This window comes from Epinephelus lanceolatus, chromosome 4 (assembly GCF_041903045.1).
Source record: "Epinephelus lanceolatus isolate andai-2023 chromosome 4, ASM4190304v1, whole genome shotgun sequence".
Taxonomy (NCBI): domain Eukaryota; kingdom Metazoa; phylum Chordata; class Actinopteri; order Perciformes; family Serranidae; genus Epinephelus; species Epinephelus lanceolatus.
In genome coordinates this window covers 34,104,321-34,207,616 of record NC_135737.1, presented here as the reverse complement: position 1 = coordinate 34,207,616, position 103,296 = coordinate 34,104,321, and the positions used below count along the sequence as shown (strand labels likewise).

General features: G+C 41.4%; 5 protein-coding genes across 10 annotated transcripts; 3 read left to right on the top strand and 2 right to left on the bottom strand.

The window, feature by feature from the left end:
- Positions 1–13,160: 13,160 nt before the first annotated feature.
- egfem1 (EGF-like and EMI domain containing 1) lies at positions 13,161–90,960 on the bottom strand. 3 transcript variants are annotated; one of them, XM_078167164.1, is made up of 38 exons: positions 90,439–90,960; positions 87,537–87,671; positions 85,715–85,824; positions 85,399–85,503; positions 58,979–59,101; positions 52,559–52,681; positions 51,487–51,612; positions 50,881–51,003; positions 49,851–49,973; positions 47,716–47,853; positions 47,489–47,611; positions 46,924–47,046; positions 46,593–46,838; positions 46,323–46,451; positions 43,571–43,699; positions 42,308–42,436; positions 35,649–35,783; positions 35,027–35,161; positions 32,933–33,058; positions 32,452–32,583; positions 32,134–32,262; positions 31,917–32,048; positions 31,456–31,584; positions 26,576–26,704; positions 25,740–25,868; positions 24,115–24,243; positions 23,791–23,919; positions 23,307–23,435; positions 23,070–23,198; positions 21,642–21,773; positions 21,229–21,357; positions 20,892–21,020; positions 19,599–19,727; positions 19,072–19,200; positions 18,751–18,879; positions 17,718–17,846; positions 16,372–16,500; positions 13,161–15,946 (listed from the first exon to the last, which is right to left on the bottom strand). In XM_078167164.1, exons 1-38 carry the CDS (start codon positions 90,522–90,524, stop codon positions 15,867–15,869), a joined length of 4,878 nt encoding a protein of 1,625 aa, XP_078023290.1. In that variant the 5' UTR covers positions 90,525–90,960; the 3' UTR covers positions 13,161–15,866. The 3 variants fall into 3 exon arrangements, with proteins under 3 accessions (XP_078023290.1, XP_033487801.2, XP_078023291.1); XM_033631910.2 differs by lacking the exon at positions 90,439–90,960 and adding an exon at positions 88,724–90,130; XM_078167165.1 differs by lacking the exon at positions 26,576–26,704.
- On the top strand, positions 38,010–41,315 carry LOC117260045 (EH domain-containing protein 2-like). The gene is made up of 6 exons (XM_033631914.2): positions 38,010–38,402; positions 38,520–38,696; positions 38,867–38,964; positions 39,396–39,808; positions 40,158–40,322; positions 40,420–41,315. The coding sequence occupies exons 1-6, from the start codon at positions 38,182–38,184 to the stop codon at positions 40,984–40,986; spliced, it is 1,641 nt and encodes a 546-aa protein (XP_033487805.1). The 5' UTR covers positions 38,010–38,181; the 3' UTR covers positions 40,987–41,315.
- Positions 90,961–91,082: 122 nt separating the features above from the next.
- mffa (mitochondrial fission factor a) lies at positions 91,083–96,428 on the top strand. 4 transcript variants are annotated; one of them, XM_033632241.2, is made up of 8 exons: positions 91,083–91,272; positions 91,896–92,113; positions 92,411–92,580; positions 92,691–92,782; positions 93,691–93,855; positions 95,369–95,425; positions 95,645–95,729; positions 95,832–96,428. In XM_033632241.2, exons 2-8 carry the CDS (start codon positions 91,900–91,902, stop codon positions 95,961–95,963), a joined length of 915 nt encoding a protein of 304 aa, XP_033488132.1. In that variant the 5' UTR covers positions 91,083–91,272; positions 91,896–91,899; the 3' UTR covers positions 95,964–96,428. The 4 variants fall into 4 exon arrangements, with proteins under 4 accessions (XP_033488132.1, XP_033488134.1, XP_033488136.1 ...); XM_078167166.1 differs by having other exon boundaries at positions 91,092–91,272; positions 91,860–92,113; XM_033632243.2 differs by lacking the exon at positions 93,691–93,855.
- Positions 95,830–99,028, bottom strand: dnaaf1 (dynein axonemal assembly factor 1). The gene is made up of 2 exons (XM_033632240.2): positions 97,978–99,028; positions 95,830–97,893 (listed from the first exon to the last, which is right to left on the bottom strand). The coding sequence occupies exons 1-2, from the start codon at positions 98,900–98,902 to the stop codon at positions 97,031–97,033; spliced, it is 1,788 nt and encodes a 595-aa protein (XP_033488131.2). The 5' UTR covers positions 98,903–99,028; the 3' UTR covers positions 95,830–97,030.
- Positions 99,029–99,131: 103 nt separating this feature from the next.
- Positions 99,132–102,920, top strand: mrpl44 (mitochondrial ribosomal protein L44). Its single transcript, XM_033630770.2, has 4 exons — positions 99,132–99,346; positions 101,241–101,709; positions 101,799–101,977; positions 102,209–102,920. The coding sequence occupies exons 1-4, from the start codon at positions 99,156–99,158 to the stop codon at positions 102,381–102,383; spliced, it is 1,014 nt and encodes a 337-aa protein (XP_033486661.2). The 5' UTR covers positions 99,132–99,155; the 3' UTR covers positions 102,384–102,920.
- The last annotated feature ends 376 nt before the right edge of the window (positions 102,921–103,296 follow it).

Here is a 103,296-nt window from a genome sequence, read left to right as displayed (position 1 = left end):
GGGAGGAACAACTAAGAAATAAAGGACTACAATGTGGATTTACACGTCTTCCATTCTCTCTTTATTTCTACTTAAACATTTTACCCACCCTTTGTCTCTGCTCTCACTCACACCTCCCCACTCCATACAGTCCTTCTGGCTGCCCATCATTTTGGCCCAAACAGAGATTTATACTAAAAGACATGAGTCAGAAAACCACCTGGCGCTTTCTTCTGGCGCTCCCATGGCCTCCAAGAGCGAGGGAGAGTCTGAACTCTGGTCCTCTTTTTTCTCCAGGTTTTGGCTCGCATAGAGAGAGGGAAGGAGAGAAAAGGCTGGTGAGGGCTTGAATGTGGTAGTGGGAGCCGAGGCAGGAATGTGTCCTCTTTATTTGTGTCCGTTTGTGGGGCATGATGGATGAGTTTGGTAGATGTGATGACCTGGCTCATCGCTCAAACGCTCAATAAGAGTCCCATCCTGCAGCAGGCCTCCCCATCCGGCACCCCCCTCTGTCACTGCTGCCAGCCAACGTGGGCGGACATTGTGGCTGGGAGGGTTGGAGGTTCAGCAGCTCCATTGTCCGGAGAGTAGCTTGGGTGGGGGGTTGGAGAATTGGGCATGACAGTGAAGATGGCTGGCGCTGACACTCCACATTTACAGTGCTCTTGGCACCCTAATGGATGGGGTGTTTTCTTAGGGCCTGTTGTCAGCCCTCAGGGCTCCATGGGGCGTCCAGCTTTGATGAGGTCACAGGGGGTCACGCAGTGTTGATGAGGTCAGCACGGGTCGTCCAGCTTTGATGAGGTCAGCTGCAGTGATGGTTGCGATGGTGCAGGCCAGAGCCATAATGAAGTGGCAGTGATAATGGCTCTGAGTACGAGTTTTGCCACCTGTACTATCGTGGACTAATTGAAGCCTATGTGATTATGTGAAGTTGTCAGTACTCATGCTGCAACAACATCACTTCTCCCTGAGATGTAGCTCTCCTAATCCTTAGACCTGCAGTAACTGGTTTTTAGGTCACTTGAGGACAGCTGAAACAATCTGTGATAACGATACCGACATATCATCACCTTTTAAGTTGATACTGTCAACTTGTTTGTATACAATTGCCACATCCAGGAGATATGAAACAACATAAGCATTCATGTGAAGTCCTGGCTCTGCCCGGTATTTGACAAATTAAATTTACTTTGTAATAGCTTTATTTTGATCTCCATTAACACCTGATGGAAATATCTGACTCTTCATCTGCTAAATGCTCCACACTTCACCAGCTAGTCACTGATTTTGTCAGTCTGTTCTTTGGTGCTGAGCAGATTGTCTGCAGTGGGTCATACGGCAGGTTTGATGGATGAAATAAAAATGTCATAAATAGTATAGCATATAAAAAAATATCGGAAAAAGTCATTAAAAACAAGTCATGGCATATCAAAAACTATGTCATAAAACAGTCATAATATAGTATATCAAAAACTATGTCATAAAACAGTCATAATATAGTATGTCAAAAGGTATGTCATAAAACAGTCATAGTATAGTATGTCAAAAATGTCATAAAACAGTCACAGTATAGTATGTCAAAAGATATGTCATAAAACAGTCATAGTATAGTATGTCAAAAATATGTCATAAAACAGTCATAGTATAGTATGTCAAAAATGTCATAAAACAGTCACAGTATAGTATGTCAAAAGATATGTCATAAAACAGTCATAGTATAGTATGTCAAAAGGTATGTCATAAAACAGTCACAGTATAGTATGTCAAAAGGTATGTCATAAAACAGTCATAGTATATTATGTCAAAAATGTCATAAAACAGTCACAGTATAGTATGTCAAAAGATATGTCATAAAACAGTCATAGTATAGTATGTCAAAAGGTATGTCATAAAACAGTCACAGTATAGTATGTCAAAAGATATGTCATAAAACAGTCACAGTATAGTATGTCAAAAGGTATGTCATAAAACAGTCACAGTATAGTATGTCAAAAGATATGTCATAAAACAGTCATAGTATAGTATGTCAAAAATATGTCATAAAACAGCCACAGCATGGTATGTCAAAAATATGTCATAAAACAGTCACAGTATAGTATGTCAAAAGGTATGTCATAAAACAGTCATAGTATAGTATGTCAAAAATATGTCATAAAACAGTCACAGCATAGTATGTCAAAAATATGTCATAAAACAGTCACAGCAGAGTATGTCAAAAGATATGTCATAAAACAGTCACAGTATAGTATGTCAAAAAAAGAGGCGTCGGTGGCTTAGTGGTAGAGCAGGCGCCCCATGTACAAGGCTATTGCCGCAGCGGCCCGGGTTTGACTCCAGCCTGTGGCCCTTTGCTGCATGTCATTCCCTCTCTCTCTTCCCCTTTCACACTTGACTTTCCTATCAATTAAAGGCAAAACTGCCCAAAAAAATGTGTAGTATATCAAAATATATGTCATGAAACAGTATTGGTATAGTAAGTACAAAAAATATGTCATAAAAACGTCATAGATTAGCATGTCATTCAAAATTGCACAAAAATGTCATAGTATAGCATGTTGTTCAAAATTGTATAAAAAAAAGTCAAAGTATAGTATGTCGCTCAAAATATAAAAAAGTCATAGTATAGTATATTGTTCAAAATTGCATGAAAATGTCATAGTATAGCATGTCGTTCAAAATTGTTTAAAAAAAGTCATAGTATAGCATGTCGTTAAAATAGTATAAAAAAAGTCATAGTATAGCATGTCGTTCAAAATTGTTTAAAAAAAGTCCTCGGATAGCATGTCGTTCAAAATATCATGAAAAAGTCATAGTATAGTATAGCATTTCATTCAAAATTGCATCAAAACGTCATAGATTAGCATGTCGTTCAAAATATCAAAACAAGCGTAATACTATAGTATTTAGTTCAAAAATTGCATAAAAACATCATAGTATAGCATGTCGTTCAAAATTGTATAAAACAGTAATAGTATAGCATGTCGTTCAAAATTGCATAAAAAAGTCATAGCATAGCATGTCGTTAAAAATTGCATAAAACAACCATAGTATAGCAAGTTGATCAAAATTGCATAACAAAGCCATTGTTTAGCATGTCGTTCAAAAGATCATAAAAATGTCATAGTATAACATGTCGGTAAAGATTCCATAAAAACGTCGTAGTATAGCATGTCGTTCAACATATCATAAAAACGTCATAGTAAAGCATGTCGTTCAAAATTGCAAAAACAAAGTCATAGTATAGCATGTCGTTGAAAATTGCATAAAAAAGTCATAGTATAGCATGTTGTTCAAAATTGCATGAAAAGTCATAGCATAGCATGTTGTTGAAAATTGCATAAAAAAGTCATAGTATAGCATGTCTTTCAAAATTGCTAAAAAATGTCATAGCTTTGCATGTTGTTCAAAAAAGCATAAAAACATCATAGTATAGTATGTTGTTCAAAATTGTTTAAAAAAAAAGTCATAGTATTGCATGTTGTTCAAAACTGTATAAAAACTCATAACATAGCATGTCATTCAAAATTGTATAAAAAAGTCATAGTATAGCATGTTGTTCAAAATTGCAGAAAACCGTCATACCATGGCATGTCGCTCAAAATATCATAAAAAAGTCATAGTATAGCATGTTGTTCAAAATTGCATAAACAAGTCATAGTATAGCATGTCGTTCAAAATTGCTTAAAAACACCATGCATGGTGTTCAAAATTGCATAAAAATGTCATAGTATAACATGTCGGTCAAACTTGCATAAAAAGTCATAGTATAGCATGTCGTTTAAAATTGCATAAAACTGTCATAGTATAACATATTGTTCAAAATTACATAAAAGAGTCATAGTATAGCATGTCGTTCAAAATTGCATAAAAAAGCCATTGTTTAGCGTGTCGTTCAAAATTGCAAAAACAAGTCATAGTATAGGATGTTGTTCATAATTGCTTAAAAACACCATAGTATAGCATGTCGTTCAAAATTGCATAAAACTGTCATAGTATAGCATGTTGTTCAAAATTGCATAAAAAAGTCATAGTATAGTATGTCATTCAAAATTGCTTAAAAACGCCATAGTATAGCATGTCGTTCAAAATTGCATAAACATGTCATAGTATTGCATGTCGTTAAAAAATGCATAAAAACGTCATAGTATAGTATGTCGTTCAACATTGCATAAAACTGTCATAGTATAGCTTGTCATTCAAAATTGCATAAAAAAGCCATTGTTTAGCATGTCCTTCAAAAAATCATAAACATGTCATAGTATAGCATGTCGTTAAAAATTGCATAAAAACGTCATAGTATAGCATGTCGTTCAAAATTGCATAAAAACGTCATAGATTAGCATGTCATTCAAAATTGCATGAAAGAAGTCATACTATAGCATGTCGTTCAAAATTGTTTAAAAAAGTCATAGTATAGCATGTCGTTAAAAATATCATGAAAAAGTCCTAGTATAGCATGTCATTCAAAATACAGTATCATGAAAAAGTCCTAGTATAGCATGTCGTTCAAAATATCATGAAAAAGTCATAGTATAGTATTTCATTCAAAATTGCATCAAAACGTCATAGATTAGCATGTTGTTCAAAATTGTATAAAAAAGTCATAGTATAGCATGTTGTTCAAAATATCAAAAAAAAAGTCATAGTATAGTATTTCGTTCAAAAATTGCATAAAAACGTCATAGTACAGCATGTCGTTCAAAATTGTATAAAACACTAATAGTATAGCATGTCGTTCAAAATTGCATAAAAAAATCATAGCATAGCATGTCGTTAAAAATTGCATAAAAAAAGCCATAGTATAGCACGTCGTTCAAAATTGCATAAAAACGTCATAATATAGCATGTCGTTCGAAATTGTTTAAAAAAAGTCATAGTATAGCATGTCGTTCAAAATATCATGAAAAAGTCATAGTATAGCATGTCGTTCAAAATTGTTTAAAAAACATCATAGTATAGCATGGCATTCAAAATTGCATAAAAATGTCATAGTATAGCATGTTGTTCAAAATATCATAAAAAAAAGTCATAGTTTTAACATGTCATTCAAAATTGCATAAAAACGTCAGAGTATAGCATGTCGTTCAAAATTGCATAAAGCAGCCATAGTATAGTATGTTGTTCAAAATACCATAAAAAAAACGTCATAGTATAACATGTTGTTCAAAATTGCATAAAAACATCATAGTATAGCATGTTGTTCAAAATTGCATAAAAACGTCATAGTATACCATGTCATTCAAAATTGCATAAAAATGTCATAGTTAAGCATGTTGTTCAAAATATCATAAAAAAAGTAATAGTATAACATGTCGTTCAAAATTGCATAAAAACGCCATAGTATAGCATGTTGTTCAAAATTGCATAAAAACGTCATAGTATAGCATGTTGTTCAAAATTGCATAAAAACGTCATAGTATAGCATGTTGTTCAAAATTGCATTAAAATGTCATAGTTAAGCATGTTGTTCAAAATTGCATAAAAACCTCATAGATTAGCATGTCTTTCAAAAAAAAAAAAGCCATAGTATAGCATCTCGTTGAAAATTGCATAAAAAAGTCATAATATAGCATGTGGTTCAAAATTGCATAAAAATGCCATATTATAGCATGTGGTTCAAAATTACATAAAAATGCCATATTATAGCATGTGGTTCAAAATTGTATAAAAATGTCATACTTAAGCATGTCGTTCAAAATTGCATAAAAAAATTCACAGCATAGCATGTTGTTCAAAATTGCATACAACTGTCATAGTATAGCATGTCGTTCAAAATTGCATAAAAACGTCATAGTATAGCATGTCGTTCAAAATTGCGTAAAAGTCATAGTATAGCACGTCGTTCAAAATTGCATAAAACAGTCATAGTATAGCATGTTGTTCAAAATTGCATAAAAAAGCCATTGTTTAGCATGTCGTTCAAGAAATCATAAAAATGTCATAGTATAACATGTCATTAAAAATTGCATAAAAACGTCATAGTATAGCATGTCGTTCAAAATTGCATAAAAACGCCATAGTTTAGCATGCCATTCAAAATTGCATAAAAAATGTCATAGTATAGCATGTCGTTAAAAATTGCATAAAAAAGTCATAGTATAGCACGTCGTTCAAAATTGCATAAAAACGTCATAATGTAGCATGTCGTTCGAAATTGCATAAAAACGTCATAGTTTAACATGTCTTTCAAAAAAAGCATAAAACGTCATCGTATAGTATGTCGTTATAAATTGCATAAAAACGTCATAGTATAGTATGTCATTCAAAATTGCATAAAAAAGTCATAGCATAGCATGTCGTTCAAAATTGCATAAAAAAGTCATAGCATAGTATGTCGTTAAAAATTGCATAACAAAGCCATAGTATAGCATGTTGATCAACATATCATAAAAAAAGTCATAGTATAGCATATTGTTCAAAACTGCATAAAAAAGTCATAGTGTAGCATGTCGTTCAAGATTGCATAAAAACGTCATAGTTCAGCATGTTGTTCAAAATATCATAAAAAAAGTCATAGTTTAACATGTTCAAAATTGCATAAAACAGTCATAGTATAGCATGTTGCTCCAAATTGCATTAAAAAGTCATAGTTAAGCATGTTGTTCAAAGTATCATTTAAAAAAAAGTCATAGTTTAACATGTTGTTCACAATTGCATAAAACAGTCATAGTATAGCATGTCGTTCCAAATTGCATAAAAAAGTCGTAGTTAAGCATGTTGTTCAAAATATCATAAAAAAAAGTCATAGTTTAACATGTCGTTCAAAATTGCATAAAACAGTCATAGTATAGCATGTCGTTCAAAATTGCATAAAACAGTCATAGTATAGCATGGCGTTCAAAATTGCATAAAAAAGTCATAGTATAGCATGTCGTTAAAAATTGCATAAAAAAGCCATAGTATAGCATGTTGATCAACATATCATAAAAAAAGTCATAGTATAGCATGTTGTTCAAAACTGCATAAAAAAGTCATAGTGTAGGATGTGGTTCAAAATTGCATAAAAACATCATAGTATAACATGTCGTTCAAAATTGCATAAAACAGTCATAGTATAGCATGTTGATCAACATATAAAAAAAAGTCATAGTATAACATGTCGTTCAAAATTGCATAAAACAGTCATAGTATAGCATGTTGTTAAAAACTGCATAAAAAAGTCAGAATAGCATATCGTTCAAAATTACATAAAAGAGTCATAGTATAGCATGTCACTACAAATTGCATGAAAAAAGTCATGGTACAGCATGTCGTTCAAAATTGCATAAAAAAGTCATAGTATAGCATGTCGTTACAAATTGCCTAAAACAGTTATAGTATAGCATGTTCTTCAATAAAGCATTAAAAAGTCATAGTATAGCATGTCGTTTATAAAATCACGAAAAAAATCATAGTATAGTATGTTAAAAAATATGTTGAAAAATGTGTCATTAAATAGTCATAGTGTAATATGTCATAAGAATGTATGTCAATGAAATGTTATTAAAATCTCCTATAATAGTCTGTAAAAAAAACATGTCATAAAACAGTCATAGTATAGTATGTAAAAAAATATGTCATAAAAAAATTCATAGTATGGTATGTCAAAAAATATGTCATAAAACAGTCATCATATAGTATTTCAAACAATATGTCATAAAACAATCGTAGTATAGTATGTCAAAAATGAACCGCATAAAACAGTTCTAGTTTAATATCTTAAAAAAAAGTCATAGTATAGCATGTCAAAAAATATGTCATAAAACAGTCATTATATAGTATTTCAAACAATATGTCATAAAACAATCGTAGTATAGTATGTCAAAAAATATATCATAAAAGGTCATAGTATAGTATGTCAAAAAATATATCATAAAAGGTCATAGTATAGTATGTCAAAAATATGTCATAGAATAGTCATAGTGTAAGTGTGTCACAAAATATGTCATAATACAGTCATAGTATAGTATTTCAAACAATATGTCATAAAACAGTCATAGTATAGTATGTCAAAAACATGTCATAGAACAGTCATAGTATAGTATACCAAATATAGTATGTCTCTTAGCATGGCAACTTGTGGCACCTTGTTAGTGTGAAGGCAATAAATACAGAGGGCTGATATGTCCTCTCACCTTTGTCTCATCCTTCTGCAGGTGCAATAAAATATCAAGAAGCAACTGTTCAACAATCTTTTAACATACAGGACTTATACCTTGACTACATCTAGGTAGAAACTTAGCAGCAAGATTTTGCCACCACCCTCAGTGGCCACGCCCCCACTGCTATTCAAATTGCCCAAGTAATTACATCACCTACATAGAGAACTTCCCACAGACAAAAGTCCAAAGGCACTGCCTCTTGAAAGAGCACCAAAATATAATGAATAGACAGCAGTGTGTATAATGTCATTGTGTGTGGGCAGCGGAGTGGTGTGAGGAGGGCACCAGGGTGAGTTTGGCAGCTTAACATTTAAATGCTCTGCGTGCGCTGGTTTGATCAGCGTTGATTAGCACATGCCAATGTCACCCATGTATCCTCTCACACTTAATCAACACGTTGGGACGAGTTATTGCCATCATTAACCCACGGCTTCTCATAAAGGGCTCAGTGTGTATGGAAGTGTGGCTGGCAAGGTCTTGGATGAGTGTGTGTGTGCAAGTGTGTGTGTGTAAGTGTGTGTTTGAAGAGCTAAGGAAGTCAGACAGAAGAGTGTGCATTAGTCAATGCAATCTGTTTTAGTTAAATGCGAAGTGTGTGTGTGTGTGTGTGTCAGAGGGGCTGGATTCCCAAGCTGCTATGTCCCTACAGTGTGTGTATGTGGACGGGTGGGCACACTGTGGGCAACGCTTGGTGGGGCTTGGAGCCACTCAGCTAATGGGGCAGCTGGCACAGCCTCAGAATCCATCAGGCCTCATTACAGCTCCTGTTCAGCCACCGTCCTCTTTTTCTTTCCTCCCCTTCTTCTTTCTCTCCTCACCCCAAACCCTCCCTTCCTCTCCTCTGCCACCGCAGCCAACCCCGTGTGGCATGTAACTGCCCCCTCGCTGGAACATACATCACACCCCCAGAGAGAGAGGCCATCACAGCTGGCAGCTCTCACACTGATTGACTTGGCACCCGTGCTGACTCAGACGCCAGGGGAAACATTTTCAGAGAGGGAGGCATGGATGGGTGTGGGAGTGTAGCCTTCAGGCAGGGATGGGGGGTGCAGAGGGGCTGGTATGGAGTGGTGCTTGCTAACAGTTGGCACAAGTGGGAAGTGTGTTTGGGTGGGGAGACTCCACAAATCATCACATCAAGTTTTTGTTGTGTTTACAATAATGGCAGCACCTCCTCGGTGTCCTCCCTTGAGTGTGTGTGGGTGTGTGCGTGCACAGGGCAAATGATTGCAGGCCCGTCAGACTCTCCTTTTCTTCATCATCTTCTCTGCTTATCTGCGGGTCTTTTTCCCACCCCTGCCCTCTCCCTCTTATAGAAAGGAGCAGAGCTTAAGGTTGTGGTTTCATTACAGTGTTTGTTTTTCTCCCTGGAGGCTACGGGTCATTAGTGTTATTGATGGACACTCAGCACAGACCAGGACAGAGCGGAGCAGTCGTGCACATGGTTTTAATATGACGAGTCTAATCAGGACAGGCGTGGTGGCAGAACCACTTGGAGCCTGTTATTGAAATCATCTCATTCTTTGCTCATGGAGTAGATTAGAAAGTAGCTCATCAGGGCCTACAGCTGCATGTTTGAAGGAGTGGGTCCAGAAGATTAGGATTTGGGTACCGCTGGAGGAATTTAAACATAAAATGTTGCTTCAGTATGAGACAATATGAATGTATGAACTTGATTATGTTCATTATATTACACCATAAGCCTGTCATTCATGCACACTCACTTGAATCAGAGATGCATTCAGTGGCTCCACGCTTTTTCCCCTATTGAGCGCCATCCAGTGGTGAAATACTGATATACACCTACATCTAGTTCAACTTCACCTTTTTACCTATCAAATAAATAAAGAAAAATCTCTTTATATAGTTTTTAGTTTTGAGATAATTTCTGTTGAAGTACACACATGTGCTGACACATCAAAACCAAAGATGCCCTCTCTACACCACACAGATTTCAGAGTGTGGGAGAGTTCCTTGATACTTATCTTGTTGCAGCCTCGACATTTAACATTTATTTTTCCAGGCAACAACCTAACAAATGGTGCAGGACGTGCTGAAATGATTTCCTCCTCATTCTTTTATCTGAGCCGACAGCTTTGTCAGCTGGAGTTCAAAACACCATGGCCCTTTGGGAGATCTGGTTCAACGCAGAGGGGCAGAAATGATCTCTGGGACTTGAAGCTATGGCACTTAAGTGATAGAATCTCTTTTGCAAAGAGTGGCTTATGCTTAATTACGGCGAAAAAGTACCCATGATGCGATCTTACCTTTTACGGGCTATTTCATCCGCAGTTCCCTCACTCCTGATGAGCCAGCATGCGTACAACAGCAGGCCCCTTTTTCTTCTCCTCCAAAAGCCTTTTAGCACAAAGAGCATCTTTGTTCATGCGCTTGTAATAAAATAAAAGTGGCTTTTTAAAGTGCTGACATTTTAAGTTAACCAAAATGTCTGACTCAACTCTTTTACCCGTGAGCATCTAAGATAAAAACTAGAATTACAACCATAGGCCTAGCGTTGTATACCTCTGCAGACCAGTCAAAATGCAGTAACAGACTCATACTGTATGCAGCCATGACAGTTAATAGTGCTTCAAATATGGATGTTTCTGCAAAGTAGACATATTCTACAACATGGATGCTTCTCACACATCTTCAACCCGACAGCTCAGAGGAGCTATATGTGCGTAAAGTCTCAAGATTAGTGTCACCAATTCAGTATCTGACCAAATGTGTTCTCTTATGCTCCTCAGTTATGGTGTGGAATAATATCTAGAAAAGTCTTCTTCATGCTACCCTATTAGGAACTGTGTGAAATTTTGTCATGATTCATGTGCAAATTTTTGAGTTATGGCCAAAAACATGTTTTGTGAGGTCACAGTGACCTTAAACCACCGAAATGTAGTCACTTTATCATTGAGTTTAGGTAGAAGTTTGTGCCAAAGTTGAAAAAATTCCCTCAAGGCCTTCTTGAGATATCAGGTTCAGAAGAATGGGATGGAAGTGAGGTCACAGTGACCTTGCCCTTTGACCATCAAAATTTAGTCAGTTTATCATTGAGTCCAACGGGAAGTTTGTGCCAAATTTGAGGAAATTCCTCAAGGCCTTCTTGACATGTATAGATATCAGAAGAATGGGATGGAAATGTAGTCACAGTGACCTTGATCTTTGGCCACCAAAATCTAATCAGTTTATTGTTGAGCCTAAGCAGACGTTCAGACCAAATTTTAAAAAATTCCCTCTAGGTGCTCTTGAAATAAAGTGTTCACAAGGATGATGTGGATGCAGGGTCACAGTGACCTTGACCCCTTGCCCTTTGAGCACTAAAATTTAGTCTGTTTATCATTGAGTCCAAGTGGACGTTTGTGCCAAATTTGAGGAAATTACCTCATGGCCTTCTTGAGCTATCAGGTTCAGAAGAATGGAATGGAAGCATGGTCACAGTGACCTTGAAATTTGTCCACCAAAATCTAATCAGTTGATTGTTGAGTCTAAGTAGACATTTGTGCCAAAATTGAAGAAATTCCCTCAAGGTGCTCTTGAGATATAGTGTTCATGAGGATGATGCCTATGTGAGGTCACTGTGACCTTGACCCTTACACTTTGACCACAAAAATTTAGTCAGGTTATCATCGAGTCCAAGTGGAAGTTTAAATGTGCCAAATGTGAGGAAATTCCCTCAAGGTCTCCTTAAGGTATTGCGGTCAGAAGAATGGGATGGAAGCATGGTCACAGTAACCTTGACCTTTGACCACTGCAATCTAATCAGTTCATTGTAATGTCTACAGAGATGTTTGTGCCTAACGTGAAGAATTCCCTCATGGTGCTCTTCAGATATAGCATTCATGAAGATGTTGCAGACGCGAGGTTACGGGGATCTGGACCCTTGCCCTATGACCATCAAAATCTAATCAGCTCATTGTGATCAAAATGAACATTTGTGCCAGATTTGAAGAAATTTCCTGAGGGCGCTCATGAGGTATTGCATTCATGAGAATACGACAGATGTATGAGACAACCTGAAAACAATGCAACCGGCAACGGCTGTTGCAGGCGTGGATCAATGAAAAGAAAAGGCCTGCTACATGTATGTTTCTTCTGTTAGTACTACAAGACTGGAGCGACTGTGCAGTGTGCAGCATACATTAGATGTGGCCTCCACGAGAGCTACATCTTGATCTTACTACTGAGATATCTTTTGGAATACCAGCTTTTCATTTGTGGCACCGCTGCCTGCTGTGACACCCAGCCTTACTGTTACTGTATATGTGGAGGGGCTGATCCAGCGGTGCTGTGACCACCCAGAGCTCTGTGGATGGATCGCCTCTCTGGGCATGTTTGACTGAAAACAGGTGTGTGTCATCTGAAGATGAAGGCCCGGCCGATAAACATTATTGGAGAACATCTGCTGCTTGTCACAACACAGGGCGAGCATGAGCGGCCCCCCATCCATCAGCCACACCGGAGAGTGGGTGTGGGGGCTCCATCCTCTGCTAGCCAGCCTGTTCACCCATCACTCACCCCGGGGGATGCTGGATATGGGGTGCATGTTTGGTCCAGGCACCTGCCTGGCTCCGCCGGCCCACAGCAGCCTTTGGCCGATAGAAGAGAAAACGCTCCAGCGCACTTGAAAAATGCCTCAGGGACAGCACGCTCTCTCTCTGACACTGACACCCCCCGAACACACAGAAGGGCAGGCACATACACACACCTTACAGCGCCAGTGTAGCCTGCTCAGGTGCCTCTCACACCCCCACCCACTTTACACTACTGTCAGGGAGGCAGGCATGGCTTTAATGCTTGACCCTTCTCTGGCTGATGAGAGATGCCTGGTAGTGGCCTCACACAAAAACGCACACTGACGTATCCACACACACAGGATCCAATAGGTCTCTATGACAGCTGGAACCTCTCTCATCCTTTTTTCTTCTCCCAGACCTTACTGCACCCTCCCACCCCACTCAGGGGTCACAGAAATCAATACCATGCAACGCTGCATTCAAAGCACACAATTCAAAAATAAATGGTTAAAAGCAGGTGTCCATGGATGTTTCTGGTATTTATTTGGTTCATGGCTCTTTTTCATTTTGTCAAAACACAACCACAGATGATACAACGACACAAATACATGAAATACAAAGAAGAAGATAACAGTAAGAGTGAATTCATCAACTTTATACAAACAAAATGTATCAAATAGCACCACTGACAAAGGTACGCCAGGAAAAACAACACAGTAGGTTATGACTGATATAACTGGCACTGACCTGAGATATACAAATACAGTCGCATCCCCTTTAAATCAAATGCACATGTATGGTAAATGATAGCAGTAGTGATATGGCTTTTATCTTGTTGTAAAATAAGGCTTCCAATATTGTGCAACCATAGACAAGTGTACAGGTATGGCAGAAAAAGTATTAACATCAACTTGATCATTTTCTATAAGACTCCCAAACTCTGTATCAGCTGCTGACTCAATAAACACAAATGTGAAAAAAGTGCAATGCATGCAAGTTTTGTGTGCAGTATTTCGCGACCAGCACTGCAATAAAAAATAAAAAGTAAAATAAAAAACGTGATCAATGCTGGTAAATGGAGAGTGTTGCTGGTAAATAAAGCCTGTTCATGTCATATTCAGATTCTATGAGCCACGATGAAATAACTTATGGACAAACAATATTTTTACAGACATGTATGAGAAATAAAATAAGTTAGGGAGTCTATTCTTGTGAAACAGTCCCATAACTGGAAGAATATTTGTTCAGAATAATTTGTAATGAACCAACAAGCTGGGTTACTTTCTTTGGAATAATGATGTAGTTTCACAAAGAACACAAGGCAAATGTCTAAATCAAAATATAAACTTGTATCAACAAATTATAAACAAGGGAATAAACACACACATAAGAAATATAAAATTCCTCTGTATATGACATAGAGCCATTTCAGTGTTATGTGGTTCGCTATGGTGGAGGTGAACCACTGTAACGGGCTGATAGTGATGCAAACGCTATCTTTGGGATCTTTGCACATTGATAGATTCTGGATTTCTGGAGAATGAGTAGGATGTAATTTTAAGTTTTTTGACAAAGCAATTCAACTTTTTGTGGGAAAACACACAAGATATAAATTATGAATTAAAGCCGAGGTTTTTTTCATATCTTAAAAACAGTGGTTCCCAACTGGTCCAGCCACAGGGTCCAGATGTCTCCTTAGTCATTAGTTCAAGGTCAGCGTCATACTTGTTGTTGAGCTAGTTTGCTGTCTCTGTCAAGTAGCTGTCTGTTAGTCACTCACTCTACAGCAGGACACGACACTTCAAAATAAAAGCTCTGTGCTGGAAATTTACTGTGCTTAAAAATAAAGTGTGTTTTTTACAAACTTGACATGTTTGCGAATCACTTGCGGTTCATTCAGAATAGACCCGAGACCCACTTTTGGACCGCAACCCACCAGTTGGGAACCCCTGTCTTAAAACATGTCTAGAGGTGATTTTCATTATGAAACATCCCCTGCTTCTTTTGGACCATAGTTTTGTATAGCCCCTTTCACACATGCACTGCAAACTTGAAATTATCTAGATATTACGTGGAGGAGCTGTATGTGAGAATGCAAGCATCCAAATTAGTTGGATCAGACATTAAACGGACATAATCCTGACAGCTTTCTAGTGCAAGGTCTGTGTAATATTCGATTGAGCCAACGTGAGAATAGAGCAGGTAACTGTCTAGGAAAATTCGGGAGTGTTGATGACGTTTCTATCATGTGACTTGCGTAAAACCGAAAGAAAACAAACACCCGAGAGTGCAAAGGAAGGGTCCATACACCAAGACGACAATAAAAATATCTAACTGGAGAGATGATGAGATTCAGGAGCTTCTATTGTTAAGGGCTGAAGCCAAAGTTGTTAGACAAATCCAAGGAACAGCATGAGACCCTGTTGTTTGTGACCAAATTACATAGTGGTTACTTTTCTGTGGTGTAATCCGCATCATGTCGTACCTCCTGCACACTCTACCCAGACGCCACCACTTGCCCAAACCAAATAGAGTATTTCCAGTAAGTGAGAATGCATCTGACATGGAGAATCTCCTGTTGTGTGGTACATGCGTGAAAGGGAAACTCCTGACTGATTGTCTGGGGTTCATATAAAATGGCTGATGTCTGCATCTTGGGGTTCAGTGAATAAGTCACCCATATTTTTCTGAGTCTGTTTTAGAGGCATTTAATTTTCACCAGAAATATGCTTGACATTCTGTAACGCTAACCATCAAGACTTGTGTGGACAGACATTGAAAAAACTACATGTTGGCTGTAAAGGCTCTCCAGTGACAAAAAGGTCTCGGATTCAGTCACATCTTGTCCAAATGCCCTTAAGAAAGAAACCTTAACAGCTCATTAAGTACAACTGGAAATCATATTAACCACTTTCCATCAGCAATAGTGGCAAATGTGATGCAGGTATTTGTGTATTGCTGAGGAGTCTGTAACCCTGGACTTTAAATCTCAGACAATCTGGGGTAAGTTTAGAGTTTATGGTCCTTTGAGGGCCCCTCACATGCCAGGTCCACTGGGAGATTACCTCGAGCTCCAGGCTCAGTGATGGAGTGCCACTTTCTGACAGCTGAGTACCTGTTTCACAAAAACATAATATTACTAACATCACCTTTACCAAGATGATCTGAGTAATGCTCCACAGAGCCAAGCCCCGCATTTGAACGTCCAGTCAGGAGTTTGCTTGGGTTATGTGGTTTTGCTGCCTGCTCTTCTCTTTCTTTGGGACACAGAAAAGTTCAGCAGTCCTGGGGTTTGGTGTAGCAGCGCTGAAAAGGGAAAAGAAAGCAAGGAGACATCAGCACTATTTGAAAATTAAAAGCAAATGTTCTGGGGTTTTTGGAGGAGAAGTAACTGGTACGTAGTCTCCCGTGTGCTTGGCTTTGAGGAGGTAAAACGAAGACAGCCTCGAGCCTGGCTCCATGCTGGGTGCAGATTAAAATAACTGTCAGGAGACAGGAGCAGCTATTGAGGGAGACAGGGTGACACACAGAGTGATGGGGCTCAGCCTCTCACACTTCATGACACAGTATTTCACTAAAGCTGGTTCAGCTTTACAGCCCGTGACCTTGTGTGTGTGTGTGTGTGCGTCTCTGTGTACGTGTGTGTCCGTTTTGCTTTAGCTTGACAAGCCATATGTGTGTGTGTGTGTGTGTGTGTGTGTGAGTGTGTGGTAAAGGGAGCTTAGGTTTACCTTCACTACAGGTGGGCCCCAGCCAGGTGAGTGGGCACATGCATCGCCCACTTTGCCCATTACAGCGGGCCCTGTGGGAACACTGGCACAGCAGGGAGCAGTCAGGGCCAAAACGGTCTCCACCACAGTCTGAGGCAGAAGAGACAGAGTGAGGGAGGGAGACATTTAAAACAGGGAAGAAGAGGGAGATATCTGGACTTCTGCTTATTCAATTTTAACATCTATGTTAGGTGAATTAAAGGAATGCTTCACCCACAAAATTAATATTTGTATATCAATTACCAACCGCATTCTGCACTGAATTTGTGAAGAAAACTTTGTTTTCTCGCAAGCCTCTTCTGTGAACGAAGAATCCAAAAACAAAGATTTTTTTTGATGAATTGCTGCTAAAAGGATTTATCAACAGCAAAAATCAAATCAAAACATCTATTTACAAACTCTCACACAATGTGTGCAGCTAAACTGAAGTCTCAGTTATCCAGGCCTATGCTCGTTACTTCCCAAACACGCATTTAGCTAAAACCTCACTATTAAAAACACTTTCGGACAAATGGTTTCATGCACAGATAAATAGCTCGTCAAGGAAAGTGTGTGCGTTTAAACTCTGCTTGTCCCATTAAGGAGACACATGCCCTTTCCCAGGTGCACTATTTGTCCATGTGTGAGACTGTTTATGCGCAAGTGTTTCAAATGATAAGGTTTTATCGAAAATGCATGTTTGGGGAGTTCTGAGCATACGACTGGAAAAATGTCACTTGGATTAAGCTACAGGAGTTGTGTGAGAGTTTGAAAACTGATATTTTAATATAGTTTTTCTGTTGCTTAACACAGCCCCCTTTTACGCCACTTCATCAAGAATTAGTTTTTGGATTCCTCGTTTACCATGGATGTATGTAAGACAAACAAGTTAAACGTAACATGGGGTGAGTAGTTAATATATCTATGATTTTTAGGAAAACACCAAATCCAATCTGGTGTGATCGGAAAAAGAAGCAAACCCAAAGCTAGCTAGTGCCCAGCGACGGAAGCTAAATAAGATCCGTCTGTGGACGGTTAAGCTAGCTAGCTCCTGACGCGAGATATGCTCCGAGTGAGAAGAGGTGTTTGAAAGAGACTGTGTCGTCCGCAGCAGCTATTTAAGGCAGGTGGCACTACCTGGTGCGGACGAACATGTTCACCAGCCAATCAGGATTGGCGTAATGAGATTAATGCCTCTGAGGTCTGCAGCGAGGCGTGCATCCCATATTGAGACATCAAAACGAATATTATGAAAGAGAACTATGATTTTTTTGGGTGGGTAAACTATTCCTTTAATAAAAGTGTGGCTCCTTTAAGGCAATATCTACCTCTTTCACATCTCTGTCCTGTCCTTCCTGGGGGACAGAGGCAGCGTCCAGTCGATGCGTCACATGGGGCCTCGCCGGCACAGTCACATGACTGTCCACAGTTCAGTCCAAACTTGCCAGATTCACACCCTGCAAACAAATGTATAGTTGTATTACTGTAGTTATTAACACTTTCATTGTCTTCATTAATTATATTAAGGGCTTATTAACTGGCTCACTGGTGAACTTAGTTTTTAGTTAGGGAAAAGGTCGCCCCGGCATCAAAATTTACTTTTTGTGTTTTTGATATTTAATCCTAACTCCTGTGCACTTAAAAATATAAGACTTTAATATGTTAAGTGCACACAGGCAAGTGGCATTCTGTTTATAATTTAGCCACATAAAGGATGAGTTAACAAACCAAACCATGGCCCAGTAAAAAAACACTCACTTCTTATAGACACTGAGTTCTCCTATACACCAAAATGCAAGACCACAGGCAAGTGACTGTGCACCATCACGTAATTAAAGCACAAACAGACACAAGTGCAAGTGCATGTAGTTTAGAAATGCACAAGTGCATGTGGTGAACACAGACAAACACAGACAGATAAGAGCCAGGTCTGTCTCTGGAGCCTGTGGCTGCCTTACAGCTGCTCTGCAATGCTCAGTCATATCTCCTGCTGGGACTGAAGTGGCCATTTAGGCGCTCACACTGCGGCTGAAAGCCCCGCGAGCAGGCAGGAGGGCACAAGGATGTAACAGGAACGCATTAAGCAGTCAGGAAACACCTGTCTTTCATCAAATAACCAAGCTGCTTGCCTGCCCACCTACCTACTAGCCTGTCTGTCTGCCTGCCAGAGCACACTCACATCAACTCAGTTCTTTTTTTGGAAAAAAATCTCTTATTCATGCATGCTCATCTGCCCATGTCCCCTTGCAGCTGGGCATCCAGGTGGCTGTTTGAGGATATGTGCTTAACAGTGTGTCTGTCTTGATCGTACTGCTTAGCATCTCAAAAGCTTATAAAATACTGCAAAGTGTATAAACTCACCTCTTTGGCATTGTGAGCCATAGTAGCCTGGTGGACACACACATCGGCCTGTCACATGGTCACATGTCTGCCCCACTTTGCAGTCACACGAATGGGCACAGTTCACTCCAAAAAACCCAGATGGGCATTCTAAGACAGACACGAGACACCGAAATTAGCTTAAGGTTACGTGTTCCTGCGTATGGTTATTAAAATGGTCTTGTCATCATGTTGTGTCCAGACACATCTTTTACGAGAAGAACTTTCACAGAGGTGTGAGTGAGGCCGCTGGTAACCCTATCACCAAGTTTCCTTTTGTATTACAAGTGAGTGTTTGCATACTGTGTTGACAGGAGTGGCCATAGTATCCAGCAGTACAGCTGCAGGTGCCAGTGAAACGATCGCAGGTCCCATTGTTGAGGCATGGACAGTCTTGTGCACAATCAGGCCCATATTTCCCCAGTGAACAGACTGCACACACACACACACACACACACACAGAAACTATGAACATTTTCAATTAAAAAATAGCTGTATTTATAAAGAAGCTGTGATTACAGGCAACATGACTCAGCAGAAATCTTTGTATGAGAATATATTACAAATATAGTCCATAAATGGCAACTTTTGATGAACCTGACGTATGATCGATAACACAAACTCTACTATAATGGAAGGTCAAAATGACTGATTGCCTTTTATTACCATTTGTTAGCTATGGAAAAACAGACATAATTTAAGTGAGCTTTCTCCGCCAGTTTAGTTGTTTGTTGTTTCTTAAGCTTTCGATCTCCCATGGCCATGAACAGAAAACTGTTCTCTTTAGTTCTGATTATTTTCTGTTGTGTCTACTGCCTGTGAAGTCGTACCAGCGTTACAGCGGGGTCCGGTCCAGCCCAGTCCACATTTGCAAGCCCCGTCGACTGGTTCACACAGAGCCCCATTCTGACAGCCGCACGTGTGTCTGCACTGCAGGCCGTAGTGCCCCCGAGGACATGCTGGGGAAACATACAGGAAATATCAGGACAAGAACTGCAGGTCCCTTTGTGTTATTCAGCAATCACACCAATGGGTGTAACATGCAGACAGTGCACAGTGAACAGTGTGTGCTCTGACTATCTGTCTCTTTCACACACACACGCACACACACACACACACACAAGATTGCACTAACCACATTCATGTTTATTTAAGCAACAGTTCATTAAAGAGATGGCAAAGTAGTCTAATTTGGCACTGATATAAAAGAATAATCATGTTTCTCTGGGTAATTTAGATTGGGAAAACAATAAGCAAGGACTCTTTGATTTTCCTGTTTATTTATTTGCTTCCTTGCCAGATCCAGCGACACGGAACACAGAGAACGAGCTACTTATAGGTTTCTGTAAACATTCAACAAGAGGAACTTAAGAGGTGGTATGTCCCAGTACATGCAGGAGGCCAAAGAAGAGAACATTAAGAGCAAGCGGTGATGGAAATCCCCGCTCGCAATCCAGCTGAATTGCTGATAAAGGGAGAGATTAAGAAAGCCAAACTCTGCCTCTGTTCCCCGGGAAAACTGCCCTGTGATCATCAGAGGCCTCACACAGAGGAAATGGAGAATTTGTTACTTAAATATACAGTGAAAAATGTCTAAAAAATGCTCCCTCAATTTAGTGGTTGTTTCTCACTTTCTTGCTAGGCCTCGTATTTCTGAGGAACTCATTAGGGCCAGTGGTTTCCACTGATGCGTGTCAGCCTCAGTGCTGACTCTTTGTGTACTGAAGGGAAGGGTAAGAGATAAAGGGCTCGATAAAAACCACGTTTGATACCATTTAAGTCAAAGCTGAACTTGTAAACTTGTAGATTAGTAGACAGATATTAAGATTTCTTCTTGTCTGCTTAAACTCCGTAATACCAGGGTGAATACATTAAATCAAAATGCATTCATTAGTAATGGATTTTTTTTTAGTTTTTCAATGCATTTGCTAATGTCTGTCTTCTACTGCATATATATTTATTATATATTAGACTGTGATAACAGTCATTGTAATAAAATGATTTACACTGGCATGACATGCACCAAGTAAACTCAAATCCTGAAGCTATCATAAACGACAAGGACTGGTGTGTCGTATCTAATTTATTACAACAAACAGACAAAGACGTTAGTTTAGCTTTACCTTGTTGGCAGGACTGTCCCATCCTACCAGGGGCACAGATACACCTCCCAGTCACTGGGTGACACTGTCCTCCTTCCCCACAGGAGCACAGCTTAGCACAGTCCTTCCCATAGTACCCACTTGGACAGCCTGTGGAAATAAACATCTTCATTCACATGAAAGTACAAATCAAAAAGAGGAGAAATATCTTCATTTAATAGGCTTTGCTGGTTGCCTCAGTTGTGGCTGACCAGAATTTCCCAGTACAACACTGACTCTGAGTAATGGCAATAAAGGTGTGCAGGGGGGCTCCGCAGTGGTTCTCCAGGACAAACAGGTGCAAGGTTTCTTGACTCACTTGAGTTGCAGTCGACTCCAATGAAGCCAGGAGGACAGTAGCAAGTCCCAGTCCTGAAGTCACAGCGACCACCATTGAAGCAGCTGCATCTGGACTTGCAGTTTGGCCCAAAAGTTCCTGCTCGACATCCTGGAGATAAACCATAGCAATGACACGGAGAGAAAGGAAAAAAGGGGGTGGAAAGGTAGTTGATGTCATGGTTTTTCATTTAGATTATTAAGATTTTAAGGTTATTTTACTTGCAGAATAGATCAGAGAGGTTAGAGGGAAATTAAGTAAAAATATGAGCATTTACAGTCAATCATAAATAACCTTTGACCTTTGACAGGTCTCTCCCACCCAGCTCCCTGTTCAACTAAAAGCATTGCTCTTGTTAGGTCACACTGACAATCTAAAATAAACAGTACACTCACGTAGCTCACAGCGTGCCCCGTAGTAACCAGGTAAGCAGCTACATTTCCCCGTCACAGGATGGCACTGCTCTTGTTCTCCTGAACATTGGCACAGCTGGCTGCAGTTTTGCCCGAACATGCCAGCAGGACAGGCTGAAAAGACACATCCAGAAAAACATCATATACACAGCAGTGGGTGTATTTGTACAAATTCTGTGAAAGCTCTAGTAAAAAAAGTGAATAAAAAAAGCAAAAGTCCTCCAATTACGGCTTCTTTAAGAGAATTCGTAAAAGAAAATAACCCATGCTAGTTATCAGAGTTTAGAACGTGAATGTTGCCTATATCTAAATACTGTCTTGCACACCGAACAGCAACGAATACTCAAAAAACTCCCAACATGATGTTAAACCATCACATCGTATGGTTATGAATGGTTTTGACATAACAAAACATAAACCACGTTCAGTAGTTTGTAGGAAGACGAATGCCATTTCTCCTTCTGTGCTCAGATTGCTTCGTCAACACACTGCGACATTCAGTATTGACTGGCAACAAAACCAAAACTCCCAGCAACAACTTTCCCTGGTGTTCAAACCCCAACGGACGCAGAGCGACATTCTTTCACACAGCCTTTCTGGACACATACGTATACGCTCATCACAATAATGAATGGAGTCCACAGACAATCAGTCATAGCCAACAAGATGAATCTGTGAACCGAGCATGTTTTCGGGTGAAACCGCAGCACTCGGCTACTCAGTCAGGCAGCAGCAGGCAGCGCAGGGGACAGATAAGAAAGGACTCCAGACTAAAGAGGCAATTACGGCGCTGTCATTATGCATGTCTGCCTTCCAAAGGCCCTTATCCGCCGCTGAGGAGACAAAAACAATGCCTTCTGTTTTACTTGGCAACTGGTGTGTAACATTTATCAGATGTCTGGAGAGTGTGTGAGGAGAGGAAGGGAGCTGAGGTGGTGGCGGGCGGGGGGGGTAGACAGAGTGTTGAGTAGTGAAGCTGCTCGTATACGGTCCTAAAGGGTATGGTCTAAATAATGAAACCCATGTAGAGTGCATTTCCTGGAAGGGGATAAATGGTAATCTTTCCCAGGAGGGCCGGGGGAAAAAAGAAATTTTTAATCAGTATTAACAAAATAATTCTTGGTGATCACTTCAGTCCCATGATGCCTTTCCTTCCTGATGGGAGTGGTGTGTTTTGGGGTGACAGCGTTTCTGTCAACAAGGCACATATGTCAGCCAAATGGTTTGAATGCATGACAGTGATATTAGCCATGTGCCAAGGCTTTCCTAATAACCAGTTAAACATCAGGGGTATTTCGTGAGATTTTACACGTCCAAAGATGTTGTCAAGAATTCGCCTTTTACAAGTGAGCAAATTATAAAGCTACAAATCTGTATATTTGTGCAGTAAAGACTTATTTTCATTCTTACGTTTCTCGCAGCCAGGCCCCGTGAGTCCAGCCGGGCACCCACAGCTCCCTGTCTCATGGTGACAGGACACTCCAGCCTGGCAGTAACACCTTTGGGCACAGGAAGCACCGAAGGACCCCGGAAGGCATGCTGGGAGTTGACATACACATGCGGGCACACGTCACTCAATTTACTCCCATGTTCAAAGCTCCTCTATTGCTACTCTAATAGTATTTCCTCTGTCCTATACACACTCACGTTTGTCACACCTGGCTCCCCTCCAGCCTGGCTCACACTCACAGTGGCCCGTCACGTGGTGGCAACTCGAACTGTGGACACAGTCACACCTCTGCTCGCAGACCTCTCCAAAGAATCCCTTAGAACAAGCTTCAAACAAACACCTAAGTATTCATGTTCAGCATACGATATCAGATCACTGAAACGTTCACTTTTATGATTATCTATCCAAGGCCAATTGCATGATAAGCTTTGATGCGGCAAGTTTTAGGATTCCTGGAGTAAAGCTTAACTTTAGTTTTGCTGCTGCTACTTCTCTACTTTTTTTCTAAGATGCATCAGCAGGCATAGAGGGAACTTGCTGGATGGTAGGTTGGCTATATATCTCAATGGGATAGATGAAAAAGAGATCACTGATAATCTCTGTACAATCAAAAATTAAAATGCTGAATAAGAACCAATATACTGTAATGTCACAGTGCTGACGTGAAGTTTAGGGAGTCACCTTTCTGACATAGCTCTCCCATCCAACCAGGCCGACACACACATCTTCCTATCACTCTGTCGCATCTTGCTCCGTTCGCACAGCTGCAGGTCTGAGTGCAGTTCTCTCCATAACGCCCTTCCTCACACTCTAGGAGAGAGTGAGACCAAACCTCAGATGGAAGTTGAATTCAAGACACTGTTTATTACATGAATACAAAATAGATTTTACCTACATATTAAGTTGTGAAGACAGGTGGACAAAATGTTAAATCAAGACAAAGAATTTTAAGAGTCTCACATGTGTTTCCCTTAGCTTCTTTATGATGTAATGTTTAGGACTCACCTAACTCACAGGCGGCTCCAGTCCAGCCAGGCGGGCAGGAGCACTGGCCGCTTACGCTATCACAAGAGCCTCCGTTTTGACACAGACATTGGCCAGAGCAGTGTTCCCCATACTGTCCTGCAGGACAGGCTGAAATCATAATAATGTGGCCAATTATACCAAAGGTTAGCAGCCATGATTTGGATTATTTATATAGGTTATAAGAATCCATCCAACAGTGCGCATCCTTCTGTCTCAGTACCCAAAAGTTTTATCTATTAATTACTTATTATCATTACGTGTTATGGTTTGGGATTGCTCAACCGAATACTCTAAAAAAAAAAAGGTGTGTATGACAACTTTGAGGCGACTGTGGCTCTGATGTAGAGCGGTTCGTCCACTAATTGGAAGATCAGTGGTTCGATCCCCGGCTCCTCAAGTCCGCACGTTGAAGCAAGATACTGAACCCTAAAATTGCTCCCGATGGCTGTTACAGCGGTGTGTGAGTGTGTGTGAATGGTTACCGAATAGCAGGTGGCACCAGTGGTAGCCTCAGCTACCAGTGTGTGATTGTGTGTGAATGGGTGAATATGACTTGAGTGAAAAGCACTAAGTGCAGTTCATTTACTACACACAGTCCACTTCACACAGGTTTCACATTTTAGCATTTCATTAAGAGACAGGCAATGAAATCTGCAATCGACATGAAGACTTTGACTCCTGAGGCAGTGGCGGACCTTCCTATATGCAACAAAGGTGCCACCCGGGACGGTAAAATAAGAATAAAAAAATGGTGGTGTGAAGAGCATTCGAGTAAGAGTAGATAGATAGATAGACAGATAGATAGGTTGATTAGTGGAATCTAAATGTGAACACATTCACCAACACACACTTGCATAAGCTCATCACATCCTTCTGAAGACCACACACACATTCACATCTATATTTTCTGGATAAATGATCAAATTAGCATGTACCGATTCTTTTGTTGTTTATTTATTATTATTGTTTATGAGCTAAGTTGTTTTTTTTTGTGTTGATTTCTCATTAGCTGTTGTCCGTCACTGTCCTGAAGTGTGTGTTTTTTCAAAGTCATGTGCATGTGTGAAACCAGGAGGGTTTTTCTACTAGTCATAAAATGATGACTCTAGTAGCGCCTTTAAAGGACCGTACCAGTGTAATTACAGATTACGGCTCCTTGACTACAAATGTCTACTGTAAAGCTTTTGCTGACCATTTCTGAATAAAGGCCATACAACCGTAGATTTCCAGGCAGCCATTGTTATGCATTAATTTATGTAAAATATAAAAACAAACTATCAGACTCTTTAAAATGTGCTCAAGCTGTGTAAACCGTAACATTAAGTATGTAATGATTACGTCAAGCAACCTGTCTGCTAATTTATATTCATATTCTACAAAATGAATAAAAACCACTGGGTGCCTATAACAGCAGACAACTTTCCAAAACACAGCAGCACGCTCTCTAAAATGGATAACTGTGATGTAATGTATAAGTCATTTGTAGTAGATGAGCTACAACATGCAAACCCACTGGTGTTGCCCTTTAAGAAAAAAAGCAGCAAAACTTTCTGACGGGGTTTTTCATGCTGAGTGATTAGCTACTTGAGTGATGAGCTACTCACGCAGTTGGCAGCTGACTCCAGTCCATCCGGCTGCACAGCTGCATCGCCCGCTGACGTGGTCACACCTGGCTCCGTTCTGACACTCACAGGTCTGACCGCACTGCTCCCCATAATGACCCTCTGGGCACTCTACGCACACAAACCACACACACGATAACATGATACACACTCAAAACACATTCAATATTAACTTAAAAAAAGTAACTGCAGCTGTATTTGCAGCAAATGTAGAGACTACAGTACTAGAGTACATTTTGGGACATTTTCAGGACACATATTGTAAACTTTTCCTCAGTGATCAAAGTCCAAGATGACATTTGGAGCCCAGGAAAGAGGAAAGTGCACTAATGACAGAGATGCATCATTAAGTCATGCTAGTGGCTTTCTGCTGACTCTGGCTGTGGTAGTTAGGACCACAAAATGGCTGTGGCAAGAGGAAAGTCTTGAATAAGACTGCAGAATGACAGACTAAGAACTTTAGTGGGCATTTCACTGGATTCATTAAAACAACGGCATGAAACTTTAGCATGAGAACACTGATTGGTTTGCTACTAAAGAGTCTCCCGAGTTATGTTCTCCCTTTCCGAACACTGATCACTATAAACACGTGGGTGCATTTATCCAGAATAGATCTCAATTAAAGCGTGTAGGCCAGAGGGCACGCTTGTCCGCCCTCCTTTCTCCTCTCTTACCCATCTCTAAAAAAGTCATTGGCAATGTCTCATTATAGAGATAATTGTTCACAAACACATAGTTGTGTTTAAGGAGAGGACGTCGTGATGGGCTGCAGTGAGGGCCTCCCTCACACCCCGTTTTAATGATGTGGCTTCCATTACCCAGAATGCAGTGTGGTCCTGCCCAGCCGGCGGTGCATAGGCAGGCTCCTGTGATGTGGTGGCAGCGGGCACCGTTCCTGCACTCGCACATCTGGCCACAGTCAAGACCGTAAAAGCCGTCCGGGCACACTGTGGGCCAAGATAAAACATCCGACTGGTTAGAACTGGCAGCTTCACAAAAGAGGAGAGGAAAAGGTTTAGATGCCAACTTTTTTAGTTCTTTCTCATCCCTTCCCCATCTCTCACTCGCTTCTCCTCCTCCTACTTTCCCTCTCTGTCTTACCACCTACTGAAAATACCAATATCAAATTGCAGTACCACGCTGCGGCTGTTCATTTGCAGAGCGTCTGCGTTCGTTAAGTGAGCTCATGTCCCACATGTGTGGTGGATCTGGGCCACATCAAAGTCGACGGCGGCTCGGAGGCCGTTCCCTTTTGGGGGTAGAGGGGGCACAGAGAGCTGGTAATTAGAGCACCTGCTGAGTCAACAGGCCCCACCAATACATGGCAAAACAAAGCCAGGTTACTGTGCCCTCCTAACACTCACACACACACACACACACACACACACACACACACACACACACACACACACACCTACAGTATTGCTGCTGATGTGAGGAGATGCCAGTGTAAGAGTCTGTTTCCCATTCTCAAGGAGAGCCAGAGAGATTGTTTAAGTGTGTGTAGAGTCAATTGACACTCAGAGAGTTTGGTAAACACAGTGCCTTGCATCCACATGAACCCAACCAGAGGCAGCGGGATGAATGAGCCTTTCCACTACTGGGATGTAAATATTGTCTGTAAGCATGACTTCACCAGAGCAGGAAAGAATGACTCTGTTTATTCACGGCCTATTTTTGATCACTCAATTTGTCACTGCAGAGATCAGAGCCTAACTCAAGCATAATAATTGTATTTTGCAACACAAAAACTTCTTCCACTCTCTGTATTTACAGGAATGCTGCTCGTTGCGCCGCCAAAGTTTGAGTGATTGACAGCCGCTGCAGACATTTCCCTCTTCTGTTTTCTGTTGCAGTCACATGTGAGAAAATCTGGTGAGAGTTTGGGTAGAGTCTGTCCCAATTATTTCAGCAGCCAGCAGTTTTTCATTTCATTTATGTACTACCTCTTCTATCTATAAGGAAAGCAGTGGACCGTATTACCAGGAAGCCACAAATTGGGAGAGCAACAAAAATGTGTAACTTGGTGGTTTTGTGTATTCTAAATGCCACAGTGCTCAGGGTGTTCCCCTACAGCTAATGCATCATACCCTCCTTCTCCTGCTCCAGTTGATGATGCTGTCCACTCCTCCTTTTTTCTCCCTCAAGGCCTCAAATTGGGAAAAGTATCCTTCCTGCTCAGCAGTTTCTGGCATGACCATCGTTGTGTTCCCACGCTGACAGCATGACGTCTTCGCCTGCCTCTGTAGTGGTTAGGCTGCGATGTTATTAAAGCCAGCCCACTGAGGATGCTGTCATTTTAGCCCAGCTGTACATTAGGTCTGTGGTGGTACTGCAGCAAAGAAAATCCCTGGTTTTATTGTCTGTTGTTTATTATTATGATAGGTAATTGCCGACACCATGGCAACATCTTTGTGTCCTGCAGGGAAATGTTTCAGGAATGCCACCCTGATATATCATTTATTAACCAATGACACCGGGGCTCGACGCATCTATAATGTGAAACAGATAAACTTAAAACATCTCAGATGAGTGATGTTCCCTTTTAATGAGGTATTCATGCCAGACACAGTAATCACCTCAACATGTTAAAACACTTTCCTTCCTACAGCCCACATGCACTACAGCAAAACTTCGGGCGATATACTGACACCTCTGAATGGCAAAGTTTATTATTTGTTTATACCAGCAGGGGGCGACTGGTTTCCATATTAACCACAGAGCAGCAATCTGTCATCTGATATTAGGACAGTGTCTGCAAGTGTTTGTAGGCGAAGACTCTTCCCTCTGAGTCTTTGTTTATGGGTAGGTACAGAGGATTCGGTCCACCACACACACATACACACGCATGCACACACACACTGTGCCATCGCTGAAAGACTCCATCTCCAGACTAAATGAGCTCTTTAAGACAGGAGGATTATTTCCAGATCCCTGGTTGTGTAAGAGCCACTGCTGTCAGCCCATAAAGCAGGTCCAGGGACCACACAGCCGGGGAGAGCAGACCACAGAAATAGAGCGGATAGAGAGAACATAGAATAGAACTTCCTGGTGCCATTCAGGGTCTATACACTGAAAGAGGTCAACACAACAACAACAAAACAACCCAGTTTCTTCGACAATAACGCGGATGTTCGATGCCAGTTGAACCAGACTTCTTTTTACTGCGACCAAATGAACTATTTTGATGCAAACATCAAAGCTGCGGAGCAGAGAACGGAGCACGATCCGCGCTAATTGAAGAAGTGGTCTGGTGTGCAGGACCCATGTCAGCACAATAGCTTGTTTCCTCCGAACAAAACTCTACTGAAATGTTTAGCATCAACCACAAGAATGCTCAATGAAACTATGCGTTTTGCCATGGCAACAAGCCTTCGGAGGAGTGCAGCTATTTCCACGAATAACATTATGAAAACCAGTGTGTGGACAGAAATCGCCCACCTAGAATCAAACGCTAAAAAAGGAAAAGTCATCTCTTTCCATTTTAATTCTGTGAAACAAATGAACTCAGGGAGATCTGGTCCTTCTCACAGCGCAGGCCTCTTCCTGACTTCTCCTGAAGGAAGAGGCCCAGCAGAAGACTGAGAAACTGGACACCTCTGTTTGAGGAGAGAAGGCCTTCAGAAAACAGAATCTGGTCAGACCGATAGCCCTATTTCCACAGCGACGTCCAATCAGAGTGACGTCTACGTCTGAGGCCATTAGACTGTTATGACTAGGGATGTGAAGCGCCGTTCTAGTGTGACACGGCCATGATTTACGATGCCCCGTGTACTACAGAGGTGGTATGAATTTCTGGGCCTGGTAGTACACTTACACTAAATCTTACACTTTGTAATAACATGTGGCCACTTCAAGTCAAAAGACTATAATCAAGAACAAATCTATTACATTGTTAAGACTCTTGGACTGCTGGTATGTCTTACAGTTCAATAAAAATATCCCAATGATGAGAAGAATATTAGTTACATGAAGGGTTTGCTGTGGCAGGGTGCTTGAGAAGACTGCAGCCTATGAAATAGAGGCCATCTACTCCACAATGACGAATACAAATTATATCTTGGGATTTGTGTGGCTTTAAAATGGTTTTGCTCATGACATTACACGGACAATCTGATGATTCATTGAATCTGTGTGTTGATTCACTCAAACTGTGGAGGAGAAGAGAGAATCAGAGGAATATCCTGCAGCGCCCTCTAGTGTATTAAGACTAGTAATGTCACCTGTAGTGGAGAGGAGAGGTAATGCCTTCCGTTGGGATGAGGTTAAACAAACTGTTGTTGCCAGTAGCTCAGCGTGGACAGTTTAACAAAAGAATCTGAGGATAAAACTTCAGAGCCTCTTAAAAGTATTTAGAATTTTCATTGTTTTTCTCTTTGTTGATCAGACAGCTTAAACTCAAAATTTAACTTAGTTCAGGCACTGGGTCAGATTTATTTCTTTTATTATGAGTTAATATGATAATTGTTTTCTAGACTAACAGATTATCATTTGGTCTGAAAATGGCAGATGACACTAAAACATTCATTCATCCATTTTCCGTGACCGCTCATTCTGTTGGGGGTCGCAGGGGGGGCTGGAGCCTATCCCAGCTGACATTGGGCGAGAGGCAGGGTACACCCTGGACAGGTCACCAGACTATCACAGGGCTGACACATAGAGACAGACAACCATTCACACTCACATTCACACCTACGGACAATTTAGAGTCACCAGTTAACCTGCATGTCTTTGGACCACTGATGGACTCGGGCGGTTGAAAACGCCGCGCTAAAGTGCCCTCTTGAGTGGCGAAATGAGAGGATGTGCCCTATCAGCTGCCCTCTTGAATGATGAAAACGAGCAGGTGTCCCCTTTTGGCTGCCCTCTCGTCCCCATGACATGCAGGACGTGCCCTTTTTTAATTTTCGCCCCTGCCCTTCAAAAATCCTGAGTCCGTCACTGCTTTGGACTCTGGGAGGAAGCTGGAGTACCCAGAGAAAACCCACGCTGACACGGGGAGAACATGCAAACACTGCACAGAAGGGCTCCCCCGTCCCAGGGTTCGAACCCCACACCTGGGGTTAAAACGAGGAACCCTCTTGCTGTGAGGCGACAATTATTTTGTTCACTTAAACAAAACTATTCCTATTATTACTATTCAACAGATGATCAGTCACTTGAATGTGCTGTCATCTGTTATTACGGCTTCTGACAGCTGTCATCGATCTGTCGAGCTGTCATCTGTTTGCGGTTCAGTCAATGTGACGTAAATTCTGCTGCACAGATGATTGTGGGTCAGAACAGCCAGAAAAGCGTGCTGACTTACATAATGGAAAATGCAACTGGATTTTGTTAAACATCCTGGTATTTTTGGTATACTGCATTTGACATAATACATATTGGGACATACTAACTGGCATGGTAGTGTGGGGGTTGGAATGTACAGTGTATTTTCCTTAGGTTTTATACATGTGGAAGGAAACCAAAAAGACACATTTTAGTCAAGCTCCGACCTGACTATTTGCACTATTGTATCATAAATATTGTTAAACTGTAACTTTTTAATAGTGTATTGTGTTATGTGCACCTTTGATGTTTTGAAAGAAGCCAAAGATACATTTACACTGAGTTAGACAATAAAGTTATCCATCCATCCATCCATCCATCCATCCGAAACATAATAATCTTCAATAATCAAAAACAAAAGAAAACTTACTTTTTTCACAGTAGGTGCCAGCATATCCAGGTGAACATGTGCAGGCTCCGCTCACATGGTCGCAGAGGGCTCCATTCAGACACTGGCACTGCTGGGCGCACCCCTGCCCATAACTGCCATTCACACACTCTAACAGTGAACATACAAGGGAAGCAGATCAACGATGATTTAGCAGAACGTTTTAAATCTTAAATCTTATTTCCCTGAGGTTTATGTCAGAACTGTAGGAGCTTTATTTAAACTACTCAAGTCCCTAAGTATTCTGTACACTCAAAATCCCTGTAAAGTAAAAACTGTAAATCCCTTAAAAGTAAAAAATTACTGAAATACTAATTACTTGAAATAAAAAATCCAGTGACTCTCAGGATTGTAAATGAGCTCAAAAGATGTAATAAGCAACATTCACCCCATGGTGGCAGCATTTAGTAAACTATATCTTGTGAAAATTGAAATGAACTCACTCTCCTCACAGTAGTCTCCGCTGAAGCCGGCCTCACAGGCACACCGACCAGTGACTGGGTCACAGCCCACAGATATCTCTCTGCACTGGCATTTACTGAGGTAGTCTTGGCCCCAGTACCCAGACTCACATGCTGAAGAACAGATAAGTTCAATGATGAGAAGCACTGCAGTGACTGAAATTAAAAACTGATGTAAAGTATTAGTATCACTTCTTACATGTTGCACAGTCATGGCCTGTTTTGCCAGGAGGGCAGACACAGCGTCCAGTCTGTGGCTCACAAGTTGCATTAGGGTGACATGAACAGGGTAATGAACAGCCTGGTCCATGGAGACCTGGGGGGCACTCTGTAAACACCACAGTCATAGGGTCATGATTTATTGGCCACTCTTTTTAACTGTTCCTTTAAACCCTAAAATAATCAATCTATACATAAAGCAATTCAGTCAGTTGTAAAATCATTCAATTATTCAATCATTGCTAGATTTACATCTTTGCTTGAGACATATAGATTTGAATTAATGGCCAAATCTCACCATTTTGGCAGAGTCTCCCAGTAAAGCCTGGTTTGCAGTCACACACACCAGTCTCCTTGTTGCAGGAGCCTTTGTTCTCACAGTTTGGACAAGGTGACTGGCACTTCAACCCCCAGAATCCATCAGGGCAGTCTGGGGAGCACCAAGTATCTTTCAGATTAAGTGAGCAGTAAGCCACTTATGTTAGTTATTTCTCCATAAAGTCGTAAAGCCACTTGTGTGGGGATGTTTTGGGGGAGAAACGCATTAAATGGCAAGTAAGCTACAAAGCTAAGGAATTAGTTTGCTTAAGAGGAGCACCAAATTACACAAACATCCGCGTGGCTCAGTGGGCTGATAATAATACTGAGGTCAGTGGGTGCAGACAGGTCCTCAGTCTTAATTGCATTTTCCATAGTCTGCCACGACATAATTAGGCTAAAACGTTCTAAAATTCACACAGAAATTAAAGCAACATAGAAAACATACAACATAAAGGTACCTTCATGACAGGAGAGTCCAATCTTCCCAGCAGGACAGATGCACTGTCCAGTTACGGGATCACAAGGAGCTCCTCCACAGTCGCAGGTCAGATGACAGCTCTCGCCATAGGTTAACGACTGGCAGGCTTGCAACACACATCAGATTAAAACATTAAAAACAGCAAAAACAGTCTCACTATAACATAAAGCACACAAAAGCACAAGACAGCATTGTGCAACATTGCAAAAAGAGAACTGCAGGAGTGAAATTTTAGAAATACTCAATCATTTTCTGTTTGTTTATTCAGCCTCTGCCAATAGCCTCTGCAGTAGTAACTGAAGTAAATTACCCCTGTCATGACCTGGCCTGCAACCTAAGATAAATACGGTCCAGAAAATGGGGATTCCTTTTTTTTATTATTTGGCTTTGCGAAACTCAGCAAGCCTAGGCCTGGACAGTGCATTAGTGCTGACATACTGTAACTCTGCTCTGTTTTCTTAGTCCACTCCACGGAGACACAAAGTCATGTTTTTACCAAAGGCTCCCGAACAATATTCAATATCGCTTCAAATAAACAATACAGGGGGTTGAGCTTTCCATCATGCAGCAGAGTAAACAGCCAGAGGACACCCTGCTGTGGAGAAAGACTCACATCTTTGGTTGCTCAGTTTGTAATAACAAGAACACCTGCACTAACCAGGTGAGTTCAAGAATGAAAGTTATTTCACCCACTAAATCCATTCAATTCATCAAAGGCAGCAGAGAATGAATAGAAAAGGAATAAAAGAATAAAGAAGGATTTATAGGTGATGAAAAATACTTTAACAGAGGTGAAAAATTCCGAAACTCATTCATAACAAACTTTGTGAGAGTGCGTGCCCTTCTTGATGTCAACAAGCATTAAGTATGCAAACAATAACCGCACATGTACCCACATGTGTCATTGTGCAAGCCCACGCACTTAACATATCCACACACATGCTGAAAGTAAGACAGCAGTCCTTTACTTTAAAGGCATGGCCACATGAGGACGCTGTGGAGTCAAGCTTTCAGGGCAAGGGCATCATACTGTACATTAACAGCTTTGTGTCTGAATATTTTAAAGGGAAAAAAATGGCTTTATGGATGCATGCCAGGTGTTTGAAACTTTGCTGTGCTCCTTACACTTACAGTCCTTTTCACTTCTACCTTAAAGGGACAGTTCATACCCAAATCAAGAATACACCTGTAGTGCTATTTATCAGTCTGTATTGTTTTAGTTTGAGTTGCCGAATGTTGGAGATATCGGCCATTGAGATGTCTGCTTTCTCTCCAATATAATGGAACTAGATGGCACTCAGCTTGTGGTGCTCAAAGCACCAAAAAATACATTTGAAAAACTCAACAGCAATGTCTCTTTCCAGAACGCATGACCTGGTTACTCAGGATAATCCACAGACTTTGTTGTGAGCAGTTTCATGTAGGAACTATTTTCTTTCTACCAAACTCCACCAGCAAACCGTATCACTGTGCAGAAGGAAGCGTGCATCTACTGCTAGCTCACATAGCACCACTGAGCTAGCTAACATCAGAGCTCAGCCCACGATGTGTAAAGAGAACTGGATACAGCTTCGGAGGCAGAACCCCATTCACAACTATAAAAGTTGTTCAGTGTTGCATGAAACCAAAGACGTTCAACTGTGTATAAAATAACCTGGATGATCGGCACTGCTTTTGCATCATTGGGCCCAAAAAGGATGCGCACTAAAGACTTCAGCCAGCTGAGCCTGCTACGTCCAGTTTAGCACTCCGCTAACTTGAATGGGGATAAAATGATTCAATTGTGTGGTTCCTCTAGACTTTCCTAAATGTTCGGATGAGGAGGGCGCCACTAACGTTTACGTCTTGAGCCTCTCATCCATGAGTAGATGCACCCTTCCTTCTGTGCGGTGATACAGATGGTGGGTGTAGTTTAGCAAAAAGAAAATAGTTCCGATATCTCCAATATTCATCAACACAATAAAACAATATAGTCTGATTACACCAGGATTAACTGTCCCTTTAACACATGTACAGTCTGATGCACAGTGCCCTTTAAATTGCATTAAAGCAGCTTTTTGTCCTTTTGTCTCACCCAGCTGACATTTATCTCCATGAAGGCCTGCAGGACATCGCGGCCTGCACTCTCCAGTCCTGGGGTCACATGACCCTCCACCTGGACAGTCACATGGCTGCTCACAGCCTGCACCAAAGAAGCCGTGCTCACATTCTACAGTGGGACATAAACACATACACAACCAACGTGGAGAGATTAACAGACAACCTCAAAGCACATTCCCAAACATATTGTGAAGCTACATAAGCAACTTCCTTTAGAAGGTTATTAAGATCTTACCCTGCGACTGACTTGATTCTGTGATCACTGAGAGCAATCACAGCAACTACTTAAACTGCTTTTCCATTACAGACCATTACATCAAAACTGCATTGCAAGGAAGCAGCATAGCCACAACTGTATCCTATTACTGCACAACTAAATACACTTGAATCTTTATGTTTGAAGCTGTGAAATGCCTGACACAGTCAAACTAAATCAACTTGAGGTTGAGAAGTACACGTCAGGCAGTTAACTTGAAATGTTACATGTGTGGATAAACTGCAACTCAACGCAAATCTTAACCATTTCTTAGGATTTGAAGCTGCAGCTGAGGCTGTAATTGAATAAATGAGTTGGATGTTTAGTGGAGTGCTGATACCTTTCTCACACTGTGGGCCGTGGTATGCGGCCTTACAGAAACAGCTCCCTGTTTTGGGGTCACAGCCAGTGGAATGTTCTTGAACACAGTCACATTCCTTGGAACAGCCTGCGCCGTGCGTCCACCTGGGACATGCTGTAGGGTGGACGAGATCAGTTTGAAAACAGAGAAAAAGCATGAATTAGGTTGATGTAGAGCAATGGATGGTTTGTATGATCAGCTGTTAGATGTAACTACTGTACATTTACTTGAGTATCTTAAGTACAAAATCAAGGTACTTGTACATACATGTGTATTCCCATTCTATGTAACGCTATACTTACACATCATGATATCTCAGGGGCAATTTTTCTCCTCAGAACAATATTTTTACTTGCTGGTTTTAAGAATACAATCTTTCATACACTTCCTGTCCAGTAAAAATAATGTATCTCCAAATTTGGTGGTTTTGGATTTAAATATTTCTGAAGGATGAAGTGTTTCTTTATGGTTTAAGAAAATGTTCCCTTTTCTTAAGTTAAATAAACCAGTTAAAAACCATGGAAAGTTGACTTTTTAGAGATACGTGGGTCTTATATGATAGCAACGCTTCAAACATATGATCATAAGGAATGTGATGCACTACTGTAGATTAAACTACCCAACAGTGAATAAAGGAGTTAAATTAGCACAATCTTAAAGGGATAGTGCACCCAAAAATGAAAATTCAGCCATTATCTACTCACCCATATGCCGCTGGAGGCTCAGGTGAAGTTTTAGAGTCCTCACATCACTTGCGGAGATCCAAGGGGAGAGGGGGTAGCAACAAAACTCCACCTAATGGAGGCTTACGGCGCCCCAGATTCAAACGTCCAAAAACACATAATTGAAACCACAAAATATCTCCATACTGCTCGTCCATAGTGATCCAAGTGTCCTGAAGCCCCGACATAAAAAGTTGTTTGGAAAAACGTCATTTGAACTCTGTTTTTAGCCTCATTGTAGCCTGCAGCTCTGACTGCCTCTCTGGGCACTGCGCGCTTGCAGCGTTAGACCAGCGAAAGCACGTGAACACACATGAACGCAGTGCCCATGTCTCACGGTCTTGCGCAAGCGTGCATACGTGAGCACGGTGCACAGAGAGGCAGTTAGAGCTACAGGCTACAATGAGGCTAAAAACAGAGTTTAAATGACGTTTTTCCAAACAACTTTTTATGTCAGGGCTTCAGGACACTTGGATCACTACGGACGAGCAGTATGGAGATATTTTGTGGTTTCAATTATGTGTTTTTGGACGTTTGAATCTGGGGCGCCGTAAGCCTCCATTAGGTGGAGTTTTGTTGCTACCCCCTCTCCCCTTGGATCTCCGCAAGTGATGTGAGGACTCTAAAACTTCACCTGAGCCTCCAGCGGCATATGGGTGAGTAGATAGATCATTTTTGGGTGCACTATCCCTTTAAACATCTGCAGCAGTAAAGTGCAACATACACATTAATTCCGCAGTCATATCTATCCAAAAACTTCATATATAATGGTGAAACACTGAAAAGGAACATTTTCTTGCACAATGAGTACTTTTACTATTGATCATTTAAGTAAATTTTGATAATACTTACATATTTTTACTTCAATAAAGTTTTGAGTGCAGGAGTTTTACTTGTAACATAGTACGCATACACTGTGGTATTGCTACTTTCACTTGTTTAAAGGATCTCTTCTCTCTTTTCTTCTCGTCTTTCATGACTGTGTATGATATAGTACAAAAATATACTGTGTGAATTATACACACACCCATGAATAACAAGCTGCACAACCTACAGTATTATTGCACTACAGTTTAAGCAAAGAAAAACAAATTCTCATAGCAGTGCTTGTTTGGTAAAGTCAAGGTGTCGACAGTTCATTAAGAAAAGAATGTTGAAATGAAACCTTCTGCACTATCAGATTACACTTTAGCATGAGCCAAACAAACACACCCAGCTACCATGTTATCACAACATTAGACTTGCAAGTTTAAGTCATGTGACCACTGCCTCCTACTTCACTTGATTTATAGAGCTTCATAAAAAAATGGTGATGCACCGTTCATCCTAGTGTGTAATTACAACTGTAATTTGAGATCAGGCTGACTGTTTAGGAAAGCTATTTCCTGCAAAGTTTGCTGTGTTGTCTGTAGCTTTCAGTAAACTTTATCATATCAACATAAGCACTGGACAAATAGATGAAGAGTGTTACGTAAGAGACTTAAAACTGAAGCACTGCCACATCATCACTCAGAACAATCTGCATGATTTTTGCCAAGATTCTCCCTTCTCAGCAACAGAAAAGACTGAACTCTGCTCCACCCTGTCCCTCTCAACACTGGCTTTATGTTAGGTGCAGCTGCAGGCTCTGGTTACACCCTCTCCACCCTCTCAATGTCCCGCTGCAGGATGGAGCAGACAGCTGTGGGAATCTGATAATATTCCTTGTTCACATTCTTCCATCATTCAGTTTGGTCTTAGAAGAGTGAGCAGCTTCCACACTGAGAAATTAAGAGCAGAAATTCATCACTATGTCTTTCCGGAGGTTTAGGAGCAACCCTAAAACACTGGGGGACGTCAGTGTGGTGACAGAGGAGCTGAAGAATCTTTACTTTAAGAGGCTGCTGCCGATAGAGAAGTACTATTCTTTCCATCACTTTCATTCGCCAAGCTATGAGGACGCTGAGTTTGACAACAAACCAATGGTCCTGGTGATGGGACAGTACTCAACAGGAAAGACAACTTTTATCAGGTACTTTCCAAACTTTGTGCACTTTTAAAACTGCAGTTTTGTGCATGTATTCTGCTGAATGTATTGTACCGATGTGTTCAGGGGTTATAATGTTGTTAATGGTGGTTTGGACTTCAGGTATCTCATAGAACAAGATTTCCCTGGTAGCAGAGTTGGGCCAGAGCCAACCACCGACTGCTTCACTGCCCTCATGTATGGAGAGGTGGAGGGAATCATCCCTGGCAATGCCCTCACAGTGGATCCCAAAAAGCCCTTCCGCAACCTCGACCCTTTTGGGAATGCTTTCCTGAACAGGTGATAGGACTCAATATACAGAGAGGAAAGAAGACAGAGAGAGGGGGAGGGGAGGTGTACGCCTTTTTTTCCTTTTACTTGGGAATAGCTGAGGATTTTTGCCAATGTTTTGCCTTCATCAGCAAAAAGATTTTAGGAGTTTTTTTTAATGCTTAATGTTTTCTTTGCAGGTTCCAGTGCGTTCAGCTGCCAAATAAAGTCCTTGAGAGCATCAGCATTATTGACACACCGGGCATCTTAACTGCTGCTAAAAGAAAACTGAGTCGAGGTGAGACAGAATGCCTTTTCTAATTTCCTTTGCAACGTCAGGAGGACTTAATGGGTCTTTACGTCCATATATTCGATTTTAGACAGTTGGAAAGGATTGCTGCTGTCAGGAAGATTTAAATTCCTGGTAAGAGACATAGTTGATGCAATAAAGCAGGAATATTTCAGCCCAACATAATTCAAACTCTGGAAGTCAGACACACAGCAGATGAAAGCAATATGACTGAGTTGGGAGGAGACGAGCACTAAGTAACCGTGCAGCCTTTGCTTTGTTTTATGAACGCATTAATCTATGGGTGTAACTCACATGGCTTGCAACCAGTGCGGGCCACTGGGATATGTTACATTTTCCTCTAGGTGTTGAGGCACTGAGGCTTGCCCCATTACATACAGCCTTAATGAAAACCTTGTGTTTTCGTTCCTTGTCCCCAGGCTACGACTTCCCAGCAGTGCTGCGCTGGTTTGCAGAGCGTGTGGATCGAATCATCCTGCTGTTTGATGCACATAAACTAGAGTTCTCTGATGAGCTCACTCGGGCCTTTGGGGCCCTGTGTGGCCACGAGGACAAGCTGCGTGTGGTTCTCAACAAGGCTGACAGAGTGGACTCGCAGCAGCTCATGAGAGTGTACGGTGCCCTCATGTGGTCACTGGGTAAAGTGTTTCGAACCCCCGAGATCCTGCGGGTTTACATCGGATCTTTCTGGTCAGAGCCAAGGCAGATGTGTGACCACTACCAGCTGATAGAGCTGGAGGAGGAGGATCTTTTGGCTGATATAAGGAACCTGCCGCGCAATGCTGCAGTACGCAAGCTGAATGACCTGGTGAAGAGGGCACGCTTAGTCAGGGTAAGAGGTCTTATATGTTCAATTCCAGCCAATGACTGTATATAAAGATGGACAATGAATCTTTACTTCCCCTCACTACACAAAAATGACGCCAAATTTTCCAGATACGGCCACTCCTATCTTGCGCTGATGACATCATTTGGAGTCTGCACAGTAGTGATCTCCAGGGTACCAAATTCCCACCATCCGACCAATTGCGAGCAGCGCTACTGACTCTTTTTTGTTTTAGCTTCACTTTTGGGGAGCTGTCATGTCGTCCATCTGTTTTACAATTCCAACCCATGCTTTAGGTAAATATTTTCAAAATGAGATGCACTGATATGGTGATTTTTCTCTCTCTTCCTCTCAGGCTCATGCCCACATAATCAGCTACCTGAAGCAAGAGATGCCAACCATTTTTTGCAAAGAAAGCAAGAAGCACAATCTGATTTACCAGCTTCCTGTGATTTTCACCAAGATTCAGCAACAGCATCGAGTCCCAGCCGGAGACTTCCCCGACTGCACCAAGATGCAGGTCAAACGTTACTTTTTGATTGCCTTTTGAATAGCTTATTTTCTAAATTTATGTATAATATCCTGTGAGCTTACATGTGATTTGCATACTTTTTCAGGAGAAACTTCTGGGTCAAGATTTCTCAAAGTTCAAGACACTGAAACCAAGTCTGATGGCCTCCTTGGACAAACTCCTGACCACTGACATAGCAAACCTGGTGCCTTTGCTTCAACACCAAGAGCAGCGGAAGAAATCCCTCCCTGGTGTGCTGGATGGTGAATTTTTGGGAACATTCAAGCCTGAGCATTACAGGAGAGATCCTTTCAAGGAACTCAAAAGGGACGACGAGAGCAGCGAGGCAGATTTCGACGAGTGGGCCGTGGAGAAGTACAAGCCAAAGTATGACGAGATTTTCTACAACCTCAGTCCAAGTGACGGCAAACTGAGCGGCACCAAAGTCAAAGAGTGGATGACGACCACGCTTCTGCCAAACTCTGTGCTTGCTCACATCTGGAGGCTGTCTGATGTGGATGGGGACGGCATGCTGGACAATGAGGAGTTCGCTCTGGCGGTCCACCTTATTGAGGGAAAACTGGAGGGACACTGGCTGCCCAGAGAGCTGCCGTCTCACCTGGTGCCACCATCGAAACGGCTAAGTACAGCCAGCGATGAGGAGCAAATATGAGGAAGCTGAGGCTCTGTGTACATTATTTGTACATAATTTCTAATCCAGTAGTAGCAGTTTGTTGTTTATAAAACTAACAAAATGTACAGTGCCTGTTCATGAACCTGAGAAGGTGTTATCCATTTATATGCTAATCACTGTGATGCTAAAACCTAAAGATCACCATTGATGGTTTTGGTAACTGCTTATTTTCACAGCATATCCCACAATTTACATCTGCACTCAGCCAAATATCTGTGAGACTAAGAAAAGTAAAGCAGCAATAGTTGGAATTTCTCACATTACCCAAATGTATTTTTTAATCAATGGTATTAAACTTGTAAAGATGACTAGCCAACATTATTTCATTGTCTAAAGTAGCAGAATCATCAGCATCACCATTATCATGAGGTCAAGTGGGTCGCACTAGAGGGTGACACGGGAGTGGATTTTCAGTCCTGTCCCATCCCACTCCCACAAAATAATCCCATCCCGTCCCAATCCCACAAGAATGACTCCTGTCCCATCCCGCGTGTTGTGTTTCAGTTACAGTAAAAAAAAAAAAAACTAAAAAAAAACAACAGTACATGGATCACACAATGCCTACCTTAGTTGAATATAAACCCAAATATAGAATAGAATAGAATAGAATAGAATAGAATAGACTTTATTGTCATTGTACAGGGTACAACGAACTTATGGGTGCTCAGCCCACGCAGTGCAAAAGAAGACAATGTATAAGGCTGTTGCCGCAGCGGCCCAGGTTCGACTCCAGCCTGTGGCCCTTTGCTGCATGTCATCCCCTCTCTCTCTCCCCCTTTCACACTCAGCTTTCCTATCGATTAAAGGCAAAAATGCCCAAAAAAATATCTTTAAAAAAAAAGAAGACAATAAAAAAACATACATGACATAAAACACCTACTGGTATCAAAAAAAAACAACAAAACAATAAATATTTTGATGTTTATTGCCTAATTATTTTACATTCACTCCACCTTTAAGCTGATCAGAATGATAAACACATTTGATTTCTGATGTGGTCAGACAACACGTCATAAGAACCAGTTCTGAGAGAGAAAAATGTCGTTAAAGTATTGCAGTAAAAGTAGTGTTTGGTTCCTCTGACTGATATTATTATATATGACATTATTAGATTATTAATACTGAAGCATCAGTGTTAGTGCAGCATGTTACTGTTGTAGCTGCTGGAGGTGGAGTTAGTTTCAACTACTTTATAAAAATCACGTGACGAACGCTGAAACTGATTCCCATCCCGTGGGAATCCCACGGGAATCACATGACCCGCGGGACTTCCGAAAAGATGTCAGCCTCTAGTACTCACGCAGATGGCAAAAGCGGCCATATAGTCCCGGAGAGCACAGGCAGCCTCCATACAGACGATGACAGTGTCCGTTGTTGGGACAGTTGCACTTTCTTCTGCAGAACCTCCCGAAATAACCCCTTGGACAACCTGTAAATATAAATAAAGCCACTTCAGCACTTGTATGAAATCAGCTCCACTGTGATAATGAGTTACAGGATGAATGTAGAGGCTCACAAGATAATTACCCAGGTAAGAAATAAGATGAAGCATCATTTAAAACACAAAATTGCTTCTGTCTTGTGAAATACTGTGATTTTATCCTTTCAGACATGTGAAAACTATTCCAATAAAACAATTTTGGACGATAAAATCACTCCTCTATTCAGCTGTGCACAAGTTACAGACATACTACCCTTTGACAGAATCATAAGGAGCTTCGTTTTTTTCATATTAAAGCGGTCACAAGCAAAAATGTCTGGGACCAACAATTTAGGCTACATTCAGATTGCAAGCAAAAGTGGCTAAAATTAGATTTTTGTGCTCATGTCACTTGGATCTGTATTTATTTTTTTTTCTTTAACAACAGTGTGAACAGCACGAATCACATGAAATCTAAGTTTTTCAATTCTGATTTGGGCCATTTTCATATGTAATATTTAATCAGATACAGGTCTGATTTTAGGCAATGCAACCTTAGTTTGAATAGTCATATCAGAAATTCATGTGATTTTTACATCACTGAGTGACTCGCAGTGAGAATCTTGTTGAGAGGCGCAGATAGATGTAGTTTAAGTTGCCCTTGACATCCTGAAATTTGGGATGAAATCTGTTTCAGTGAAGCGATTCATGTCACAATACCACCTCTCCTGGATCTGATTCTGCATCCACACACACCTGTGTATGGAAGTAGCAGTCATGGCTCTTTAAAAAGACAGTAACTTAAAAATGGCTGTCTTTCTCCTCATTCCCATCCTAATCTTCTGCTCATAAATTTGCTGGCTTCCACTTCATATCAGCTTATAAATGAAACTGTAAATGCTGGCCTCTGTGTTTACTTCCGTGGCACAGCTTGCTATGCGTGATGTTTTTGGACTGTGGCCACTCCACACTGGAATATGATATTGGCCATGTTTAAAAAAAATTGTGAACAGTCTAAAAAAAAAATCAGATCCGAGCAATAATTTCAAATAGAGCACTAAGGCTTGCAGTGTAAACATAGCCTTAGTGCCTGGTTGTCGTATTAACACCTGTGTGTGTCTGTAGGAATGTGTGTATACAAACCATCCTCGCAGAGCCGGCCCTGTATCCCAGGGGGGCACAAACACTTCCCAGTCACAGGGTCACACGAGCCTCCATTCTGACAACGACACAGGCTGTTACAGGCCTGCCCATAGGTTCCCTGTGGACAAGCTGGAGAGAGAGAAAGGCAGAGGGGGGGGGGGAAAAGAAGAGGTAAGCACGTGGAACAAGCACTGACACCTTAACATTACATTGCATTATGACTTCATGAATCACACTGTGGGAAATCCCTCTGACACTGAAACACAGACTCCTATATAGGAGAGGAGAAAGAAAAAGCAGACAAAGAAAGGGGTATGCAGTCCATCAACACGTCCACCTTCCATCCTGTCTCCCCCCATGGTGTGTGCCCTCCTGACACGCTTAATCTCTCTGGCCTTGTTAGCAATTATAACACGGGCCAGCTGGCTGTTTAAAATGTGCTAAAGTGTTACAATCCATCAAGTGAAAGTCTGCTTAAATTCCATGTCACACTTTCTTCACAGCAGTTTTACATCACTCCACGGGAAGATAAGCCAGTTTCGAATGATCTATGGAGGTAACGGCATCACAGACACTGAAAATACATTACAGTGGATATATATAAATGAAGGAGCAGGACGGGTCTTAAGGCACATTGAGGCAACAGCTGTTTAAATAGCACAAAAATATTCTTATTTCTCCACCAACAATACGAAAAGCTAACAAGTTGCCAAGCCAAAGTTGTAAAATAGTTTACTTAAGGCAACAGAAGGTCCTAAATTCTTTTGATCAATGCCCCTACTCCACCTCATAGTCCACTGTGTTACTGCCCACTGTAAGAATTCCTTGTCTTTGCCTCAGGCATTAATATTGCTGATCTTCTCCATCTGAAAATGCTACCCATGTCTGGGCCCATCACCTCCAGGGTGTGCATCTAAACGCTGCCACCTCAGGAGCTTGTTTCTAAAAGTGACATATTGCTTCTAATGGACTTGTCCCATGTGTCTCTGCTCTCATGATTACCAGCCTGACTCAGGTTCAGACCAAAGACAGCCATTAATCATGGAGCTGGATGGGAACAATGGAGCCTTGCTTTCTAACCCAGTAGTGGACATCCTTGGCCTCGGGCTGTGCTCTTGCTGTGGGCCCTGGCCTCGCTCCAGTAGCAGACAGATTGATTCCCCCGGTGCTCTTGTGTTCTGGAGCCCATAAACAACCCAGCCTCCCACACAGAGGAGCCGACAGGTTTTGATACATGGCCCTCGATCGATGCACACAGGGAGCTATCTCATCTCTGTAAAACTCGACCACATTGCTATGGGTCGTTCAAATAGACCTTTGGGGAAAAGCCAGGTTGTGTGTGTGTGTGTGTGTGTGTATGCGTGTGTGTGTGTGTGTGTACTGTACAATTAAAATGACCCACTTATCATGTATATGATCAGGACATAAATAATTAATTTTAGGTCTCCCATCTGTGCATATGTCAGGGCCAGATATTCATTACTTTCCATTTATTTGTTTTACATTCAACACAATATTAAATATAAATTATTCAGGTGCCCAAACATTTAAAAAAAGAATGTGACAATATCTGAAGCAGCCTGGTACAAAAAACAGTTCTGGTCTCTATGGCTTATTTCCCAGTTCATGACAACTGTAAAGGAGGTGAATTTTAATGTAACTAGCTTTTTAAAATATTATTAAGGCTTTAAATTATACATAATTAAGGGCGGGCCGCTTTAAGTGACAGGTGGGTGTCATCTGTTAGCAAGTTGCTACCACAGCGACACATTGTTTGGGAAACGTAACCTCAGCATAATCCCAGATTCACTGAGCACACTCATAGCTGTCACTATTTCAGAGTGTTTTCAGTTCATGAGAGTTAATAACAACATTTCAATGGTTTAAAAAAGTCTGGTTCAGTGTTTGGCTGTACTAAATGTACTAAAATACACTCTAAGTGGTCAGATATTCACTTTCTCCAGTAAGTACTAAGGGTGTGGGGAAAAAAAATCTATACAGCATATTTTTAGTGGCAATATTATATCGTGACACAGTGCTAAATATCGATTTTTTACAATTATATAAATTAATTATATTGCAAATACAAATTAAACTTTTAGTAGCCTCCTTGAATAATATAATCAACTGCTTTTTCAGTCCAATAGATACATTTTGCAGCTGCAAAAAAATGGCTGAGGTGAGATGAACAGACCTCACTGGATAAAACTGATGTTGACAAAGTTTTCCTTTGAGGACATAATTTACAGGTGAAAAAAGGTAATAAGTTGTAGTATATTTTATTGCAATACTCAGCATATCACACCATATTTAAAATCACAATAACGCTGTATCGTGATAATATCATATTGTGGATCCTGTGGTGATTCCCACCCCTAGTAAGTACATTTTGTTTTTAATGGTTTCAAGACTGCTTTTCGGTAGTAAAAATTAGCATTAGCACAGTTAACCATAGCTGTAAATGCACCATGCTACCAAGCAAGCAGCTAGCCTTAGGGTGTAGCTTCACGCTCCACGGGTTAGCTTCACCCTCTCATCCAAATACGGTCACTTCTGACTCCAAAAATCAAAGATGGCAATGGCCAAAAAAATCATTTCAAATTGGGAGTCCACAAACCAAGGGGTGATGTCATGGTGGCTGCGTCCATTATTTTTAAACAGTGCATGATTTTATTCACTCAGCACTTGTGCTAAGTGTTCTAACACACAATCCACAAAAGTAACTGCAGAATGTCCTACTAAATATACTTACTCTCATTACAGATGGTCCCAGTCCAACCAGCCGAACATTCACACTGGTCTCTGTTTTCACTACACACTCCATTCACACAGTCTCCGCAGCTCACAGTGCAGTCGTCCCCAAACGAGCCATCTAGACAAACTGAAAAAGAAATAGCAGTCGAAAAATAAGTTTTCTTTTCATAACTTCCTGGTCTGAAGATTTAATGAAACAATAAAATAATATCCATCTGATCCCTTGCCAGCCATACATCTCTTTGTCATCACACACTTTTTACCGTACCTATGCTGCTGTCCAGTCTGAGCTCTCCTCGACGCTCCCTCTGGATCTCTAATTCTTTCTCACTGTCACCACCACCACCATTATCATCATCACCATCGCTATCATAGCGGGAGTGCAGGGCTGCTGTGTACTGCAGGAGCTGAGGAGCCTTGCGGAACAGCAGGTCTGGTAATCTGTGGACCTCCAGCTGCTCGTCCTCTTCTCCCTCCTCTTCGCCTTCCTCTTCCAGCTCTCTGCCATACAGAGCTAAAATTACAGAGAGCAAAGTTAGAGTCAAATTATGTCAGACGGCTGAAATGCCTGTAATTATTATTACACAAATGTCACTCACAAATGCAGGAGTGCTGGTCCTGATCCAAGCGGTAGCCCAGTTCACAAAAACACTCGTATGTTCCCAGGGTGTTGACACAGTGGTGTTCACAGCCCGAAATATCTGCTACGCACTCATCGATGTCTAACAGAGGAACACATAAAAAATGCACAGCTAAGAGAATGAAAGGTAATGACAGCAAAACTCAAATAAAGCCATAGCCATTGGATGCAGGCTGCACACGACAGGGTGTTACTGGTGATGCATACTTTCAATGGCAGACAGGTCAAGTAAGGTGGGCTTTGTAGTTGTTTTCCAGTCAGTTTCTTTTGCTTTACTTCAGAGTATTCATTTGATTTCATTTCTTCCATCCATCTGGCAGCTCCTCTGGACTGTATAAAGTTTTCTCCTTAGAGATCAAAATGTTTTGTTTTCAGCTCTAAAATGGCCTTGAAAAGCTTAATTTCTGAGCAATCAGTTTGAAAGTGACCACTGGAAATTTGTGTCCTGCACAACTGTGCCACAACACAGAAAAACAGTAAAAGGCACCAGACTGGATAAACTGCTAACAATCTAGCACTCTTACCATCGCAGCCACAGCCGTCTGGCTTCAGTCTGTGGCCAGCTCTGCAGCTGCACTCATAGCCGCCCGGGTAGTTTCTGCAGAAGTGACGGCAGCAGGACTCCCCACTGACACACTCATCAGTATCTGAGGAAGGTACACAGTCACAACGGGAATGAAAATGAATGAAGAGGAAAAGAAAAACAAAGACGGAGAACTAGACTCAGAAGAAGAAGAGGAGAAGTTCTTACCTACACAGGTCTTCCTGTCCCAGTCCAGGTGGTAGCCGTGGTTGCAGGAGCACAATGGGCCGTTGGTGGTGTGCTCGCAGTGATGAGAGCAACCTCCATTGTTCTTCTCACAGCTGTTGACGATCTCCATCTCGATGCCTGAAGGAGAGAGGACCAAAACCACAATTTAAGTGCATAACCACAGCTAAGACAAAAGGATGTTAGGGGGCATTTATGACATCTACTTTTTGTTTGTCCCAGCTGCAGATGAGCAGAACAAAGAATCCATTCCTCAGGACAGATACAGTCGACATTACAATGGAATTAGAAAGGTTAAGTTCTTCCAGCTTTTCAAGTGTACTTATCCACTGATGTCACTGCCATGAATTTAGAATTGACATTTTCATTGTATTCGATGTGTTATTATCATTGCCATCCCATATGTTTCCTTAAAATTCTTGATGTTTCAAAGGACAGGAAAATGCACGCACAGCAAGCATGCATTTAAGTGAGAGGGCAGCTTACAGGTAATGTGATATTTCTGTCAAACTTCTGTCTTCCTTTTGCAACCATTCAACACACCATCATTCGAGAATGTTTACCTTAAAGGGACATTTCATTACCCAATCAAAAATACATACGGTATTTTTCCTTTTAACTGTAGTGCTACTTATCAATCTAGATTGTTTTGGTGTGAGTTGCGAAGTATTGGAATATAGGACGTAGAGATGTCTTCCTTCTCTGCAATATAGTGGAACTAGATGGCACTCGGCTTGTGGTGCTCAAATGCCAACAAAATGCATTTGAGAAAGTCAACAGCAAAGTCTCTTTCCAGAAATCATGACCTAGTTTCTTGAGATAATCCACTTACCTTATTTTGAGCAGTTTCATGTAGGAACTATTTTCTTTCTTTCTTTGTGTTGGTGAAGATTCTCAGTCACCCAGGTCATGGTAATCTTGAGTGCTATATCGTAGGCAACTGGACTTGCTTGAGTTTTTTAACTTAACAGCGATTCACAACTGGACCTCTCTAACCCTAATGAGACACATGATGACCAGGTGGGTCAAAGACTCACATGTGACCTCAACAACTCTGTCAGGGTTCACACCCACACAGGGTATAAAGCCTGCGACACCGGACCAGTCCGTTAGAGCTGAAGAAGCCTCTTGGATGAGAAATGAAATGTCTTCAAGAAACTCTAGCTAGTCCAGTTGCCTTCGACGAGCACTTAAGATTATTTTCTTTCTACCAAACTACATCTGCCAACTGCATCACTGTGCAGAAGCAAGTGTGAATCTACTCATGTACAAGAGCCTCCTGCTAATGACAGCTCAAGATCTAAACATTAATGGCATCCTCGTCAGTTAGGCTATAATGTTAGCTAGCTTAGTGGTGCTAGGTGAGCTAGTAGTAGATGTAAGCATATTTGAGAGAGGGCAGACATCTCTATGGCCGATACATAATACTCAGCAACTCGCACCAAAACAATCTAGACTGATAAATAGCACTACAGGTAAGAGGAAAAATATGTATTTTTGATTTTGGGGTGAACTGTCCCTTTTAAAGAGTCTGCTCCATCCAGTTCTATCTGTGGGTAACAAATCACTATACATCAGACACATTAAAGAGGCAGTATGCAAGAAACTAAATACACACTAGAACTTAGATTCTCTGCCCGAGCCCAAACCCGACCCGGATCCGTCAGGCTCCTCATAATAGACCTAGGCTATGGAACCAACTACTTATCACACCTGGGGGATGGGGCTGTACACATGTGAGTTGTTGACGGTGACAACGTGTGTGTCAGCTTGGTTGAGTGTTCCAAATGCAGCACGATGCTAGTATATGACAGCAAAAAGACGGGGACCTCGACACTTAAGAGGCACATGACGAAGGGTTGCCATGGAAAGAGAGACGAGAGTCAGCCTTCAATGTCCACGTTCGTATCCTTAAAAAAAATGTTGGGTTTAAACCGGGCTCGGGCTCATGATTACAGTTAAAGGGATGGGCCGGGCTGGGCTCGGACAGAAGATGCACGGGCTCGGGTGGGGTCGGGCTGGATTTTTTGGGCCTGATCTAAGCTCTAATACACACGGGTATATTTTGCACAAAGATGACAAGTGAGATGATGTTCGTTTCTACCGTCTTTACTTACGGTAGCACTGTTTGCCGTCAGCACCAAGCTCAAAGCCCGGATGACACACGCAGCTGAAGGAGCCCAGCATGTTGACACATCCATGGGAACACTTGGCGTGGCCTGAACTGCACTCATCAATGTCTACAGGAGACACACACAAAAAGAAAAAGAAAAATCCCAAAGTCATGATGGTCAACAATTCAATTCAAAGATCTATCTGTTTTACAAATGTGCAAAACACGAGTATATATTTCCAGGTCATATTGAGACATAGTCCAGAGCATTTAAGAGAAGATATATGTCTTGTTTCCTCCGTTCATAGAGTAAGTAACCTAACACTGTTGGCTAAATAGCAGTTTACTCTCAGGACCAGGAAGGCTGGGTTATTATCGTTCATACTGCAGTAACACACAGTTTTTGAAACACACATGCACTGACAAATAGTTCATACACTTAGAGCGCCCACACACACACATGCACACACAGCTACAAATGTCAAGGGTCTCAGGTTCTTCAGGGTCAGGTCGTAGTGCTTGTTAAGTCGCTGAGATTGAGTGAGAGAAACTTAAAAAAAAGCCTTTGTTTGGAGCCGTGTCTCCAACACTTGAGGTTAATGAACCACACACATACTGTCACACTGTTAACTGAGCATTACAAACTATGCTCCCGTAAAGAAAAAAAAATCTGGATGTGTGGAGGATTTCCAAACAATGTAGCAAATACTTCCTCCAGCAGGAAGGCTCTGTCAGGCCTCAGATTTCTCTGGCTTCTCCTTTCCTCCATAGGTGGAGCGGGAGAAATGTTAGTGAGAACAGTTTCCAACATCAGACTTTTAAATCAATAAGAGTGTGCTGTAGTGCAGATTTACTTTAAGTGGAGGTTTAGTGTGGCTGTAACTTATGGAAAAAATCATAAATGTCATTCTCCTGAAGTGTAGCAGATTCCAGGGAAAGGTATTTTTGAGCTTGTTTCATATCCGCTCTCGAATTTTTTGTGTAGTGTATAGTGTATAGTGTATATGTAGGTATGTGTGTGTGTGATTTCTCACCTTTACAGTTCTTGCCATCTCCAGCCAGTGTAAAACCAGGTCGGCAGCTGCAGTGAACCCGGCTGCCTTCTGAAAGACACAGCTGGGCGCAGCCTCCATTCCTGTCCTCACAGGGGTCCATCACTGACGCACACAAACAGACAGAGAGAGAGAGAGAGACACACACACACACACACACACACACACACACACACACGTATACAAAGACAAAGCCAGGTCAGCCCAGCAGGTGATCCTCTGACCTTGCCGGTGGGTTCATGAGCAAGGATATCCTAACTCAAGATTAACGTTCAAGTTTGACTGCTGCACGTGAAGCGTCTTATTCAGAAACAGCACAATAGAGAGTCCCATTGTGATATGTGAAAGATCCCACGTAAAACTAACAACAACATTTTAAAACCCAGGAGGAGAAATCCGAATTCCTGCTTTTTACTGTACAGTGACTGTTTCTAAAGCTCCTTCTCAAATTCCTTTCCTCTCTGCATCTTTCTACCTTGCACAACAGCAGTAGCCACAAAATCCGAAACTGATATCACAAAGATAACCTCCTCTAATGAACTCTGTGTGTACAGCAGTTTTTTATTATGAAAATATCTCATATCTTACGTTCACAGTGTCTCCCATCTCTCTTCAGCTGGTAGTTCTTCCGACATTCACATTTGTAGTGATTGTTCCCCATGTCCACACACTTGTGCTCACACCCGCCATTCAGTACAGAGCAAGAGTTCACGGCTTCAAATGAAAACAGACACAGAAACACACACGATAAATGAGCATAAACACCCATCAGCTCTGGGAAATGATTACAGAATTTATGGATGACCATTAATAGGATCTTTAAAATCTGAACTCGCACGGGACAACAGGTACAACTGAATTTGTTGGCAATCTACAATGGCTTTCACACTTCAAACTCTGCAGCCGTGTAATTACGGAAAACTCTTGGGTAAAGGCTGGAAACTGGAAAATGATATCCAAGCCGGGCCCAATGGGTACCCCTGGTTACTTCATAATGATCTTTCCATCCCATTACTCCTGTGATTTAATGATGTGCCAAATATGAATATCAGCCGTGTGCCTTCTGGGTGCTCTAAACACAGACATGATGACACAGACGGGTTGTAAAACGGAGAGAATGGCTGGCTTTTAACCTTGATGACTTCAACAGACACAATTAGCTGTCCCTCTGCCTCGCTCCCTACCCTTTACCACAAAGCTGCAGTCAAAAAAACGGGAGTATTAGGGATGACAAATAAGACCACAAGCATCAGAGGATTACTAATTTTCAGCAAGTAGCAAATTTTCTCATACTTACAGGTTTTATGGTGCTAAAATGGGGGAAAAGTACTTCACTGTCTTATACTTTCCTGTTTCCCCAGTTGGTAGTTGTGGCTCTAATACATTCATATTTTATAATCTTTATAAAACATACTAGACATAAGAGTAGTGACAATCTTTTCATCTAACTCTCAGCTAGAAAGAACTGTCAAACTATTACTCTAAACTACAAAGGCATACTTTTCAAACTGCATTGTATCTGTTATTCCTCCACCACTGAGGAAATGTTTGCAAAAATCCAGCGATATAAATGAGGGAATAACGCAGTGTGTGGGAAGGAGTGGAAAGACTTTAAAAAAGGTTACCACAAGTGCAATAAATACTTCTGATTAATACTTACCGATGCAGGTCCGACCATCGGCATGCATGCGGAATCCTTCGCTGCACTCACAGTGATAAGAGCCCGGTGTGTTGACACACGTTTGCTGGCATCCTCCATTGAGCTCCTCGCACTCATCAAGATCTAAACATGCACACATACACATACAAATACATACACTCATAACCATGCACAGACAAATGCTCATTAGGAAAACGACTATTTCATATAACTGAGCGCTGCCATAAACCACAAGATTGCACAATAACAAGAACCACTTCAGCAGAAATTAAAACATCAGACTTGTGAGAAATGTCAGTCTGCATCTGACTGTGTGTCAAGGACTTCATTTACAAGCATGCTAGTCATGAACATGGCATAATTAGAAGGCGATGTAAATGGTCAATTGTAGGATTATAACGCTTAAACGAGTGGAAGCTTAAATTGAGCTGTTATTTAAGAAACAAGACATTTATTGCATCCTTTGTTAAATCTCACATCCAACTTTAAGGCGGTCTAATTAAACGTTCCATCTGCAGCGAGCCAAATAGCGGAGAATAAAAAACACATTTTTACTATTACAGATTTAAAGAGATGTAATTGTTTAATTTTGACCAGATCTCAAATTTAGTTTCTGTTTTATTTTTTGCAAAGGCCATGTTTAAGACTTAATATTGGTGTGCTCCATTCCCACTAAAGGTTTCAAAGTTCCCAGTTGGAAATTTCAACTTGAACGCCCCCTACAGTTAGATATCCAACTTGGAAAGTTGGATCAACCTCACCATTTGGACCTCAAAATCCAAGATGGCTGCTCCACGCATCAACAGCAGAGAAAGCTATGGTAACATACTGTTCATTAGCACTTTTTTTTAAAGATTTTTTTTTTTTTTGCCTTTAATTGACAGGACAGCTAAGTGTGAAGGGGGAGAGAGAGAGAGAGGGAATGACATGCAGCAAAGGGCAACAGGCTGGAGTCGAACCTGTGCCGCTGCAGCAACAGTCTTGTATATGGGGCACCTGCACAGAAAGCATTTTCGCAGCAGGAGGCGCCTTTTTGTAAATTTCTTTAACTAGTCCATACCCACTGAGTGCACAGTTGCCCACGTACAGTTTCACATGGTGTGTGTTTGGGATACAGGTCATAGGAAATTGCAGATTAAATAGTCAGCTGAACCCATTAAGAAGAGCAATGTATTCAGACAAGAGTTTTTGTGAATTTGATAGTACGATTGCAGCCACAGCGATCTGTTGCATTTTAGCATTTTTCTGTTGTTATAGCGCCACCCAGTTGCCAATTAGAGTTAAATTTCTCCAGTCACCTTGAGGCGTCCTGTTCTACATATCTACCAAGTTTAGTAAAAATCAATATGGCGGTTAGGCCTAGATAAGAAATTAGCTCTCTAGCGCCCCCATTTTGTTTGATGGAGTCAATAATGGAGGGGTCCCCTCAGATTATGTGTGGTCATATGTCTACAAAGTTGCGTGGTGATCGGTGAAACCCTTGAGATGTTATACACCTTTATGTGATGAGCCACGCCCTCCGCAATATTCATTGCCTTATAGAAGCTCAGTTTTAGTAAGTTTTCCAACTTTTGCCAAGAGGGAACTTTAGATATTGGTCCCTAGATTATGTTCACCGAGTTTCATGCAGATCGGTCAAACTTCCTAGGAAGAGATGGATTTGAAGTGTTTTTCAAAAAATTCAAAATGGTGGAAAATCTATATAACTGGAAGTTATGGGCTCTTGATGCATATTTGTTCCTCATGAGGAGAGGCATCTCTGTGCAAAGTTTCATGTCTCTACGACATACGGGGCATGAGATATGCCCATTCAAAGTTACAATCGGTTACTCTAGCGCCCCCCTTTGGCCAACTGATGTAATATTGCTTCATTCACATCCTCCCATGACCCTCTACCACTGCGCCAAATTTCACATGGATTGACCAAGTTAGTGAGGAGAAAAACGTGGAACAGGCACAGACACACCCATAGACAGAGTTTTCGTCATTATATAGTAAGATAAGATATAATAAGATGAGAATGAAGCTTTTTGCTCATGGTTTTTGTATTGCGACATGCCTCGCGTCTCTGTGCTCTAAGTGCCTGGCGTTTTGGTGGAGTGCTTTGAACTCCTCGGGTTGAAAAAACTTCAACTCAGAGCGGAAAAACGCCTCATGTCTTCTCTTTTTTGCGTCATCTTTTTTCCCACTGTCAGTTAATTTTAGAGGTGGGCCTTCTGTGGTGGTCACGACAACAAGTTGGTAAACAATGGAGGAGAAACTGGTGGTAGCAGTTGCTGGATACCCCGAGCTATACGGCCCGACGATAGACAGCAGGTTGTCAAACTATCCCAGAGTCATCCTAAATCCCAGGCGAAGCTCCTGGACCAACTGGTGGTACTCCCCATGATCCAACCTTTTCTTTAGGGTCTCATGTACCCACACAGATCTCCGTTTCCCTGAGCCCAACAAACTGACAGCCTCTCACCCTCAACCTGCTACAGTGCTTGTTAGAGCAAAACATAGCAATGTTGTTATCAACTGGTTGCCAACAATGGTTAACCTAGCTAGAACTGGTATTGCAAAAAACATCTTGGTTTCCCAACTTGTTGTACTGGAATGTGGGCAACATGGGTGTGACTCTGACTTCCGAGTCATGGAACGCAGCATGTCACCACTTCCCATTTTAATAGCAAAGGAATATACAAACACCTTATTTTGAAAAGTTCAGTGTTCCTTTAAGCAAGACACTGAATCACCACCTACACAATACCACACTGACTCTGTGCTCTGACTCCTGGAAGAAAAATATACCTGTATAATGTCTTCAGGGTGGATGATGAATGGCTTATCATGCTGTTCATGCAGTAGCATGCGTGCAATCAATTTGTTTCCTGCACGGGACAGACCTGCATATGGCTGCACATGTGTCAGACTGACGCTTATGTTCCGCAGAGACAGAAGCAAGCCGAGAAGACAACATACCTGAACACTCCATTCAAGGACAATCAGGCTTTACTGCACATCTGGACAACACATCACACATCCTCCCTAACCTCCTCCCGGTTGTCATCTCGGACTCGCGAGGGATTTTTCAGCTCACACGAGTGATGACAGAGTAGATGTGTGCGAAGAGGGAGAAATAATGTTGCGATTTCCCTTTTTTGGGGGGCGGGGGTGTTAAACAGTGAGACCATGTGGTTTAGTTTATTTGAGCGTGTAACACTACCAACATTTAGGTTCCTCGGAGGTCAAAGCACTTCCCCAGCAGTGCAAATATTGGAAATCATTTTCAAATAGTTTGCATGTGTGTGTGTGTGTGTGTGTGTGTGTGTGTGTGTGTGTGTGTGTCTTTCTCTGCACTCTCACCACTCTGCCAGACCCGTGGGAACAGCCATCTCCAAAATGATCTCAAGACTATTCTAACTAGCTTGTTTCCAATAATAGGAGCTAGAGGGAAGGGGGGGGTCAAAGTGGCGGCCTTTTGCCAGAAAAATAATCCTTTTCATACCCTGCACATAGACTGGTGTGATCAGGTTTAAGGAATTCATATTCATTTGCCAAAATTATTTAAAAAAAGGCCTGAATGAGCACTGAAACAAACAACCATAAACAAACTCCAATCAAGAATCACATATTCATGAACTGTCATTCTGGGCTGTTTTGTGCTTTAACACATTGGCAGCAGTTGTAGAGGATGCCTAACATGCAAAACAACATGCTGCTGGGGGGAGGTTTGTCAAGGTTAATACACTTATTGGTCTCCTCATGTGAAAGGATTTCAATGGGAGACACACAATGCCTGCTTTCACTGGCGGGTGAGGTGGTGTGTGTGGCAGCAGGGGCGGGAGAGGTGGCGGTGGTGTCGGAGGTCGAGGGGCATGAGGTCTGAATGGTATCGTGTGACACCGTCTGGCTCTGAGCGGAGCTGCTGAGCTGGTATCTACCGCTAGACAATGTAGCAGACCAAACATTTGGGAGCACTGCTGCAAGAAATGAACAGGTGGTCTTCAGAAAGAGCTCCACAGGAACTGATTTTACAAAAAACAAGAGCATCAGAGGCACCTTATATGATGGGATTTAAAGCAGTTTATTTGCTTTAGTGATTAGTATGACAAGGATAATCTGATTATTTGACTATATTTTCATCTGATTAAGGTTAAAAACAACACTCAACTCAGCCGGGATCTCAGACACAGGTGAATTTTTCTTCAACAGTTCAAACTCAAATTGCTGTCTGTCCCCATAAATACGACCACACATACATTTCACACAAAAGCCCATAAAAGAAGAATTTCACAGCTGCTGGAGCTGCTTCTGTTCGTCTTCTCCACTGGTTTTCTCCCAGACTTTAAATTATTACTAACCGACACTATCCTGTCTTAAAGGTTAAAGGTCAGGGGCCTCGTTCACACCTGTAGCTCTTAAGAACAAATGGGCCTCAGCGCCCGACACCAGCTAAGCATATTTCTGTCAGATGAGACGGCCAAACTTAGAAAGCACACCGTCTGAGAAGAGGAACTTATTAGAAAGTGGTTTTGCCTGTGTGGTTGATTCAGTCCTTTACAGCCTGACGTCTGGACGTTCAGTAGGTCCTCAGCTGGTCAACTTAGGCCAGAGGATTCAAATTTAATGACCTGACCTTTCTGCACAATCGTAAGGGCCATTAAATTCATTCAAATAGATGACTTTGCCACATTTATTTAATGCATCTAGGAAAGATGGCAACTAACACACCAGTGTTATTATGTATTAAGCATGCCAGCTGTGCAGCATAAAAATCCTGGAAAAGTTCTATTTTTGTATATTACAGTACAATAAAGACAAGGAAAAGGCATGAATTAAAGGTACGCTCTGGGGTTTTCTGAACACGAGTGGCACAGTGTAAAGCAATGTTTTTTGACTGAGTAGGTCCCCACATTGTTTATGAGAGACTCAAGACTTGAAGCCAATGTAAACAATGAATGTTTAAGAACAGTAAAATAAAATCTTGGCAGATGTTTAAGAGGTGGGAAACACATTCAATGTGTTTGTTATGCTTTAGATATACTCTGCCATTTAGTCCACTTTATGTGAGATAATACATGCTATACATGTTTCACGAAACAGAGGAGTTCATATGACTAATGATTAAAAGTAAACTGAGGCAGCAAAGGGGACGCTTGAGGTGTAGATAATGATGTTTCTATTTTATCTGTGCAAAAAATTGTTCGGTTTTACCTGATTGAACAGGAGAGCCTGCGTCTGTTGAAAAGCTATTGCATAAACATTTCATTCAGTGAGTGGAATTAACTTTAAACATTTATAAAATGTGAAATTTATTGAGGTCCAATACAGACTTCTTTTGGTTTACTCCTGCAGTGGTAAAAACAGCTATTTTCACAGACAAAATAAATAAAATTGTAGCTCAAATTTTCTTCTATTACTCAGATTGTATTGACCATGACAGGTTGTTTTAAGTGGGGCTACCGAATTCTATGCATGGTCATGTTTTCTGCTCTAAAAGCCACCCTAGGAGCTGCAACCTAGATTACACTAAACATTTAAGGCAAGCTCAGGCTATAAAACAGGTAAAACTAATTAAATCTGGACCAAAAAGTTTATGTGGGCCTCCGCTCAACATTGAGCTACCCAATAATGTACCATACACTTGCCACCCCTGTATTGCATAGCCCCTGTGTCCACTAAGGCGTGATACACAGTGCATCATGTCTGATATTTTGTCATGGGAAAAATTATTTCAGATGATGCCAATGCATGTTTTGTTTGAAAACATAACAGGGATCTTTACCACCAAAAAAGTACTAATTTTCATTCCAACATTAAAAATAGAAACTCTATAAACAAGTACAGGAAGCCTCGGCCAAACAGAGTCTGCCATAATCTTACGTCTTTTCCACCAACATGGAACAGGTTCTGTTCCAGTTCCCACACCTAATTTTAAACCACTGGAACCCAAAAAGCTGGTTCCCAGCTACAACCAAAAAATAGCAGGTTTTCCTTGACCTGAAGTGTGAACTGTGACGACATCAGTGGACGTGTCGTATTCTACAGTTTGAGGATGGCGAGAACAAATAGAGACTTCAAGTTAGGAATCATTAGAAAAAAGACCATGTAGTGGTTTCACTAATAGTTGGTCCATGTATAAAAACCAATGTCTGTAATAACAGAACAAAAGTTTGCAGGTAATCAATAAGATCCGCCATCTTGCTACTACTGTTTATTTTCGTTGTGCATTGTTCAATGCCCTCCATTGATGACACAACCTTGATTATGACGGTTCTGCTCTAAACCGGTGGAAACATGGGCTGGTTTGTGAGACCGCACCAAAGTTCAAAGAATCCTGAACAGAACTGATTCAAGAACCAGAGCTAATTCGGTGGATAAGGGGTATAAGTCTGTGTCTGTGCACACCAGTATCCACCCAGGTGTCCATCTTACCTTGACATGCCTTGCCATCTGGCCCCAGTCTACTGCCTTCAGGACACTTGCAGTAGTAGCTGCCGATGGTGTTGCAGCAGTACCCCTCACAACCGCCGTCATCCACTTCACATTCGTTGACATCTGAAAGAAAGGATTAAAAACATAATGCACAGTCCACCAAACAGAAAGGTTTCTAGCCCCCTTTCAGTGAACCCTTCTTGCTCTTTGTGGACTGCCTTCATGTGTTTCAGTTATTTCCCTTTACAGCAGAAAGAAATCAACAAAACTTTTACAGCATTTACTTTCTCTCATCACTTTGTAGATCGTGACCCTGCTGCCTCTCCAGGCAATCTCTGTGACTGAAAAGCTTTTTTGTCAGGGAACTCCAAGAGGTAAAAACAAAAATGTCGATAGTGAGACTGGTGCCAGTCTTTAGGAACCAGTCCGCTCCAGGAGGTTAATAAAAGAAAAACAGCAGAAGCCATAACTTGCATCACATGTTGTGGTTCACCAGCTTAATTCACAAGCCTGAGACTGAAAATTCTCTCCAGACTCCAGAATCTTTAACCTTATCACTTCATTGCATCAGCTACTCCTAAATAAGCCTCCTGCTGAACCACTCTGTAAAGGATAAAAACTACCTTCATGGTCTTCCCATGTTTCCTATGTTCTTACTTGTCCCTGAGGGCAAAATAGTTTCCAGGTTTGTTCCTTGTTTAGCTTTTGTACTCCAGCAAAGACCCTCAGTCTCCTTATCCTGGTGCTGTATAATGACTCCTATCAGCTGTGCATTACCAACAAAAAAGTCTTTAAACACGTCATACTACACGTGCAAAAGTGCAAATATGATCGATCTATGACATATACTGTATGACACATCAATGTGCCATTTTAATTTTGTACTGATCACTGGCAAAAAAATGTATAACAGGAAAGATTTGCCTCATGTTGGTTATGGCAGTTGGAAATTAAATTTAGTTTTCTGATTTAATATTTGCAGTATTCAAATAGAAAAGTTGAAAAAAAACAAAAACAAGGGCTAAACAGAATGTTCCTGTCTGCTACAGTAAATGCAACATTCACTATATAAAAACTAGAAGTACTTACTATGATACAAATGCATGCATTCCTGATATTGTTTCATACTTTTGTTACAGGTGGAAATGGTGTGTGTATTAAAAAAAAAGGTAATGGTTAAATACATGGGGCATGGACGCGGTGCCTGCAGCACAGCATGTAAATAAAGCTGCTACACTGACCGTGGAAGCCACGCTTGTCCACACAGGCATTGTCAAGCTCAATGCTAATTTTACACATCTGGTCTATTTCTATTTCTCTAATACACTCAAAAACTACATAAAATTGTGTGAGAAAAACCAGTGCAATGTGTTAAAATAAATACCTCATTATACCAGAGGCAATGCAAAGCATACGAGCAACCATGTGGATGTTTTTTTTAACATTTCATAATAAACTAAATTTAATTAATCTATGCATTTAGTTTTTTTCCACTTAATAAATCAGTAACAGTTAATATAGCTTACAGTTTCAAGCCCTGCATGACCAACTGTATTATCTCTTTGCGAAACTCAATATGCTCACAGTGAAGCTGGCAGCAACCACCATAATGTGGAGAGTTTTATTAGTAGACCGTAACTGAAAAATTAAAGGATGTTTTGCTGCCTCTTGCAGCAGTTGTAGCTGGAGAAAAAAATAGTTTATTTCACTGGGCCGATGGCCAGCATCTTGTAATGTTGCTCAGTGCATGAGTTAACAATGTGAACTAGTCAACACGCCTTAAATTTCACTGTGACAGCTTTGATCATCACTTTAGTTTTTATATGACATACACTTTTAGTAATGAGTGGATCTTCAAGCATGTATATACATCAAGTTTGGCAAGATTATGTGAACTGCGTATATTCTAATCCTCACACGGAGGAAAAAAAGTGTTGTGGAGCATCGTTGCCTTGCCTGAGAAGGACTAAATGCACAAACCCGCTATTTTTTAAATATCCCATGTAGAGAGACTCTCACTGCAGCCTGTTCTATTTTGTTCTGAAAATGTCAGTGTGCAACTCCGTTGTGTGAACCATAAACGAGGTGCAGACTTCCATCTATGTCACCAGTGATGAGGAAATACAGTGAGTACTGGATGAAGCAGTAAGTGACAACAACCCTGCCCACATTTAAGGGTACTGTTTGCGGTAGAAACGCTACGGTCTAGGCACCATGTCTGAAGGGTTACCATACTGAAAGTTTTGGTGGAAACGGGCTTACACTACAAAGATAGATCCTGTGTAGCAGGTAAAAATCCCTCTTCCACCCCAAAATATGTGAGGTGTCTTGCCCCGTGAATTTCAGCCCTCAGAGGAGTCTTTGATGCCTGTCAATGAATACTTTCCCAGCAATCATTTTCAAAAGAAATTATTATTCTCTTGAGTGAAAAGCAAGAGCAAATGCAAAAAGCTCCTGGTCACAGTAAGGTAATGCCTTAAGATCTGTACAACATTGAACTTTATCCTGATGTTTGTAGAGACCGATTGAACTGCTGATATTAACACAGCAGTTCTAGTCCAGGTGGCAGCAACACAGCCAAATCTCTCACAGATGATACAGTGTTGTTAAGGTGTTTGGTTTAGATAAAGAAAATGTTGACAGAGAAATGCACTTACATGGTCACCCCCTGTCAAAGAAGAAGACTAAGGAAACAGTAGGGAATGGAAAAGTTATTTACTGTAGTGGAGCATCTGTTCAAAGACTTAATGGGACCCGTCAGCTGTGTGTTGAGCAATAGTTTGTTTATCTTTCAATAACAGGAAATTTCCAAAGCAGAACTAGGGGAGACAATTTGGAAAGAAAAAGACAGGAGTCAGCGAGAGGTAACGAGCAGCATGCTTTACAAGAACAAGATGTCTGCCAGCTTGTCTGGGGAGATGAAGAGCACATGACAAACCAAGGTCTGCCTATATAATCTTGGTGTAACTACAGATAGTTATTCTGTGAAATCCACTCACGGTTGCCTATGGCTCTACATTAATAAACAAGGAAGTGCATTTGATCATTACTAAGCCTGTAATTAAAGCTTTTAATATTTGTTTAGGCTTTAATAATAGCAGTATAATGTCCCTAACCCTCAGTACCCTGGTGTGTAGGTATTTATGCAAAGGTTAATCTAAAGCACATACAGCTTAATAGACTCCCAATAAGCAAAAGCCAACATAGATGCACTCCAAGACCCCTCTGGTGAAAAACCTGTAAACAATTTCTGTTCCAGGTTTCAACATGCTAAACGAGTAGACTCAGAGCATTGTCAGTATTCCTGTTGGTCTATTCAGGTCTGGTAAATTATCTCTACACTGCATTTTATCTGTTTCTCTGACCAGGAAGACACCCATGGAGCACGGACAACTTGGCCAATATGATAAACAGTCTCTACCGCTCAGATAAAATGTCTTCGGCTTCATATGTATGCACATGAATATACATGCACAGAAAATACACTTACGCATAATGGCACAAAACCATGACAATCCATTAGGGGAAAATTGCCTCGAGCTGACCATGTGAGATGCATTATTGATTCTCTATTCAGATCGTTTTAATTGATGGGATGCAAAGCACAGTAGTTTGGACAAGTGGTGGTGAATTATTACAACCACATGTATTTCCCATATATCTTCCCTGTGGAGATGAAGAGATATAAAAGCATTTGTTACAGTAGGTGAAACAAACAATAGGGACAGAGCAGCAGCTGAGGTAAACAAGTTCACAGAGCAAATGTTTCTTTACAAGGGTAGTTATTAAAGGGTTTCCTGATCTACAATTCTTATGTAATAAAGTCTGCAGCAGGTAATACATCAGCAATGTTGGTGAGAGGAAAAGCAAGCAAAGTAGTCTATGAGCACTGCAAATTATTGGCTATATAGTTGAATTGTTATGTGGAATTGTTGATAATGTGGTCCTTAAGCGCAATCTGTAGAATTCCACATGACCTCAGAAACTAAGGATGGGTCGCCATTTTTGTTTTTCAGGCCACACCCACACTTGGTTTCTAAGGGCAAGCAGTGTTATCTGGGTCATCTGGACAGGCAGACTTTGTTTCAGGCATTTCTACACAATGATTTATTGGGCAGTTTGTTACCAAGCAGCAACGTCCTGGGCTGAACAATGAAGCCAACAGGGAAGTGTCAAAAGGGAAGTATATATAAGTTCTTTGAATTGCCCCTTAAGGCTAGCACCAGATGCCAATCAGTCCCCATAGAATTAACCCCATGTTGAAATGAGTTGAAAGAGCTGGGCATTTTTGTATAACTCAACCGTTCTTAAAGCTTAAAGTTATGCATAATTGAGGGCGGGTCGCTTTGAGTGACAGACTGCCTGCCGATAGTTCCCTCGGCTTTCAAGTCAGATCCATCTCTTGCCAAAATATGGTCACTTCTGGCTCCAAAAAAACAATATGGCAAAGGCCTAAATGCTGAACTCGAGGCTTCAAAACAAATCAATGGGTGACGTCACTATGATTGTTACAGATTTAGGCTTAACTGTCGTGGTTCCAATCTTTGTAACTGCCTACCTTAGTTATCATCTTGAAAAATAAGGTATATTTGCCTTGTTAGGATTATATGCATGCAAATCTTTGTAATGCAGTGTTTCCCCTATTTGTGTTTGGCAGCAGAGCCAATCATTAAATGGCACCGCTGCTATATAAAAATTTCCCTACGTGCAATTAACTCATTATGTTTACTTTAAGCAGCCGGAACTGGAGGAAAGCAAAGATTATAGATTGAACCCCCAAATGAGCGACAGACATTTATTCTAAATAGTTTGAAGGCCAATCAGAGGAACTGATCAGATGACGGAAAATACGCAAGACAATTTCTCTACGTGTTGCTAGAATATCTTTACTGGTCTGTTGGTTCTGACCAAGCCTCCAGGAACAGCACTGGACTTTGAAGCCAATTTGACATAGTGGCCAAATGTAGAATTACATTTTCTAGGTCCATCACATGATGCCATTGGGCCCAAAAAGACTTCCTATAAACATTGCTAAAGAGCCATCTGTAAATCAATGGAGTTTTTTTTTTTTTTTTTTTTTTAGCATCACAACCCCTGCAAAATGACATTTCACCATCAGGATTTGATTCATTTGATCTGATAACATTTCAAAAGTCTAGAAGAACCACATGATTAAATCATTTTCATCCATATTTAAGTTACAGGAGAGCTAAACCAGTAGTTAGCTGCTCAGCTGTGCTTAAAGGGGAAGTTCCGTTTTTTACAACCTGGACCTTATTCCTGGCATTAATACGGTTGTTTACTCACCCAGAGAAGTTTGGTGTCATTTGGAGTCCTTCGGAAGATATTTAGATCCGCGAGAGCCGCATACATCCATATAGTGGGAGTGATCAGGGCAGCGACAATGAGGCTCTAAATAACACATTATCTGCCGCGAAACTCGTTCATTTCACCAATATGTTTTTATGAATCACTAGAGTTGCTTGTCATCATCATCACCCGGGTCATTTATACTGACCTACTAACCTCTGACCTGGATGATGTCATCGTGCCGCCGCACATAGATATATATACATAGATGCCGCACCCTAGCTTGTGGGATGCGTCAATACCGCCGCCATCTTGCCTAGGTGCTCTGACCGGTTCAGACCTGTGTCAGACTCGGCAAAGATGCCACATTTTTGCTCTGCATTTGGGTGTACAAATGAGAAGTGTTAAAACCAAGCAGAAGGGAAAGTAACTGTCCTGATCTGGTCCTAATGCCAAATTAAGCTAACGCTATGTCACACAACTTAACGAAAAAAGGTTAACATTTATATAATATTACTTATAAAATTATGAGGCTTTGTCAAACAGCTATGTCGGTGTATGTGTTATTCCAAATTGTCAACTATCTGTTTCATGGCACCAACGTGACATAACGCAGTATAACGTTAGTAGTTAACCTGTGGCCTGAATTGTAACTACAAATTATGTGGAACTGCGTTTTTCTGACATACTTATTTTGTGTGTAACTTAGCTTCCCAAAAAACACAGATAGGAGACGGGCATGGGTAGCAGCAGTGAGGAGAAAGGACTTTGTCCCGAGTGACCCCTCAGTCATCTGCAGCTGTCACTTCAGACCTGAGGACTTCGACAGGACTGGGCAGACTCCTAAAAATAATACTAGCTACTGTACACTGTATTTTTTGTAAATATGACCTAATAATGTCAACAGTTCTGTGTCCAGGCTCCCATGAGCACTCTGGTGTTATACATATGAGATTAAAGCAAAATTTTGTGTAAACATGCAGCTCTAAGTCATTTATTTTCACTTGTACAAAACCAACATTTGTCAGTCAGAATCTACACTGCAGCTCGGCACAACCCTGCTGATACACTATTTTTTGCACATTGTGTGAAATGTGAATAAACATTTATAGTCACAATTAATAATTAAATGACATCATGGTGGGCACTGTACATCTAGTAAGAAAAAAGAATATTTATTACATGGGGAAAGTTTAGTTTAAATGTGTTGTAGAACTATTACTGTTACTTTATCTACATAAGATCAAATATTTTGGTATGAAAAGCTGCATTTTTTATTTAACCAAGTATCCTGTATCATAACTACATGTCTGACGATTGTAACAAATCAAACCGCATGAAAATCGGTTGAGAATTCAGCGAGTAATGATGATTTTAATCATAAATAATCTCCTGCCTCAATAGACATACATGCATTAGGCAGCGCGGCTCCACCTGAGCAAGATGGCGGCCACGTTGACGTATCGCTCCAATGAGGAGCACCGTTGAATGCGGCATTTACGTGTATATATCTATGGCCGCCGCACACCCGTAGCTCTGTTTACAGCTGATTTACTACTGTAAGTTTTTTGAAACATGGCTGAATATGTGTCAGATTTTGAGGTTGTGGACGACGACTTTGAATATGATGGACGTCCTTACTGTTTTGAGCCAGAGTATACGGACGAGGAGCTCTTTGAAAGGAGGATGCGGAGGCAGAGAGAGGAACAGCTGGCCAGAGAACAACAAACCGCTGCACATCCAAGAATAGATGCTAACTGGTGGTGTTCTTGTGAACAATGTTCCACTATGCCAACAGAGGAGGAATGTCTTTGTTGCTCCGAGTGGGATTTGAGGCCAGGACATACACGTCTGGATGTCTCCAGAAATGACAACTACGGAGGATTTCACTTCTATGATCAACCGGGCTGTTGTAGAGACTTTTTTTCGTGTCCCAAAAGTAAACTGAAGACCTAGCCAAAGCCTGCAGGATTGAACGGGCAACTTACAATTGAGTAAGTAACGTTAGCCTACACACATGCATAAGTTGTTTATTTTCCTTGAATTTGTTTGCTTGATAAGTAAATAACTATGAGAATTTACATTCCTTTAGTTTTTTCTCATCGCATGTGTAGAACGGCCCGCACACTGCACAAAGAGCAGAGGCACTTCTTATGCAAAACGTGAATTTATTATTACATAGTGCTCAGTGACCAAAAGTGAGAAACAGAAAAGTGAACGTCTCGGTGGTAAAGAGGATTGTCTCTACGAATTGCCTCTGACATCATCCAGGTCAGAGGTTAGTAGGTCAGTATAAATGACCCGGATGATGATGATGACAAGCAACTCTAGCAATTCATAAAAACATATTGGTGAAATGAACGAGTTTCGCGGCAGATAATGTGTTATTTAGAGCCTCATTGTCGCTGCCCCGATCACTCCCACTATATGGATGTCGTGGATCTAAATATCTTCCGAAGGACTCCAAACTTCTCTGGGTGAGTAAACAACCGTATTTAATGCCAGGAATGAGGTCCAGGTTGGAACAAACTGCTGTAGTGCTCCAGTGCGCTTACTTTAGAGGCTCCACAGTGCGGAACATTCTGGTAATTTCATACTGCAGATGTTGAGTTATAATGTTCAACTGAGCAACTTTCATAGGAATGAACAAGGGCCCACCAATAACACTATATCCAGCTCTCTTTATACATCCATAGTTCTGACAAATGTAGCTCACGTTGAACATTCACTGTTACATTCATGGCATTCATGGTTTACTGTTAACCTGACATTGAGCTCACCTGCCTGTCCCGAATGCAGACACACCGTCTTTCCCTACACAACACACACACACACACACACACACTGCACTGACCTCTTCTGTAGAGGCTACGATACACTCAGCTGCTTTCTGACATTTAGCTTTGTTTTGTCCTGTATTGTGCCCACACAACCTACATGACATCTCATCTTTTTCCCATCTACATTTCTCCAGGATTGAAGTCATTTTGCCTCTGTGACTTGAAACAATTTGTGATTCTGATGTCATCTGCAGCTATGCACAAATATGTGTTCAAAGCCCTTCCCCAGTCAGCGGACATGCTAAATATCTTCCAGCAGCACAAAACAAACAGATGCTGCTGCAAAAAGTCCTAAGGGTCCTAGGGAAAAAAAGTCCTAGGGGGAAACGTGGTGATGTGCATTTTTTTTCCCTCAGCAATAGATAATCAAATGTCAGGGTGAAATTGCTCACTGCAGTTGGCTATGTTCCCCTGCCTTGACCTTTGAAAGCCTTCACTTCCACAGTAGTCCAGCATTCAGCACATTCCACTTCTCTAGGGGGGTCTAAGACAACTTCTGTCTAACCCTGAAAAATGTGCACATGGATACACATAGTTGCACACAGAGAAACAACAGCTCTGCACTTTTCATTAACTTAAAGGAGAGTGACGTGGCCCCGTAACCTCAGGGCCTGCCCCCTTACACATCCCCACTTTGATCCCACAGCTCCTGAGAGCCCTAATGAACTCTCCATATCAGCTCAGGGTCATTTGCCATCACCATTAACATGGCGAGCAGAGAGAAAAACAAATTTGAACCAACATTTTGGAAGGTTCTGGGTAACATGATATTTACAAGGCTGCACGTCACATGCTGCTATGAGAGTGACGAGTTATGTGATACCTACCATGTGGTGACGAAACTGCACAGTCAGAACTCGTCACCATTCCTAAATATAACCCCTGTTTTAACTGTAACCTAAAAGAAAACACTTAGCTTAAATGAAACCTCAAACGAAGACAGAAGCCACAGTTTCATGATCCAGGTTTCCGAATGTTGCTATTTTTGAGTTCGTGGCTTGGCCTTTCACAACAGTCATCAGTCACAGTTTGCATCTCTGGCCAAACCTGACAGTCATCAAATGAACATAATTCTGGAGTGAAACTGCTTTAACATGAGATCAAGAATAGCTGACTTGTTAGTGCCATGGCTCTTGGATCAAACCTTTAAGAAAGGATTTAACTAAAATGTATCATCATTTGAGAGACATGAGGGATTAAGCTGTAGATAAAATGAAATATAGATAGTTTACTGAACATAGGTCTGTCGTGCATGCAGCCAAAAATACCTGTGTTTTGTACACAAACACTTTTTGAGCACATGCTCAATGACTTTTAAGACATTTTAGTTCCTACAAGAATATATATATTTCCTTGGCAAAAGAGCTCCAGCACCTGGCAGAGAAGGTGGCAAGAAATTAACCTAAATACAAACATCTCTTTATAAACCTGAGGTCAAATATGTCTATGTTCGTCTTCAGTCAGTGGACGCTCTGACTTTTAGTTTGTGACTTTGGTGTCTTGACCTCTCTGATTTTAACTACTTCATCATCATTGTTGTACATAAACTGGATTGCTGGTAGAGACGTAATCATAAACAGTTCCAGATGATGCACCGCGTTAAACCCTCCCCTCATGCATAACAACAGATCTCAGATGCTCACTGTGAACCACAACCTTTAGTGGTTTGATGCTTTATCAACCGTTATATCTCACAGCCTTGTGCTGTCTCAAGGAACTCAAAAACAATCTGACTAACTGTGGCCCACACAAACCTTGAGGGCTGTAATCATGAAAACCATCCCGTTGACTTGGAATCTGAACAGTGTTACTCTTGACACATGTTGGCATTAAGACATTAAGATAACCGCTGCTGTGGTTCAGCTATCGTGCATTCGAATGTATTACACAGGCCACCCGCGTGAATACACATATGCATGCATCCAATTATAGTCTCCACAGACCTGCTTGATGTTACTAGGGGACCTTTTATCGTCCAAAATAAAACATCTCAAAAGACAAACTATAACACTGTCAAAACAAGAAGCTGGGTCCTTTTTCGTAATGCATCCAACACACTAAACAATCTTTTCTAGCTCTTTAGCAAAGATGCTCTAATTGCTAAGTGGGATGTTCTCATGTGATTCTCCTTATGTCAAGCATTTATGTTGCAAGACAACAGATCATTTTATTATGGACCTGTGTCACCCGGTATTGTTTTGGTATATGAGCTACTACACATAATTTATTGAAGCTATCTAGCAGAATTTCAGGAGCAGGACCACACCTCAACCGTGTCACTTCCTGTGTCTATATACCTTCCTGTGTTCTTAGCCCCTTCCTCCCATCTCCTCCATCTCTTCATCTCTCTGCCTTTCCTCTATCTAGAGTCCTAAGGAGTTTGTCGTGCCTGGGTGCTACGGTGGATCCCCTGTTGAAGGGGAAAATCGAATAAGCTGCAAGAAGTCAAAGCCTCGCATATTTGTCACGTTTTTCTTTAATAAAACTGTTAAATGCAACTTATTGATGGTGAAGTCCTTGCTAGTGATTTAAAAATTGTGTAAAGCATTGTGACCCTTACAAACATGTACCTAAACCTTGTTTGGCATTGCTACAGCAGACTGTACCCTTAAATGTAGGCAGGGTTGTCACCAGATGGTAATAGCCACGTCACTGCTCCATCAAGCTCTTGCTGTATTTCCTCTTCGCTAGTGATGCTGAGGAAAATCTACACCTTTGTTGATCATTGTTAATACTCTCTGTTGCACTTGATGGGATATTAAAAAATAGTGGGTTCGCGCACTGAGTCCTTGTGGAGCAAGAATTTCGATTCTCTATTGACTAATCAACGGACTGCTGTGTTTCTAGCTCCACCTTTTACTTTCAGATCAGTGTGCTAGGTACCTCAATGAAAAATGGGACAGAATGGAGTGGTTCTGGCACCGTCCACAACTTCTGACAATAGAAACACAAGCAGTTTTAATGTCTAAGGAAACCTAACTGAACCGGACTGCTTGGTGGAAATGAGCACTTTAGATCCAAGTCCCCTGATATACTCAAACACCTGCTGTCTCTTCCTCAATATTCACCATTCCTGACTTCCTCATGTGGCCTCTGAGCTTTGTACCTACAAATTTGGATGATTAATCTTCATCTCACTGATGGACTGTCAGCACAGATGACACATACCACTTACCTCAACACAGAGCCATTCTTCTATACATTTTGGAAACACATCTGTGTACTTTCTGCATCGCTTTTAAACTTGGTCTTTCTCTAATGCACACTTTATCTGTGTTATCTTATGAAAATAATGTCTTAGATGTAACTTTGAAACACTGTTATATCTTTCACATTCATGGCTCAGAGTTGAATGGAAAGTGTTGGTCTCCTGTTGGTTTATGGATGATGGTGATAATGGTTTCCCATCAGGAAACGGAGAGAACAGACAGCTGTTTGGATGTTCTTATGTTCTCTTTAGACAAACATCGGCCACCAAGTCCCCATTCCTGCTTCTCTCATTAGGTGTTATTGACATTACTTGTCCCAGTACCTCCCCAGTCCAATTTCTCCAAGGACCAACTGTCTTCCTCCCTCCAAAAAAACTATTTGAAGTACTTTGACATTAAATAAATCAACAAACCTTCGACCATGTGTCCATTCCCCCTCATGTTGGAAACATTAGGCAAAAAAAAGTCACGATCAATAACTGAATCAGCAGGCCTCAGCTGCGTGGCATGTCTCTCAGTGCTGTTCAATGAATGTGGAAGGTTTGAATCTTAGACCCCAGTGGTCGGAAGTGATACTCTAACCTGAGGAGATTTACTGTTTCTTCCTTACTAGATGGAAATTGAGTCCCTGGCAGGAATTTTTCATATTTCCTACATTTTCTAAGTCTCTATTCCCACATTTCTATTGTGTCAAATAGACATAGAAAAGGAATGCAACCTACCAAACAACTTGTCTGTGTCTAAGAAGTCTGCAACACTCATCTTTGAAAAAAAAACCCCGATGTCTCAACTGATTTTGCAAGCCTTGTGTCTTCAGCTGAAAATGACACATTCACAAAAGAAAAAGATATTTGATATTGCAACATCCACTCTTCAAATAAACCAAAAGGGAGACAAATGAGAGCTGCCATAGCAGGAAACATTCTTTGACTGCTCTTTTGAACATCAGAAGGAGTGTTGCAGCAGAGCCAGCTAATAAAGCAGTAAAATTACAGTGGTTTGGCCATGAGCTGTAAAACTGTAATGCTGATATACTCCACCTGATGATTTGAGGCTCACATTCATCTCCCATTCCTTTAGCTCTGTTATTTCTTTGAATTCTTCTTTGACCCTATCACATCCAGTTATGCATTCATTATTCTAATCTGCGAAATAAAAATGCACCTCAATAAAACCCATTTTTTATTATGGTTATTTATTATTCATTGGCTACATTGAAGAAATACATTGCTGCAGCTGAACTGCTGCTATGATGTGTGCATTTACTGCTCTATAATGAATTTGTCCTGGGGAGCACCAAGTGGCACGCAAGTTTAGTCACGTTTGGTTTGAATCTAATTATCTAGTCAACCACTGCTCTCTCATGTTAATACGAATATGGGTCACTTGGTGGTGATGGCACTGTCTGTCCACAACTTTGTTTCAGATTCAACAACAACTTAAAGAGGCAACAGACAGCATCTTTTCCTAAATATATCATTATGACAATAATATGGGTTGCACAAAGTAGTGGCCACAGTAACATTAGACTATCAGCGTTTGCTTAGGTTATTTAGTGGCTTTGCAATCTTTGCAATAAGCTTCTGCCACTGGTGCTGAAATTTTGCGGAAAAAATCTGCTTTACAGCAGGAAATGCGTCATGTATTGTGAAATTGGACGGTCAGCCAATCAGGGACTGGAGCTGGTCCTTATGAGGAACTGTCCAAGGCATAGTTAGTTAGTCCAAGATAGTTGAGTCAGGAGCACAATGGCAGACAGACAAAGTCTGGAAACAAGTGAAAAACGGCCTAGCAAAAGAAAACGAGCTAATCTGTCTGAGGAGGCAAAGAAGAGCAAAAAGGAGGGTGATAAAAGAAGAGGAAAGACAAGAGTAAACCTCAGTCAGTTGTTCAAGAGATGGAGGGAGCTCTGTGACCAAAGAGGCTTCAAAACCGGTGTCCAGCTAGCTTTCTTTCTAATGAATCAGTAAGTAACACGGCTAAAAGTTAGCTAGACCAGAGAGGACTGCTGGCTGCTAGTTCATTCCAGCTAGCCAGCATTACACATCGTTGCAACCAGGGACCGGGTAGCGACTGTTGGTCGGCTGACATCCTCATTGCCATTCTACGGCAGCCCTCGGACAGTGATACCCCCCTCCCTTCCTTCTGTTCTCTTCTCATTCAGTTTGAGCTCCAACCGGCCGCATTGTTTCCATACGGCACCATTTATTCTAAAATTGGGACTGTTTACATGTGCATATTGGTATAATTCCACTGTGTCTACTGTTGTTTGTACTGATACTGTGCATATTGGTATAATTTACTGTGAGCTGTTTGTACTGGTACTGTGCATTCTGCTATAATTATTTGCATTACTATTTGTTTTTTTCTTCAGATAGATCTGATAATTGTTGCTCAGTCTCTTTACTCATTTATTTAGTATAGTGTCCACACACCTTCTCATTCTACATATACATAGAGGTATTCTGGTGGCTTTACAGCCCATATTTTATTGATTATCTCTGATCCCCACGGTCAATTTGGTCATTGCAACAGTGCGAGCAACACTGCTGACGCTAGGTGGCGCCAAGCTAAAAAAAAAACTTATCTTATCTGCTATCTATCACAGTCCCCACAGGATGAATCCTACTGACTTTTCCTCTGCTGGTGGCCCCATTTATGGACTTTTAGTGGAATATCTCAACAACTATTTCTTGGATTGCTGTGGAATTGGTACAGATATCTATTGACATTTCCTCTAGCACCACGATGGAGTTGATATTTTAGTTTTTTTGTAAAATATCTAAACAACTATTGGATGGACTGCCATGAAATTTGGTAACACGTCTCCTACCGGATAAGTTGTAATCACTGTGGTGCTCCTCTGACTTTTGATTCTGACAGCCCAGTCAACTGATGGAGCAGTTGATAAATGGAAGGGAGTCAGCTGATAGATCACATGATTCCTTTCTATGCAACCAACTGGTGAATCTCATTCAGGGCGCCCTATTTAAACTGCTCTGGCCTGCCTACTGTTGCTGCTTCCCCTGTAAGCCGCCTTGCAACCCGCCTCCACCCCAGCTCCTCCTTTTTATGCTGTGTCCGACTTATCAATGTCATTTCTGTTTGTCATTGCTGCTGCTCTGTTCTGTTCCTGGGGGTCTTTGCTGCTGTTAGTAGTAAAAGTGTGTTAATAACATTTCTTAACTATTTACAGAAATGCAGTCACTTTGCGTTTACCCATACAACAAAATGCAAAGACCTCTACTTTTGTTTTGTTCCATGCTATATTTTGGAAGGATCCATAACCACAACAATCAGATTTAAACCAGTAACACCAGATACTTTCATCTTGGGATAACAGGACACAAATTTAGTTGAAGTTACTGGTTACTTTCAGCATTTAAGCTGAGAAGAAGAGGTCCATCAAGTGCTATTATAAAAACACCACAAGATCCTGTGAACTAGACCAAAGGTCAAAGGTCGTTCATAGACAGCTAAGAGGCTTTAAGGAACCGGTCACGAAGAGGAAAGGGAACCTCTACAATCAGCTCAGTAGAAAGACAAGACAAAAGTGGAATTGTTTTCAAGATGTTGCATTGAATAAAATGGACAGCTAGCTTGAGAAAGGGATATAATCAATCATGGCTTACAACACTGAGAATGAACACTGTCGTTTGGGCCTCATTCAAGCACACAATAATAAAGTGGAGAAACAGAGCTAGTGTTTGAGTCATAATTTGTCCAAGAAGGGAACTGGCATTATGGGAAACTGCATGGATTTCTCACTCTCTTCTCGCTATACGAAGAACCAGTAATCCTGCGCATTTTGGACCACATGGTCGTATGCTTCTACCACCTCACACCAACAGCTCACATGTTTCCCATTTGTCCCTTCAACGCAGAATTTATGCTGCAAAATAATGGGGATTTTCAGCGACTTTTTCTTCACTTGTGCACACATCTTTCCTCTTCAGTTATTTTTTTTTATAACATTCATAAAATCTAATTTGTTTCCTCGACAAAAGACTGGAATGATAACAACTGGGTGCTGCTCTGTTTTTGTAAGCAGACAAAGTTACAGACTAAACCCATAAACTGAAGTAACATGCATAACTTGACATGAGAACTGAATGATCTAAGGTGGTTCTCAGTTTTATATTAAGCTTCATGAACTGATAAATAACCATGAACAACATAGTGCACCTGGGATGGCAGAGGAAGTTCAAGACAGTGTCCACTCACACAAGCAAAGTGTGAGGGTTATGTCACTGTGGTGTCCACATTAGTCTGCACAGCTATTAATCACACAGTCCTGCAAACCCTTTAGTCCATGAGTGAGTCAATTCTACCAGATTCAAGTTATTAATGAACAAATGTATTCTGAAACAACACCTGGACACCTGCCCTTAAGGTGTAACCCCTTGCCCTTTATCTCCATAAAAGCCTCTGTCGACTTCCACATCTGGAGAAGCCATCCGCCAGGAGATAGGATAGAAAATGCGTTCCACAGAAAGGATGAAAAGTGGCGGTAGATTTAAATGCCTTATGTTCAGCAAGTGAGGGACAACTTGGCATCTCACAACAAGAAAATGTTCTGTAAAAACTGCCATTTAAAATTGATTTTAATCTTGGGCTCAACTTAATCCATGTCTACCAAGGTAACCGTGAAATAACATCGAAGTGAATTCTGAGAAACATCCTGCAACACATGTACTCAGTTACACAGCTTCAATATCATTTGCCATTGTCATAAATTTGACTATTAACCTGTTCCCCTGATGCATACTGAAGGTGCCTGTTAAAGCAATAGTTCACCCTAAAACCAAAATGAGCAAGCTCAGCCTTATGAAACCCTTCTACAAAACAACAAAAGGGAAAAACTGCATATCCCAAAAAGTGCAAAAAAAGGACAAAAAAGCTACTCCAAGAAGCTCAGACTGAAAAACAATCATATTCACTTCCTTCTTCTGTAGCCAAACGGCTGCACCACGGTGCCAAAAGTCATATATTTATCAAGTGTTCTGACTGATGAAAGTCAAAAGAAGTTTATGATTCTTTAGTTATTTTGGTCAAAGGCCTTTATCAGTGGCCTTTGGTAAAGTGAGGAAGACTCATCCCTACCAGAGACCTCCCTTTACTTTCCTAATGCCAACACAACAAAGGCATAGCCAACCCAAGTTCAAGGAGGATCCTCTAATCTGAAAGGGCTCCACTGCTACTGCAGGAATCTCACAGTGAGCTTTGGGAGCACATGGTTAATCACACAGACCATTAGCCCCAACCCACTCAGCATTAACCTGGTAAACAATGGTGCCTTGATGCATTTGAGGAGACGAGGGTGTGCTTGTTTAGTGTGTGAGAACTGCCCCGCCATATGGCAGCCATTAGGGCTCTAATGAGCCTCTTCCTCTGATAGCTATGCTGAGCATGTAGCACTTGCATTGCCCAGTCTGTCCTCCTGCCAGGCATGCTATCTTCAAGCCTGTGTCTTGGCATATGATTCCTACATCCAAACAGTTAAAGGCAGACTGAGTGAAAAGTGAAAACTGCCATCAGTGTTTTTCTAGACAGATCTATGTTTATCTACAGGAAGAGTCACATGAAATGTATACTGTCCAACTGTTTGACATCTACTGAATTACATCCTCTCCGTGTGCACCTTGGACATCCTCAACTTGCCCGTATGGTGGATTTACTATTAGTCACAAAACTTTAGTGTTCAGCTTCCTCTCGGTAATAAAAAAAAAAATAACACTGACAGTGGAACAGCTGTGGCTGACATGTGGGGAAAAAACAATATGTTATTGTACTTTGAAACAGCAGCTTTGGTTGGAACAATGAGCCACCTGACCTTTTCAATCTTTCTAGAGAAAACGTTTGGACTTAAAAATCTCTCGCACTTTTTCAGTGCACGGCAAATTTCTTCAAAATACTGCAAGGAAACATTTGACGGGCATTTCTGGTGCTTCACTCTCATTTTTTTTTAGTGTAATTTTTAAACTAAAGACTCAAACGTGGGCTGTAGTGGTTCAGTAAGGCTGGTGGAAGGTCTGGTGTAGTCTGCCAGATGCTGCAGTGGCTTTTAAGTTAGTTTTCAACAGCTGATAATTACCATAAATGATTGCCTTAAGTAATATTGCAATGTTTTTTTACTCATGTACAGTTCTGGGTGTCCAAAGAAAATGTCAGAGGAGAAAAGTACTGATTATTCAGTGATTAAGTTCATATTACACCAGCCCAGCCAACTTTAAAAGGATTTGTTCATCTCTGAAGGCTTACATTGTTAATATAGTTTTCAGTGAACCTTTTCAGTAACCTCTAATAAACAGTACGGGAGAACTGCTAGCCAAAGCAAAGACCAACCTGTCAGAGGTAATCACGAGGTCTGCGCTGCAGTTCTTTATGAAAATAAAGATCATCATGACATCCACACTTTGACAGCGACTACATTTTGGTTAAAGAAATCTCTGAAACGAGACCAAAAAAAACAATAAGGCCAGCCGTCATTACAGCCATATGGTTCCCATCATATCATAATTCAAAACACAGCCTGCTGCACACTTATGACACAATTCAAGACCTTTAATATGTTAACTGGGCCTTGACATTAGGGTCCAGAATCCAGGATTAAACAGAGTTAAGACCAGGAGAGTTTGGTGCATAATGTTATTGTAAAAGAGATTATGTCCTCACCTCAGTAGCTGACATTGATTTAGCCCTGAAACTAACAGTCTCATACACTCACTGGCCACTGTATTAGGTATACCTGTTCAACTGCTCGTTAATCAGCCAATCACGTGGCAGCAACTCAATACATTTAGGCATGTAGACATGGTCAAGATGACCTGCTGAAGTTCAAACTGAGCATCAGAATGGGGAAGAAAGGTGATTAAAGTGACTTTCAACATGGCATGGTTGTTGGTGCCAGCTGGTCTGAGTATTTCAGAAACTGCTGATCTACTTCACACACAACCATCTGGGTTTACAGAGGATGGTCCCAACTATAAAATATCCAGTGAGTGGCAGATCTATGTTGATGCCAGAGGTCAGAGGAGAATGGCCACAGGCTCACCAAAACCGGACAATAGAAGATTGGAAAAACATTGCCTGGTCTGATGAGTCTGGATTTCTGCTGCAACATTCAGATGGTAGGCAATGATAATGAGTTCACTGAACTCCAGATGTCAATCCAATAGAGCACCTCTGGGATGTGGCATCATGGATGGGCAGCCGACGAATCTGCAGCAACAGTGTGATGCTATCATGTCAATATGGACCAAAGTCTCTGAGGAATGTTTCCAGCACCTTGTTGAATCTATGCCACCAAGAATTAAGGCAGTTCTGAAGGCAAAATGGGTCCAACCCAGTACTAGCAAGGTGTACCTAATAAAGTGGGTGCTGAGTGTACATGTGTCCATTTGTCTAACAAGGAAATACTGAGCGAAATAGATGTTCAATAAGCTCATGTTACTCAGGAGTCAAAACAGAAGGCTTATAATTGAACTGGAGCTCTGCAGTGGAACTCACTGCATGGAAAGACTCTGAGAGGATAAACTCTATATGCATGGTGGAAGGATCATTCCAGACTTGTAAAAGACATCACTGTTCCCTAAATTTGTGAGAACAACCACAGCAATTACTAGGACATCATCTTCAATGTCCTGTTTTTCATAATGTAATTGGGTCGAACACCACAATTTTCACCAGAAGGAATCTCGGTCTCGATGTATTTATTTTATGTGCTGTAACCACACCTTGAAATTTTGACTTGACTGCATCTTAGAGCTAAATTACTTCCAGAAATCTGAAAGAAAATATGGTTTCTTTCCATTTTCTATTCGTTCACAGGCTCTCTAGTTAAGGTTCAGCGCAGGAGCAGCCATACCAGTAAAACGAATACAGGGCAGATTTTCCCCTCTGTCCAATATAGAGAGTCACATCCAGGGATGTATGATATTACTGCCTGAGAGAAAGCAGTGGAAGAGATGGGATCAAACACTGGCAGAGGATTCATGAAGGAAGACATAACCAGATAATTTTTCCAGAGTTTTCCCAAGATGCAAATTTCTAAGCCACATTTAAAAGCAGCTCAAAAGCACATGTTATAAATTTTCAGTGAGTGGGGCAAAAGTTTATTCAGGAAACCCAAATCTGCTTGCTTTAAAACTGGATACAGTAGTATACAAACGGTAAACGCTATTCATCATGTTTTATACCGCCAGCTTCGTCAGGAGAGAGATGTGATCGTGTAACAGAGCTCTACACAATGTTTGGAGCATAGCATTCTTCACAGCAGCAGGAATCGGAACACAGATAAAACATAACAGAACATGAGGAGGATAGGTTTAGATTTTTGGGGGGATACAGGGACACGTCCCCATTGATATTTGCACTATAAATTGAAGCAAAAAGGCACAAATTAATGCATAAAAATCCACCAGAATGCAAGAAACTAAGTGTCTGATGCTCAAAATTTTCTGGCGGAGGACCCCCACGCTCCCGTGTTTCACATGCCCCCCCCCCCTCAATGTTGAGAGGAAACCTACACCCTCTATGAGGAGGAATACCCTGAGGATTTAAATCTCTGAGTCAGCATCTTTCCCCAGCGGTTTAATCACCTCCTTCTCACTACCTCTACCCGCTAACGAGCTTGTACAAGGAGCCACTCACTCACCATGTGGCCACCCCTGAGACCTTACCACATCTCAGTCTGCTATAAACTGCAGTACAGTCACAGATGCTATTGAGTTAAAACCATTAGATGGGATGTTTAATGAAGATAACTTTCAAGGACATGCATTCAGCATATTTTCTGCAAATGGCCTTTGTCCCACCCTAAATTGTCGAGTGCTTGCTCCCTGGTATGATTCTGTTTGAGGCACTCATACAAGCATGTACAGAGGTTTACACATATGGACGTACACAGAGTCAGGTGTGTTTAATTTAATGGGGAAGGGCACCAGCCTATATGGACAGCCCAAGGTCCTGGGGATTAAACACTCAAGTTCATATGAAGAAAGATGATTCCCATGAGACAAAATGTGATTTAGATTGCAGCAACTGTAAACTCTCTGCCCAGTTCCCCAGAGTGGATGCTCAGTAGTTACACTGTCTGCAGCACTTTTATTGGTTACAATAATTGTGTCTATGTGTGTGCATGTTTGAAAGAGAGAAAAAAATGTTTTTCACATAATGCCCCCAAAGACAAAAGATTATTATAATTATGTAGTTGCTTCTGGTGTCATCACAACCTGAATCACCTCTTTTCCCCTGATATCTGCTGACGTCATTAGCTCATTACTTAGCAAAAACCAGGATGCAACAGAATCCAGTCGCATGCACTATCCATAACCACTCAACTATAAAGTGCTCTGAAAACAGCCAGGCTTCTTTAGTGAGGACCAGATGGTTTCTGTCCTCACACTGTTATGTGCCTGTGCTCTCTTAATTTCATGCAGACCCATGCACCAATTTAACCAAAGCAAAGCCTAATCCAAGGCTTAATAGGGTGAGACAGAGTGGCATTCACAAGCAGGAGTAAATGCAACGATTACAGAGCAGGCTCCAGTGTCTCAGCACATGCTTGGGCTGTGTCCAGGCTGTTTATTACCTCACAGTGTCAACACCACGGCCTTGGTGTCAGTGGCTGACATACATTTCCATAGACGGTGCCTTCTGTCTCGTATCAGAGATTGGAAGCAGGTGGCCGGTCGGCCCCCACAACACACAGTGGGCTCTACCACCACAACTTGGCAGCAATACCAAAGAGAGCAGCGTTCAAGGGGCCAATCGATGATGAGTGCTGAAAAGAAGGGCGCAGGGGCAGAGCACGGATTCTAGCTTGAACTGTTACCAGAGCCAGACTGTTTTTTAACACTGCTCTCAGTGTACAGTGTCCTTCTACTGAAGTCTGGCTGGAGAGTGAAGTGTGCTGAAAAGCAGGGCAGATAGGCTGTCTCTGCAAAAAAGCCTCTCGTCATTCATCCTTATTTATCTAGTATCTGAAGCACCATGAGTGTTAATAGCGATGCTGAGTGATCTTTTTTTGTTTTTGCCATTGGAAACAAGCTGTAGACAAAACACTAATATAGTAGCACCTTTTAAGTTGGTATGGCAAACATGTTTGCAAGCCTATTTGCACATCAAGCTGTTACGGAGCAACTTTCATATTTATTTGGAGTCATGCTCCTCTCCACCTGGCAATGGAAGTCCAACATTCACTCGTCACTCAAAACCATTTTTGTATCATGCTGTAAACATGTTTATTTGTGCTGTTAAGTTGGGCATTTTAATGTGGGGGTCCATGGGGATTGAATTGCTTTTGGAGCCAGCCTCAAGTGGCCATTCAAGGAACTGCAGTTTTTGGCACTCCTGCGCTGGCTTCATTTTTCAGCCCTGAATGTTGCCACTTGGGATAAACCCAAACAAATGCTTAAATATAACACTAAGACATCAAATACAATATTCATTCATTTTCCGTAAACGCTTATCCTGTTAGGGGGTTGCGGGGGGCTGGAGTCTATCCCAGCTGACATTGGGCGAGAGGCAGGGTACACCCTGGACAGGTCACCAGACTATCACAGGGCTTACACATAGAGACAGACAACCATTCACGCTCACATTCACACCTACAGACAATTTAGAGTCACCAATTAACCTGCATGTCTTTGGACTGTGGGAGGAAGCCGGAGTACCTGGAGAAAACCCACACTGACACAGGAGGGCTCCCCCACCTGGGGGTTCTAACTCCCCATCCCAGGCTGGAACCAGGAACCCTGTTACTGTGAGGCCACAATGCTACCGTGCCTCCCTCAAATACAACATAGTAAAGTAGATCTTTTGAGGTAATTTTTAGCACAGGTGCAACAATTTTCTACAAGCTAAAAGGCAGGTCGATTGACAGATGTAACATCAACCAGAAAATCAACCAGGCTCGGCAGGAAACTGAAAGAAAGACAGACAGAGATGCCAAATGCTTCCACGCTACAACATGCACTACATGCAGGAGGATTCATTGCACATGGGAAAGGATCAGAAAATGCAGGAAACACCATGTAATAAATCTGAGGAAGCTCTGTGAAACATCTTCATAACCAAACAGTCGCAGTCCAGTTGCCTTTAACTTATTGCTCCAAGATAAATCTACAGCAGTCAACATTCCTTCCTCTTCACTGTACCTGCTTTTTCTCCATTACACATGAATCACATACGGGACAGTAATAATTCCGTCACTGTGGAATGTAAAAGCTCACAACGCAAATCTAATAATGAAGAGGATTCCCTGGTGAAACGCCGGTGACTCAGCCTGCACGCACAGATTTCCAGGTTCCCAGGTTGAGCTAGAGTTGTGGTCTCTCTTGGTAATTATGTTATGCTGGAATGTGTAATACATGGCTAATATCCATTGTACACACAGAACGTTTCATGATCTGGCTGGTAATTCTGTCCATCAAGGAAAAATTAGGGTTTTGGGAATGGCCAAGCTCACAATTTATAAGGAAACAAAACAAGTCACACTTGTAGGAGCCTTTTTGTAAGGGATGTAGTCCATGGTCCATTATATTTATTGTGTATTTTGCTGAATATTTGGCTACCAGTCTTATCCATACCCGCTTTAAATTATTTACAGTCCTACTCATGAGCTGCCAAAAGTTCTCATATTCTCATGATTAAGATAATGCTGGTGGCCTATGATTGCTCAACATCACGTGTTAACACCAGGGACGGTTTTCACATCTGTGCTCTCATCACTTAATGGATGAGTTTTCCAAATTTCCAAAAGCTCTGTGTATTCCTGTAATTGTTTTAACAGGGACAAACCTCAACTGTCCACAGTGTTATTACTCCTCCTATCTACACAACACTGTTATAAGCTGAAGTGCTACATGATGCTGTTCAAGCATGGCAAAAGCATATGTTGCCTTTATATAACAGTGCAATTTAGACAGAAGTATCTGTTACTGTAGTCAAAACTCACCAACAGATCAATTAGAGTGTCTTTTTGAATCAATCTGAATTGAAGAAATTCAACAAAGCAAATGTTAATTATGACAGGGACCTTACAAGAGTTTCCAAATGGATTCTGAAAATGTACTTTTTGTTGAGATGATCCAGCTAAATTGCTCTAAAATAATGTAACACCTGGGCTCCAATCTTTACAACACAGGATTATTGGTCTATAGGTCTCTGCAGCGAGCAGAGGTTCAGTGAGGGAACCTGGCTGAACACAGGAGCTTGGCTGGCTCTCTCCTCGTATAATGACTCTGGCAGAGCAGTGAGGATAAATCTGTCTCAAGAGATGAGGGAAGGAAAAACGTTTTACCAAAAGCGAGATGAGTCCGGAGCACAGGATGTTCAAGAGGGGAAGAGAAACCTAGAGAAATTCTGATAACACCCAATATCTCTACGTGTTCCTTGTCTGTCACTCCGATGTGTTAAAACCAAAGAGCCCATGTCAAAACAAACGCACTGGAGAGCTGCCCCTAACAAACAACAACACGTTCCTGTGAAGTGTCTCAGCAAGAGGAGGAACTGTAAAAGCCCCGGAGAACCTCTGCAGTGTGTGGGTGTGTGTGTGTGCAAGCATGTGGGGGTTGGGAGCAAATATCCTCTGTTCACCATTCTGTCTCAGCGGGAATCTTCCAAAACACTAACAACCATCCTCCTGTTTGTGTGTTGACGTAGACCGCAGGGGTCAGGACAGTAGAAAGAACAGACGGTGACAAGACCACGCTCAGAGACAAGAAGGACATTCAAGTTTTGTAAAAGCTTAGTGAAAGTGTTTACAATTGATGATGGCAGATCGCAGGTTCCCGTTCTGAGAGGCTAATACCATCCAGTGGGTGAAATGGCCTTATTTAGAAGTCTGAGCCTGAGGTTAAAGGGGCATTATATCATGTTTTTCTCTCCTCAAAGATCCTCAAATACAGAAGTTGTCTATCATTTTTTTTCAAGTCAGTAAGCTGACAATTTAGCTGAGAATAAGATGTGATAATCAGTACCACTTTCATATCTGTTAGTCACAAGCAGACCCATTCTTTTCCATAGATTTTAACAATAACTAGATACCAGACCCCAAGATGGTGCCTCTTCATTCCGATGGAGATGCTCACCTGGCGCATATGTCAAAAAAGTTTTCTAGCTTCCCACGCGGTATCTGTCCCACTGAATATGCGCAGTAGTGTCGCTTCCACCTGCCCCAGCTGCGAGTTCCCGCTCAGCACATAGACTTTATATTGTGATGACATCACAGACTTATGAATCGCTTCTCTCAGCTCGAAGAAAGTTTCAAAAATGTCAATGACCATGGCTAAAAAAATCATAATAGAAAGAGTCATAATTGGCCTTGTTTGCAGTTCAAGGTGTCCTGTCAACACTTTTACAGATGTATGTTTAACAATGGTGGCTATTGGGAAAAAATATTTTTGGGCTGCAGGGTATTTATTCGCTGCAATACTGCAGGTATTGTGGGAAATTTGCTGCAAGGCTGAGTGGCTTTCCTCGAGGCCTGTTCTTTTCACAGTATTGCTTCCTTCGAGTTACTACATGTAAATGTATCAGACATTTTGAATTTTGAAACCTAGTGAAATATGGAGTCAGTTTCTCTGTGACACTCTGTCATCCCACATGCACATTCGGAAGCTAGTGCTGCCTGCCCCAGAAAACTTCTCTTCAATCCACTGCCAGTCATCATGAACATGTTTACATGAGTAAAGATAAAATATTCATTTCAGGGACAAGTATCTTCATTCATGTGGTATCAGAATAATCCGATTACATGTCATGGCTCACCTGACCACCTTTCATTTATTTGCTCTTCAATATTAAATGCTTTATACACTCTTGAGTGATAGTTCATAAGTTCACAAATGCACTTTTCATAAATGCACCATCCGAGGAGCACGTGAATGCACTATTGGCCTTGTCTGTGAAGGTCTGGACTTGAGTCCGAGTGAATTGCTTCTTGTTCTCTAACTATAGCAGGCAGCATGAACAGTAATTACAATAAAAGCGAGTGGAAAAGTTGGGGATTCACAAGAACTTGGACTTTTGTAAGGCCGACCCTGACACACTATATACTGGACACTAAAAGAGTCATGCAAAAAGATGTGTTCATCCACTTTCACCCATCAGTAATATCTGTCTATGACTGCAACGATAAGGCTACAAACAGCATCCTTATCTTAGCATTAAGACTAGAAACAGGAATGTTACAGAAAAGTTAACCTGATACCTCATCTGTTTAATCCTCTGAGCTGTTGCATGTCAACCAGTAGGGAGGAGACTCCAGGAAGTTACTACTCCAGCCAAGAAAAAGTCTGGCACATAGCCTTTCAACAGCAAAAAGGCACTGAGGTATACCGTGTGAATTTGTGAACTTTAAAGGTGTTGGTAGGACGATTTAGCTACCGTTTGACAGAGCTAGGCGTTGTTATGCTAAGATAAGCGTACCAGCTGCTGGCTGTAGCTTCACATCTAACGTAAAGATGTAGAGAGTGGTTTCAATCTTCTCATTGAACTCACAACTTATAAAATAACTGTATGTCCTTATTCCACAAAATGTTGAACTGTGCATTGAAGTTGTTTCTAAAACTAATTTCAGTAATCTAATTTATTAAAGCACTGTTTAGCAACTACCCCTAAATGTAAATATTGTCATATGTGGCTAAATGTGTTCTTGGCTTTTGCTTTCTCAACCATATGAAACCAGAACTGTATACACCCTCATTAACATGCAGTTTTTATAGAGTGGAGGCTCAGCTGGGTTTGCCACAGCACTCCAGGCTCAGGCCTGCAAAGGAAGCCATTCCTCCCAGAGAGCACGTCTTCTACCTTTAACTACCCTGAGACCCCTCACAGAGCAGCCTCCAATCACAGCCACACTACAGGCACATTCTGCTTGTGCAAAGTGAAAGCATAAGGTCTGAACTGGGCTTATTAGAGCTTCAACAACATGTTGTCCTCAGAGGATGTAGGTCACTTCACTGATTCACAAGGTTGCACTCATCGTTTTTTTCTGTTATACTGTATATGAACGTCTAAAAAGAAGAAAGAAAGATGAAAGAATCAAGAAACTCACCGTATTGGCAACGCGTCCCTTTGAAGCCCAGTGGACACTGACATATCTGCTCTCCAGTCTCTGAACATTGGCCTCCATTGAAACATGTATTGGCTCCACACACCCCTGCAGATTCCACATATCATATAAGGCTGCTGATGTATCCATGTTTGCACATATAGAAATCAGTAGGCTGGCTTCATTCCTGACTAATGCCATTGACATTTTTTCCAGGCAAATTATTGTATGTAATATCAAATTGATATATGCAGCAGCTTCACGGCAATACCAAAGCTATGTGATGCCTACAGTTTGTATGTATAATGCTATTACTCACTATGCAGACAGCCCATCTCTTCACCCTTCCGAGTCCAGCCAGGGCAGCACTTATAGACTGTGTGCAAATCCATGCTGTACATCTGCCTGTACACTGTGTAGTATGCTGTCCTGAGGAGGAGAAGTCTGTTATAGTCACACGATAGGATTTTCTGGAAGTTATATTATATGTTCATACATACTGTTAACATGTATGGCCTGTAAGGAATACAGTCTTAAAGGGACAGTTCACCCCCAAATCAAAAATACATATTTTTCCTCTTACCTGTAGTGCTGTTTATCAGTCTAGATTGTTTTGGTGTTAGTTGCTGAGTGTTGGAGATATCGGCAATAGAGACGTCTGCCTTCTCTCAAAATATAAAAGGAACTAGATGGCACTCAGCTTGTGGTGCTCAAAGCACCAAAAAAGTACATTTGAAGAACTCAATAGTAATGTCTCTTCCCAGAAATCATAACTCCACCCACCAACCATATCACCACGCAGAAGGAAGCTGCTAGCTCACCTAGCATCACTGAGCTAGCTAACGCTACAGCTCAGCCGAGGAGGACGCCATTAATATTTACATCTTATGCTGTCAGGAGCACAAGCCTCTCGTCCATGAGTAGATGCACACTTCCTCCTGAGTGGTGATACAGTTGGTGGGTGTAGTCTGGCAGAAAGAAAACAGTTCCTACATGAAACTGCTCACAACAAGGTCTGTGGATTGTCTTGTGTTACCCTGGCATGATTTCTGGAAAGAGACATTGCTGTTGAGTTTTTCAAATGTATAGTTTTGGCGCTTTGAGCACCACAAGCCGAGTGCCATCTAGTTCCATTATATTTGAGAAAAGGCAGACATCTCTACGGACACTCGGCAACTCACACCAAACCAGTCTAGACTGATAAATAGCACTGGGTGATTTGGGGATTAACTGTCCCTTTAATAATGTCCACTTACTGCAGTTCAAATGATGTAAAAACATTGTCAAATGTAAAGGAAAATTGCTTTCATTTAAGTAGTGCTAGAATTCATTTTCTAAAATGAGACCTGTTTGACATATTCAAAGCTATAATGTTTCTTTTTCAGATTAGGGTGAATCAGTTTTGTGGCTCCAAGATTATGATCTCCAATCCCACCGAACAAGCAAAGAGAAGGAGAAGCTCTGTTTCCAGCTCCAGTCATTCTAGTGGATCTTATGAATGGCAGACACGGCGATGGCACTTGACCAGAAAACTCAAAGTTATGAAGTGGGTTAATGTTTGCGTGTGAAACAGTCCATCGCAGCCTAATTTGCTGCAGCTGTGCTCATGAATGAGACATCTTGATTGAATAGTGGTTAATAATACTGAACCACTACTGAAGCTATACTATATGTCACTACATCATCAAAGCAATACATGAGACAGATGATCTGCAAAAACAATGGGAAAGTTGCTCCGTCCAGTGGGGTGCCCTAGTCACTAACTTTCTCACTTTACAGCTAAACAGTACACTAAAATATGTTTCTGAAAACATGTGAGGCGAAAAATAGGCAATGCAGTGACATCATCTTGATTCACATTTGATCAGCGCTGCCTAGTTTGACAGTTTGACCATACACAAGCAGTGACTGACATGATTGACAGCCGGGTTGGAGACTCCTCAGCTCTGATTAGCTGCTTTTGGTGCACTAGGTAGATCCTAGCAAATGCTATTAGAGGCAATAGAAGGAGAAGGAGGGACATGATGATGATGGATGTAGCGACAGTTCCAGCAGATAGGACAAAAGGTTATTTTCATCAAAGTTCCTACCTGTAGCTTTAAATCAATGTTTGTGCACTGTGATAGTATTTTTGCTTTTACCTCCTCTCATAGCCCATACACCATCTGTGGCTGGTGCAGCCCTGTTTCCACACCTTAACCATGCGGGTAAAAGCCTGGACACAAGGCTGCCGGGCCCCCAACATGGACATCTCCTGGTCGGCACAAACATTTGGCCTGTGCATGGGAAACACAAAAATGAGAAAGAGTTGGACAGATGCAGTCAAAATATGTACAAATTGGCAACAAATTTGGACAACACTATATACTGGTACAATGACTTTTAAGAGCAGCATGTGAGCACTTCATTTTACATTGTTATACATAGTATGTTGATGGTTGACTGAGCTCAGAGGTGGCTATAGAAGGTGGTGATGGCAGCCAGCTGCAGAGCCCATGCATGTATTTCAGCAGACGTGAACTTCCATGTGCTCTACACATGTTCAGGTGCATCAGCTCATGACTTACACACTGTTTGTCAAATAATCATACAGTTTCCTGTTTGGTGCAATACGTTTGAGGTCCAGAGACACTACCTACAGCACCCCATAAACAACCAATTAAATTCCACATGAACTTTTTTTTTCCCTTCTCCAGATTTGTTTGCATGTTCATGTGCCTGCATGCATGTACTGACGTGTACAAGGTCGTTATGCAGCACTCGATCATAAGCAGCCTGCATCTGTGTGTGTTGACAGTGCAGGTATCCTAAACTATCCAGAGGTGTCCTCCTCCAGTAACCATATGGCTTCAATACAGAGCAGCCTGAAGTTAATTAGAGGAAGTATTTAGCTTCTCCTGTCATGAAAACAGTTCCTTCAATCATGTCCTGCACAGTCTATTTAAAGTGGGAAACCTCTGGTGGAGTAGTATGCACAAAAAATAAAAACATTCCACTGGAAGCTATTATGCAGAAGCACGTTACAACAACAGAGCTATAAAAAACACATCCATGCTCATTTGGGACCTGAAAGGGCGACGCCTAGTGGGCACTGAGCAGAGTAAACTTTGAAGTAACAATTAAAGACAGAAGTTAAATCACTTATGAAATGTGGACTATGGATATAACCGTCTTTGTAAAATAAATAAATAAATAAATGGCAGTGACCTATGGTTGCTTTAGTCTTATTTTAAAGCATGCGTAAAACTCTCAGTCGCCTGTTTATCCAATAAAATCTAGTGCAAATTAAAAACTGTAGAAGGGATTTCAATTAGAAAACGTCACTTACATGCCAGACTGCAGCTCCAAAGAAGATGCAATGTGCACAGTGCCGAATAATATCACACACAAAATATGTGGGAACATCATTTCAGCCGGTTACAGACGCGGAGAAGAACTCAATCGGCGCAGCCTGTTAATCCATCAAATGAAGAGCATCCTGACATTTATGGAAGTCCGCCTTGAGACATGACTGAGAAGTTGATGTTTGAGTTCAGTTGATATTTCCCGAGCTCCAGACGTGATTTCCCGTTCACTGGTTAAGCGGGGAGGACGTTATTGTCTAGCGTCAATCGCAGCCTTTGAATGGCTCCGTGGAAACGCACCACCCACAGTCACCGAGGGGCCACCTCCCTCAACCCCCGGCGACACTGACCTGTGCAGTAACACACCCAGACATGCTTTTAGACTTTTTTATTTTGTTGTATTTTATTTTATTTTATTTCTTGTAGTGTTTTCTGACTGTGTGTTTTTATTTTCTGCTGCCTGTCTTGGTCAGGTCTCCCTTAAAAAGAGATTCACAGTTTCAAAGGGATTCTCCTGGGTAAATAAAGTTCAAATAAAAAAATAAAATAAAATGATCCATATTGAAAAAAACAACATGATGTTACAGTTGTACTAAAAGAAACTCTTGCAAAAAGCTTTTAAAATGTATCATATTTACAAATTCTGTGCATGAAAATGGGAGTTGCAAACTGGCTCAAAGAATGTGAGGAGGAGGTCCAGGCAAGAGATTTACTTAGAATACAAATTCTTAAAGTTAGGTAAACAAAATCCACTATGATGCTGATTGAAGGTACAAAAGATGATGCAGGCATGGATGGATTGCGGAGGCCCCATGGCTTCCACCTGCAAAATGTCACTCAAATGAACTACACCCACCCACCAGGGAGAGACTGAAAATGACCAAAATGAAACGTGATACATCTAAAGAGAGACACAAAACAACTACAAAGAGATGCAAAACTGCTGCAAAGGGAAACAGAAATTCTCACAACAGCTATGAACAGAGGCAAAACGACCACAGAGAGACACAAAATGACCACAAAAAGATTAAAAATCACAAAAAAGACAAAAAATGACTTCAAGGAGACAGAAAGAAATTACAGAGAGATTCAAAATGACCACAAAGAGACAGAAAATGACTTCAAAGAGATTCAAAATAACCAAGAAGACAAAAAATGACTACAAGGAGACAAAGTGCTCCTGTGAAGCACTTTGTGAGTCCTCTCTGTGAAAAGTGCTATACAAATAAACTTTACTTACTTTTTACTTACTTACAAAAAAGAATCTACAAAGAGGTTCAAAATAATAAAAAAAATGATTTCAAGGAGTCAGAAAGAGACTACAGAGGTTCAAAATGACAACAAATAGATGTAAAATGACTAGAAAGACACACACATGACCATGAAGAGACATAAAATGACTTCAAAGAGACAGAGACAAACTACAAAGATATTCAAAATGACGACGAAGAGATGTAAAATGACTAGAAAAACACACACACGACCATGAAGAGACATAGAATTACTTCAAAGAGACAGAAAGCAAATACAAGAGATTCAGAATGACTATAAAGAGACACAAAACAATTACAAAAACCAGGAAGACAACCACAGACACAAAGGACCACAAAGAGACGCAAAACGACAACAAAAAGCTGCTCAAAAACTATAACGTCTGCATGTCTTACTGCTATGGAGGAGAAATGTACGAGCCACCTACATGTATATGCCCAGAGACACCATGGTCTTATATCCGCCCATGGATGCAGGGGTGGTCAGCTGTAGGAAGAGAGACAGTAAACACATGGTCCAGTTTCTTTAGCCCATATGGGACAACTGACTGCAGAGTTTGGCCAAGACAGGACGGCGTTAACCATCCATCACCATATCCATCTATCCCCTCCAAGCAACCTTGGATCTAGAGGAGCAAATGAAGGATGAAAATTGCTGCATTTGGCAGGTAAATACCTGCATGGCAGTTCCAGTGGATAGTTACATGGCGTTTAAACTAATGGGCATCCAAAAACAGTACTCACCTCAAAATGCAAATGTTTTGCAATGACAGAAAAACGATATTATCAGCAGGATATTGGGTTTAACGCCTGACCAGCACCTGACCCAAACTACACATTAACATATTCAAGTCAGTACGAGCACCAAAGCTCAAGTGACCGACAACACAAAGCCTGCAGCTAGAAAACAGCAGCCCACAATGCGCTGTCCTCACAAACTTCCAGCTAACAAAGACATAAAGCTAGAATTATCAAATAAATGTATACCAGAGTAGAAGTTCTCAGCTTTTAATTTCAGCGCTTGGTAACGCGACGTCACTTCCTCCTGAGTGTCGGTACTTCCTGTTTGGGACAGACAGCGGAAGAAGAGAGGAGGTTCCTCTCTTGTATCACTACAAGGAGATGCCTAACAGCTACATCATCTGTAATACCTACACTTAACCGTACCGTTCTGAGTATATTAAGGGGTTTTTATTTCTGTCAGTATTTAATTGATAAATTATTCTTCGGAAAGGAAGCTAACCGTCACAACAGACCTAACGGTAAGAAACCCAAACTACCGCGCTAGCTTGTAATGGCGCTAATGTTTTGTCTATCTGTCAAATCAAAACTAACGTTAGCTTCAGCTTCTTTTTGTTGTGACGTAAAAACTCCTAACAGCTGCTAAAATCACTGAGCTAGTGTTTATTGTTGTTCAAATAACCACTGTGTTAGCTACACTAGTGTAATAAGCATCATTGTTGATGTTAGCTTTATGTTAGCATCTGTGGTATAGAATTTTAATGTCCTGGAAAGCAGAAGCTGCAGCTCGTATCTAATACAAGTCAATATTGCTGCCAAATTTGTGCATGTAACCTCCCTTTGTTTCTCTCTGCAAAGTCAGAAGGCACCAAGTTATGATCATATGATTGTGTCACGAGAAATTTTCCATCTTTCCTTCTGCCTGCAGCTCTTAAGCTGCACTATTAATTTTTCAAGGAGATTCTTAAAGAGATTTCTGTTTTGTGATGAGATATACCAGCAGGTATGCAGCATAACAAGTTCAACAAGACTAAAACTGAAACAAACAGACACAGGTGTCTCATGTTGACATGCTCTCTGCCCTTTGTGACCTTTTTGCGGCTGACAGTTAGCTCTGTGTTGCTGAACAAATCCTTCCTCATAGCAAAATGAACGGAGCAGCCTTCCCTTCCCCCACGGCGGAGATGGCGGAGATGAACCGTATCCAGTATGAGCTGGAGTACACAGAGGGGATCAGCCAGAGGATGCGCATCCCTGAGATGCTCAAAGTGGCTCCTCACCCCCGCGAGGACCCTAATCTTGGATCTCAGGAGGTCCCCCACAGTGTCATAATGCAGGTCCCAGAGAGAATTGTGATTGCAGGTTAGTATGGTGTGAAGCATTCAGTCTTTGTAGGGCTGTGTTTTCAGTGTTGTCCAAAGTCTTTATCACAATAAAACTTTGCACAACATCGATGCCAGTCAGCCGACTGTAATATACATATTATGTGGCTTTTTATTACCATTAACAGATACTAGCTATTGTTCTTATCAGTGGCTCAGGACTTTGTTGTGTCATGTATTTAACACTGAAAATGAAACAAAAGACATAAGGCACACTTGGTTCACTATACATGTGAAGCATCAGCATCAGTTTCTCATTCGCACCTTTCTTTGTCAGGGGACAGTAATGATCCCCAGTTTCAAAGACCCAGAGACCTTGACCTTATCCAGTCAACACCACTAGAAACCCTATCACTGAAGACTCCACCCAGAGTGCTCACCCTCAGTGATCGACCCCTGGACTTCCTGGAAGAGGATCAGCGGGCGGCTCCAGACAGCGAGGAGGTGGTAAGCTATAAAACAACAAAGGACACTGCATTAAATCTATTTATTGGCCTAAACAATTTCCCTAAAGTAAACTATAACCTGAATTAATCAGTTGTTGTTGTTTTTTGTAGATGCGGCCCCTTGCACGAGTACGACGGGAACGATCAGCCAGTGAGAATGCAGCTGCCCGTCATAGCACTCAGCTGATGCGCAATGACTCTGCGTGAGTATTGAATATGACATCATTAGCTTGCTACCAGCTCCATCTTATCTCCTATATGCATGCATTAGCATCTTTCTTTTGGTCCTGTGTCCTCTGTGTCCCTTTGTCGTTGTGACGTAGCTGGCTGTTTTTTGTCGTGAACTTTTTGGGGTGAGAACTTTGCTGCTCTCAGTGTCAATTCAGAATTTAGCTGTTTTTGTCACCGACACTAATCCATTAACACCATGACTGATGTACTAATCAGTTTTGATTTTATCATTTCCCAGTTTTGAATTGTTTATTGACTTTAGGATTACTGGAAAGGGATAGAAAATATAATTTTTTGGTGTAGAAACCAACTCACTCTCCGCTTAGCAACACTTCAGGATTCAAAGGGAAACACAATAGAAAACCGGTAAAGGAAAATGGTGAATTACCTGAATTAGTTATACAGTGTGCACCCACTTCACACTACGTTTGGTCTGTAGCTTTAATATGTAGGTAGAAAATTACAAATATTAGATTAGGATTTGCATATATTATCAATTTGATAATTATACAGCAAAATATACTTCATGTCCTGGTCACTGTCCTCAGCACAACTGCATGTGACGTCCTGTTTCTATTGAAGTCGCCACAAGAACAAGCAAGAGGTCTTGAGTAATGTAATCAAGATTGTCATCATTTGCTTGTCAGTGCCTTTAGTTTATGTTTTTGTTTGCTTTTTTGTTGGGTGTATTATGTGTTAGTAAAGCACTGTTGGTGGTTGGCAGGTCACTTGGTTGCAATATTTACAAAGTCAGTGAAGTTGAGGACAGTTTCTTTTCCTTATTTTTCTCCCTCTCCTTCCTCCTTCCTTTCTTTCCTCTGTTGTCTTTTTCTTCCCTTTCCCTCTGAATTGGCTGCTCTTAATGGTGGGCACTGAGCAGTGCGACCCCGTCCCCCCCAGCCACTGTCCACCCTTGCCCCTCTCTCACCGTGACTGAAGAAGAACACAACCTGTACAGCGCTAGCGGTGTTCTATCATTCATCCAGTCCACTACACGTCGGGCCTACCAGCAGGTCCTGGAGGTCTTGGATGAGAACCCTCGCAGGTGACCTCTCGATCATCCGGTCTTGTTTTGCTTATTAGATATTGGTCACAGAGGGCAATACTGACTGCACCAGTTGTTTTTTTCTTCCTCAAAGTCACATTAAAGCTACTTTGATTTCTGCTCCTCAGCACCCTGTTGTTAGAGGAAGGGGAGTGGTGTTTCTGAAATGTAAAAGTTGTTAGAAGGCCTAGAAGTGTTTATGTGGTAGGCTCAATCATTACACGACCATTTCTAACTGACTATCTGCAGCATTCAATAACAATATTAATACAGCATGTATTAATCAAAATGTAAAATGTAGCCATATTTCCTCATGTGCCTTTTACATCTGTGGCTTTTCTTAAGAGTTTGGTCAAGTAGTAGCCGTTGAACCTGTCTTCAGGTGGAAGTGGTGGTGGGAGTTGAATTTGTTTAAGTTGTACAAGGCCTTGTCGACCATTTTAAAGAGGACCTATTATCTTCATTTTGAGGTTCATACTTGTTTTTGAGTTTCTACTAGAACACATTGACGTGCTTTAATGGTAAAAAAACCCAAAACTCTTTATTTTCCTCAAGCTATCTCTGCTGGAACATCCATAATCACCCTCTGTCTGAGACGCTCCATTTTAGGGACTGTCCCTTAAAGTCCCGCTCCTGAAAAAGCCGTCTACTCTGACTAGTCAGCGTTTCTGGGTCTACCATATCTCAGGGTCTCTGCAATTCAGTCATTGCAGTCGGGGGAATGACTGCAAAGGAGAGTAGCGTCTCTTTTTAACGTGAAAAATCACCAATAAAAGCTATTAAACACAACTGAACACGGCCCAGCAGGAATATGATCCGAAATGGGGGAGAACATGTTTCCCTGACATTAGCACGTAGCTTCATGTAACAGTGTAGGCTACGTAGTGTTAACTAACGATGATGTCATACTGTCGCCAGAGTAGAAAAGGCTTTGGAAACAGGCCCTGTGTTGCTACATTAATAGTTTGTAACACTATATATAAGACACAATACAGAAAAGCATAATAGGTCCCCTTTAAATTTAGATTTAACTTTGGAAGTGTGTTTGTTGTATTAGGAAAACCTGTAAACACCCCGCACAGCACATGAATCCATTTTAAAGGTTTTATTTCAGAGCAAAAAGAACTGTCATACACTGTTCATACACTGCCAACTTCAGTAATTTGATTGATAAACTTTCTTCCACATTCTTATCCTCATGTCAGGTAGAGAAGAGCTTCTTGCAAACAAAGCAATAGAATTTTTGTGATGTTTTTGAAGGATAATGAAATAATAATAATAATAATAATAATAATAATAATAATAATAATATGAGAGCACTTAAATGAGTGTTAAAATAGACATGTGAAAAGGCGTAGAAACTTCAGCCTTTTGGGTTCTGGGACAACACAAAAACTGTAGTTATGTGAACTACATGCGAGGTGTGTGCATGTGTGCAACACTGTGCCACGTGTTTGTTGCTCTATCTCTTATTTTTCCCTTTTCCCGACCCTGTCTTTCCCCACCTCTGTAGCAAACCATCACTGCGAGGGGGGTCGGCTTCGAGCTCCAACCCCCTGCATGACTCCAGGTAACTTCACCTGGCACTTCACCTTCATTCTGATCCTTTGTCCTTCTCCGCATCTTTTCCTACCTTCCATTCTCATTGCAGGTCAAGAAATAAGGTTAAGCCTCGGTAGAAAAATCAAAATTAGGTTGCTATTCTTAGACACCAAATATGTGCTACTGTAATTAACACTCTGTTGTGGTTGAGTTATGTAATTCTCAAAGTGACTGCTCTCTTTTCCAGGCTTGCGTTAACAACATATGAAGCCGCGCTGGACGGGGGGCCTGATGACATGACTGTGGTTGATGCAACAACGCTTCGACGCCAGGTTAGTTCTTAATACAAACACTACCTCCATCTTGTGGCGCAGAAGCTAATCGTGGAAGCCCTGTGACTGAGAAAATTATTATTTTTTATTATTTATCTATAGCTCATCAAGTTGAACCGGAGACTCCAACATTTGGAAGAGGAAAACAAGGAGCGTGCAAAGCGAGAGATGATCCTGTACTCAGTCACTGTAGCTTTCTGGCTCATCAACACTTGGGTGTGGTTGCGACGTTAATGCTGACCCGTATTTCTGCCATCACCGTGACAGAAGAACGTATATCCCTTATTCTATGTGTCAAATTTTAGCTATTCGCTGCACTCAGTCCCTGTGTGAGGACGACCTTTACACGTGTGTACAAGGCCTGCTGTCCACAGGGCTTATATTTTGATTTGGTTTATTTAATACATGTACAGTTTTATTTTTTTACTCTTATTTCATCCTGTCTAATGTTTTCTCAAGTTTTTTTTTTTTTTTTTATTACAAATCTTCTTGCTCGATGCTAAGCATGACTTGTTGTAAATATTTGTTCACATCACCTAGAGCTTTGGAAAGATGTCGTCCAGAGATACAGAAAAGCATAGTTTACCAAAACAGAGAAGTGGAGCTGCAGTGTGGAGATGTAACATGTTGAATATTTATTGGGGAGAGAGTAATATGTGACTTGAACTGGGGATTAAAATACAATTTAGGAAAACCATACATATGACGTGTTGTCCTGTTTTCACTGGTGCATTAAGTGAAATTCACACATCGCTATAATATTGCTGTTATGTGAAGAAGGATCATGAATTAACATTTTTTTATTTTTAAATGTTATTAACACTAATTATAGGGGGGTTTTTTTGCCTTAAGGAGAAGAATATCATTGAACAGTTCATGTAAGATTTATTCTCTTTTTTCACAGTCTAACAATTAACCATATGAACAAAGTGGCTTTGAAACTCTTTACATTTCATTATAACAATAACCACTAAATATAATTTTAAAAATTAAAGCACTTAAAGAAAAAGATTATATTAGGAAACAACAGTTCATGTAAGATGTAACCAGTTTTCACAGTCTAATAATTAACAACCATATAAACAAAATGGCTCCAAATTCTGTAACAAATATGCATATGCATGAATTATATTTCACTGTAACAATAACCTCTAAATATTCATTTTTAAAATCAAAGCTGTGCCCTGATTGGGCTTCTCACAGCCTCACATGACCAGCATTAGGACATTTCATTTGGGGTGTGTCCTGTGAGACTAGTTTGTCACTTTAATCAGACAAAAATGCTTCAAAACTTCAGAGCATCAGTCCAGCTCCTCAATCAGGCAGCGTAGTGGAGAAGAGGTTTGGTTTGTTATGGACTTTCCAACAGTTTCACCAACGCGTGGCTTGGGGTTATCCTCATCTTCTGGATACACCAATGATGGAGACTTGGCACAGACCCCAGCTGATTTGTTGCTCATTGTGAACAGTGAATTTTTATCTGGCCCAAAGGTGGACATGCCCTCACGCTGATTACTGACTGGTTCGTCCTCATCACTGCCTCCTGATATGACCTCTATTTTAGGTTTGAACACTTGCTCAGAAGAGAGCATTGCCGTGAAGTCTTCTGTGTCCACATCCTCCAGGTCAGGTAGGTCATCGACACGCAGTGAGCAGTGTGGTGGAAGGTGAATTGTTTCCAGTTGCTCAGCTTCCTCTAGCTCTGTAACCAGTGGTCCAGGACCATATGCTGGTACAGCGTCGTCTGCCTCAGGAGGAGCTGCCCTTACCAAAGAAGGTAGCTTCTTTTCAGACTGCTTGCTTGTGCTCTCTGCTTCATTTCTCACAAACTGGATTCCACCAGAGTGGCTGTCATCTACGTGTTCTGTCTCAAGTATCTGTCCTGCAGACCTCTGTAGCTCTTGTGCTGAGTGCTCCGCATTCACCCCCTCATTGATTTCGCTCACAGGCTGCTTCATCTGTGATTTCTCCAGGTTATCGTTCTCTAACTGCTCCCTCTGTAAGTCTTGACCTGGCTGCTCTGCTTCCAGATGTTCACAGCTTGGCTGATGCAAGAACTCTTCATGGGCGTCCAGGCAGTCCTGCACGAAGGCTTGGATCGTCTCTCCTTTTGATGAAGTCACAATCTGGGTGTCATGGTCCTCACTCTGAGTCTCAGTTGCCCCTGAAATGAAACAGACTGGTTAAAAAAAGCAAATCATTTACTCTATGTATGTGCACAAGGGTGGTAAAGTTTAAAACTGTTCACCTTTCTCATGTAGCTCTCGAATGCGTCGTCTCTCCAGGGCTGCCTCTCGAATCTTCGCCATGCCATCCAAGCTGTCCTGAATTTTCCTCCTCTCTCGCGTCTCCCATTGCTCCCTCTCTTTCCACTCCCCTTCCAGACCTCCCACCGCCCATGCCTCTGCACACGCCCTGTCTTTGGGGAACACGGGGTAATCATCCAGAAAGGTGAGCTGCTTGAGACGCACAATCATGGTCTTCCTGTAGTTTGGGATTTTTTTCACCACCTCATTTCCACTTAGATTTAGCACCCGCAGCTCTGGCAAAGCCTCAAGCACAAGAAGGATCTCAGGGTCATTTAACAGATTGTGAGACAAGTCCAGCACACTGATTTCTAGACACTGATTCAGATGCTCAATGTCCCCCGCTGTCTCCAGCTTGTTATGTGAAATCTGCAGAGTGCACAGGTCAGGGAGGCAGGAGAGGTTCTCAATGGTGCGTATGTAGTTGTTGGACACATTGAGGGTGCCGAGCTTTTTCAGAGGTTCAAGGTTTTCCAGCTTGTAGATCAGGTTCTGCTGAAGGAACAAGCAGCGCAGATCAGTCTGGGCATCCAAGTTCTCAATGCGTTGAATGCCATTGCTTTGCAGCCAGAGACACTTCAGACCTGTGTACTCCTCTAGGTTCTCAATGGCGAGAAAGCCTTTGTAATGCAGGTACAGTGTGTCATTCAGGCAAGGTGTGTAGTAAAGTTTGTTCTCCTTACAGTGGTCTTTCAGGAACTTCTTGGTCATTCGTGGACCTGAATATTTTTCCTTTGTCTCCTGCGGGTTTTTGTTATTTTCCTCGCTTTCTTCAGCTCCATCCTTCATCACAGCATCTCCGCATCCCGCATGAGTCGCTTTCACTACTTTATTTCCCGTCGTTTCTTGGATTTCAGGAGTGGACATCGCCAAAAATATATCAAACTAAAAAGCAGAAGAAACAGAAACAATCTATTCTTACTTTGTATCTGTATTTCAGCGAGTTATAAGATGTATATTCCTGTAAACTTCACTCGACAGTCCGCTCTGCAAGCTAACGTTAGTAAACGTTTATGTTTGTTTCCATGGTAACTTGCGTTCTTGGTTGCGTTGGGAACGACTTGCCTAGCCGGATGTTGTTTCTTGTTCCCGGGCGGACCGTTTTCGCCGTTGCACTTAGATGTCAGTGGTCAACATGGCGTCCGGATTCATATTAAATCGTGGTGCGCTGACATTAGGAATTCACTGCCGGCGTGTTTGCAGAAATATAACTTTAACTCAGGTCAGAGAGAAGAAGAGATGGATGAAAACGTACACATACCTCATGGCGAAGAAGTTGAAGCTGGAAGGACCTCCGCCACCCAAGCCACGGTGAGGCTAACGCTAGCTAACACTAGAGAACATCTCAAGGCCATTATCAGTGTATATGATATGTTGGCCAATATGTGTTTATTCGTGTTAGCCGAATAAGTAGGCTTGGTTTATAAATTCGTATAGCTGCGTCACACAAATTGTCAATGCAGACTTGTTTAGCAGCGCGCGTGCTGTTGCTATTCACACAGTTTTTTAAGTGGACCCAGGAGCGGTATGTTAGCTAGCCATAACTGTTCCTTTGCACAGGTGAAGAAAAGTCTGCCTCCTCTCCAGCCTCACTGTGTACCTCTCATTTTATCACCATAATAATATTTCTTAGAGTAATTTGAACCATTAAGTTTTGCTTGTAATCCTCAAAGACACTTTGCTCCTCCTCCTGATGGTACAAAAACTATTAATGAATGAACTTTTAATGCATGCATGAACTTTATTTATATAGCACCTGCTTTACAATTCAGCTGCAGAGAAAAACAGCAAAGATATAAAGCCATACAATTGTACAACACTCATTCAAGGAGAAATTAGAAGAAAATATAAATTCTCCAATCAATAATTAATTAAGATACATTTTAAGAATATTACAACAGAAAGCTGCTAGTGATAGGCTATATGAAAAAAGATATGTATTGAGTCATCATTTAAAACTGTCCACTGAGCCAGCAAGTCTAAAATAAGGTATGGTGTTCCATATTTTTGGGGATTAGTAGCTAAAAGAAGCATCCCCAAAGGTTATATAGTGACATTAGGAACAGTAGATAATATATATACCTATGTATACTATATAGGAGGGAGCGCTGCAATTAAGAGCCTTAAAATCCAGTAAAAGGATTTTAAAATCAATTCTAAAAGACACTGGGTGATAGTGTAGGTTGCATAAAACAGGAGTTATAATGGTCTCTCTTTTTAGTTTTTGTTAAAACCCTGACAGCAGCAGCATTCTGAATGGTCTGTAATTTTGCAATGGCAGTTTTAGGTAGGCCAGTGTATAGAGCATTACAGTGGTCAAAACAACTGAGAACAAAAGCATGAACAAGCTTCTCAGCATCTTAAAGGCTCAGTACAGGTTGCACCTTAGCTGTATTGCGGAAATGGTAAAATGCAGTTTTTGTTAATGGATTAAAATGAGCTTGAGATCAGAATCTAAAATGACACAGAGGTTTCTTACTTGTGTTTTTTTTTTGTGTGGCCAGTTGGAGAAGAACAGTTAGAATTTCTTTAAGTTGGGCTGTATGAGGTACTTATCCATAGTCAATGTATTACCTGCATTAGATGTCAGTAAGCCCCCACTTTGGTAAGCAGACAGGAATCTGACATAGAATCCAAGCAATGTACTGCTGTGGATGGGGTTAGCAAAAAAATGTATTTTAGCCACCATAAAAAAGTCCCACCTGGGGCGTCGGTGGCTTAGTGGATAGGGCAGGCGCCCCATGTACAAGGCTGTTGCCGCAGCGGCCCAGGTTCGACTCTTTAATCAATTAGTTAATTTGTGTTATTGTGAGACTTGAGTGAATCTGAACAAACCACTTTAAATGCTGAAGTCAAGCTGTAACACAAAAAAACCTGATAGAGACAGTGGTAAACCAGCAGCTCCTGTGTTAAGGGTTGTTAAATCACAGTTTTTCTCAATGGAGTTTGGCTTTGTTGAAAGCAATATAATGGCTTCAGTGGTGAAAATACTCTCAGTATAGCGTACACTTAAACTGATAGTGGTTGTTATAGGTGGGACTTAGCTCAGTCACACTACTACTATACATAGGGATGTTTTGAATTACCCAAATGGCACCACTCAGAAGTAATAACCATTTTTGCACGTGTGTAACACCCAGTTTGGGATCAGTTCTGTAGAGGAAGTCCTGACTCATAGTTAACACCATGTTCGTCTTTCTTTCAGCTCTCAGCAGCCTAACTGGGATTACCATGCTGAGGTTCAGGCTTTCAGCACCCGCCTCCACGAGAACTTCTCCCTGGAGGTGCTGAAAACAGCCTTCATCAATCCCTGTTACCTGCAGGCAGAGCAAGAGAGGAGAAAGGAGTTAGGCATGGACTCTGAGGCCACAGCTCTTGTTCTGAAAGATAATATTCAGTTGAGTGAAAAGGGAGCGGGTTTCACTACAAGCTTCCTGACCGACTGGTGCAGGGCCAGCTTCCCGAGCCTGCCGAGTGAGGGGGTGGATGGCGTCGTAGGGCACCTCACCAGTTCAGCAGTTGTGACCTATGTAGCAAGAAATCTCGGCATCGAAGACCTAACCATGAGTGGAGAATGCCCTGTTCCTGATGATGTGATTTACTCAACATTCATGGCCGTGATCGGAGCTCTACAGGAGAGCAGCGGTGCGGAGCGAACCGGGTTTTTCCTCAGGGTAAGAGGCTTGCTGCAGATTATTATGGGTATACCTTTTTTTGCTTATAGAAACGTAACATTTTTCTTTTCCTTCTCCCCTCTCCGTAGGATTTCTTGGTCACTCAGCTGATAGGGAAGGACTTGTTTGATATGTGGACAGTTGTCAACCCCATGGGATTATTGGAAGAGGAGCTCACTAAGAGGAACGTTCTATTGCCAGAGCCTCGCCTCATCAGGTCTGCTGGAGCCAGTACCGTCCTGCCACTATACTTTGTCGGCTTGTACAGGTACGTGTACTGTTGTGGATGCTCTTACCCAAATTACAGCAATTGAAGATGTACATAAGATTGGAATCAGAGCTGATATAGACATAAATTCAAGTTACATTACAAGTTACACTTTTGAGGTTTGAGTAAGATGCAGGTAAGTCATAATAGACATGATAGTTAAAAGTGTTTTGTGTATGATCTGCCAAGCATACTTATTTATTTGGGGTTTGTTTACTTGTGTTAATTCAGTGACAAGAAGCTTCTGGCTCAGGGTCCAGGAGAGACGCTCGTGGCAGCCGAGGAAGAGGCAGCTCGCGTGGCCCTCCGGAAACTCTACGGCTACACTGAGAACCGCAGACCCTTTGACTTCTCTCCACCGCAGCAGCATCAGCAGCCATTTATTCAATCAGTCAGCAGCAATTAATGAAGTAACAACTCTTATACTGCAGCAGAAAATCATTTAAAGGGGCTGCAGTTGGACAGGGAGGTGGCATGAATCCACCTAAGAGGTCATTTGAGGTATAGAACGTCTCAGTTGTGGGTAACGGACTTGCTACAGATTTTATGGAGAAAGGGAATAAGGTTACCATCTACCTTATTACATACTAGGCCAACAGTGCACTTGTCAACATTGTTCTGTTGGGTATGTCAGCCCCCCCCCAACCAAAGGAGGGCAAAATAAACCTTATTGTCCATTGAAAATGTGTGACTTTGGCAGAAGATCCATGTATCCACTGAATCAGACGGAAATCTCAGCATTGTTGAATGAATTTGGAAGCATATTCAAGAGTAAAGTCCACTGGTCCCCTTGGCCAGTAACCTATAGGTTCAGCAGTCCATTGCAAAAAATAGCCCTGATATCTGGTTGTCCTTGTAAATAATAAAGGTGCCATTTGGTTTACTTGGTATTCTGTTATAATATGTTCATCTGTAATAAAAAGTAATAAGAAGGTGTACACAATGACTTTGTTCATGCATGTTTTTTTGGATCATGACTATTTTCTTCCATATTATTGCACTTATGAAAGGTGAATGTGTGGATATAAACATGATATCTAGATTTATTTTCCAACATGTACATGTCATACATTTGTAGGTTATTGCATAAGGATTTAAAGAAGTCATCTGTTTAAATGTGTAATGGTGAGTATCTGTTACACATTTACATGGGGCTCAATGAAGTGACTGATTTAAAGTCTATACCCTGGAAATGGGTCATATTCTCTGCAGAGGGCTAACCTGACCAGCCCGAAGGAGAAACGTTGTACTTCGTCATAATTTGCCTTAGTAACAAATCACATGGCTTTTTACATGCATGGTCTTATCTACATGACTCA

What these genes read in the sequence shown, in the direction of transcription:
- LOC117260045 (XM_033631914.2), top strand. Translation starts at nt 38,182, where the DNA reads ATGTCTTTCCGGAGGTTTAGGAGCAACCCTAAAACACTGGGGGACGTC. An exon ending in TAAAAGAAAACTGAGTCGAG is followed by an intron (nt 38,965 to 39,395) that starts GTGAGACAGAAT and finishes CCTTGTCCCCAG; the next exon opens with GCTACGACTTCCCAGCAGTG. An exon ending in AGAGGGCACGCTTAGTCAGG is followed by an intron (nt 39,809 to 40,157) that starts GTAAGAGGTCTT and finishes TCTTCCTCTCAG; the next exon opens with GCTCATGCCCACATAATCAG.
- egfem1 (XM_078167164.1), bottom strand. Translation starts at nt 90,524, where the DNA reads ATGTGTTTACTGTCTCTCTTCCTACAGCTGACCACCCCTGCATCCATG. An exon ending in AGATGGCAAGGCATGTCAAG is followed by an intron (nt 52,682 to 58,978) that starts GTAAGATGGACA and finishes GTGCATGTTTAG; the next exon opens with ATCTTGATGAGTGCGAGGAG. An exon ending in GGGGCCCACCTGTAGTGAAG is followed by an intron (nt 15,947 to 16,371) that starts GTAAACCTAAGC and finishes TTCCCTTTTCAG; the next exon opens with CGCTGCTACACCAAACCCCA.
- mffa (XM_033632241.2), top strand. Translation starts at nt 91,900, where the DNA reads ATGAACGGAGCAGCCTTCCCTTCCCCCACGGCGGAGATGGCGGAGATG. An exon ending in AGAGAGAATTGTGATTGCAG is followed by an intron (nt 92,114 to 92,410) that starts GTTAGTATGGTG and finishes TTTCTTTGTCAG; the next exon opens with GGGACAGTAATGATCCCCAG. An exon ending in TTGGATGAGAACCCTCGCAG is followed by an intron (nt 93,856 to 95,368) that starts GTGACCTCTCGA and finishes CCACCTCTGTAG; the next exon opens with CAAACCATCACTGCGAGGGG.
- dnaaf1 (XM_033632240.2), bottom strand. Translation starts at nt 98,902, where the DNA reads ATGTCCACTCCTGAAATCCAAGAAACGACGGGAAATAAAGTAGTGAAA. An exon ending in TCGAGAGCTACATGAGAAAG is followed by an intron (nt 97,894 to 97,977) that starts GTGAACAGTTTT and finishes GTTTCATTTCAG; the next exon opens with GGGCAACTGAGACTCAGAGT.
- mrpl44 (XM_033630770.2), top strand. Translation starts at nt 99,156, where the DNA reads ATGTCAGTGGTCAACATGGCGTCCGGATTCATATTAAATCGTGGTGCG. An exon ending in CCTCCGCCACCCAAGCCACG is followed by an intron (nt 99,347 to 101,240) that starts GTGAGGCTAACG and finishes TCTTTCTTTCAG; the next exon opens with CTCTCAGCAGCCTAACTGGG. An exon ending in TACTTTGTCGGCTTGTACAG is followed by an intron (nt 101,978 to 102,208) that starts GTACGTGTACTG and finishes GTGTTAATTCAG; the next exon opens with TGACAAGAAGCTTCTGGCTC.